The sequence below is a fragment of the Rhyacophila brunnea genome, unplaced genomic scaffold (genome assembly GCF_057557595.1).
Source record: "Rhyacophila brunnea isolate RB1 unplaced genomic scaffold, BYU_Rbru_1.0 scaffold_21, whole genome shotgun sequence".
Classification (NCBI taxonomy): Eukaryota; Metazoa; Arthropoda; class Insecta; order Trichoptera; family Rhyacophilidae; genus Rhyacophila; species Rhyacophila brunnea.
The window spans coordinates 18,140,357-18,254,297 of NW_028232871.1; the positions used below are offsets into that span (position 1 = coordinate 18,140,357).

At 33.9% G+C, this 113,941-nt stretch overlaps 6 protein-coding genes and 1 long non-coding RNA gene across 8 annotated transcripts; 4 read left to right on the plus strand and 3 right to left on the minus strand.

The window, feature by feature from the left end:
* The first annotated feature begins 214 nt into the window (after positions 1-214).
* On the plus strand, positions 215-20,913 carry sbr (nuclear RNA export factor small bristles). The gene is made up of 10 exons (XM_085948707.1): positions 215-475; positions 4,209-4,835; positions 8,886-9,076; positions 12,352-12,461; positions 13,923-13,959; positions 15,436-15,674; positions 16,878-17,046; positions 17,629-17,811; positions 18,410-18,588; positions 19,083-20,913. Exons 1-10 carry the CDS (start codon positions 397-399, stop codon positions 19,192-19,194), a joined length of 1,926 nt encoding a protein of 641 aa, XP_085804833.1. The 5' UTR covers positions 215-396; the 3' UTR covers positions 19,195-20,913.
* A 15,259-nt stretch (positions 20,914-36,172) lies between these two features.
* On the minus strand, positions 36,173-40,156 carry RpS19a (Ribosomal protein S19a). Of its 2 annotated transcripts, none has more exons than XM_085948828.1 (3): positions 40,131-40,156; positions 39,839-39,909; positions 36,173-36,603 (listed from the first exon to the last, which is right to left on the minus strand). In XM_085948828.1, exons 2-3 carry the CDS (start codon positions 39,907-39,909, stop codon positions 36,210-36,212), a joined length of 465 nt encoding a protein of 154 aa, XP_085804954.1. In that variant the 5' UTR covers positions 40,131-40,156; the 3' UTR covers positions 36,173-36,209. The 2 variants fall into 2 exon arrangements, with proteins under 2 accessions (XP_085804954.1, XP_085804955.1); XM_085948829.1 differs by having other exon boundaries at positions 40,035-40,156.
* LOC147070804 (uncharacterized) lies at positions 36,174-40,161 on the plus strand. Its single transcript, XR_015070867.1, has 3 exons — positions 36,174-36,913; positions 38,004-38,322; positions 39,158-40,161. It is a non-coding gene; the product is annotated as an uncharacterized LOC147070804 (long non-coding RNA).
* Positions 40,162-40,619: 458 nt separating this feature from the next.
* Hsl (hormone-sensitive lipase) lies at positions 40,620-73,776 on the plus strand. The gene is made up of 14 exons (XM_085948846.1): positions 40,620-41,321; positions 42,518-42,675; positions 48,386-48,572; positions 49,531-49,744; positions 50,609-50,799; positions 51,729-51,978; positions 52,739-52,948; positions 56,180-56,299; positions 56,943-57,101; positions 59,185-59,422; positions 60,376-60,468; positions 61,728-61,872; positions 62,187-62,312; positions 64,893-73,776. Exons 1-14 carry the CDS (start codon positions 40,923-40,925, stop codon positions 65,004-65,006), a joined length of 2,604 nt encoding a protein of 867 aa, XP_085804972.1. The 5' UTR covers positions 40,620-40,922; the 3' UTR covers positions 65,007-73,776.
* A 6,819-nt stretch (positions 73,777-80,595) lies between these two features.
* san (Probable N-acetyltransferase san) lies at positions 80,596-86,236 on the minus strand. Its single transcript, XM_085949096.1, has 3 exons — positions 86,099-86,236; positions 85,644-85,967; positions 80,596-83,396 (listed from the first exon to the last, which is right to left on the minus strand). The coding sequence occupies exons 1-3, from the start codon at positions 86,104-86,106 to the stop codon at positions 83,183-83,185; spliced, it is 546 nt and encodes a 181-aa protein (XP_085805222.1). The 5' UTR covers positions 86,107-86,236; the 3' UTR covers positions 80,596-83,182.
* A 960-nt stretch (positions 86,237-87,196) lies between these two features.
* LOC147070807 (putative cytochrome P450 12a5, mitochondrial) lies at positions 87,197-100,270 on the plus strand. The gene is made up of 8 exons (XM_085949095.1): positions 87,197-87,417; positions 87,759-87,952; positions 88,232-88,552; positions 88,649-88,755; positions 96,177-96,343; positions 96,450-96,515; positions 99,660-99,873; positions 100,029-100,270. Exons 1-8 carry the CDS (start codon positions 87,305-87,307, stop codon positions 100,137-100,139), a joined length of 1,293 nt encoding a protein of 430 aa, XP_085805221.1. The 5' UTR covers positions 87,197-87,304; the 3' UTR covers positions 100,140-100,270.
* A 3,974-nt stretch (positions 100,271-104,244) lies between these two features.
* Positions 104,245-106,875, minus strand: lin-52 (DREAM core complex component lin-52). The gene is made up of 4 exons (XM_085949097.1): positions 106,819-106,875; positions 106,543-106,644; positions 106,189-106,284; positions 104,245-104,940 (listed from the first exon to the last, which is right to left on the minus strand). The coding sequence occupies exons 1-4, from the start codon at positions 106,850-106,852 to the stop codon at positions 104,795-104,797; spliced, it is 378 nt and encodes a 125-aa protein (XP_085805223.1). The 5' UTR covers positions 106,853-106,875; the 3' UTR covers positions 104,245-104,794.
* Between the last annotated feature and the right edge of the window lie 7,066 nt (positions 106,876-113,941).

Here is a 113,941-nt window from a genome sequence, read left to right on the forward strand (position 1 = left end):
AAATGTGCGCGGTCTCCATATAAAACACCGTATTGACGTTCCAAGAAGGTTTGATTTATGGATGTGTTGCAGACGGACGAGTTTAGATGTGCATGCTGGCTTACAACATTAAATTTGTACCGTACCATATCTTATGAATGATAAACTAATATGCTACGAAGTACGAAATGGCAGCACTGTAACGCATATTATCTATGTTCTATAATCTATGGTCATTACATTGGTGGCAATCTTTAATATCGTCAGCGAGCATCGCAAATCTCGTGTTTTGTATTGATAATTTTGCATATCAAAGCTAATTTTGAATATAATTAAGAGGAGAAGACTATCCTTTACATCAAAAGGAAATCAATTTCTAAACTAATTATCCTTCTAGACGTTTTGTTATCTTGAATTATGCCACGACGCCCAGGTCCTGTCAGAGGTCGTAATTGGAACAATGGAGGTGAAGGATCTCGTGGTAATTCCTACAATGGTTAGTTTATATTATTTATTCAATGCATGAACACTATTCGATTCGATAATTATTACGTTCTTTATAACATTATAACTATCAGATTGTTCTGTGTATATTTTTCATATTTCTCTTCTCTTCGGACAAAATTCAATGGTCGATTTTCGACTAACGCTATTGCATCCATATTGGATTATGCGTCCTAAAATAGTTATAAACAAACAGTTGATGTTCACGCTGATGTACGATAGATATAGTCTGTGATATATATACAAAGCTGCATTTTTAGAAGTCATATATTATTATTGTCTTCTAGGTAAGTATTACAATTACAGCCTGTAAAAACCGTACTGTCTAAATGAATTCTATTTCTGTTGGTGATTCGCCTTGCCTTATTTAGTAGTGCAATTTTAGATTTGGTGCAGTGTAATGTTTTTCCTGCCTGCTTTGATTTGAAATGGTTTAAATATTGAAATAAAATAACATAAACACCAATTTGATGTAAGGACACATTTTTATTAGGTACGGTGATCTTTTTCTTTTGGCAACTGCTTTGGCATTTAATTCACTGAGCGATAGTCCATTCATGTACCAATGGTGCATATCAGGTGGTTGTGAGGATAAGATGGTTGCTGATTTCATTCAATTCGCAAGATTAAATTATCGGTGGTTGTGACTGGTCCTCCGCCGTCTTTGGCTGTCAGTCGCCATTTTAGAATTCAGCTATCTTTTTGTCATCGAATTGTAGTAGGCTGTCCAAGAAATGATGGTATTTTCGCAAAAATTATAGGACGTGTTGAAAATGAAAGTTTTTTTTGTCACATAAACATAACGGAGAATTAGAGAAATTCCGATGCCCTGCTTTATTTAAACACCTTACGACCGAAAAATACTAACCGGCGAATTCAATTAATTCCATTTTTCAAAATTGTGGTATTTTTGACGTACTGTGCTTTTTAATAGTACGCGGACCAAAATGTACTATAATTATAGTTCAGTTGGCAACACTGCGCTCACTGACGGATGGCAGCTCGCAACGGTGGAGTACCAGTAAAAAGACCCAAATTATCTCCTATGTTTGTAATTGAATTAGTAATATTACAAAAACTATATGCTTGCAGTAAAATAATGGAAAAAGAACAATGGGTGGTTGTAACTGACTGTGCCCTCGTCAGCTGTCAGACGCCATTTCTGAATTCTATCACAGTGTTGCTATCTTTTTGTCATCGAATTACAGTACGCAGTCCAAGAAATTATAGTATTTCGGGAAAAATTATAGAACCGTTGTCATGACGTGTTGACAATGTTGAAGTTTTTTGTTTCTCACATAGACATAACGGAAAATTCGAGAAGTTCCGATGCCCTTCTTTATTTAAACACCTCTTACGACCGAAAAATGCTAACCTGCGAATTCAATTAATTCCATTTTAAATCAACCCAAGGACTTTTTTTTTTATCTCTTTCGAGCTTTTTACACTAATTCATAGTAGGGAAATATCGAAATTTTAGTGCTTTTGGCATATTTTTAAATGTCGAAATTAAATCGTTAACATGAAAATGCAATTTATCGATATTCAAAATTCTGGTATTTTGGACGTACTATACTTTTTTAATAATACGCGGACGAAAATGATACTACAAGTACTATAATTCGTCGCCAATACAGCAAGAACACTTATCTTCAATTTCGCAAATTTTACAGGAGAGAAAAAAAACGAGTATTCTAAAAAAATATAAAACTGAGAAATATACCTAGTCAGCACACTGTCACTGCCATAAGGTGGCCATATACGTACAGTTTTCGTAACAGGTTGAACATGGCACAGACAATAACTGTTCAATAACTGTACGTTAGTGGCCACACCACAGATCAGTTTAACTACCCCATTTGAATCTGTCAAACTGTCAACAGACGTGCCCATATACGTACAGTTATTGTCTGTGGCAGATCAAGTGTCAAAAACTGTGGAGGTTAGGTTCGCGGAGATATTACACAGGGGTATTGTTTCAATTAGTTTTAGGTAGAGTATACTTGAACGATATTGATGCACGAATAATTTTACTTTGAATTTATTATGGTTATAATTGTTTTTATTAGAAACAAATTGACATAAAATACACACCTATGACGTTGGTAAAATAAATCATGATTTCGCTAGTGGATTGTGTATTTTATCGATTCACCGAAACAATATTATACACATTCGTGTAAATATAAAATATAATCTTTTCTTTTGAATAAATTATTCCCTTTAATGGACAGTATTAATTAAGTAAGAAAACGGTAATATTTATAAACGTAGGTATTGATTTTATATACAATAAATTTAAACATGCCACAAAATTATATTTACATCAATCATCAGTATAATAATTAATTACTATGATATTATTAAAATATATACTTAAATTTTATTTAGATTTAGTGACATTTCATTCACAATTAGGTATATTAATTTATGTTGTGAACGTCTTAAATTAATAATTTTTAATATTCACTACATACAATAAATAAAATTTGAGTACTGAGTTATTAGTCTATATTTTCACAATAACTTTCATTTTAATATTTATATTATATTGTATAAAATAATATGTTTACATAAATAACTATTGCCTACTTTGTTTTACTCTCGTAAAAATAAATAAAATATAATATTTGCGATCTCCGTTTCCGATCCGATTTTATAACAAGCAACACCAGCCGCAATTGTATCGCGCGGTATATTCTACTTTCCGTTACCAACATCTAACGTCACCCGAAAACTTTCGGCTAGTTGAAATTCCAACAGTTTTACAAAAACACGGGAGTGGGGGGTCGCTGGCAGTTTGAACATGGCACACATCTGACAGGTCGAAAAGTGTCCGTCTATGGGCGCAGCAGATTATCTACCAAAGATAACTGTATGGCCGCCATTACGTATTAACTGGCATGTTCAACCTCTTACGAAAACTGGACGTATATGGCCGCCTATAGCGAACTGCCAACTTGCGTGGTTTTGCAATAAAATAAAAACATCACTTGGTATTGCAAATATGAATAAATGCGTTCCACGTTGAAAATAAACATGTGTGTTAATACAAAAATGTGCCAATGATACAAGAGATTGCAAAAAATTAGAAAAGTTACTTTTATCAAAATATTGAGTTACGTGTTCTTGCAATGTTGCGATGAATTATAGTTCGGTTGGCAACACTGTGCTCACTGACAGATGGCAGCACGCGAGGGCGGAGAACTAGTCACAAGACCCGAACAATGATATCTTTCTTGAAAAAATGAGATTTTAGAAAGCATGCATTTAACGGCTGTTTTGATCATTTCGCAACTAGTGTAAAGCCCAATAAGTAGTTACCCTTTTGGTAAATGTGCCGCAGCTGCCATCATGAGATTTTATAACTTTCTTTTTAGACCAAACCGAACCTAACCTAACCTAATCTAACCTACCCCAACCTAATATTACCTAATATAATCTTAGTTTGTGATAAATGATGCATCAAAATGTATGAAAATTTTAAATTAACAATTATTGGATTGAAAAGTCTGTGTGTCGACAGAAAAGGGTATTTATTATAATCGTCTACATGAAATAAACTGTTTTCGTAAAAAAAAATCATAAAAGCTCATGACGGCATCTGCGGCACAATTACCACCCTTTTTTCAATAGCATTGGTGCTGGAATAGTTATTGACAATTTGAATTGACAAATTAGTTCTTAGATGTATTTCACATATTCAAATAAATCTTTTCTTTCAGAGCATGACAACCGAGGACATGTCGAAAATAATGTCCGCAGAGTCAGTTTTAAGCCGAACTCACAAAACAAAATTAACAAGAATAAAAACAAAAATTGGGATACCGCCATTAAAAATCTGGACGAGGATGACATTGATATGAGTGGACAGGCATTCAGTCGGGGGAACAACAATAATGGGCGTGGTGGATTCAGGCCACGAGGCCGCAGAGATGGCCGAGTCAACTCGCCAGCTCCCCGACAAAATTTCGCCCCTAGAAGACTCATCCCTGGACAGTCTCCGTGGTATCAAGTCACTATTCCATACGGACAGAAGCACGAAAAGGGGCTGATATTATCGACATTGCTTAATAATCTCTCCCCTGACGTGTTCATTCCTCACTTTTATAACATCGTGGGAAACGCTGCCATATTTTACTTAGACGACTTTGCGATGGCCGAAAAAATCAATAACTTAGATAGGAAAATAAGTATGCCAGATGGATTTAGGCTGATTGTCAAAGTGAAGTCTGGTACTCCTAATGTGAATATTGATAAGACACTTCAGGAAAAGATGAAACTGGCCATGGCAGGGAGATATAATCCCGCCTCTAAAGCTTTGGACCTTACAAAATTTCACTCCGATCCAGGTAATTATTTCACTATTTGTTTTAATAATAGATAGATTGTTAAATATGCACTGATATGAAAATGAGAACTGCTGCCAACTTTCTGTCGAAAGAAGGCTAGGTTGTCAAATTGAATAGTGTATGTCAGGAATGGTGAATCTATGACACGCGTGTCTCTTAATTGTATGGAAAAATTGAGTGGCCATTTTTACATCTTTTTCTTTGTATGTTCGCCCCTCAGATGTTGCATGCTAGGATTACAGTATTCTCTCACTAATCTGCTCGATTATCCGACAACTACTATAATCTGCCGTGTTTTACTAGTTAAAATCACAAAATCAAGCTCTATAATTCGCCGGTATTCGTATGTAAAATTCAGTAGTCCGCCGCCTGCCTATATCAGCTGTCCGCTGTCGTATTTAACACTTTACGGTCCGGTAACGCCACATTGACGTCCTTTGCAAGCCGAACGTTACGATCCGGTGACGCCTACGTGGCGTCCTCACATAGGCATATCTTTACTGTGAAAAATAAATATGAAATTTAATATTTGGTTGCAAGATCTATCGACAGATGGTTGAATGACATGTGCAAGAAGTAAAAGCATGATGGAAAAAAAATATTTTGGGGTTTTTACAGAGATGGCGGACGTAATACCATTCAGTATTTTTTTGTACCTATACCATTTTTTTTTATTAGTTACAAACGAGACGTAAACAAAAAAGGTAATAAACACTCAATGTTATATTCCAGTGTCATCACTTCAACTTCGAAATTTAATTGTCGACCCTTTTCAGTGGTAGTCTACCATTTATGAACCTGCATTCTTTTTTTTTTAAATGAACGCGATTTTTAGCTATGAAATTGCATCATATTTGATAATTTGTCTTTAATGGTTTACTACCCATGAAACATCCACCATGCTTCATCATCCATGATAGAAATCTTAACTTGAAATTGAGAACAGTTATAAATGTGAACTTGTATCGCGTTGTCATTTTCGTTCGCTTTTTTCGGGAGATTATTGCTTGTGTAACTGCATAAATAATAGCTATTATTATTTATATTGCACTAATTTCATTGAAAAAATAATTAATCTCAGTATATTTTAGCTAGGATATATATTTTTTATTAGTTTTATCTCCAAAAAATGGAGGACCATTCGTTTTTAAACAGAGGAAAACTATGCGGATTGTATGTCAGATATTCCCAGTGACTGAAGATATCGGAGATTTTAGTGTAATTTTCAATCACAATCAAATATTTCCGGGGATTTCCGCAACTAATAAACGTTTAAGAAGAAAGTGTAAAGTGTGTTCCTCACATAAACTTCGAAAAGAAACTATTTACATGTCCAAAGAGTGTAAAGTACCTCTACATCTACATATTGGTAATTGGTTTTCTTCGTATAATTTAAAAAAAAAGTGTATTAGTTGTTAGTTCATTTTTCATTCATAGTTTTATAAACTATTTCAAATAATTTCAGCTTTAGTGTGATAATAATTATTTCGTGCTTAGCCAGTTATCTAAAGGTATTATCCATAAGATTGAGTGTTGATTCAAATATTTTTGTGGAATGTAGATGTTTGTTTTACAATCCTATTGCTCATAGATTTTGTTATATGAATTTTTTACGCACGCCTCTGCACTGTTATTGGATTGTCTCGATTCCTACAATAATACCAAATTTTAATAAGCGGTGGGAATGTATATGCGTGCATTTTATTTATTTGAATTTACTCGAAAATATGCACGCCACTGCACTGCCTTTATAAATAATGTAACCGTCAACACATTCATAATATTGTTGCATAAATTACAAGATGACACAATCTTCCAACAATATTCAGAAAAAAACAAACAACACTGAACAAGTAGTTGTGTTCAAACAAGTGATTTACTGTTTAATATGTATGTAGTTATTATTAATAAACTTGGTTTATAATTTATATGTATAATTTAATACATAATCGATTTTGAGCATAAAAAAACCTTAAGTTGCTAGGTAGTACAAATTTCTCTATAAAAACTATTTTTTACGAAATATCTTGTCTTAATTTTTAAAATATATTGTATTTATGCACTATAATCCGCCATTTTCACTAATTGGACACTTGTCTGGTTTTTGGGGGGGCAGATTACTATTATTATTAGAGATTTATTATAGATTATTATTAGAGAGAGTACTGTAGTTTCAAAGTTGGTATCCTCCATTTTTAATGTTTTAATTTTAACTATTTTGACTGACTTTGAATTAACATATTATGATCATTGCTGACAACTATTTTTGACGATGAATTATATGGACATCGGCCTTGGCAATGGACTTGACTGAACCATTACTAAGGGACTAGAGGCTAGGGATCTCGAGTTTGGAAAATTATAGGATAAACTTAAACACGTCATGTTGAAGAATGTGTTATTTTCGATAGATACTATGCACTTTGTCACGTTAATGTAACATGTTTCCAATATTTGGCGGCATTCGGCATGCTTTACTTGAATTTTATGACTTGACCGTCATAAAGTATCCTGTTTCAAAGCCTACTAGTACTAGCTTAAAGTCCACACAGACCATATCGACGGTTCCTAAATAAATTCTGACTTCTACCAAAAAAGCATTTTTTTTATTTTTTCTTCCAAAACACTTAAAATACTTTCTACTCATTATAAAACTATAGAAAAAATAAATCTCATTTAATTTCGGAAAAAAATGTATGTAGAAATGGACAAGTACTCTATTTTTATTAAATGAACCGCACAAATGCAGATATGTTAATATGTCCATCTTTACATTGGGCACCAGGCAGTCGCATAAACAGATAGCTTATGTCAGTTTCTTTATGTACTCTGTGCGGGTCGCCGTTAGCGTACATTTGAGACGCAATTGTATAATTTTGGAAGATAATATACCTCTGAACAGTTTGAATTATGATGATTTCAATAGTGATGATTATAATTGCTAATCATTTATACGACTTCGTCCTACGCAAAGTGAGACACATGGTAGTTGTCTCATTAATGATTGTTTGAAAATCAACGGAAAGTCAGACAATTACAATTCTGCGAAAAATATATAATTTAGAAAGAATGTAATAATTCGTAAATAAACTATGACTACTATTTATAATACTCACTGAATTTCAGTTCAGGTGCCTAGTAATAAAAACATAGAAGTACTAAGATATTTTACTTCAAATAGCTCTTGTAAAATTGCAGTTTTGTAGATGTCCGAGATTACGTAGGGACTGTCAATATTATAATCCAATGAGAAATAAGAGTGATGGGGTCCTTGTAATGGAATGATATAATATGTACATGCTTTTGGTCTGAAGTTACCCTCTGGTGGCATATCTATCTTGGGGAGTTGTATCATTTTGGAGGTTCAATAAAATAATTCTACTGGTCTGAACATGTTTGCCTCTTCTATGATCTTCATAATTATTGTGTGAAGGTAGTAGTAAGAATGCGGCGACAAAACCTTGGGAAAAAGCAGTTATGTATGTCTCCTGTCGCATGAGAGACATCGGCTTGAGTGCAAAATGTCATTGATATGACAGTAGTGTGTATATTGCAGTAGTGTTTTGGCTTGGTTTTTACAGGGTTTAATTGAGTTTTCAAAACTAACCAACACCATCTGCAAATTATTCTAGTCTTATTTCAATGAAAACAATTACTTATGGCACAAAGTTTACTATTATGTGCACTATTTATGGCGGATCTTAACAATCTATCTCCACCCTTCTCCATTGGTATATGTTCTATGGTATTCATGGCTCCAGCGGTCGCTGTGTCCAACGTCTAGCGTAAACATAATACAAATATTTAAGTTATTTCAAATTCGATCCTGATGAAGAGAGGATAGTTATGTAATGTTTAGCTAAAACATAAATCTACCTGGCAATGTAGCCTTGAATCCTAAATTTCAGGGGCAGAATAAAGTATCATTTATATTTTTGTAATATGTACATACATTCAAATGATAAATTTTTCTTATAATCGATAACGAAACATGACCCAATTACATATTCACTTATCGTTATGTCTAAATGCATTTGTATTGTATTTTAGGGCTTCTGGATGTGTTCTGTGCACTATTCCGTCCCGCCATAATGTTGGCTGCAATAGACATCATAGCGGAGAACATCCCAGACTTGGAGGCTCTCAATCTGAATGATAACAAAATACAAATCCTGGATCATTTCAAAAGTCTCCTGAAGAAATTACCAAATCTTAAAATTCTCTATCTAGCCAATAATAGGGTGAGTACATTCTACCTACAAACTTCTACATTTGTGTTCCTGATTTATTGATCTTGTCGTGTAAAACTGCCACTATTTAATTGATGTTGACAGTCTTTTTGTATAAACAGATACTTTTGGTATCATTTTTTTTATATATTTTCATACCATTTAAGAACCATCAAAATTGAACAGATGCAGTTTTGCATGTAATACCCTAAATCAGTGATGCATAAGTTTTTTACCAGTACTGCCAAATTTATCCAGTTAATTTTTTGTAGACAGAAGAGTCATAGTTTAGTTAGGACATATTCAGATATGTATTAGCGAAAATACAGTCGAACTTGGTTATTAAGAGGAAGATGGGACCGACTGAGTTTGCTCATTATAAGCGTTATCGTTACATCAGAGAATAGATATTTTTGAATGAGCGGTCACGTAACACAAAAAGTCGAAAATAGAAATCTGAAAACCATCATAAAAATCCCCGAAACAATCATGTCATTCATAAGAAGTTGTTGATTGCAGCGGTCCCCAACCTTTTGAACCTCGCGGACTACTAAACTCAAAATCTTGAATTCCGCGGACCACTACCACGTATTTTTTCCACACTTGTTAAAAATTAGATATTTCAATATATGTAATGATAAAAGAATTATAATAAATAAACTTATTAACACATTATATTCATTACGAAAAATGCAAAAAAAAACATTTTAAATTTCATTTTATTAAAAAAGAATCAATACAATTATTAAATTAATATGAATTCTACATCGACATAGAGATACATAAAAGTTAATATTACAGGTATTTCAAGCCGACTGTGGTTCTTGGTTTTAATTGCCGTAACAGATGATAATGTCTTTTCACACAAATATGTAGTTGTGAATGGAATCAAAATTTTTATGGCCTTTTACTCAACACTCGGTACTCATTTTTAACAGAGAGACAAAAATGAGATGTTGATACAGAGGAGCGGAATTTACTTTTTAGACCATCGTCGGATGATAGATCAAGTTTTATTTTATCCCGAACAGCAAACTTTATTCAATTTTTTTTTTCTCACATTGAATATGGACTGGCGATGTAATAAGACTAAAATTGAAAAAAAAGTATTATAAGAATATACTGAAACTTTTTAATAAATACGATAAATAGATTTTTTTTGCGTATATTATATTAACACTTTACGGTCCGGTAACGCCACATTGGCGTCCTTTGCAAGCCGAACGTTACGATCCGGTGACGCCGACGTGGCGTCCTCACATATCTTTACTGTGAAAAATAAATATGAAATTTAATATTTGGTTGCAAGATCTATCGACAGATGGTTGAATGACATGTGCAAGAAGTAAAAGCATGATGGAAAAAAATATTTTGGGGTTTTTACAGAGATGGCGGACGTAATACCATTCAGTATTTTTTTGTACCTATACCATTTTTTTATATTAGTTACAAGCCCATTTCTAGACGGGTGAATCACGAGACGTTAACAAAAAAGGTAATTAACACTCAATGTTATATTCCAGTGTCATCACTTCAACTTCGAAATTTAATTGTCGACCCTTTTCAGTGGTAGTCTACCATTTATGAACCTGCATTCTTTTTTTTTTAAATGAACGCGATTTTTAGCTATGAAATTGCATCATATTTGATAATTTGTCTTTAATGGTTTACTACCCATGAAACATCCACCATGCTTCATCATCCATGATAGAAATCTTAACTTGAAAATGAGAACAGTTATAAATGTGAACTTGTATCGCGTTGTCATTTTCGTTCCCTTTTTTCGGGAGATTATTGCTTGTGTAACTGCATAAATAATAGCTTATTTATATTGCACTAATTTCATTGAAAAAATAATTAATCTAAGTATATTTTAGCTAGGATATATATTTTTTATTAGTTTTATCTCCAAAAAATGGAGGACCATTCGTTTTTAAACAGAGGAAAACTATGCGGATTGTATGTCAGATATTCCCAGTGACTGAAGATATCGGAGATTTTAGTGTAATTTTCAATCACAATCAAATATTTCCGGGGATTTCCGCAACTAATAAACGTTTAAGAAGAAAGTGTAAAGTGTGTTCCTCACATAAACTTCGAAAAGAAACTATTTACATGTCCAAAGAGTGTAAAGTACCTCTACATCTACATATTGGTAATTGGTTTTCTTCGTATAATTTAAAAAAAAGTGTATTAGTTAGTTCATTTTACATTCATAGTTTTACAAACTATTTCAAATAATTTCAGCTTTAGTGTGATAATAATTATTTCGTGCCTAGCCAGTTATCTAAAGGTATTATCCATAAGATTGAGTGTTGATTCAAATATTTTTGTGGAATGTAGATGTTTGTTTTACAATCCTATTGCTCATAGATTTTGTTATATGAATTTTTTACGCACGCCTCTGCACTGTTATTGGATTGTCTCGATTCCTACAATAATACCAAATTTTAATAAGCGGTGGGAATGTATATGCGTGCATTTTATTTATTTGAATTTACTCGAAAATATGCACGCCACTGCACTGCCTTTATCGGCTAGGCCATAAAACCAATAAATCACTAGTAAGTGTTAGTTCGGGAATGAATGTGCATTTATTTTTAAACACTTCACAGTTTGTGTGAAGTCTTTGTTATTTTATTATATTTGATAATCAGAGATATGAGTAGCTAGCGCTAAAAATGAATTTATACGTATTCTATAGCGGTGTAAAACATTTTGTATTTGAATATTTTATTATATTTTTTAATTAAAAAATAATATATTGTGATGCTTTATATCAATAGGCTGTTTCCTTTACATTATATTTAACAAATTGAACTAATCTAATAACATATAATAAATAATATACGAAAATTTACAAATTATATACTTTACTTTTATGGAACGCGGGCCAGAGGTTGACAAGTGTTGAATAAATGACACAATTTGATGCATTGATATATTTTAAGTATTTTCTGAAAATTTTATTGAAATATATCAATAGGTTCAAAAGTTATATCATTTTTAACTTCGCGATCGAAATTTGTTGATTTTCATTAAAAAATACCGGATATTGGTGTAGGTTCTTCGCGAAAATTCGCGGACCGTATAGTGTTAATTAATATTCATAGGGAACACCAACACCATATGAGAATAGTACAATTTGAAATTCCAATGAGCATTTTAATTAATATGTAGTGTGTATCAATTTTAATTTACATGTAAAATACACATAAAGTAATGTTTGACTCGGAAATACATTTAGGATTTTTTTAATAATGGCAATTTTGTTTTTATATTTGTAGATACAGAGCGTCAGCGCCTTGGAGTCGTTGGTGGGTTTACCCTTAGTCGACATGCAATTATCAGGCAACCCATTGGCCGACCGCTTCAAAGAAAAAGATGCCTACGTGAGGTAACGTAAATTGTCACCGTTCAGGTATCATTATATGGAATGCTAAAGCAAATGCCACATCAGCGTAAACAACGTATTCATTCCATTCGTGTGATACGAAATGAATATTATGCAATTGTATCAGATGGCTGAAATCTGTCGACTTAAGAGTAAACATCGCATATTACTATAAAGCCATCGGTGCCGAGAATTCAGACTGATATAAAATTGATTTTATTTTGCTAAGCTACAAATTATTTCAAAAATTATCGTTGAAAAAGTTTCTTTCAAATAATTTTACATCAGATTATTTGTTCTTAACAGAAATGTATATATTATGTACACTGCAAAAAAATGTGTGCAGTAAGGCCTAAAAAAATCCAATGGGCAAATTGGCAAAAAAATACGAACCGCCAAAATTGTTTGATGCTTTCATATTATTCTGCAGTTGGAAAGTGTAAGAGGGACGCAATTAATGTTGTGATTAAAGCAAATGTTTGTTTGAAATGGTATATATCTAAGGGTATCGACCGGAATCAGGGGTGGCAGATTAAAAGTCTGCCATTGTTATTGTCAGCTGAGAAGTTTATGAATGTCGGCTCACCTGATCTTATGCACGGCGACATGGCAATTTTTTATACTCGCGTGTTAGCCTGCAGGATTTGATGTGAATCGGAAAGTATCGAGTGAACACGGGTGTCCCTCGGTTCCAACCCGGCAAGTCTGTCGGCTTCCCTGGCGGTGTGCCGCAACGCGGCCGCCGCAGGTGAATGGAATCCGTAGAGCGCGCGCCTGCCAGTTGCGACAGCTGATGAAAGAGAGCGGATTGAACGAATGTGGCCCGTAATCTGTCGAATATTTCTTATTTATATACAATCAAATGACATTGTGCTAATTTCATTATTAGCATTGCTGACAGCTGCATATTTATGGAAACTGAACGACATGCACAACAAAAAAAAAATATGTTGCCCGTAATCTGTATAGAAAACTTAATTTGTGACTAAAAATATTAAATAACATTGGTTTTTGTACGATTTGTACATTATTTATTTAGAAGTTGCAAATTTAGATTTCTTGGAGAGAGAGAAAAAAGTGCGATATCTGATGTAAAATTAAATGAAATGTATTATGTATACTTATGGATGTTTTGCCGAATTAAAAAAAAAATAGCTTGGTTAAAAATGAAATCTTTTTTTTTAAAATGTAATGTGTAATTAAGAATCTTCAAAATGCAATGTCTGCTCTTGAGTTTAATGACATTCGATTTGACTCATTAAATCTATTATCATTGTTTATGTCTGAGGTGGCAATGTTAATAGCGGCGAATTGAAGTATTTATGTTTGATTAATAACCTTTCAACTGAAATTATATCTCGCTTTTCACTGTATGAAGTATTTCTATTAACTGCGAGAAGTGTTATTGAGAGTTTCAGTGGTGAGGGTGACCAAATTGTAATTCTGTCTTCCAACATTTGGCAGAGAGGTGCGGAAGAAGTTTCCTAAGCTGGTTCAACTGGTAAGAAATAACTTGACTTCGATTCGATATCTATTCATACAATCAACTCAAAATATATTTTCAAGTGAATTAAATATGTATAGCGAAAAATTAAACAGTATATTATACTTGATACTCCTATATTAAAATTTATTACGACCGGTTTTATAATAATCGCTGTGCTCTATCGCACTTTGGTATATAGAGATTGTACACAATCTATTTTTGAATCAAAATCTTTGTCCACCTTGTCTCTTAAGGTGGTGCTATTAATCAACTACAAAAACTGTCAGACATACACACGGCAATAGACCATATTTTGCTACTGTCTTTTTGTAGAGGTTCACAGATCCCTGTATAGTGAACAACCTTCTACAATACTTACACACTTTGCATTCACCTCAGGAACATCATTGTATGTTTTCTTCAACAAATAATGCACAAGAATTAAGAATGTAGTAATCTTTATTGAAAGCACAACATTGCGGGCGGGTTCACTTCCCACCCAGTATAAGTATTTTGGAAAAATGGTATGTTTCTAGTGAACATTATTGTTATACAGTAAAACCTCGTTAGTAAGAACACTGATAATTCGAAATTTTCCTGAAAAAAAAGTCCCTTGGACATTATTTTCATATAAAACCATACCTTTAAATCGAATTTTGTAATTCGAAATGATTTCCGAATCCCTGGCATACAAAAATATTCAATAAATCGTAATAAAGTACACTATTTCATGAGTCAGTCATTGAAAATTGTGACAGACTTTTCTTAAAAAATCAAAAATTACTTATTTTAAGAAGATAATAAAAATAATCCTGACATTTTATGTCCCAATTCGGTGGGCACATCTATGATCGGAAACAAAATTAATGAAAATTAAAAAAAATTTTTTTTTTCAAAATTTTAATATTTTTCTCCCATACATTTCATAATTCGTAATTCGATTTTTTTTTAGTTTTTCGGTCCCATGGAATTCGTTCTAACGAGGTTTTACTGTATGTATTTTGTTTTGAAAAGTAGCTAAGTGTGATAGTAGATAAGTGTAATCTAATGATTTTGTAAAAAATTCCCAATTTTTCATAATGTTCATGAAAACTATAAACTTTCCAATTCCCCTTTCCCCATAATGATGTTTATTTCTAACTTTTGTAATCTGTTACAAATTTTATCGAAATCACCTAAAAGGTAATATTCCTTATTATAATTTTTAAGAAATACATTGCAATTTTAATGGTTTTATAAATCTTGATTTCGATTCAAGTCTGGTTTCTAAAGAAACAAAATGCCATTACTCTGCATTGATAATTAAATTTAATGTATCTTGAAAATAATTGACAATGTAGTGAATGTGAAGTGACTTGTCAGCTGTAACCGACCATAAGGAAATTATAATAAGTGATCAATTTATGTAATTATTCTATCAATCTAGTTGAATTGAGTTGATTGTGATATTATATGAACGAATAGATGAAATGAAATATTTGTCTCAAAAAGGATGGTGTAATTTTGCCGCCCGTGATTGGCTTCGACCTGTCGGACGAGTTGAAGTGTCCGCCCCCGCGAGCCTCGTTCCTGTGCGACCCGGCCGGACAGACGGTTGTCCGGCAATTCCTGGAGCAGTATTTTGCCCTCTACGACTCGGAATCTAGACAACCCCTGTTGGATGCGTATCATGAGCAGGCTATGTTTTCAGTGTGCGCCTCTTATGGACAGAGTCAGAATTCTCATAATGGGTGAGCTATTGTTTTTATAATAGTTTATATTAATTACATTGAAATAACTAAATAATTTATCCATTTTCGTGAAAAGATCGAAAACATTAATTTCAAATTACATAATTTCAAAAATGAATTTCCAATTCGTCAAGATGTTGCCAGTATTTAGTAATAAAATGGTTCAAATCACCACAATAACAAGCCATGTTTTATTCAAAATTGTAAGTATGTAAATATGTGTCTGGCATGTTCAATAATTCTGTTCTGTCGCAATGATTAATTGGCTTTGCCAGTACAGGATTAATAATTTACAGTATACAATTGACAGTTTTGTATTTTTCTCATCTATTTAATAAATAAATATGGAAGCTATTACAGTATTTTCTATTTCATCTTGTATACAAGATTTAGAATGTAGCATTATTTTTATTGAAAATACAGTACACTCTCAGTAATCCGCCGCTCGATTATCCGACAACTACTATAATCCGCCGTTATTTTTACTAGTTGAAAGCACAACATCAAGCTCTATAATTTGCCGGTATTCGATTGTCAAATTCAGTAGTACGCCGTGTACAAACAACGCAGATGATACGGGTTTATTTTGGAGACTTCTCATTCGTAAAGCGTACATTCATCGCGAAGAAAATATTTTACCAGGGAGGAAAGTGCCCAAGGACCGCATCACTTATGCCGACACACAAAATGAAGCTTTTGGTCATAGGGAAAGCCAGGATCCTAAGCCATTCAAGAATATCTGCGTCACTGGTTGTGTCAAGTGATTTACTGTTTATTATTTAGTTAATAAACTTAGTTACATACCTATATGTATAATTTAGTAAATACTTAATTTTGATTATAAATAAAACATTAATTTGCTAGTACAAATTTCTCAAAAAAACTATTTTTACGAAATACTTGTTAATTTTCACCATATTTTGTATGTATGCACTATCATCCGCCATTTTCACTAATTGGACACTGTCTGGTTTATGGGGTGGTGGATTACTGAGAGAGTACTGTACATACTTTTAAAAAGCTTCACAAACATACCTATTACAAAAACCCCAGATTGAATCTCGGACCGAATGCGATTCTTTCACTTTCCGAGTGAATATTCCTTGCCAATTAAGCTATCGTCCCGTGTCCTTCCCGTAAATTCTATTATTATGCGAGCTCAGCTACTGCTCAATCAACAATAACTATTTTTTTTATTTTCAGATTAAGTGTATACATGACAAATAGCCGCAACCTGATGAGAGTAAGGGACAGTGAGGGAAGACGGAGACAGCTGAAACAGGGTCGGCTGCAAGTAGTGGCGTTCCTCAACGATTTGCCCAAGACCCAGCACGACCCTCACAGCTTCACTGTGGATCTCACTATCTGCACAGTACGGTGTTTTTTTATCCAATCTATACCATTTTTCCCTTATTTTTTATTAATTTATTTGTTTATGAACAGCACATACATCTTACGCACCTTAGAATACAAATGGGGGGACTATATGAATACTATCCATGGTTTGCATACTGTAGTGTAAAAGCTAGAATACCTATATAATATATAAATGTTTATATTTGGCTACGCATTCGTTATGCGGTATGAACATGACATTTTTGGTAGTACATATTGACCCGTGTGTCACTGATAAAATTGACAACTTGATTATAGTAGGTAATATATCACTTTGCCCTGAGATGGCCAGATCAATCCGTAAACACTTCAAATGAAAGCCAGGTCTTACCTGCGAAATAATGATCTGTTAAATATTTTATTTTATTTACTTTGTACATCCACCCACCGCTGCAAAACCACTCCAACTCTACTGTTTTCTTCTGTTTTCATTCCATACTAATAATTCTGAATCGAATATCTTTAATCTATTATAAAAACTCTAAAAATGATAAAGCTTTATTGTATTAATTATTTTATATGATTTTATTTGATTCAGCATTGTTTTTCTTTTTTTCAGCCGGTACTGATGTGCCTGACGGTGAACGGCGTTTTTAGAGAGACCTCTGAGACATCAAGTTCCACCAAACCTTCGTCGCCTGTTGTCAGATCTTTCCACAAGACAATGGTGATAGTACCCCAGGGTGATGGATTTTGCATTCGAAATGATATGCTTTACATCACCAATGCCACCACACAACAGGTTTATATCCCTTTTATTATTGGATTAAATATCGGACAGTCTGATGGCGGCAGGTTGTTTAGCAGCGAAAGAAACTCTGAATGCATGTCACTAACACCACCGCCACACTCTTCCTTAAACGTGTCATCTAGCATAATCTGTAATGTGACCGGATGTTATTTTCAATTGTACTGTTATTGTCATGTTGATTTTCGAAAGTTTAAAATCAAATAAATGAAGTGACATTTAAAAGAATCCCATGTACAAATTGGTTCATCAAGTTAAGTAAATCGACTTGAATAGTGAATACGCGATTATAAATTTTTCATATTTAACATTTTCTGGTCTGGTTCAAAAATGATTCATTATTCATATTTTGACAAAAAATATTCATATTTATTACGCCCCATCTAGCGTAAGTGCGTTCGGAGGAGCGTTGCGCGCGCCGCTCAACGCACCACCGAACGCGCCTACCTAAGACCTATTATTATGATTATGAGTTTATTTATTTTAGTGTTTATTTGAGGACAGCTTTTATGCATTTTCCTATGTTTTGTCTGTTCCTACTCTTCTATGGTCTGATACCCATATCTAAGTAACCAGAATCATTTGTTCGCAGGAAAATAACAGTTTTAAACCGCCCACGATTGCGAATCATCATGCACCCCCGCCTTACATGCCGCCAGCAGTTCAGCAGGCGGAAGTTCCTCAGCCTACCGCCCCGAGCATCGAAACTCAACAACAGATGGTGCAAGCCTTCGCAATGCAGACCAATATGAACTTAAAATGGAGCTCAGAGTGAGTTGTTTCCACAATAACATTTACATATTTTCACGATCAATGACACAACAGCATTCTATAGGCCGTGGTCTCATCTGTTCATTTCCTGGTTGGTCATCAATCCAATCGAGAATATATAAATCCTACCCCGCTTCTAGTGGGAATATAGTGACAATGATGTTTTGGTTTCTATCAGCTTACTGGAAGCAGTCAATATTCCTTGATCCGTGGACACTAACAGTTACAGTAAAACCTCATTACTACGAATTCCACGGGACCGAAAATCGAAAAAAAATTCGAATTACGAATTATGAAATGTATGGGGGAAAAATATTAAAAAAAAATTGATTTTCCGTGACTGCCTGCGACCAAGCGTAGCCGGCGTGCGCTGGCTCTTCTGCGCACAAATAACACACAATGTTAATTTCATAAATTTTTCATCACGGTTCTAATGGAATTAAAATTTTTGATTGTAAGATGCCCATCTAATGTTCCTGTTCTTTTTTTTGCAGTTGTCTTGTTCAAACGAACTGGGATTACCAACGAGCGGCTTTAGTCTTCTCTGAACTTCACAAGCAAGGCCAAATACCACCCGATGCATTTGTAAAAGGCAACCCTAATTGAAAGAAAAATGATTTAATTCAAAAACATTTTGTGAAGTGATTCAATGTACATATTTGGGAAAACTGTTTTATTATAACCCATCTCTATTACCAAATAATTGAATGAGCATATTTTACTACTTCGACTGCTAAATTTAGGTATAATTTTCTTCGATTCTACCACAGACATTGTTGGCACTTAATAGCAAATTCTTTATTTATATCTTTTGTTTGCTATTCTGCTGCAGAGTTACCGTACTCTATAATTAATTGATAATTCAGTAATTAATTGTAATATTGTCAGTCCGCTTACCTCATATCAAAGTGTACAAGTTTTATCTACCACAATGATACCACAGGCAATTGACACGAGGATCATATCAACAAATAAAATCGGTTTTTTCGGACATTTTAAGTCTTGCCAAGCAAGCTTTACAAGACAACCGTAAACCCTGTGCTGTATACTCTTCGGTAACCTGGACATTAACTTTACTAAATGAACGAGCCCTGAATATTTCTGGACCAGTCAACCAGGGACAGCAACAATTGCAGGAGAAGATACAATTCTGAACTCTACGATCTGTATGAAGATTGTATCCCAGTTTAATCAGCTAAAATTGGAAGACTGCACTGGCTAGATCATGTGTGACATATGAGCCGGCAAACAGAGTAATGTCAAACAATCTAATAGGGCATGTTCATAGAGACACGTTAAGCTTACTTGAAAGTGCCAAACCGGAAAGCGACCACTATAGATTGTGGTTGACGAGTTAAAGAAAACCAGGATCCGATATGGGCTGTCGCATTCCTGATGATGATTGCCTATGTCCATATAAGAACATTTTTCAACATGTATCTCATTGTATAACTTATCTCAATACAGTAGAACCTCGATTATCCGGATTTCATTTTAATGAGCATTATAAATAATTGTGGATGAATAGTGAATTTTTTTAAAGTATTATGTTTTTATTTTAGAAATAAAATCGATTTATCATTATCTCAGTTGATCCGGTTAATCGAACTTCTACTGTAATGTAATTTTATTTTGGTGGTTACATATTATTATAAATTTATAATTTTAATTCATAAATCATGTAACCATCAACGATTACATACTATTACATGGTATTTCGAATTATTTATAACTCTACAGATAGATAGACTTGTAAGACAGACGCTACACTCAATGATTTCGATAACATGACATTAACGTAATCATTATTTGAATTCAAAATTAACTCCTACACCGACTGACATTGATTTACTGCAACGGTGTTCTAGTGCCCTTAAAATCATGCTATGTAACTACCGATTGTTAAATTTTTTTTTCTAATTTTAAAATACAGTCGAACTTGGTTATTACAAGGAAGATGGGACCGACTGAATTTTCTCGTTATAAGCATTACTCGTCATATCAGAGAATAGGTATTTTTAAATGAGCGGTCACATAACACAAAAAGTCGTAATTCAAACAAAAATACACAATTAGAATTTTTTCCCGAAACAAGCATGGCATTCTTAAACTACAAAAGATGTTTATTGTAATGAACCCTGGTAGGTACCTACTGACTTCAGCTTGGATTTTGTACATGAAATTTCTACGGTCGGATTTTATTGCTTAGGGTCGAAAATGTTTTTAAACGATTGACACATTAACATTGATATATGATTGATGATGATGTTTTTGCTCGGTATATCCGATAAGTAGCTCGTTATAAAAGTGAATAAATGTATGGAGAAAATGTCAACGAATGTTTCCTCATTACATCGGAGATCTCACTATGTCCGTGATCGTAATAACCGAGATCGACTGTATTTAATATTAAAATAATTATTGTTTTTTTATCTTGCTTAAAATATAGATACATACATATTAATGACACCTGTCTCGCTGAATTGTTAAGAATTGTGTGATTGCGTATTATATTCTGTATAAAACACATGACATTGATCAATGTTCTCTCTAATTTTTCTATTGTGTGTGCGGATCATAAACTCATCAGAATATTTTATAAGAAAGAAAAAACTTGCACAATGAAGTAATTATTTTTGTGTAAATCGCACAATATTCTTACCTGCAAGGCTATTCTAACATATCACACTCAGGGAATCAATTATCACAAGAAGTTAACTGTCAAAAGTGCTATCTTTTAACACCTGCTCTCTTGGCTGTGTTAACTTTTACTGAGTACTGAAATATTGGAAATTGAGATGCAAGATGTGACTATTTTGAAAAATAACCTACTCATGGGTCACGGCCCCCGTCTCAATTTATAGTTCCTCGCGAGCTTTCTAATATCGAGCGGTGAGTAGTAAGTAGTTTTTTAATACATATTGTAATGAAATGACTAGAAGAAAATTTTAGGTTATGTTAATATGTTCAATAATAATTCTTGTTTGAGACATATTTCACATGACAGGGACACTAACTTAAAATTTCACCATGTTATGAATTACCAATTATGGTAGATAACCGCCCTGTGTATGGAATTTCTTCTGTGTTAATTTGGATGAAAAAAATTAACAAAAAAGTGTTACCGTGTTAACAGTTAAGAATTGCTGTGCCGATGTTGGTGATATATCATATTAGGGTCTAGCAAGTCAACTGACTACATCAGCATCATCATCGTTGATGGCACTACAACCCTTGGCGGGTCTTGGTCTCCTTCAAAAACTCCCTCCATCCTGGACGATCCAGCATCGACACTCTCCAGTTTGACTGAGCATTTTTAAATCCCCCGTGGCGCATTCCAGCCACGTCAATTTTGGCCGTCCAGGTCTCTTGCCATCGGGGGTTGCGTACATAGCCCACTTCGCTGGTATATCCTGCATTCTATACATGTGGCCGATCCAGCGCAGTCTCTGCATTTTCATATGCCACATGATCTTTTCGCCCCTATAAAGTGTGTTTTACTCCTCGTTATACCTTGACCTTCAAATGCCACTTTCTTGAACAGCCCCAATCTAAAATTTGTCATAAGGTAAAAATTTGTTCTGCAAAATCCACATTGGTCGTGTCCAGTTAAACTATCAGTATACTGGGTAAGACGCTCATATATCACATTTGAGAAGATTTTGAAGGCAGTATTAGAAGAGTTATTCCTCTATCTATAACAACTGATTATATATTGACATAAAACACTAGTTTATTTTTATTTGACAATCATACAAAATATATTATACTCTTCATTATCATTATTAGATAATATTATGTACTTACTACATACTAGTGTCTACAAAATTTCTGTGTGGTGAGGTTGGAAACATTTATGTGTAAAAAAACAAATGTCCATGCCATGTGTACAAACTTAGAGAGAACGTTGGCATTGACAAAAACTGTGTTAATACGTATAAAACATTGACGTGTTTTAACCATTTTTGATTATTTTCTGAAACTACCAGGGCTTTTCAACTGGTCTTTCAAATGAAATCACAAAATTTGGATTCCGGCTCTATTTCTAAATGATCTAATAAGTGAAAGAGGTAGCCAGCCGTTTACTTTTATTACGTCTTGATTTCCTAATAATATAATATTGTAAAATATGAACACACTATTTTTTGAATTGTTTAAAAATTGTTTAGTAGAGAACGTGGTGTTGGAATTGTGGCAGAATTTTTGCGTGTCATGTTTATGATATGTGTAAATATTATTATCCAAGGCGGAACTCAACAGCCTAAGCTTTAATAACTATTTTTTTATGTATTCTTTCATCGAAAGCAATATGTAATTACTTTCTTATATTATAAAGAATATTATTTTGAATAGTTTAATTGGAATATTGACATTAAGTAATGTATAAATTGATGACAGCCTCGTGAAACAAATCGATTTCTTGTAAGTATATTCCATTCTATGGATGTAAGATTTTCAAACTAAATTATGCATGTGTATTTTGTAAGAACACAATATGTATTGTTATTTGGATTGGTGCTTCTTCTACTGAATTAGCAATCAATTTGTGTCACGATGATGGGTCTTCTATGATTTACTGCATAATTATTTAATATATATCGTCGCCGTAGATATCAAGGAGCCAGTCCACAAAATCATAATCCTGAGAAACAGGCGCGGAAAGATTTTATGTGACAAAAAAAGTAACATTTTTTTATTGAACTTTTTTGTTTTTAAAGATATAACGGTGAAACTTTGAATGTACTTTGTGGTGTTATCTTTTTATTATTTTGTACAAATAACTAAAAAAAATAGTATCTTAGAAGTTATGTGTGTTATATCTCTTGACGACTGAATATTGAAATGTACAAAAAATGCAGTCAAAAGAGTTTTGTGGCTTAAATCCATTGACCACTGCATCTTTGATGATTTTAAAATGCTGTTGTGTACTTTACTCATTTTTGCCAAATTTGTGGCTTGGCTCCCTTGACATCTACGGCGACGATATATGATATTTAATGAATTAAATTGTATTCCATTAAAACTGAGGTGTTGCTGGTCATCCCTATCTTTATAGTATCATGTTTCTCTAAATTGTTCATTTTTTTTTTATACTTTGGCTATTGAATATAGTTGAACCAGATAATGTAATTGGAAACTATTTAATTATCAGTTTATAGTAGATGTGATGAACTGTAATTTGTTTTAATTACTTTCCAATTTAACTGTAGGTAAAGGTTTATTTTCTTTCCTATGATTTATGTCTAGTTAGACTTAATTTAAGATAATGTTATCATAATTTTGAATTAATGTAAAGAATTCCAGCATTAGTTTTTTATTCAAATAACTGACCATTTCAATGAAATGAGTTTTAGTGTACAAAGTATGATTTATTATGTTTTGGTAAATAATTATATACAAATAAATAATATAGTTATAATCATTAATGTTGTTGGTTTTATTTAATCTTTTTACTTTACTATTCTTTCCTTCTATACCTATTGATAATATCAGGGAATATAAAAATAAGGAAAATGGGATAATCTTATTATTTTTTTAATATCAATAAATTGTCTATTATTTATTAGTGGAACGCCAAAATAGGTATAACAACAGTATTATTATTTGTTGTTAAATGAAAAAGAAGGCGATACGTTTGTGTATTTCCAAACTGTCAGAAAAAAATCATCCATAAACACAAAAATGTATGAGCTGATACGTTTTTGTGTTAATTTTTTTCGATTAAATTATGAGATACGTTTTAGATTATTTCCTTACTCATAGTATGTACGGAGATATGTCTTTGTGTTACAGATGTTCAAACACGCGCGTCAATATCATTTTACTCCCTACTTCAATTATAGTTTGTGAATTTATGGCTACGGCCGTATGTTGTAGCTTAACCACTGGGGAATGACAAAAGAAATGGCGTATTTCAAAAAAACACTACCTTATTCCTCGGTCAATAATTATTATAAATCAATCATTATTCATAAGATGTTTATCACACGAATGGTCAAAGACATAGTTTATAATAAGTATCTTTCGAATCATCTTCAAATGTGTTAATCTTGCCGATTTTTTGAATAATAAATGCCTAATTCTTGTCAAATTTGGGATCACAGAGATTATCAATATAATTTTGTATCGTAAATATTTTACTAAAATTATCGCGTCATAAATTATACTAATGATTTTATAAAGGCGATTAAAAATTAATAAACGTAAAAAATCTTAACACCACTGCACATTCATGTACCGAAATATGACTATATACTAAAACATTAGAGCGAGAGGTTTAAAAGAATACTATTTTATGCAACAAAAATACTTTATGCAGTCATCAAATGTTTAAAATAAATATAAAGGATAATAAGGCTTCAAAATTATATAAATAGATTATCTACAACGTTTAAGGAGTGTCCAGGATCATGGTTTGAAAATACAATAAAAACTCAATTTTGACCTACGACGAGCATGTGGGCCATTAACCAACTCAAAAATTTACAGTTGGGTTTTCGTTAATGCCAACCGCATGTCATCTCAACATTTCATTTGCTTCTTGTTTTGGTTTTCAAATAAAGAAATCGACTCGCAGAGATACATAGAAGCAAACGGTAGTAAAATTCGAATGGCATGCATGGTAACATTTGGATATGACCGATACATAGCACTCCAGAATTGATTCAGAAATTTTTCATGAAATAAGTTAGGTACGTGCCGAAGAATCGTTTTGCAGTTCCAAATATTCATCTTGTACTTCATCGGGAATTTTGACCACATCAAGGGAAACAGAAAATGGCTTTGTATCGGTGTAGCTTCTTTTTCTATCACTGCACACAAAGCACTGGGATATATACAATTTGTAAAATGATTAAAAAAAAATTCAAACATCAAATACTTACATTATGTACATAAATCAAAGTTTTATGTACATTATATAGGTACCCCTCCCAATGTGACAAATAATTTTTCTTCGGCAGTTATACAAGCTCGCATTCGAGTATCGTTTCCATGATTGATTCTCGAACAGTAGCTAACAGCTCGTTACGAGTAACAGTTACAACGACTGCACTAATCTTGCATAGTTGAAAAAGATTCCGGATGTTTTATAAGATCTTTAATGTAACTTTCAAATACACCTTTTGAGTGTCACTGGAGAAGCAGGGGGTGAATCCAATAATGTTTCTTTATTTTCTTTTTTCTCTTTGGTTCAAGAGGTAAATAACTGCATCTTCCACGTCCATCTTGAGGCAGCGATCAGTGCGACCTGGTGACATTGGCTACCGGATGCAAGAATTGGCTGTCCCTTCTTGTGGCTGCCGTAGCTAGGCTGCCTAGTGTGCGGCCAGCTTTACTGTTTTAGACAGCGACTCCACAGAAAATCGGTGGAGACCCCACTTGGGGATGCGACCCATTTGTTGGGAACCCGTGGATGAGATAATTGCCGACAACCTCAGATTATTTACTCTTGATTACGTTAATTCTTTATGTTTTCATTTTATCATAATATTTAGAATAGGACACGATAATTAATGGCACATTGAGCGCCAGTAATTAATTCTCTCATTTTAATGACAAGTTTTACGACATATTATTAAAATTTTATTTATTTTTTACATATTATAGTGAACATTACATTACATTATAGGCGCATATACTTGTATAATGTTCAGCAAACATGGCTGGGCGTTGAGCTTTATTGTTATTATTCTGTCACTGATCGAAATTGTATCCAATGACACTATCTCGGAGAGTTCGTGGTACAATAAAAGCTACTCCGTTTCGACTTTCGTTTTGTCCTGAACAATATACCATGTTGCCAAGTTCAATCTCGAAATGTCCGGATCCTTTCCAATGTGTTTCGCTTAAACCCATTATATTTACGTTGTATCTCTGCATCTCTTTTTCGATGATTGCGAGCTTTCCGGGGTGTTGTACAAGTCCTCTTACGTTCCATGTACCTATTTTCTTTGGGATTTTCGTGACCGATTTACCAGTATCTGATTTCCCACACGTTTTCTGATAAATCACACCCGTGTGCCCAGTAACTAATTTCACACCACGCGGCCCGGACCCTGCGTGGCGCCGGGTGTCAGCCGGATTTCCTGACGTACTGTTACGATTTTGATGTTGCATTTCATGTGGTTTTCGTGGGATTTTAATGTGGTGGTTTCCCGTTGCCTTCCACATCGCAATATTGAAACCGTTCATAATGTTTTCATTATCGTCTTCAAGTGTCTGCTCTAAGGCTGTCCCAATCCCCTTGATCACCACCCTTAGTCAGTACTGAAGAAATTACTGCCTTCCTCCAGTGGATCCCTCTTAGTCTGGCTCCTCTGGGCTCCTCATCATAGACCTGTCTGGCTTGGGAGACCCTTCCGGTAGTTAGACTACCGCCAGCATAGCCCTACGAATCCTCGGAACGCACAAGCCTCCTCACCACGACAAGGTGGAGATCCATTCGATAAGTTGGTATTATTTGTTGCGCGAGTAAGAAAAGACTGTACTTTTTGAGAATACCATACCTACTAGTATATTATATCATGTTCACACCGTGGCTCCTTCAAAAGGGGGGCTGACAGGGCTCTAGCCTGGGGGCCCGGGCTCAGGAAGAGCCCGGCGTGGTGGTCGACTAAATAAGTGATATAAACACACATCACCAAATCTTTCTAATGGTAAAAAAAGTCGCCTGTGGTGCTATTTTTCTTGAATACTGTTACTATTATTTAAGATTGTGGTCGTATGATACAATTTTTTTCATTATGTATCGATAGGTACTCGACAACTCCATAATTCAAATGGATGCATTAAAATATACACATTAATTTTTACCGCGTACACCATTTGGAAAACGTTACTGTAGAACATCACACCGCCTTTGTCTTTAACGATAGGTAGGAGGGCCTGCCAAAAATCCTAGCCTGGGGGCCCGTTTCAGGATGTGGGGGCCATGGTTCACACCCATTGTTGATGTTCATGAAAAGAAGGCACTTGAAATTTATATCAACAAAATGGCAGCCACGCTTCCCAAATTGAGCCAAAAGATTTGAATTATTTTAATATATGCAGGCGAGCAATGTTAGGATATTATTTTGTGTAAACACTATAAAACGTGGGGGTCTAACGGGGTAGTGCATGTGTACCGCACGACACTGTATCCTGATAGTGTCGCATAGCCTCTCCTACTCAATTCCTATCTCTACCTCCACGTGGTGAGCCCTGGAAACCTGAACAACTACACCTAAGATCAGGTAGTCAATCCTGGTGGAAGGTGTGGTCAGGGCTAACGGAGAAGGAAGAAATGGCCCTCCGAAAAGGGGGTTGGGCGTGGGGCCCATCATCCCGTAAAAAACACATTGTTACGAAACCAAAACAACAGCCTCGGAAACCGAACACTAAACTCAGACAACCTGGCAAACGCTTTAAGAAAAATACGATTTGGAACATGGAATACATTATCACTCGACCAGGAGCACTTAAACTCTTTACAGAACAACTTATAAAATACCAATGTGATATTACGGCCCTACAGGAGATGCGATGGATAGGTCAAGGAGTGATGGAGAAACGAGTCTGCACTGTACTCTATAGCTGCCATGATAGTGAACATCATTTTGGGACTGGATTCATCGTAAGCAAACGAGTCAAACATTTAATAATTAGGTTCGAACCAATCAACCCAAGGATCATGCGACTGCGAATTAAAGGAAGTTTCTTCAATTACTCATTCAAGTCGGATGAGGAAAGAGGACTTCTACGATGCATTAGAAAGCACGTACAACAGTTGCCCAAATCACGATGTGAAAATAATACTCGGTGATCTAAATGCCAAAATAGGACGGGAGGGGATCTACACTTCCATTGTCGGAAAACATAGTCTTCACAATGAAAGTAATAAAAATGGTAGGTACCCGACTAATTAACTGTGCAGCGTCACTAAATATGGGTATTGGTAGCACAATGTTCCCCCGTAAGGATATATATAAGGGAACTTGGAAATCCCCGGATGGGTGCACAATAAACCAAATAGACCATATTTTGATAGACAACAGGCACAGATCGGACCTAATAAACGTCCGGACATACATAGGGGCTAATGTAGACTCAGACCATTTCCTAGTGTGTGGAAAAGTTAGAGCAAAGATCTCGAACACCAAAAAGGAAATGGGAGCAAGAGCAAAACCCTTTCACACAGAGAAACTGAAGATTCCGCAGGAACTGGCTCGGTACCAGGAGAGCTTGAACCAGTGATGCCAACCGTACTATAATTATAGTACAATACTATAATTTTAATTCCACGAAAAATGTAAAATACTATAATTTCACGCCAAATACACCAAAATACTACAATTTTAAACGATTCAAGGCGAAAAATGTTCTTGTACTATATATTTTTTAGAAATACTATAATTTTAACGCCTTTGTACTATAATCAGCATAGAAAAAGATGGCAACACTGGCTTGAACACTCACCTGAGCGACAATGTTGAGGTTGGAGACCATGAAGAGGTGAATCAACACTGGGAAGAGTGCAAGACTGCTGTATATAATAATGTTAGGAAGGGTTTCAAGCCTCGTATCATAATGTGCAAGGATTACGATGGCATGATACTCACAGAAAAACACCGTATTCTTGACCGGTGGGTGGGTTTCTTTGATCAACATTTAAATACCCCCCATAATGATGCCGGCAACACTAACATTAATACTCATGACCAGGAATCAGTACAAAGTGGCATGAATGATAACAAAAAACCACTGACATTAAATGAGGTAAAAGGTGCCATGTCAAGGTTAAAAACAAACAAATCGCCTGGAATAGATAACCTACAGAGTGAATTAATAAAATGTGGGGGGAAAGCCTGCTCAAACATTTGTATAGCCTAATCCACCAAGTATGGACTTCAGAAAAGATGCCAGAGGAGTGGAAGAATGGGCTGATTTGTCCCCTACACAAGAAAGGAGACTAACTACAATGTAGTAATTATAGAGGGGTGACACTCCTTAACTCTGCATATAAACTGTTGTCTATTCTGATATTACAGCGGCTAGAACCCATTGTAGAAGGAATACTCAGGCACTACCAAGGAGGCTTTCAACGAGGGAGATCATGTGTTACTCAAATATTCACTCTAAGGCAGATTCTACAAAAGACCACTGAATTCAATATTAACACGTATCACCTGTTCATCAATTTTAAGGCAGCTTATGATAGTATTAATCGAAACCGGTTATACGAAGCAATGCGAGAATTTGAAATTCCGACGAAAATACTTAAACTTGTAGAGATGACAAAGATAGGTATCAATGTGAGATCCCCGGGGTTCCAGCGGCTAGCTCAGGTGTCCATCGAACCCCGGATTCACAAAAAAAAAAAGATGTTCGATTGGAGTATAAATAAAACACGGTCTTTCGTGCTCGTAACGTGGTCTTCTTATATTTTACATTTTCTTTAAACGTTTACATATTTTGTTTTAACAATAACTTTCGCAGGTCCTATCCTATCGGAAAGGGGACGCTTACTAATTACTTTTTTCTTTTTCAAACTTCGCGTACCCACGCCATTCCAGCAAAAAGGACTCTCGTGATTGGCCAAATTTTATCGCGTGATCTTTGATTCGGCGAATCACGAGCCTGACCCTGGCGCAGGCGCGTCGAAATTTGGACGTTGCCGACAAGCGCGGCAAAATTTATTATATTTAAATACTTATATTTAGTCTTAAAATTATCGCTTTCATCCATCATCATTTATACTTTTTAAATTAAATTAAATTTATCTTAATTACACCTCCGCCCAATATGTCATTTTCACACACCGGACGAAGGCCCTTACTTATAAATAAAAAATACTTACGTGGTTGAGCAAGGAATCAGATTAGATGTTTTATGAAGCCGTTTCTAGAGGTCAGGGTTACGTTTCGACTTGAGCTACTAAATGATTATTTTACACCGGGAGAAGCCCGCCTGTAACAGGGGTGTATCATTCGCCCCATCTGGATTAAAGTCGAAAGGTACGCCCTGATCTCATCGGCCACCCATCCAATTCCTTGTTCATCCGTTAAATACATGGCATGATAACAGTTTATATAAAAAAAATTCAACTACAATCTAACTATTCTAACAAAAAAAAAAAAAAAAACAACTAACTTTACGTATTGTTTTTATATTTATTTTAATTACTATTTTCCTGCTCAAAGCAATGCTCCTGAATAAGTCAGAGTTTGATTTATTTTCCTTTCTTATTATCATTGGTCATAATTTATTATTATTTTATTTTTCTCCTGTAATGTCATGCGTTTATTTTGTTTTCGTAATGTTTTTGTTATTCTTCTCGTTCTTTTATACTAGTCAGCGGAGGGGTCGTGGAGCTATAGTCTTCGACTCTTGGGCTGTCCCAGTTTTTTTGTATTCCGAGAGGCTACATTTGTAGACGTTTGGCCCTCGTTCGGAATTATTATTTCGTGTTACGTTTTTCTTCTTCTGGTGCAATAGGAGTGTACCTCGTTTGGCGTCGTCTGCCTTTGCAACCAGGGCGTGGTAGTGGCGTTACTATTGAGCCAGGCTCGTTCCGAGCAGCGGATATCTTTCTGTGGAAAGTTTTCCACTGATCTGCTGGTCTCTGGAGTATCACCTCATAGATGGACAGGTACTGTGTCTCCATCTGTTCCTATTACTGCGGGCAAGGCATCGTATTGCGGTACAACGGCCAGGCTCGTTGACGGCGGCACGGCTTTCTCACAGGTACTAGGATGGATTTTCACAATAAGTATCCTCTTCCCTTTCTTTTTTTTTTTTTTATAGATGGTTACACTTCGGAGGTACCTCTTGTTGTTTCACGATATCTTTCAGGCGTCACGTCCCTAGTCTCTCCATGAACCTGCGCGAGAAACGAGAGTGCGCACTCTCCACACTATCAAGCTTTGGTATCATGAATTTTCGGCTACGCTGCCTTTGGATGCGCTTACTTCGAGAGGTGGCTCCCTTTGTGCTTCCAAATTGTCTTCATCTGTATTTATTCTTTTTCTTTCTTTAGTAATTTATTCGTTCATTAGACTTCCTGTACTTTAAATTTATTCGAATTTACTTTATTAATTACTCCTACCCCATACATTAAATAGCTACTAATTTTATATAAAATCTTCCCATTGTACTTATGGTACTTACTATCACATTTAATATTTTACCCTAATACCCATAATTATTTTGCAACATTGTATTGACTGTATAAATCACATTGATATTAAAAATTGAAATATTCCACCCTCTCATTATATTTATTTCTGAATCAGTACACTTAAAATTGTGTAATTAACTTTATTTTTAGTGAAACCCATTTTATTTAAAAAAAATTGTTATTTCGTTTTACGCGCCCGACATCCTATTCCAAAGGCGCGCCATGCCGATTTGCGGTGCCTCTCACGTTTTATTATTATTATTTTTTATTATTGAAACCCAGTTGAGAAATTTACGGCTTATTGACTCATTTTTTTTTTATCACAAGCATACAATCTCTACTTTCATCCTCTTATACCTAATTTTAACGTATTATTAAAATTTCACTTATCAACTATAATATACACTTCGTCGAGTGATGCCGTATTATTCCCGTTCCGTTTTCGCTGTGTTAAATTTACGATTGGTAATTTGTAAAGAAATAATAGTGACGGTCGTATACTATTTTCTTCGTTTCTCTTTGGATTCAAATTATTAACACGGCGTAACTTTGAAACAGGTTTTCGCTCTACTGTAGAATATACTTTCTTTCCCGTTTATAAAATTGTTTGCGATTTTCAATGTTAATGTTTTCGAATTCATTCATATTTACTTTATTTGAACGGAAAGAATTGGCGTCACTTTGCGAAGCGTTATTTTTAAAACTAGAATGTACATTTTTCTTACTAATGAACTTAAGTTTACAAGGCTCAGAAAGTGGGTCCTTAATTAACTTTGTATCCGTAATTAGAAGAATTTCCGGATGTTTTATTCGTATAATCTACACATTTCACTTCCAACAGGAACTCGGCGTTCACCCTTGACTCGAGGGTTGGCGACTGGTCCTGCTTCATCTCCTCGTGGTCGAGCCTGCGCCCGCACAGCTTCTTTGATTCCTCTCAGCTTGCGCGCCTTCTCAGCCCTCTTTTGAGGCTCCCTGGCCTCCCGTTTCCTTTTTCTCTCCTCACCGAATATCCCGTGGTCGAATAGGGTACACAACATGTTAGTGATACCCTAGGAAAATCGGCATTTTGCTCGCCGTTTTTCGTCGCGAGTGGGCCGTGGCCTCTACGAGCCCTCCTCGCTGGATACCGTCGATGATGTGTCTGGTCTCCATAGGTGGGATTTGTGCAGCCATTCGTCGTACTGGAGACGCGCTAGTGCTACGGTCTCCAGCACGACGCTAGGCGCGGTCAGCTCCGTATGTGGACTGTCTTCGAACACCAGAGGGCTCTCCCGGTTTGATGTTGGAGACAGCACTTCTTCTTCGATAAGGGTTACGTCGGAGTCCGCTTTTTAGTTAACCATTTCTTGGTTGTTCCGGCTCCTGGATCATAAACTTTTATTTAGCGTTCGCGGGCGTAAATTTTATTTCGCGGGTTCGGAAGAATCCATGCGATTCTTCGAGCTTCACGTTGCCAAGGCGCCATTGAGATCCCCGGGGTTCCAGCGGCTAGCTCAGGAGTCCATCGAACCCCGGATTCACAAAAAAAGAAAGATATACGGTAGGAGTATAAATAAAACACGGTCTTTCGTGCTCTTCTTATATTTTACATTTTCTTTAAACGTTTACATATTTTGTTTTAACAATAACTTTCGCAGGTCCTATCCTATCGGAAAGGGGACGCTTACTAATTACTTTTTCAAACTTCGCGTACCCACGCCATTCCAGCAAAAAGGACTCTCGTGATTGGCCAAATTTTATCGCGTGATCTTTGATTCGGCGAATCACGAGCCTGACCCTGGCGCGTCGAAATTTGGACGTTGCCGACAAGCGCGGCAAAATTTATTATATTTAAATACTTATATTTAGTCTTAAAATTATCGCTTTCATCCATCATCATTTATACTTTTTAAATTAAATTAAATTTATCTTAATTACACCTCCGCCCAATATGTCATTTTCACACACCGGACGAAGGCCCTTACTTATAAATAAAAAATACTTACGTGGTTGAGCAAGGAATCAGATTAGATGTTTTATGAAGCCGTTTCTAGAGGTCAGGGTTACGTTTCGACTTGAGCTACTAAATGATTATTTTACACCGGGAGAAGCCCGCCTGTAACAGGGGTGTATCAAATGCCGGGTGAAGCTTCAAGTGGATATATCGGAGCCATTTATATCACTGAATGGCCTCAGGCAAGGTGACGCTCTGGCATGCCTTCTTTTCAATATTCCGTTAGAAAAGGCGATACGGGATGCAAAAATAAATTGATGCCCGTGGCAGCGGCACGATATTTACTAAGCCTGTGCAGCTGCTGACGTATGCCGATGATATCGACATCATTGCCATATCAGTATTGGCGCTGAAAAAGGCATTCACAGCACTAGAAGCCTCTGCCAAAAGAATGGGCTTACAAATAAACGAGGCAAAAACTAAATACATGCCTGCTATGTCACACCAAAGTTAGATATTGGTGCATACAAGTTTGATACGGTCGACAGTTTCTTATACCTTGGTTCTCTTGTAACTCGACATAATGATATTACTACAGAAGAAATTAACAAGAGAATCATGTATGCGAATAAATGCTACTTTGGCATATTAGGACATTTTAAGTCCCGCATACTATCTCGCCAAACTAAAAGCACTCTTTAAAAGACACTTGTAAAGCCAGTGCTCACCTACGCATCGGAAACCTGGACATTAACTCTGCGAAATGAACAAGCCCTAAACATTTTTGAAAGAAAAATTCTCCGCCGTATATATGGACCGATCAGGGACGTCACCAATTGGAGGAGAAAATGTAATGCTGAGCTCTACGGGCTGTACAAAGATTGCAGCGCAGTTCAATCAATTAAGATTGGGAGACTGCGATGGCTAGGTCATGTGCACCGTATGAATGACAATGAACCGGCAAAGAGAGTGATGGCCAGCAATGCGTAGAAGAGGCAGGCCAAAGATTCGCTGGTTCTGGACTGCCATATTCTGGGAGTACCAAATTGGAAAGCGGCCACACTGGATAGGGACAGATGGAGAAGGCCAAGACCCACACAGGGTAGTCGCGCCCCTGTTGATGAATCGTCAATCAGCCAAATTTGAAACAAAAATTGCCTATTGATTGATACAAAATTTCAAATCAGGTCTCCTGATATTTAAAACAGATATTTTTAGTGTGATAAATAAAACAAGTTTCAATGCAAAATTTGAACATCAAAGTAAATTTCATTGGTACGTTAGTATTTTCTTGTAACAATGCTTTGTAACGAAGGAAGATGAGAAATTATCTAAAACGGGATTCAAACAAAAGAACCTCGATTCACGGGTAAAATCAAGTAATACTTCAAAAAAACTCTAGGAATTAACAATATAGCAACATCCCACATATTGTGATCAATGTTCCCTCTAAGGTGTGCGCGCGCAGACCTATCAAAATGTGTCCGCACACATGTTTTCATCCCCGCACACTTTTCAAGCACAAGCAACAATTCAAGTGAACAATACGATTGCTTGCACAGTTTCACATAGTACAATTAATTATTATACTTATTAATTAGGTATAGAAAACTTATTCCCTAAAAATGTCAAAAAGGAGTGGATGTGATATTGCACTGGCAACCTCGTTAAATTTTACGATAAGTATGATAATTATCGTAAAATTTAACGAAGTTGCCAGTGTGGACCCGGCATTAAGAAGAAATTCTGCGATTAATTTAAATTGGAATGGCTATATGGAAACCGAAATGCCATCTTCAATGCATTCGTAAAAAGTAAGAATTGGTGATATATTTGTTTATTCGGAAACAGATTGTCAAATGCATCAATTATGCAAGAATAATTCACGTCTGGGTAGAAGTGGATTGAATGGAGGTTGTATCTTTTAAAAAGGCATTTAAGTCAAAAAGTACACTGGGATGGGATGCTGTTACGAAAAAAAGAAGTAGACTTTTCAAAATAATGACGGAAACACCCGACGAACGAAATAGGATTGAGATTGCAAGCGCAAAAATTCTGGGTGTGATCTAGTCAGTGTTAATTTCATTGATAATGTACTACTGGCTTTAAAAATAAATGATTCTATGCTTTCTGTACAAGATATTCATAATCATGTATTTCTAAATACAGATATTCCCGAAAGTTGGCGAAGTAAAAATTATGCGTTCGAATTTGTCGAATGCATTGATTCTGCAAGTTTAGTACATAATATATTTTATCAACGAATACTATCAATTTTATATAAAATCACTGAAATTAATAAATACCTTAAAATATAAGATTTAATAAAAAATTATATGTGTGTTCATGGGGGGTGTAAATTTACTGCACCGGATACGCACACAATAGAAAAATTAGAGGGAACATTGATTGTGATACTTTTGTAATGTTGGTATCTATAAAAATAACTTGTTTGTGTAGAGCAGGTAAAAGACATAAATAAAACAAGGCAGTAGAGTTTCAGTTTTTATTTATTTATACATAATGAAATTACAATACGAGGGTTGCTTGTGTCTCTTTAGTGATGCGAGATCTGGCCTTGACCTGCGCGGCCAGGCGGTCCAAATCCCTCCTGCCCTGCTTGGTGAGGCGTCTGCCGCCATCGGGACCCTTCTCGATGAGCTTGAGTCCCTCAAGACTCTGTAGAGCTTTCCTGGCGATGCCGGCGGACGCTCTGCAGAAATGGGCGGGGGTGACTCCGTTGCGCTTGCGCCCTCCATAGATCTTGGTGACGGTGCGTACTCCGATGGGTGATCGGATGTAGATGTGCCTCACAAGGGATGCGCACCTGATGTAGTACCAGTCTGCGTCATAGGGAGCCAGTTCCTTGAAGCGACCTGTCTTTACTAGGTCTACGCATTCTGGAACAGCAAGCTTTCCTGACCTATAATAATGAAAACAGTTATTTAAGAACAATTATTGATTAAACCTTTTCAAGGTGTTGGAATAGTAAATTATGACATCTATTTGGCAGTCCACAATTCAAAAATGTTTTTATCTCCCCAAGAGTGAATAGTGGGTTTTTGGCCAAGGCGGTTTAAAATTTTGTTAACGCCATTTACGGAGATGTCCATATGTGCCAAAATTATAGAGCCCACTGTTAAGTCCGACTACCAACTGTAAAGTTAGCTGCTCAATAGATATAAAACCTCATTTGCTGCACACCGCCATATACCAATAAACACCCTACTGTCGTATGCATGAGATTCCCAAAAACCTTATAGGCTATATACTGCACGTTTGTATGCATGAGTAAAAACGTAATTAGCTGTTAAGTGACGTCACGAAGATGTGTCATGGTGTTCGTATTACAAAATTTCATTCCCCGATAAATAATTCAAAATTTTGAAATTGTAAATGTGTCTGAAAGTGTGCGAACGGTACCATATAAATTTGATAATTATACATGAATAATTATTATGAAATTTAAATAATTTATCAGCTATTTTATCACATGTATTTTATAATTATTCTACTGTACGAAAGGTTGTATTGCCAGTAAACTTTTCCATTTGGTGGCAACACTGAATACATTTGGTGGCAATACTGAATATTATTATGACTAACTTCACTTCAATCTTCAATTATTGAGATCTCAAAAGAGAATAAGAATAAATGACAGAAAATGCAAATGATTTAAGACAATAATATGTAATGATCTCTGTATAATATTATCATTTATACCAATCACCGTATGATACTATTGATGTTTCCAGTGTATTTGAGAGTTGTGCCTTGTTTATTACAGTTATCTTACAATAATTAACTAGGTAGGTAGGTGGCACCGTAATATTTTGAAGAACGCAGAATGCTTACAATTGTATATTTTAATGCCAGATACAGCAGTAGATACATATTTTTGCGGTGGTTTAGCGGAGATATTTTATCGTAATCTTACGTAAGTCCATCTTATGTCTCCATGAGAAATATTGCAAGCGAAATAGGCGAAATAAGCGAGGCATTTTATCAGTTACCTACTATCTAGATTATAGACTAGGGATCAAAATTATACGTATTTTGTAAACAGCACGACTAGGAACTGTTTTTAAAGTTCGCAAATGTTTTACAGAATCTACAAAACGAATAAGGGCCTCAACCAAATGTTTTTTGCAATGAATGCTAAATTAAAATGACATTTGAAAGTGACAGCTAGCTGAGGCAGCCATTTTTAATGGCGCGTGACGTCAGATCGCTTACGTCACAAAGAGTGTTATTAGCTATTCGATGGAAAATCGGTTAAATAGCTTATAAAGAATTTGGGAATCTCATACATACGGCCCCTAGATTGCATGTGTGAAATTACAAATAGAATATACACAATATACCTATTTTGTGTTTGATTTTGACCGCAACTGTTTTTTTTTTTTTTAAATAGATGCCTCAATTTGTAATTAATTTAAAAATAATACTGTATTACATGTGTTTCACCTACATAGGTGACATTACCAAATGTGTTGTATTATTATTAAATTAATTCAATCAATTGAGTGGCTAATTGATGGAAATTGAATTTTAAATGTCTTCAAGAATGCTGTTACTGACTGCGGCAGGATTTGAAATTTGTGGGTTATGGTTGAAAATTGGGCAAAAAGTTATGACTGGTGTGATGTATAGGGCCCGGATTTGTATGCAACAAAAAACATGATTATATGCATGCACGTATGCACTTAAAATCAATAAAATATGCACTAAAACCGAAGAAATATGCAGTTATAAATTGACATTTTTTGCGGGAAAAAATTGTAAATACCCACTTTACCCAATATTACTGACAAAAAATCGAATAACTAGTTAATAAGTTTTCAACATAATACGATATCAGAACAAAAAACACAAACAAAGAATATAAAGTTGATCAATTACAATTTTCAAAATAGCCTTTTCACAAGTACCTACAAACAATTGAATAATAAATGCAATGTAAACCAAACATAACTTCAAAAACAAAAACGACACACTTAACTATTCCTAAATATCTATTTTCTGTTTTTTGCCCGAAAAAAATGACATCATTTTCAATATTATGTTCTGGCATAAAATTTTTCCGTATAGGTATCTGTCAGTATTTTGTTTATATGCGGAAAACTACCTCTCAACGTCCACTTGGGCAAACTTTAAATAATAGTGCCCGAGTTAACTTCACTTTTTTCACTGATAAATCCACAGCTCGGAGATGGCATTAAAAATGCAAATGCATCTAAACTATCTTCCTTCCTAAATTAGTTAAATTTCGATAAAATAATTTAAAAAACTAAAATTATAAATTCAAAAGCTCTAAAATATGCATTTATTTATGAAATATGCACTAATGTCTCAAATATGCACAATAAAATTTTATTTTTGGATTCTGTGCCTTTCAAAACAGATTTCTGCGCAACTCTCATAGCTGTGCATACACCCTAACAAAACATGCACTAGCATATAAATCCGGGCCCTAGTGATGTATTAATGAGAATTAAACACTTTTTAATATGTAACCCCGGCAGCAAAATCATTGATTATCCAAAATTGTGAATGAAGGAAGTCCACATAATTGAGGAAAAACAAAACGATTCATTCTATTATCTTATTTTCACCAGTCTTGCTTAGTGCCTTTCCAAGGCTCATAGTGAAATTTGGATAATTAAGGTTCTGCAGTACTACAAAATCTATCATGTTATGACTATTTCTGTGGATTGTCCACGTTTCTAATATTATGAGCCGAGATGGAGGGGGTTATCTTCCATACCTACTGATTTACCTTTCGTGCCTATTAATATTCAGTATACTATCAAGCTTCACGTAAACCAGTGACACTGCGTTATCAAATTCCTTTCTTTTTTAAATACCTACCTAGAAAATCTTTAGGGGCGCACGAAATAAGCGGGGTGCAATTGGACAACCCAAAAACTATGCTCAATTTTTTTTAAAGTTATAAAAGTATTAACACTATTATAACTGTCAATTATTTTATAATCACAATGTTAGATCTGATATACCAATCGTCTGCACGCTTTCCGATGTATTATATTACAAATTAAGAAATTAAAATACCGTGACGTGCAGGCTGACAGCTTTAACATTTTAGAGAACAAGCTTCAGACTGACAGTTCTTAAATATTGTGGTTCCATACACTTACTTTTTCAGGAAGCTAGCAATTTCCTTGACGACTTTGTCTTGTTCAACGTCTTTTAAAGTGATTGAAGGCATCTGAAACACAAAAGAAAGACTAATGAGTAACGCGCAATGAATAGCATGTCAATATTTAAGGTTAAAATCATTCGAACGAACTGGGTTTGCAACGAAATCTTTAATATGTCAGGAGCACACAGAACCTTTCTCAGTTTTAATACACTATGTAGGTCGAAATATTATTACTATATTGGCAATAAAACATTAATAATACTAGCCATGTGGCTTAGACAATTCACCTTTAATGGCGGCGTTGACCGGAAAGATGGAAGCGGCTAGAGCTGCCAGAATAATCAATTTAGTTTCCGCAAAATAAAAAAATAAAATATATTTCAATATGACCTTTTTAAAACGAAATTATCAATTTAAATAAAAATAAACACAGCATTATATCTCTGACCTCCATTACAAGGCATTTTCTATTTAAAATTACTACTTTGATATTAGTAATGTAATTTTTTGATCATTTTAAGTGGTCTATTATTGAACAACCTAATATATCTACCTACCTACCTAAATTGAAAAAAATGTAAGAAACATAATATGTCTTTTTAAACTAAAATAATAGCATTACATTATAAGTTATTGTCATAAATTTCACAAATGACTTTCAATTATTTGTACCTACTTTATATTAAATTATTGTATGAATTACAAAATTAGTTTTTAATTCCAAGTATCCCTGATTGTCGCACATAGCTATTGTCGGAACGTATGGGATATAAACCATTATTAAAAAAATTACGAACCAGTGGCATTGACATTTGCTCGTTTTGAATGGTCGCGAATATTTTTTATTTATTTATTCGTGTGTTAATATCTGACATTGTCGGATGTGAATTGTATCCGACGTCTCGTATTAATATTTTTTCTATAAAATAAGTTGGCTGAAATGGTTGTTATATAAAAGTACTACAAAAATCTAATACTGAATATTTTGTAGCTCTTGATCTGATTGTTGATTATAAAATTAATACAGATGCGCGCGAATGATTTCGTTTTCGTAATATTACAATATTTAAACCACGTAAATGGGACTACGGTCATCCTTATTTAGAGATCTCCGGTTTTTTTCGGAGAACGTAAAGAAAATTATGTCCGCTCCTGCTTTACCCGCGACTTCAGCGAATTTCAGTATAAAAATTAGTACGAAGGATACTAATACTAACTCGTATGCCACTAATAGTCCAAATGTCACGAATAATATTAAACCCATCGATGTTGGCAATGCCACCAATAGCCCTAATAATATCAGTGAAAATGCAGTTCCAACATATGCCATGTACGAGACGTTAAAAGATATCTGTCACAATAATGCAGATTTTTTTAAAAGTGATGACAGCGAAAGCGGTCAGCGATTGCATAGTGGTTTTCTTAGTTTAATTGAAAACATTGATGTTGTTTGGCCCCTAGTAGATGACGTCAGGAAGGTAAATACATATTATTAATTAATATTATAAGTAAGTACTTATTACAATTACAATTTATTTATCCCTTTATGATGTGACATACTAATAGAAAAGCATTGATTTCTTGGCATAATGTATTCTACAATTCTGTATAATTTGTATTATTGTTTATAAACGAAAATATTCTTGAAAACTGTTAATTAAATAACAGAAACCTTGAAGACCAAGATCAAGAAAATAAATAATCAAAGAATCTATTGCCACCAATTTGGTAACAGTTAAGTAGGTAATATGAATAGCCTACTGCCCACTTAAGGTAAACTTGCCTTGAGACACATGAAATTGGTTCAGTTGCATTCACTAATATTATCATCATGATCTCACTTTTGTGAAAATTTTAGGCAGGGCTTAATAGATTTAAAAAAACTAATCTATACCATCCATAATTCAACAAAAACACATAAGTATGACTGAAAAGTGTGCACTATTTTTTTCGGATCGCCCATAGCATACCAAAACTATTATGGCTTGGTTAGGCAAGGTTTAATTGAATTTTAAAAATTAACCAACACTATCTGTAAATTTTAGTCTTAGTTCAATGAAAACAAATACGTATGACTGACTGACAAGTTTAGTATCCACAATTCATGTTGGATCTTAATAGCCTATTTTCCACCCTTAGCCACTGATGTTCATAGCCTGAAAGAGTTCTTAACATCCCTTTTAAATAATTAACAAAGTTGTATAATTTGAAGTACTTTTATCACTTTTCACAGAGCGGAGGTCAAATTGACCGATTTCTTATGAGGAATGATTGGTATTCATTCGCCCAACACATTGGTTCCTTGCAGCGTTGCCAACTTTGCGTTTTTCTTGCCATATCTAGTGTTTTTGAATAGGCACCATTAAAAAGCTAGAATATTACACCAGATTTCCTTGAAAATCAAATTGCTGGCCTTTGGTATATAGTAATAGCATACCAATAAAAATAAATCACAATTTTTAACTAATGACTTGAATTTCGGAACTGCATTAATTCTTAGTTGAATTACTTAAGTAATAAATTCATCTACTTACAATCTTTGTTAAAAACAATGGTTAATAATTATGATTTTTTTTTTTGAAATGCTTTTTTTTAAGTCAGAGAAATTCAACCATTTTTTTCTAATATTATAAAATAATAAAGTGTTATTATCAATTATTGTTTATATTTATAGATTGCACCGACTTATGACTTTGACGAGAAAACTCCGGGCAATGGTTATCGAAGCTTCGTTTCTGTCGTGGATTCGTGTATTCTTCACGGAGTAAAGCTGGGACGACAAGTTTGCATCGCCAGAGATTCGCTCATCTTTAGAAAATGGTATTATACAAAGTAAGTTCTTGGACTTTATATATCAGCATAATCACAACATCACCCTATCTTATAAACCCCATAAATCTATAACAACTTATTATTAAAACTACCATCCAGCTTACATTTTAAATGGGTGTTCGAAATTAAAAACATGTAAACAAAGAACAACCTCTCGATATAAATTGACGACGATTCCTGGTATTTAGGAGGTTTGCAGGTTTTCATTGATTGATTTGAAAAATGATTAAGTAGTGCAAAAATTTTACACACCTGTAGACATTTGATAATACATACTAGCATATTCAGGAAAAATCTATTTTGATATCACAATGATGTGAGTTTTATTAGATAGATTGAAAATAATCTTAATCTGCATTCTGTCAAGGCAATATTCTCATATCAAATAATAATGGAACGAAATTGATCTTCCATGACTAAATATATACCGGCCTTGCCTCAGGGGTAGAAGATCCCCACCCATTCGAAAGGTTACTCAATAATATGACTGGAACAGATAAGAAGGGTTTTGACATCAAGTCCAACAAGCCTCAATGTATATTTTTACTAAAATTACATTGCCTTTGTGGGCCTGTTAGGCTTAAATACATACAGCCTCAAGTCACGTAATATATATATATATAATATGACAATGGTTTTGACATTGTGTGTGTGTTTTTTACAATACCTGTATAATTGTATGTATTCTTGTATGTGTGAAATGTTTAAAATGATTTGAATCCATTTTTGATTGTATAGTTGGTTACGTATTAGTGCCGTGTACGTATCTTGTCAGTCTGGGTAATGCAAGTGAGCAATCAATTTATAATACATACCTACAGACAGATATTGTTGGCAAATATATTTTGTTTTTGTAGAATAGGCAATTGAAAATTATTTTTCTTAAGAATGCAGACTTTACATAATCGCCTAGAATGTAGTTTTCGCCACTGGTAGGTATAGTATAATATTGTTATTATTTTAAGTATGAATATTCAAATGGAATGTAAAATGCATGTCCTGTTCGGGTTTTAGAATCTATTCCTTCTGAGCCGAATAATCAAAGTATTTTTCTAATTGGTCGAGTTCATTTACAATTATTTACAAAATTAATTAACAGTTTATTAAGCACATAGTTTTATTACCATATTTTTATTGTAATTATTGAGAAATATGGATAGCAATAAAATTCTTTCGCAAGTGAACAATTTTTATATCAATACGGTACGGTGGGATGATAAACTTTCGACGACCTTTGGGAGATTTGTCATAGACTCGTTGTAAATAAATACGCAATAACAATTATTTGCTTTGGTGGAAAACGAAGTAAATTGATTTTATTATAATTGACATTACAAACTGTGCATAATTGCATCGGCACTTATCTGTCAAACATGATTTGTAAGCAGGAATCGAAGGCAGATTTATAATGGATGACTGCTTAATTGAAATATATTTAAATCTATACATGGGAAGCAATTAATAATTTATTAGTCAGTTAAATTGTAAATAATTATTGTACTTCAAATTAATTTATCAATAATAATAATAAGTTGTCATGTCATATCAACATTTCATTGATTGACATGTGTAAATAATTTGTTTGATTATAGTATATCCATGCGATAAATGTAAATATGTGAGAACTGGAAAATGAATTAATGCCACAAAAGATGTTGAGAATTGAAGCAAAGAATTGAATTTTAAATACTAACTGGCACTTAACTGCAATTTATATTCTTAGGCCTTCCGCTCACGTGAATACTCAAAAAAGACGAGACTGAAACTAAAATTCCAGCCAGTATCTACCTAATTCATTTCAATAGCGGCTTGCTCACGGCAGTTTCAGTTTCAAAAAGTTCGCGACTAAACTGAAGAGAAGCGACATGCTATTCTCTCAGTTTCCAGTCCCCTAGATTCGATGAAAAATCATATTTTCTTACCAAAATTGGTAGCATTGAACTGAACTGAATAAGCATGAACAAGTCGAGAAGTCAAAGGTTAAAGATAGGCGGACCGATTTTTAATTAAAAATTTGTGGCTGAAGTTGAGAAATACTCCTGCTAGTATAATTACAGGCTGCCAGAATATTCCCGTTTATATTTTGTATATATTTTGACAGTTTGAGGTTGAGATTATTATTTCAAGTGAGTTTCAGTAGCGCCGTGTGCGAAGCATCAGTCATTAGCCAGTTTATGAGTTCCATCAGCAACCAATTCGGCAAATTTTAGTTTCTCCATGAGCGAAAGGCCTTACTTCAATGAAAACAAATAAGTATGACTGATAAAGTTTAGTGTGCACTATTTATGTCGGAACCCTACAGCCTACCTCCACCCTTTGTCACTGAATGACTATAATGTAGCAGTAGTGCAATAGATGCGTAGTAGTGAAACAATCACAGAAATATGCAGCCTTTGAGGAAGTGACATAATCGGGGTAATTGAACACGGGCAAGTGCCTTACACATTAGACTAATGTAGCTTAACCTTCTTACATCCGCAGACCACAAAATAATCAAAAAATGTTTTGCGGACCATAAACATTGGAATAAAATAATAAATATTTATATTTACACTATTTTTGAAACAATTGTCGAAATATAATCAACCCCACTTCAAATGTTGGGTTTCTAGGTAATTATTTTTGAACTGCAGAAAATTTTTGCGGCCTACCCAAAAATCTTCACAGACCACCAGTGGTCCGCGGACCACCGGTTAAGAAACTATGCATTAGACCAGTGCTCCGCAACCGGTGTGCCGTGAGACGATGCTAGGTGTGCCGCGGTGCAATAGCCAAATTTGCGTACATGGCTGGTAATATATTTGAGCAACTGCATGAACTTAATAAAACAATGCAAGGTCAGAATGAAAATATATTGACGTGCTCTGATAAGTTAGCAGAATTCAATAGTAAACTCAAACTTTGGCAGAAGGAGTTAAGACAAGGATCTCTACAAATGTTCCAAAGGCACTACCAGACCACCATTGAAAAGAAGCAATCAATTTTGGATCCGTCTCAAAAACATTTAATTTTGCTGCAAAAGAAATTTCATCAGTACTTTCACACAATCAATGCGACTGGATACGAAACCCTTTTGCAACCAATACCGAAAATTCTATAGAAGCGCTTTTCCTATAAATTCGAGAGGAATTTGTTGAATTGATAAATGACGGGACGCTAACACTGGACTACGCCGATGTTCCATTGGTTATTTTCTGGATTTCGGTTAATAAAAAATGTCCTCAAATATCCGACAAAACTATCGCAGTTCAGCTCCCATTTTCGAGTCAAAAAAAGTCGCCTATTTTACTACACTAGTATTAATATTTTAAAACATCTTATCGTAGGATACAATTTATTATTATTGTGTCAATACTCGACAAATAATTATTCATAACCCGACAACTAACCATAATTATATTAATATAATATAACCATACGAAAAAATGCTAAACATTAAATCAATACCATTAATTTTACCTCGAACGCTATTTTAAAAATGCTATTTTAGAGTATCACGCTGTCTTCAACCTTAGCTATAGGTAGGGGAGCCGCCAAAGATCTTGGCCTGGGGTCCCCCTTCAGGATGTGGGGTCCATGTTTTGGTGTATAAATTGTTTTACGTGTGGTGTGCCGCGGAATTCTGGGAAGACCTTTGGTGTGCCGTGGGTGGGAAAAGGTTGCGGAGCACTGCATTAGACTACGAAAGCTACATAAGTCATGACAACGAATGGCTTACAATCACTCATTGCATAAACACATTGTTTCCATACATAAATGTAATATTATTAATTATTGAATTTATGCTCCTCTAAGGATTAGAATAATATATCAATAAAAACCATTTATTTAATGATGAAATTATCAACTACTTTTTGTGCTACATCCACAAAAAATTGCAGCTATCTGCAGATACTGTCTGGAAAAAAACCTGTCTAGAACAAAAAATTGTTATTATTTTGACAATTAATCATTGAATAATTTTTGCAGGTGTTTCTTTTCTTTGTGAGAATTTTTTTAATCTTGTTATTTTTATCAATGTTTAAAAAAAGATAAAAAATGTAATCCTGTTTAGGTTGTGGGAGGGCATTACGTATTTCAAAATCATTAGCAATAGCTGGCTGCCATAATGAAGATATTGATATCACTTATTAGGAAAAAGACCTTCATTATCTAATTGTTATGATTCATATTGTTAAATCTGGTCAGTAACATTGTTATAATGTAATCTATATAATATCATGATGTTATCTATATTGTGCCAATAGACCAGGGTTAAGCCTTTGTACTCTGTATATTTTGCAATCTAAATGGGGTTAGTGTCATTGTTTTCCTGTTATGAATATTATGACATGTTCTGCCTCTGACACTAAATAATACTATTATTGATAATTTATAAAATTCTGCAATAATACAAAATAACAATTAAAAAAACAGTTTAATGATTACACTATTGTGCAGCTTTATTCAATATATAAAGTAGGTTTAGCACAGCTCCTGCAGTATTTAATTTGCAAAGATAAAAACCAACAAAGTAAAGGAAAATAACAAAACTGCAAATTTTGAGTGCAGGTTTTTATAGAATTTTTACACTTATTTGTGATCACCAGTATCTATTATGTAAGGATACGTTCTGGACATGATCGTGATAAGCGAAATCTCGCGATAGACGGGGGGGATTGCCTTGTTTGGCCTCTTTACGTTTACATATTGTGCAAAATTTCGATTACTGTCAAGTAATGCATTGCAGCCACGTTTTACACCACTCACTCGCTCGTAATCTTCGTCGTTCTCTTCTAACAACTCCATGCATTGATTGTGAAGAGAAAGGGCCTTTTCAATGGTTTTAACACTTAACTTTCGTACGGGAACAGGTTCGGAGACGTCATTTTCTAGGGACGTATGGCAGTCCATTTCCTGCAGCTCTTCATTAATTAAGGGTTCGCCGTGTGATTTTAACAAAGTCGGAATATCATCTACATCAACACCTTCGATGCCTCCGGATATAGCTATAAGACTAATCTCTTCGAAGATATTTTGAATATCATTTTCATAATTGCAGTGAACTTACAACATTTCATTGAACAACAACTTTTCCAAACACGACTGGGTGACTTCATTCCACGCTTTGTCGATGTTTCTGATAGCTTTCATAATATTAAATTGTTTCCACCCACATCCGCATGGTATCTCTATCACCTTCATCAGTTTCTTCAATGAGTTGAGAGAAGAAGAGTTAGACGATCCTTGGATACTTTAAATCCAGAAGCAGTCTTCTCCTCGGAATGGAATCTCCTATGGAAATAAACGTACGTGTTGGCATTTGTTTCCAATTTGGGTGACACTATCGTTCTACTGCGCAGACGCAGATCGAAAAAATCCCAGCTGTCGCATGAAAATTCAAAAGCTTCCGAACTTTCTTGATTTATGTATGCAACCTTGCAACTTGCATGACAATACCTGTTTACCTGTGCATTTTCTTGTTATGGCCGCGATAATATGCACTGTCAGCAGGAAATCCATGCACATGTAAACGGGGTATAATACACACAAACTGACAAAGTATTACATCATATTAAAGCATAATTGAGGCTCTTTTTCTGCTACAATTGATCGGCTGTTATCTTTCAGCTTCTGAGTTGTGGCCTATTGACACAGACCTTTTACTTCATGTAGTGTCAAAGAAAGTCTTGTGTTACATAATAGTAATTAACCAATTTTTGTAATGCAGAGAAGTGGAGGCATGCTGTCAGCTGTTGGCTTCGCTGGGTACGTGCATGGCGCACCTCCAGACCATGGTGAGCTGGTCCAACCCCCAAGAACTTTTCCCAACCGAAGGACACTCTCCGGAGGAACTCTTCGCCACCGCGGAAACTATCAATCAGTACTGCTTTTACGGAAGATGTCTAGGATTTCAGGTATAGAAAAAATGCAATGTTAAATATCCGAATCAGTATTTACGTGCGAGAATTCAATTTCAATATATAAATCAATCAATTGTGTATGTATGTCGATAGATATTCTGGTTTGAACTAAAATTACATGACAGTGATTATTTAATTGGCAGTAATATTTTTATAATGGGGTATATAATAGAGATCATTATCTTGGTTCCTCCTTAGTCAAAAGGTTACAGGTGATTTTCACCGATTGGTCGCCGGATTTAATATAATTGTTTTTTTTTTATGCAAATATCTAAATTTTCAAAACGCTTCATTGTTTTATTAATGTTCTAATTTTGGTAATATTCTAACTTTTACTTAATCACAAAATATTTTATTTATTTTCACAAGTCGGAAATAACTGGTGGAGATTTAGCGCTTCTCAAACTTTTCCATAATTTTGAAAGAAATAATTTAAGGCTCAAATTCAAGTTGACAGTTAATTAGATAAACAGAACGCTGAAAGCAAAAACAGTAAATTTTCAACATCAATAAACAATATTAAAAGTTTGTATTAAATACCACATAAGAATATTTTTGAAAATGTCACTCAGTCCTAAATAAAATTGCAAGCGACTTTTATTACTATTCATAAAACAAATTTGTGAGAGAAGTGTTAAGAATATAAAATATTACTAGATTCTAATAGACTCATCAATAAGAATTTAAATTTAAATCTATCAGATACTCTCAGACAATAGTATTAATGTGAAGGCTCGGGAACCGTAGAACGATCATAAGTCAGTGGAGGAAACCTAATGTAACGTGGAACATAAACGTTTTTTGATTTTTGCTAGGACACAGTCCACTCCACTTAATAAAAATCAGATTCTTGCAACAATCACGTAAGAATCGATGAACTGATTGGCCTAATACTTTTTTTTATAAGTATTGCTTGTTGCACCGAACTGACAAATACTACCTTACCCGGCAGTTCCATCCGTCCATGCGCAGCATCCTGAAGGGCATCTCCATCTGTATGGCTGGCTTCTCGGAAGCGTTCTACGGGCGCGGCAGCATCATCAACTCGGTGTGGGCGGGCGGCAAGTACGTCATCGACCCCGAGTTGAGGGCGCGCCGCATTGTCAACATCTCGCAAAGGGCCGACATCCACTTCTGCAAGGCTTTCTGGTTCCTCGCCGAAAGCGGTGATTGCTTTTCTATGTAATATCTATTACGTCATTCTAAGACCGTGTGCTTCTGTTGCTATATTTTTGCATCTAATTGCTTTGGAATGGTAACACCATCTATGATAATATTCAAAACAATTAATAATTAGAATTCAGATTCAATTTTCATCAAGTAACCTCGATTCAATGTGTCATTGAAATTTTCAAAAAAGTATCAATGGCATATACACTGAATTAAACTTCTACAAAATACGAGAATACAAATGTTCTCGGAAGTTTTTCTTATGTGCCTTCGATTGTCATCACTGGATGCTGAATTCCTAGAAGTAAGAAAGACTAATAATATGATCCGATGAAGATTAAATATTATACACAGAGTCCTGATTATTCTGACCTTTGAGTATTCGATATTCTGGACTATCTGTCTGACCACAGTAAAAATGTAAAACAATTTAATGTAATGCTGATTTTAAGAACATGTTACATTGCCATAAATGAAAGTAGGTTAAATCCTGCAATCACTATGTTTAATTGATAGTATTGTGTGTGAATATAACTTTTTAAAACCACATGTACACATTTAAGTATATTTTATTATGTTCCACTGTTCATATTAACATGTTTCTAGTAGTTCAGGATTATCTGTCATTTTCGGTTATCCAACCCTACCGCAATCCCGTGCAGGTTGGGTACTGCACTTGATAGAAGGCTATATAAGAAAAAAAATGCCTTCCGAAGTTAACACCTCATTTTTAGATACAAGCCAAACACTTCGTACATCACATGCTATCGACTTTATATAAAATTATGTGCCGATAGCTGATGTGAATAAACGGTCTTTTGCTTAACAATCTTTTTTATGTTTAAAAACTTTTCTTGCAGAAATAATGCAAAAGCTACCGACGTTGGTGTCAGCATCTGTCGCAGTAAATCGCTTGATCGCCATTCCTCCGGAGCCGATTGAAGTGACGAGAGCAGATGGAACGACTATCATAATACCGCCTCCTGATGCTCACATCGGGCCGCAGACCCTCAACGTCAGACTCATCAGCAAAGTCAGGCGCCAAGGAATGGTAATTATTAGACTCAAAATCTGAAATTTAGAGTTCAGTTTACGTTCTTCTTCTCGTATGGTGCAGAATACATCACAGAAACGCGCACAAAAATAAAACCACACAATAATATACAATCAGAATTTCTCTTGATGCGGATGTTATTATTATCATAGTCAATTTTAATTTGGTGTCTATAATAATGATTTTATTTACAATTATATAATATTATAGTATCTTCGGTTATATTATTGGAGACATCTAAGTCACATAAAAATGGATGAATATTTGAAAGCTACTTGTCATATCCTTTCAACATACCGTTATACACAATATTAATGTGACGATATTTTTTTGCGTTTATCGTCTCCTTTAGTGATGTTTGTTTACCTTACAGTGGATCAATTTGTAGTCAAATCCTTGGTAACATTACCTAAAAACACACTTATATTCTTTTTCTTTCTTTCGACCATGTCCGATCCTAATAGGATCATATGGGCCTCCACAGAGTGGAGGTTTGTATTAACAGATTTTATTTTTACGAGAAATGGATGTCAGCCACTTGCTCAACCTATTAGGTCCATACTCTAACTTATACACAAATTGAAAAACAATTTGTGTACTTGCCAGACCCAGGATTCGAACCCGGGACCCTGGACACTATAGACCGGCGCTTAAGCCACGCGGCCATCGAGGGTGTACATTATATATATTAATGTATTTATATTAATCGAACAATATAATTAAGCATTCCAACAAACATCATGTAATAACAATAAATATTATTTATATATTATTACAAAATATTTTAACCTGCATAAAATAAAAATATCTGATTGAAGTCACTAATGGCATAAAATTATTAACATAAAAACTATTGAATTCTTACATTTTAACTTGATAATAATCTTACTGAGAGAGTTTTGTTTTATGTATAATTATGTCTGCAGGTAGGTGAAGGTCCAGTGAATGAGCCACCTGCCCGAGGACTAATTTTTCACTGCCACGGAGGAGGCTTTGTGGCGCAGAGCAGCCGCTCGCATGAGGTGTATCTCAGGGACTGGGCCTCCAGAATCGGTGTGCCCATCCTCTCCATAGATTACAGTCTCGCACCGCAAGCCCCCTTTCCCCGCGCTCTACAGGAAGTGTTCTACGCTTACTGCTGGATGCTCAAGCACACTGATATTCTCGGGACGACCGGTTAGATATTATATACCACTTAAATATATAGATCAAAATCACTACTTATTTGGCATCCAGTCTCGGACATGTAGATTATTCAACTATAGTAAATTTTGCATATATTTTTTGTAGTATTTTAATGTAATCGGTGTTTTTATATCAAATAAAATACTTCAGACTACCACATAGTAAATTTTCTAACAAAATATAATAACAATTTTATACTGCCACCTGTTGATAGTAACACAAACTAATACTTTTTAAAATCTATAGTTTACTGGTTTACATCTAAAATAATAGTTTTCTTCTATATTGTGAAGGAAAATCTTTTAGTTGAAAATTTTCACTTGGATAATGACAGGAGTAGTACAATCGGTAGCGGTGCGCTTGGTAATCAATAGGTATATAGATCGATTCCACCCACCGCTTTAGCCTGAGTAAGTCATGACAATTTTTCATCACAGAATCTTCATGTAAAGTCTACCTGTAATTGGAATTCGATGAGTAACTATAAAATGAATCACCAATGTCAGTCAGGAATAATTGATCCACTAGATTTATGCAGCGGTTATCTTCTAAGCTAAGCGATATGTGGTGAGCGCATTGTCGTTTCGGTTTTGTTGTAGTTGGCCATTAGGAAGAGATAATGTGGTGAAGTGTATTGTTGGGTGTATGAATATGAATCTAATCTGAAAAAGAGTCAATCTAACATGTCTTTCTGATGAGCTGGACTAGGCGCAATGGCTATCAGTTATATTATTGTTGAACAAATGTTAAGGTGAAAGAATCGTGATGGCGGGAGACAGTGCCGGGGGCAACTTGAACATGGGAGCCTGCCTGCGAGCGGTAACGGAAGGAGTACAGCCGCCGAGTGGTCTCTTTTTGGCGTACACTCCTCTCCTCGTCAGCTTTGTGCCTAGCCCCGCTAGACTGCTCTGCCTCATGGACCCTCTGTTGCCCTTTGGATTTATGATGAGGTGTCTCAAAGGTTTGATTTTTTTTAATGACTTTTGGATTGCCAGATATATTTTTTGTAGATTGTTATTATTATAATATGGTAGGTATAAAAAAATTTGACGATTTCTTTTATGGCTTCGATATTTCAACGCAAACATTTAGTATTTTATTTGCGATGGGTTATAAAATAAACTCTGAAGATTGGATAAATAAACAAATATGGATTTATATTTAAATACTTAATATTCACTAATAATTAACATGACTAGCTGAGCCAGCTGGCGGTCGCCAGTCTGTCTCGCTAGGTCTTGCAGACGGCTTGGCGGTGTTGGATTTTAATATAATTGTGAAGTATGCATAGAGTTTTCCCTTCGGAATTGATTTTCATTCACCTCAAGACAGTTTGACATTTTGCTGATTTGTCAGTTTTACGATTTTCAAGTCGTCACTGTCAATATAAATTTGGGGTCATATGCGTAGTCTATTCTGGAGTCTGGCCTTCACAATATCGTCCGACACCACCTCAGGCTGATAGGCCAAATATAACAGCTTGCAATTGCCGATTGCGACCACTGACATTTTAATAGAATAAAATATGTGTAGTTATATAAATGTTTCGTTAAAACACGTGCATTTAAATATGATAAATAATTATACATCTCATAAATTCGAATATAAAGCAATATATGTGATTATTATAAATGGCGATCCAATATAACATGAATATTAATCTGCCACGGGACCCATTTAGATAATAAAAGGTTAGCAGTATATAAATAATAAATGCTTGCAGCCGTTGAATAATATTTAAAAAATCAAATTTTGAATTAAAATTTAACCTTAAATAACATAGTCTTCCGGTGCGGGACATTCATATTGAAATAAAATTTATTTTGGGTGGGGTTTGGGTATTATAAATAGGTAGGTATATTAAATCACAAATTAAAAAAAATATAGCAATTTATATGACCAAGTAGAGTAGAATTAGGTTGGGATAACCTTCATCCAGCAGTGGATTGATTCTGGTTGATGATGATAAAAACGATATTATGAATGGGTAAATATAATATCAACAATATTGATAAATATAGCAATCGTTTAACCGCTAGTAGTAGAATCAGGTTGCGGAACCCTTCATCCAGCAGTGGATTGATCCTGGTTGATGATGATGATGATTATGATGACGATATGAATATGTAGATAAATAACATTAGCATTTTTAATAAATATAGAAATTCAATACTGTCAAGAATCAGATTGCGGAACCCTTCATCCAGCAGTGGATTGATCTTGGTTGATGATGATGACTATATAAATATGTAGATAAATAAAATATCACAGATTTTGATAAATACAGCAATTCAAATGACAGAAAGGAATAGAATCAAGCTAGGGAGGCCTTTATCCAGCAGTGGAATTGCTCAGGTCGATGATGATGAGGATGATAGAAATAGGTATAATATCACAAATTTGTTTAACCGCTAGTAGTAGAATCAGGTTGTGAAACCCTTCATCCAGCAGTGGATTGATTCTGGTTGATGATGATGACTATATAAATATGTAGATAAATATATAAATATGTAGATAAATATAATATCACAGATTTTCATAAATACAGCAATTCAAATGGCAGAAAGGAATAGAATCAGGCTAGGGAGGTCTTTTTCCAGCAGCGGATGATATAAATAGGTATAATACCACAAATTCGTTCAACCGATAGTAGTAGGATCACGTTGTGGAACCCTTCATCCAGCAGTGGATTGATGATGATGGTGACGATATAAATATGTCTCTAAATAACATTAGCATTTCTAATAAATATAGAAATTCAATATTGTCAAGAATACAATCAACGTAGAGAGGCCTTCATCCAGCAGTGGATTTATTGAGGCTCGTGATAATAATGGCATTATATTATATAGATATGTAGATAATAATATAATATCACTGATTTTGATAAATATAACAATTCATGTGTAAGTAAGGAGTAGAATAAGGCTGAGGAGGCCTTCATCCAGCAGTGGATAGGTCAAGATTGATGATGATAGGGACGATAAAAATAGGTAGATATTATACAATATCACACATTTTGATGACTATAACAATTCGTATTAATTTCTTTCATTGTTTGCAATGGCAACTTTGTTAGTTTAATATGACTATCTGATCTATGGAAATTAGTAGCCTAGGTAATTATTCAATAAAAAAAGATTGAGTGAACAGCCACAAAGTATTTAAAAAAAATCAAATTTGGAATATCACGTTATCTATGAAATGGCGGACAGTGGCGTACCCCGCTGTCAAAAGATATTATACGTAGTGAATTTTTTTTTAATACTTGTATTGTTTGTTATGAAAATAACTGTCTCGAAAGATTGTGATTTTTTGTGTTTCACACGTGTATTCTCTTAAGCTAGGGTTTCCTAAAGAAGCGGTGCCATTATGTAGCGGCCGTATCGTGACGTGATGCAGCGGACATAAGAAAATGACCTTAAGAATGGTAACCAGAGATGTAAACTTAAAAAAAGATGGACAACGGTCAGTGAGCGTAGTGCGGTGGAGAATGGACGATCTAGACAGCATTATTACTATATTACTATATGAAAACTGTCATTTGGAGGAGAGTTAGGTATTTAGAAATCATGCTACAGAGTGTGCATTTCAAATTTTAGTGTGTCGCCGTCTGCACTGCAACGAGGAAAAATTCAGGCAATACTTTCGTTTAACACCAGTTTTGTTTGATTATGTACTGAATCACACAAAAGACGACTTAACTTTTGATATTATTCCACAGATTTTGTTTTAACTGGGCTTTACTATAAGCTTTGCTCTTCACATTATATAAAGATTCATTATTTCTTACAAAATCAATCAATATGTTGTCATTTTCGCTGGTCCAAATTACGTTTGCAGTGTTTGCACTCATTTTTTATTTTAAAATTGTCACCGCTACAATGGGAAAAAAGGTTCACTACTGTTTGTTCAGCTATGACGGCCGTCATGCAAATGGTGGCACCGCTATTTGACGTTACGCTCACAACTAACGCTCTCTAGGAAACCGCCACCTGGGTTTGCATAGAAAACGTTTTAGTGACTTCAACCACCTCTACATTATGGCTGCTACATAACGGCACCGCTTTCTTAGGAAACCCTAACTTTAACGAAACACTTTTAAATGCACTTGTATGATGCAATTACTACATAATAATAATATTATGGTAACATAAAAACTATTATGAATTTAGTAACTTTATCTTTTCAGCATACGCTTGTCCTCCCAGCTCAAGTGAAGCGAATGGAAAAAATGGGAAGAACAAAAAAATGCCTTCAAATGATTCTCAGTCGCTCGACAAAGATTTCCTCAGGCTAAGTCCACCATTGGGTAAATATTATTATCATTACCCTTTTCATCTACCCATTTTAGTTGTTTATTACATCTATGTAATCAGTAGACATATTAATGAAAATTAAAAAAAAAATGTATTCCTTTTCAAAATACTTATTATTAACTGTAATGTGGTGACCACATTGTTGTTCTGGTCATTTCGTCAGATTTTGTCAACTGACAATATTCGTTTTTGGTTCAAAATGTGCTACGGGATAGGAGCATCAGTCTGATAATACTTTAAATACCAATATAAATGACATTACACACTTTTTCCCGTAGCGCGAACTTACCATGCCAACATGTAACATGATGATAATGTGTTCACAGCATAATGGACCAGGCCAATAACATGAATTGATGTATTGATATCATTGATGTTGCTAACATGAAAACAACATTTGTCATTGGTGAAAAATATTTAGTTTTTCCATCTTTCAACAAGTAATCCTCACGAACGCAGGTCGAGTAAAAATCGCAAAAAATCTAGCCATTTTTCATAGTGCGATCATCTTTTAATTTAAAAATTTCATATGAATCCCTTTAGTACAAACTATTTGATTGGGAATCTTTTATAAAATACCACAGTTGGAATGATAAACTTTAATTGAAATGAAAATTAAATTTGTCTTGTTTTCAGACGGTCCTAACGGTATAATGGGAGTATCTGATACATCCTCATTCGAAGAGGTTTCCGAGAGTGACCTGGTAGAGCTGCAGGCACACAAGTCACCGACTAGTGATCACCTGTCTGACACTCTCAGTGGAGCCTCACTCACCAGTGAACACAGAACGTTAGGTATATACATATTTTTTGAGGGTGCATATTGAAAAAGATGATCTATTTAACGGCCCACATGCTCAATGTAGGTCAAAATGTAGCTTTTATGGTATTTTCAGAGCATAAGCCTGAACATTTCTTAAACGTTGTAGATTATCTATTTTTATAATTTTGAAGCCTTATTATGCTTTATATTTATTTTAAACATTTGATGACTGCATAAAGTATTTTTATTACATAAAATAGTATTCTTTTAAACCTCTCAATCTAATGTTTTAGAATATAGTCAAATTTCAGTACATCCATGTGCAGTGGTCTTAAGATTTTTTGGATTTATTAATTTTTAAACGCATTTATAAAACCAATAGTAAAATTTATGTTGACATTATTATAGTGAAATATTTACGATAAAAAATTATATTTATAATCTCTGTGATCCCAAATTTGACAAGAATTAGGCATTTTATTATTCAAAAAATGAGCACAATTAACACATTTGAAGATAATTCTAAAAATACTAATTATAAGCTATGTCTTTGATCATTCAAATGTGATAAACATCCTACGAATAATGATTGCTTTATAATAATTATTGACCTAAGAATAAGGTAGTATTTTTTTGAAATACGCCATTTCTATTGGCATTTCCCAGTGGTTAAGCTACAACATACGACTGTAGCCATAAGTTGACAAACGTGTTTGAACATGATCTTACTCCCTACCAGTGGCGGCCGGTGATTTTTTGGATTGTAATTTTTGAGGGTGCGCTGGAAACTTACCTTATTGAAAAATGAAATCAATTCAGCGTTGTTTTTGATTTGGCAAAAGGTTATTGACAATTGGGAAATTACCTGTATATTTTATATTTTTAATAAAACATGATGCGAGTTACTTAAATCTTTATTGGATTAGTTTTAAGAAACGATTGTATCTCTTATAGTAGATAAATACCTCTTACTTTTAACGGAAGCCATCTTATTCTATATAAGTACATTAGGGATCTTTAGCAATTTGTACACTGTATGAATAATGATTATTATGAAACTGCACTTAGTGTAAAAAAAAAAAAATTTCCAGAAATGCGGTAGGTAGCAAAATTATTTTTATCTTCACTGATTTAAACTGGAGTACACATAAATCAAAATATCTTACCGATTTTAAATTTATAAAATAATGAATTCTATTGTTTTTAGTTTTACAGGCATTTTACATACGAGATTGCTAAATATGATACTAAACATAATTTGACCGTGAACAATAAGCTACAGCGTCTATAATAACAAACCATAATTCAAATCTGTAATTGCTCTCTACTCAGACCAATATGATGTCATTTTACCCGGTCGGCGCACGATATTCTGGAACTTACGCATGGCGAAAACTATTAGCACGGTTTAAGTTGTTTTTTAATGGCTTTAGTTCATACTAAGCTTTAGGTTAATTTTAAGTAAACTAAATATTTTGTCCGGGCGCAAATGATTTCAGTGAGGATGACGTATACGGTGCATAGTGACTGTATTATCGCCGATTGGCAATATGGGCACATCGGTTTATGGTTTGCATTACAATAAGTGAGCGATAATATTAAAACCCTATGAAGAAAAAATATGATTTACGATGTTAAACGATGTTTCATAGCAATGCAAGCAGTGCAGTGCACTTGTATAATGTTAGACCAGCCGCCGCTGCTCCCTACTTCATTTATTATTACCATAAAATCTCCATTTTGACCTACGTTGGGCATGTGGGCTCTTAAGTGTTGTTTATTGAAAAGTAAAATATAAAAAGCTCCACCCTAACTTTTTTCATCTTATTATATTGAAATTGAACACACTGCTAATATTGTCATTTGAATGAAAAAAAAACCTAACCTAACCTAACTTTTTTCATGTTATATTGAAATTGAACATACTGCTAATATTGTCATTTGAATGAAAAAATACTTAAGATATGAATCAATACAGTAAATTTATATCTGTCATTTAAATTTCTTTTAGTTTTAGAAAAATAACAATTATAGCCGTCAAAAATTTTCCACTAAAAATGTCTGTTTGACAAATGAACATATTCCAAATAAATACAAGTCATGTAAAATTTTCAGCGACCCCAACAAATGAGGACAAATCTCAGCAATACGTGTCGGACTTCTTGGAGAAGTACGTCCTGGAAAGTGATACGGACTCGGAGGGCCACAAAATTCCCGTCCTTAAGAAGAAGTCTCTGGAGAACGACGTGTCATCGCAGGCCTCCAGCCAGACGCTCGCCGAAGGCACCATCGTTCCTGAGGATAACACCTGCTATGAGAACGGCAAAGTGCCTGCCAAGGGTATACATACCAGGTGAGGTATTGCTCTATTTCAACAAAAGGGTTACATGATCTTTATATGCTTTAAAGCCGGATAGCTTTCACGTTTTTTAAATCTTTCAAACCAGCCGGAGCTTGCATTAAAATTTCAGTTACAGTTGTCACCATCCTTCTTCAAATGTTTGGGATAATTTAAGTTACCGTGACATGTCTGACACTGGTTTACTCTTTCTAATATTTTTATCACTCTTTTACTAGCCATTTTGGGAATAAAAAAATCACAAATAAATTATCTAAAAACAATGTAGAACTCCAAATTTAAACAGCGAGTAAACCACCGTCCCCCATCCACAAGTGCACTTAAAGGATGACTAGAATGAATAACTGCATGTTGTTTAAAAAAATATAGATGGCGCAATCGGTTGCATCATCTTATTTACGCCAGCAGCGCACATGAGGTGACGAAAACTAAAAATAGGATTTTTTTAACAATTTTTTAAGTAAGTGTGAATGGTCATAAGTTGAGAACTTACTGTATTCATGGTGCTTTCCATATAGTGCCACGTACACTTAATAAATAAAAATAAAAATAGCCCCTCTCTTTCATAAACATCTGAATACTTCTGTCCCCCCACACTCTACCCTTTCACTCTACCTACAGCGTTCTTATGTGTTTATGCACTGTTGTGTTTTGTTGAATGTGTTCACTATTAATTTTTAGTCCATATAGTGAATTATTCATAAAATGCCAACAAGAATAAATAAAATATTCAGATTTCTGTAACACGAGGAAGCTCTGCTATAAAAAAATTCATAAGATTTAAAAAAAATACATTTCCTTTTTGTAATTTCAATAATGCTCCGAAGAACAACATGTTAAAGTACATCCATCGATTATGTCACTTTGATAGTGATTACATATTTTATTACCGTTGGTATAGAAATATTATAATTCTAATGTTATCTTATTGTATAAAATATTTTCAGGATATCAGAAGCAGCCGGAAGTATTGTTGGCGCAGTATCGAATAGGTTCTCGAATTTGACGGCATCAAATAAAATTACCTCAAGTGATAGCTCGTAAGTACTTCCTCATTAATTTAATTATTCGCATATGCATTCAGGTATTTTAAAACCAATTATGTTCATAAACCAGAACTGTTAGAACCCCCCAATTTTTGTAAAGGTTCAGTTTTGGGTTTGGTTCCAATGGAATAATTTAATGGGTTTTGCTTCTATCTAATAAAAAATCAGAACACCGGTTCCGATTCTTAAAAAAACCAATATACATACTTACCTACTTATATCTAATTCTCTAGTTATTACATTTTACATCACTATGTTCAATTATGACGATCATAATTATGAACTTCCACAGGGTGGAAGTTGTATTAATAGATTTCTGTATTTACGAGAGATGGATGTTAACCATTTGCTCCACCCGTTAGGTCCATACCTTGGGTGCAAATACACATTGAAAAAAATATGTAAATTTTCCGGACCCTGGATTCGAATCCAGACCCAACGACAATATAGGCTGACATGTTACCGTTCGGCCAACGCGGGCGTTAGTTATAGGTTATGGATATATTTTTTATTTCAAAACTCTAAAGGTAGATGTCCAATCTATTTTTTTTATGATATCCTTACCGAGTGGAACATGTGGACCCCACAACTATTTGTAGGTTTGGGATTCTCAAGATTTGTAATTAAGCATTCCGGTTCCAAAATAATTAAGGGGTTCTCAGGGTTTGGTTCCAGTTCGATTCGCAGCTCTGACATAAACACAGTGCGTCAAGATGTTTTAATTATGATAGCGGAACAGAATCTTTATATTATGCTTATTTGACAGACTCTAGTAGGTATGATAAATCAGTGATTTCCAAACTTTTTTAATTAGAGGGGGATCACATCCGTTACGAAGAATTGATGTAATTTTGTTATCATACTCAAAACACATATAACTTAATGTATCACTGCACATAGCATCGGTATGACATTTTTGGTAGAAAAATCATCTGCTTGATGTGTGTTACAAATTTCACTTAACATTGGACGCAGGTAGTATAGTAAGATGTTGCATTGGCGCATATGTAGATGCTGCTTTTTCACTCCTTTTGGTTAAGCGTGTGATGTCAACCATGGTCTCGCTTGCGCACGCAAAAGAGAATTGCAACATTGTTGGCAGTTTTGATTTATAACCATGTCCCAGTCGAGACAATTTTGTATATGCAACTGGGCTAAAATTTGCCGGAAATATTGATTTTCAAAACTCAAAAACTGAAAAATTGTAAATTCAAATATATTATGTACATATTATTTTATTATTATTATTTCAGAATTACTCTTCAGTCGAATTTGGATGCTCTCATCGCGAGAAGTCCGTCAGATGAGTTCATATTCTCAGTTCCTAAGGACCCATACCTTTCGCCGTACTGGGCTGATGATGAACTCCTCATGAAAGTGCCTCCGTTGAAAATATTGGTGAGTGCCTATTTCGGGAACACTAAAAATACTTATTGAATTGAAGATTGTAATTATTGTTGATTCTAATGAATTCGGTCACATTATTTTTACAAAATGGCATTTGTGCCAACGGGGATGGGTTGCCATTATGGAAATCTATCAAAGCCTGTATACTGTAACCGGAATGCATGATATCCAGTGACAGTGATTTAAATTAAATTGTAAGCTAAAAAACAGACACGCATTATTAATAATTGATATTGTCGCCAATACAAATAAAATAAATGAGGTGGTTTTTCATAATGATTGCGATGTGTTTATTTGATTTGAAGACTGTTCACCTGGACCCGTGCCTGGACGATTGCGTCATGTTTGCCAAGCGATTGAAGAAGCTGAACAGACCTGTTCACCTAGACATTCTTGAAGGTCTTCCTCATGGTTTCCTCAATTTCTCTATGGTAAGATGTTTTTATATTTTTTTAATTAATTAACACAATATATAAAGTCTATATACAATTTAATCTACATAGATATGCCATTCCGAGTTCCAGTCAACCTTTCGACTACCTAAAGTAATCATTCATCTTGAGTGAACTGATTGAATTTCACACACTTTTGTACAGTTTGATTTTGATAAGCAAAATTTGAGAAATGCACCAGGCGCGTAAATGACCAGGCGGCCGATCGATGTAATTAACGTGCATTTTAAAGGTGGTAATTAAAAAATCATTATCTAGTCAGCAGCGAATGAGTTAAACACTTTAAGACAATCATAATTGAAATGAATTATATTTCAGGACTGTTTATTCAAGAATGCCATCTATTGGTGAAACCGTCAACATAAATAAGAGCAATTTAAATATGCAACAACTGCAGATCCGTGTTACTTTCTTTCTTTTGACCATGTCTGATCCTAATATTGATTGAGATTTGTATTAACAGATTTTTGTTTTTACGAGAAATAGATGTTAGCCACTTGCTCAACCTATTATGTCCATATTCTTGACTCCAAACACAAACTGAAAAATAATATGTGTATTTTCCAGACCCAGGATTTGAACCTGGGACCCACGACATAATAGGCCGCCGCTTAAGCCGCTCGGCCATCATTTTAGGGTTTTTATTCCACTGTCATTTTTCTAATTTGTTACATATGTATTTAAGAAAAACCAAACTTATAACCTACTAGGTGGAATATACAGGATATACAGAAAATATCTAAACTCTCGTTAATTATTAGGAACTTTATGCTGAGGGCAACGTTCCCTCTAATTTTTCTATTGTGTGTGCGGATCACCGTCACCCGGTGCGGTAAATGAATTCTTCTTGCATATTTGCTGCGGATAAACAAATATATCACTAACACATAGGTGGTCATTGATAAACACTAAAATACGTATCTTCTTTTCGTATACTTTGGCACGCGATAGAACGGGACGGATATAGTGATCCTGCTAGAGGTAAAATTTCACTTGCATGCTCACGTTAGTCGCACTTGACCGTTGCCTTCCGAGAAATGAGTCGAAGAATTGTGCATCTGATGGTTTCCTGCATTCGAGCAAAACTAAAATCTGGCAAAGGAAACTTTATTTTACAATATTTTTGTGTGAGGACTGTGCGGGGGATGAAAACATGTGTGCGGGCACATTCTGGTAGGTGTGCGCGCGCACACCTTACAGGGAACATTGGCTGAGGGTTATATTTAGGAACATGCCTCATGTAAAATAACAGGAAAAGATTGCCTAAAATTGTGCTATAAAGTTGGTATGTACCTAAACTCACCATCATTTTTTTTACTGCTGCCAAGGAAAATGTCTTGCATTTCTATGTAAAAGTATTAGGTATTTTCAAAATTGTCATCCAAATGGCCGAAATGCCTTCTGAAACCTTCCAATAAATCTTTTTCATGTTTTGCAAACTGTTCCCCATTATTTTAAGAAGCTACCACAAAATATATTCATGTATAATTTAATTAACAACTATTTTTTCAGTACTTAATTCAAAAGACAGCATATTATATTTTGTTTAATCTGTCATGTCATTTGACCTCAAAATAGTGTTTTTGAAATTGGAACTGCACAAAGACCCGTGCCCATTTCAGGCATCAAAATTTGGAAAATGTAAAATTATATACGAGATCAAACTTGTTTTGTAAACGTTATAAATGCATAATATCGTCACCGTTCAGGCATAAGTCACCAACCCTGAAAATGGCAGTTTTGAGTTGAGTATGTCACCCGAAGCGTAAAATTATGTTCTTTAAGATGCAAAACTCACCTCGGTGCATTAGTTAGTAAAATTTTGCTTAAATCCGAATTATTTGTTTTTCACTAAATGACTTTCGATAAAATCTTAACAAGCAAAAGTCATTATAGGTGAATAGACATTATTGACTCTAAAAAAACAAAATCCTTCGTTATAAATATACAAGCAAAAGTCACTATACTATGGATGGTGAGTTTTACTGATGCTTCTTTTGGCTAACATTGTTCAGATTATTATCAAGCAAAAGTCACCAAACCATAATTTGAGCTACCTTGCCTCCTTTAAAACCTTCCAGATGTTTTAATTAGCATCAAAAAGTAAAAGTACCTTAAAAAAATTATTAAGAAGACATGAGAAAATAATTTAATGTAGATAAAACCTTAAAAACATTAAAATCTGATTTTTCCTGCATTTTCAAACTTTCAAATTGTGATATCTCAAAACTATGTTTTTAGGGTTGGTGACTTTTGCCTGAACGGTGACGATATGCCCTCTAATCTGTGCTGATATTATAAAGTCAATGATCACAAACATGGCACTAAATTAAAGTGCATTGTATTTTATAAAGCCAAGTTATTTAACTGTAATGTTTTATCAAAAGTGTTGCTATTGTGTGGTTATTTTAAAAATTGATTCGGGTGCAAATTATTATTCTTGATTTTATAAAACCGAGTTCAAAACGTATGTTGTCAGAAATTTTATTGTTGCCCGATATAATTTGTGCCCGAGAGCCATTTTGACAGATTATGTGAAGATTGTTTGTTCATTTTTAGATCTCAAAGGAGGCTCATGACGGGTCGTTGATCTGCGTCGAGAGGATAAAAGAATTGCTGGATCTCGAATCTCTGCCGGAGGTGAAACCGAAGAATGGCAATTCGCCCAAATAATGTTTCAACTCCGCAAGGAAAAGCTTCCACTAAAGCAAAAAGAGTCTATATTATAAAAATTTTATATATTATATTATACTTATTCAATGATAATAATATTATATTCCTTTTTTTATTTAGTATGTATGAGAGATAATATTTATTCTTTGTTTATTCTGTTATAATATAATATTTATTAAAAACTTGAAAACAATGTATACTTACATAATATAAATTAATTATTCATTTTAAACAATAATCTATCTCTATTGTATGATTTTTTTATATTACTCTTATCATTGCAAAACAACTTTACTGTGCACAGTAAGAAAATGTATGGGGAAACATGTATTATCCTGCAGTTGGCAAGATTGCGTGCATGAATTAAACAAGTTTGGAAGCTTCCGAATTGTGCTGATTTCTTACGCGCAAGTAAGATCTGCGCCTGCGTAGTAGAACGATAATGGCGAACCTGCCGGTAAAAAACGAACTACTCATAATATGAGTTAAAATCGGTTAACCTCATATTATGAGGTTAACCGATTTTCAATACATCCTGTCAAATAGGAGTATAAAATGACAACATCGCGTCTCGCTTACTCATGAAGAATGAGATTGGAGAGACAGTCAGCACTTTTATGTGTAAACAGTTATTGTCATGATAGTTTAAAATAAGCACTATTGCCGACAGTAATTCCATGCACGTGTACAGGCGGTATAATATTGTCATGTTGGCAATTTCATAAATGTTGCAAGGTCTTCACATTGCAAATATATTATTACATACAATGTCATAGCACAAATGGATTATTTGTAATAATAAAAAAATTGTACAATACAGGGATATACCAATCGTTGTTTGATAAATTTTTGAATAGGAATTTGAACTTAATAATTAATTGCATTTAAGGTATGCAAACATTTTTTTGATTGATGGTGCTGTGATCTTATAGGTGACCATTTTTATATGACTGACGTTTTTCGAGATTAAATTGGTTGTCGCCTGTGTTTTTATTGATTAAGAAGTTTCGTAAAAACTGTTGTCAATTTTTGATGTCATTTGATAAAAAAAACATTCCTGTCGATAGTAACAATGTTTACTGCAAATTTAATACATAATATCGCTTATGTTATTACTGCTGTGTTTAATTGAAATCTCGTTGTATTTGGATATATGGGATCTTAGAAATCTAGGAATTATTAATCCCAAATCCTTTGATAATATAATGTTTATGAAAATGATTGTCCAAGTTGGTACATAATGACTGAAAGTATTAATATGAACCATTCCTTGATTAAAATTGAATATTCAATCTAATCTGTCAATGGAATGTTTCCCTGTTAGGTTAGAATAATTCGTTTTCTGACACAGTTTGCGCTAGAAAGAATGAAAAAAATGGAAATGTTCATGATTTGGATATTCGAGGTCACAGTGCTTAATTTAAACAAGACAAAATAGTGGTACATACATTCATAATTGAGTAATTTCTACCTATTATAAAAAAACTGACAGTATTTTATGTAATGTCCACAATGCAATTAAAATTAATACACTATTTTCAAGACATTCTTTAATCATATTATTTATTCTATTCAAATGGATTTGAATATTTAATAAAAATTATATATGAAAGTAATTATTATATAGGTACCGTATTTACCTAATTAATTTATTATCGATAATGGTATTTAAATTATACTATACATAGCAACACTTTTATGATACAATTTGCAGTGATATTTTTTTAAAGGTTTTTCAAGTCTAGGATTTATGAAGATTCTAATTTTGAAAAATATATTGATGTCTGAATATTGTAAAACATAAGTGATGAATCATTGAGGCTAATGACACCATTTTCTTTATACATAAAATGTATTTATTGTAATATTGTCGTGTCAAATGCAAAAGAAAAAGACATCTGTAAAAAAAGATTTGTATGCCCGTCTGGAATATAAAAGGGCACTTTTTACTCACAGATAATTGCAGAGAATTAATTTGACGTATAATATTTTGTAACGTTATAATTATCATTGTATGAAACATTTTTTTGCTTCCACCTTACCGTAATATTCCAACATACCAAAAACCAAATTTTATTAAATAAAAATGGCGTTCACATGGTGGATCTCCTATCATAATGTTTTTGTTAATTCCACAAATTTTCAATTCTATTTACTATTGTAGAATTGATGAAAACTTACTTTCAAAACCATACCTACACTATTTTTATCAAGGCATTTGCTGTGACCATCCTCGAGGGTTAAAACTGTGCATAATGCAAAAATATGTTTTTTTTCTATTTGGTACAAAAAACCCAAAAAAATAACTGAATAATGGTAATTATTGTTGTTACTGTTTTTCAATTGAGATAATAATATAATAGATGGTATGTAAAACATTGTGAGTTTATTAATCTTTAACACCACAGAATAATTTATTATAGGGAAGGTAGGCTAGCTTGTTTCGACAAATAAAACAATTCATAGTATTTCAGACTAAGTATTATGTATGCATATTATTCATGCGAGTAGGTTTGGCTCTCAACTCAGGTAGATATCGAATAGCAGATAGCACCCGTTGTGGAGTACTGGCGGAACGACCCCTCCAGAGATTTTTGTTTAATACGTTGAAAGAATGGATTAAAATTGATTCTTATTTCAAAAAACTTAATTCAAATAATTAAAAGATAATCTCCGCTCTGTAGAGACCCACCCTTAAGCTCCACATTGAGGAGAAATGGTAATTTAGCTTTTTATTATTGATGATACAGATACACAATCCTTATGAAACGCTGATGAGGGTGTCATGTGAATATTTTATAGCTCTATTGAATACATCTGATAAAAGTGTATTTAATTGTCAGTCTGTTCAGGATGACAGAATCTAGCTAGTATAGAAGAAGTCATAGGCATAATCAACTGTGTAACACATTCAAACCAAACAGGACATCAATGGCTACTAAATCCATAAATATAATATTAAACGGTCTATGAACACAAGTAATATCTTGGCTAACGACATAACGTAAAACTTATAAACCCCATTTGGTCAACAATTTAATTTTTATTGAATTTGAGATAGCTCTTGATTTCTCCAGAATTCCTGAGAAATTGATGTTACTAAGAAATTACAAAATTTTTGTCTGGATAATTTTTTTTTTCTGTGAAATTTCAGAAATTTCATTCAGTTTGTTTGAATTCGAGAATCTCGTTGGTGTCTCGAGAAATGAGAATTGTCAAAATTTTGGAAAATTAATTTCTCAAAATTACAGATTGGCCTTTTCTGATTATTTCTCGATCACAACCTCTGGTTACAACCATCTGTAAATTTCTTGCACACATGACAATCTAATAATTTAAAAAATTAATTTATATAAACTTTTTAAATTGTATCCAAATAACGGAAACATTTGCAAACTTCCATTGTCATTGGAGTTGGAATCCATCCATCCATTGGAATCATTGTCATTTTGTATAGAGAGTTTTCTGTTGTTTTTTTATTTTACTTTTATTAAAACTAAAATTAAACAGTAAGTTGTTTTAGGGTTATGACTTTTATTGATAAACATGGGATTTGCAAAATTAATTCGCCATCATTATTCGAGGTTGAAAACAGCATGTGTCAATTATATTAATTTCATGATTTATTATCATAAATATGTGTGTCCGTGTCAGTAGTATTAACTGCAGGGTTTGTTTTGGTTAATAGGCAGAGGTGTTGAGAGCCGATAGGTTAGACACTTTCTATAAAGAATATTATTAACTTTAGTATTAGCTAGCAAGAAAAAAAACCAAGTATTTTTATAGAAAGTAAATAATTACTGTATGAATGCTTTATTAGTGATATCAAAGACACATGCTCAGTTAGGGTGACCATTTGTTGCGCAATACTAAATACGGTCAATTCTATAGATGGACCAATATAAGTTGACTACATTTGTATACCGTAAAAATACGTAACGTAGTACAGTACACCAAATACTAACAATGTTTGTTAAAGATTTTTACTTCTAAACCACCCAATATTTCAGTCACATTTTAAATATCTACTGTTACTAATGTACCAAATCCAGTTATTTTTTCAATACAATGAAGAAAAAAAAAACGTTAACCTATTCATCGAAGGAATGACAGTCTTGGCACAATTTAAGACCCATTTCATTCACTTTTCACTTTGGAATGTCTTTTACGATAGTATTAAAAAGAATATCATATTGTATATATAAACAATGATGTTTCACAAGGAAAAAATGTAATACACATATTTTATCGTGAATATTTTGTTGAACCATTTTTTAAAGTAAAAATCGCGTATTGAATTTATTTTATATGGCAAAGTTACACACGTCTTAAAATACAACATTGGTATCCTCACTGTTTTGTCTTTATTGCAGTTCAGCGATTGATGAAGTTTCAAGATTTTAAAAATAATTTTCAGATCTGAAAAAAATGTTTATTTCCCCAGTTGATGGGCAACTTATATCGGTCGATCGGTAGCTTTCATTTGGTCAAATGTAATGAAATAAAATAAAGACTGTATCCCCAAATTTCCCATGGTGAATATTTAACAAAATGTTTCTAGTGCTATTCCAATAAAACTTTGCATGACCTGTTAGATATTATAATATCACTATATTATCCAAAGTAGTGTATTTCATACTGGTTATTTATTATCTATGGAAAATTAATGACATTACAAAATACTCTTAAAGTTATTTGTGGTAAGCCAGAAATATGAAATATGCTAAAAATAACATAATCCTTTATATTAGCTCGTAGACTTGTCACCCTATCTATGTTTTAACTCATGGGCACTGACCGCGACAAATAACAGACGTTCCACCGAAATTAATCAACCCTAATAATGGAATTATTGAAGATATAATTTAATTAGTCTTTTCAATGCAAGTAAATATTCATGTTGTCTTAATATCTTAAAGCCTATCTATCATATTATGTAGCAGACACGGCGCTTTTCACTGGTAGGATTCATGGGTACCTACCCTTCTGGTTGGGTAAAATTCGCGCGACTTATCAATCAGTAGTATATTTGAATCCAGAGCTGGACCCAAGGCTAATTAATCTATTATCATCCTAAATCCGTACAGTAGAACCTCTATCATCTGGACTAAGCGGGGAAAGACAATCCGGATAACAAATTTGCACATATGTTATACCTACACGTAAACACATTCATCGCAGTTTGATTTTCAAATTAAACGATTCTACGTGTAGTTGTATTGGTAACAAGTTCATTGTTTTCTTTTTCTATTGGCAGTCCCAAAAATAAAATGGCAGCTCATATTCTGGTGCGTATGTAGATTATATATTTTGTTTTTATAAATCTACATACACATTTCACGGTGTTTAAATAATTATTTATCGTAAAAATAATGGTCAATGTATTACTTCTGGCTGCCTACTTAATTGATGGTGGAGAATTCTTTGGTAGGACCGATATCCTCCCCCTCGGCAGTTGACGTTTACATATTTTTCATTACATTCACTGCTCCCACATATTATAGCAACAGTCTGACAACTTTACTGATTCTTTATTATTTTTGTCTGCTAATAGTCGTCGAAGGATCTGTTTTCGATATACTGCTATTTTTGTCTGTTGAAATTATTTCTATTATACAATTCAGATAATCGAGGTTCTACTGTACCTATATTCCTGTCATTATAATATGGTGATTTATTCATGGCAATACATCCATATAGAATTTCATTTTATAAAATGATAATATAAATTATATTAAATTTGATCGATAAGTCTATAAATTTTTTAGTTGTCACGCCCGTATTAAGACTCCAAAGATAGACGATTTATTTTAGAGACATGATCATCTATATCTCTCACTCCAGCAATTAATTAGGAATAATAAATACCTTACCAATCAATATTTTTGGAATCCGTATAAAGTAATAAACTTTACTTTAAAACGAGTTATTAAAAATATTGTGTGGTTAGCATGAATAGATGAGTTTCAATTCTCTCATCCACTTTTATTCAATGAAAAGTAAATTGGGATTTATACCCAGTGCCTATGGGTTAAAAAAAACGTATTTAATACACATTAAATAATAACAAAATACTCACACTTGGTGCGCTCCATAAATGATCTTTCTTAGCACTCGCTTAACAGGTTATAGAACATTATTTAACTGTCTTGTTGACTGTTTAACTAATTTCATTTTGCTGTTATATTTTATTTGTATAATAAATGTGAAATATAACGCATAGTTAATCCCCAGTCTCGGGATGAGGTTACGGGCAGTAATAATATTATACAACCATAATATTATAATTTTGGGGCCACCAGACAATTTTAATAGTACGGAATTATTATTTTTGTATGTTACGATACTTATTAATAGTTAAATGTTTCATTATTCCTACTATATATCTGATATTCTAATAAATACTCGTCCATATAATGTAAAATAGTATAGAATAATAAATGTTATCACCTTTGTTCATGCTCATCTTTATAATGTATAATGTTCAGAAGCATTTTGAGGCATCCTAGGGTGGCCAGCTAAGGGAAATTTTTGTGTGACAGTTAATAACTTACTGGTACTGTTTCGACTTGTAGTTTTTCTCATCAATGCAAAAAGCTAGGTCTGGGCTCTCGATGAAGGGGGATCAGGACGTGTTCCTTCATACCCATACTGACTGGTCTACGGAGTCAAGGCTCGGACGTTAAAAGAACAAACAATATGTAGATTGAAGGTTTTCGAGATGTGGCTGTATTAACATACCATGAAAACGTCCTGGGCTGATGACATTACCAATGAGGAGGTTTAAGAAGAACCAAGAGAAGTTATAGCTACCATTAAGCACAGAAAAGCTGCATACTTTGGCTATATTTAGGTATGGTATAGGTATGATTTACTTCCAACTGCATGCAAGAGGTAATGTAGCAGTATAATCGTAAATAGGAGATTCTCTTGGCTACCCAACCCTCTGTAAGAAGCTCAATATCCAATGCGTTGGGGATCTGATACGAAAGCCCCAAGATAAGGAGGAAGAGAAAAAGATTAATTTGGCATACTTTTCCTTTCGCACACAGATTTAGTTTATTACAAATTACATTTTTTTTATTGCCGATTTTAAGGCCGAGGTTATCGTGGAATCTGGAAATAATTTATTGGCTCAATCTGCACACTGAAATGATCATTGTGATGTTTTAAAATATGATTATCCCTGTCACCATAATCCCAATTCAGAAATGCCAACAAAGTTGCATTCACTTCCACTCGCAAAGATGCAATGTAATCAAGGTTGAAACATTAAAATATTCAAGCCGGATATTCTTGGAAGAATATTTCTTAACCTGAAATGTCATTTCACCATGATTACCGGCATTGCAGTCAATTGAAATAGGTTGAAAAGTAACTCTGAGTAGTAAGGCCCCTGTGCAAGGTGCCAGCGTTGTTCTAAACTACACATTTCAGTGACATACACCTTCCTACAAATATACACACATTCACTACTCTGATGTTATGAATATAGGTTTTTACCGATCACTACATAAATGTGGAACATTCAAAGTGCCCCAACAACCTTTGTCTGGGACGAAATTTAAAAAACCAGAACGTTTGGCCACCCTAGGCATATTAGGTATTTACAGATCAGAACTATAATTAATTATAAACACCATGATATCAAAAAAAAAACTTCAAATTATAATAGTTTAACAATATCTGTAAATTCATAGTGCTATCTGAGGTTAAGTCTTTTCATTTTTATCGGACATTTGATGATAGAATTAAAAACCACATCTTATAAGTATTCAATGATAATAATATTGTAGCCCACCCCAATTATAATCCTAATCAATAGTAGTTTTGTAGCTCTGACGTTAAAATGTTAATATTTTGTTGAAGCCACGCGCACATGAGCATGCCACACCAGCGGTTTTAGAACGCAGGCAAGGTATTCATTGCTAGAAACAATGTGTGGACTGTTTGGACATGGAGAATGCACACGGGATCTAATATCATACAAACAGTAAGGGAAATACAATTTGCAACGCGTTAAGTGTTTATATCTGCGTGTGGCTTAAACATTATCGGTACTTGTGTACTTTTTGAGTTTTTTTATACCTTTTCATATAAAATTTTTAACAAAACAGTATAAACGCAATTATGATTTGTGAACAATATTTATCGTTACATCTTTTATGTAATAATTAAAATGTTATTTCGTGTTATTATGGGTGTTAATTCAAAACCTTCTCAGTGTACAACAGAAGTATATTAATTGTAGCTCCCCACAGCTTTATTTATAAACGTTTATTACAATTTTATCATGTTTTTAACTATTTAAAATAAAATTGTTAATTCATAAAATGATGCCTTTTAACTTCATTCTTTGAGATGACGTATCTGTAATGTTACTAATATGTATATTATATACATATATGTTAGCTGTAATCGATACTAGTAATCATAGTATATTCTTCACAAATATCTGTAGTCGTCTTTTATTTAATATATTTTACACTGATTATAAAATATATTATATGTATACCCATTATTGTGTTACTATAGATAATGCTCTGTTCACACCATGTTTTATTTTTTTTCTTTTGTTATTCACTATGTTCTTAATAATTGTCACAATTTATTTAGGTACCTGTATTAGTACTATTCCGTCAAGGAATGAAAATAAATCAAGGAATCTTATACCTGACTGTCGTAAAATATATCTCACACTTATAGTTTTCATCATTCAACTGTACTGTTATTATCATACCCGCTATTTAATAAATTATACTGAAGTCACCGTGTTTTTTTTAATTTTACTATTCCAACTAGTGCAACACTATAATAACACCCTTACCTCGATCCGAGATAACCCCAATATGTTACAGACCTATATTCTTTGTGCAAAATGGTTTTAGAAAGATGAATCTTCTGAGTTGCTATCCGTGTTACACGCAAACTTCAAACTCGTGCTTCAGACGAGGTTGTGCTAACGTCACAATAACATGACTGCTCAAGCAGTTATCAAATTAACACCCCGCTAAACGCTTGTCACAATGATGGAATGGAATTGCAAGGCCGGTTGAAAAAATTGCGATTGCCAAAGATAATAATGAGATGGAGCGTAAACGTATGAAAATGTGCAAAAAAGGACTTTTGGGGCCTCTAACAATGGCCGAGCGGCTTATAATGTCGCGGGTCCCAGGTTCGAATCTCGCAAATACACATAATATTGTTTTTCAATTTGTGTTTGGAGTCAGAATATGGACCTAATAGGTTGAGCAAGTGGCTGACATCCATTTCTCATAAAAACAAAAATCTGTTAACAACAAACCTCTACTCTGTGGAGGCCCATATGATCCTATTATGATCGGACATTGTCAAAAAGAAAAAAAAAAGAATTTTCATATAAACTCTAAAATGAGAGTGCATTTTATATCTGTATGCCGAGAGATAAACTACGATAAGTATTCACAACAGGTGAGGCAAACTAGTAAAATTATTATTTTTTGCACATTGAACACCTGATATTTTTCAGTGATAAGATTTAATGTATGTACCTACATTTTTTCTTCATTCATTGTTTCGTATTCTTTCTAGTACTAAAATATCTTTTCAATCATTGTTAAAGCAAATTTTTTAAAGCTTACCTCCAAAGATATATTTTTTTCTGTTATTCAAAAAATTATGATTTACTGTTATTTATCATGTTATAGAGAAGTGCTCCGCAACCTTTTCTCACCAACGGCACACTAAAGGTCTTCCCAGAATTCCACGGCACACCACACGTAAAACAATTTACACACCAAAACACTGACCCCACATAATAGCATTTTTTAAATGGTGTTCGAGGTAAAATTAATGGTATTAATTGAATGTTTAGCGATTTTTTGTATTTATTAATACATCCACTTGAATTATGGTTAGTTGTCGGGTTAAGAATAATTATTTGTCGAGTATTGACATAATAATATTAAATTATGTCCTACAATTGCATGTTTTAAAATATTAATACTAGCGTAGTAAAATAGTGCCACAGGCGACTTTTTTTACTATTAGAACAAATTTGTAATTATCTCACTTATCTGGTTGACCTACCACGCCCCCCCCCCCTGAGCCTGGGTCCCCAGGCTAGAGCGCTGTTAGCCCCCCCCCCTTGTGGGCGCCATGCACCAAAATTACATTAATTTATGTTTTTTATTTGATAAATAATTAAATATACAAACAACATAACACACAACGAAGAATACAAATACGTAGAAATATGTACATTTAATGTACATATCTCCATGTTTTTGTATTATCAATATAATTTTTATATATTATTATCCTAAGAGATTTTGGAAAATGCACCAACGGCTCATTTAAGCGACATTTTATTGTTATCGTTTATATCCGATATTTTCTCATATACCGTATACGATTCGCCATATTTCTTTTAACGCACAGCAGAATGACGTCTTTGTCGCTTAAGACCTTCTAATCCTTTATTGACAAACGAAATCGATTATTTTTATTCAAATATCGTAATGTAGGCATTGGCGCACTTTTTTCCGGTGAAAAAACCATAATCTTGGTACAATTCACTACGTAAAATATCTTCTGACAGCGGCGTCCGCCACTGTCCGCCATTTCATAGATAACGTGATATTCCAAATTTTATTTTTTAAAATACTTTGTGGCTGTTCACGCACTCTTTTTTTTTATTGAATAATTACCTAGGCTACTAATTTCCATAGATCACAATATAATCATATTAAACTAACAAAGTTGTCATTGCAAACAATGAAAGAAATTAATACGAATTGTTATAGTCATCAAATTGTATAATATCTACCTATTTTTATCGTCCCTAGCATCATCAATCTTGACCTATCCACTGCTGGATGAAGGCCTCCTCAGCCTTATTCTACTCCTTACTTACACATGAATTGTTATATTTATCAAAATCAGTGATATTATATTATTATCTACATATCTATATATAATGCCATTATTATCATGCGCCTCAATAAATTCACTGCTGGATGAAGGCCTCTCTAAGTTGATTGTATTCTTGATAGTATTGAATTTCTATATATTTATTAAAAATGCTAATGTTATTTATCTACATATTCATATCGTCATCATAATCATCATCATCATCAACCAGGATCAATCCACTGCTGGATGAAGGGTTCCGCAACCTGATTCTACTACTATCGGTTTAACGAATTTGTGATATTATACCTATTTCTATCATTCTTATCATCATCGACCTGAACCAATCCACTGCTGGATAATGGCCTCCCTAGCCCGGTTCTACTCCTTTCTGTCATATGAATTGCTGTATTTATCAAAATCGGTGATATTATATTTATCTACATATTCATATCGTCATCATCATCATCATCATCGACCTGAACCAATCCACTGCTTAATAAAGACCTCCCATGCCTGATTCTACTCCTTTCTGTCATATGAATTTCTGTATTTATCAAAATCAGTGATATTATATTTATCTACATATTCATATCGTCATCATCATCATCATCGACCTGAACCAATCCCCTGCTTAATAAAGACCTCCATAGCCCGATTCTACTCCTTTCTGTCATATGAATTTCTGTATTTATCAAAATCGGTGATATTACATTTATCTACATATTCATATCGTCATCATCAACCAGGATCAATCGACTACTGGATGAAGGGTTCCGCAACCTGATTCTACTACTATATTATACCCATTTCTATCGTCCTTATCATCATTGGCCTGACCCCATCCACTGCTGGATAAAGGCCTCCCATGCCTGATTCTACTCCTTTCTGTCATTTGAATTGCTGTATTTATCAAAATCGGTGTTGTTATATTATATCTATTTATATTTCCATTATCATCATGAGCCTGAATCAATCCACCAGCCTCTCTAAGTTGTTTGAATTTCTGTCGGTCATATGAATTGCTATATTTATCAAAATTGCTGATATTATATTTACCCATTCATTATATCGTCATTATCATCATCAACCAAGATCAATCCACTGCTGGATGAAGATTATCTCAACCTAATTCTACTCTTCTTGGTCATATAAACTGCTATATTTTTTTAAATTTGCGATTTTATATACCTACCTATTTATATTGTCATTATCATCATCAACCTGTATCAATCCACCGCTGGATGAAGGCCTCTTTAAGCTGATTCCACATATTTAGGTCTTATAAATTCCTATTCTTATCAGATATAATATGTATTGCTTCATTATTTATCAACATTTGTCTCGATATGAATGTCCCACATCGGGAAACTATATTGTTTAAGGTTATTTTTTAATTCAAATTTTGATTTTTTAAATATTATTCTATGGCTGCAAGCATTTATTTTTTATAGACAATGAAACAAAATAATGTTTAAATTTATTTTTTACACTGCTAACCTTCTTCTTTTATTATTTCAATGCGACCCGAAGGAGATTAATATCACGTTATATTGGATCGCTATTTATGATAATCACATCATAATATATTGCTTTATATTCGAATGATTGAGATGTATAATTATTTATCATATTTAACTGCACATACCTACACATATCGCCCATCCAGAACAAAACAACCATAAGTGCTAGAATTGTGATTTCCTGTTTTAAATGCAAAAATTTCCATAGGATTCACATAATTATAGTGTAAAAACACCACTAATGCTAGTCACTTTTGATGCTTAGTTTATTTAACAAATTTAAAATATTTACAATAAAAAAACAACACATGTTGCGATATGGTCTTTTTTCACTCAAGTCAATGGGTAATGTTGAGTGCAAATGAACCATAGGTGCAGTTGCGTTGTTTTTAGTGTATGAAGTAATTGTTACGCGGGAAAAATCGCACACAATATCTAACTGTCGGTTGGTTAGCGCACGGAACTGTATAATTCATTTACATTTATATTGCAATATCATCGTTATTATCAGAGAAAAATGGTGTCCAGAGGACGATACATGGCATAACTTTTGGTAAACAGCATCTAACCATTTCTGGTAAGATCATTGCAACTAAAGGCACTTGCAATGATAATTTTAAACTAAAGTGTTAAAGTTATCACATCAATGTCAAGTTGTCATCAATACCAAGTTTTGGGAAATAAGAGAACATGTTGGACAACGTAATTTTATCGTGACCCATACTTCTGAAGCCTTAAAAGCGAAAGTCGAAAAGCGAGGCGTTCACCAAAATCATGCAAAAAACTCCCCCCAGATATAAAATCTGCCATAAGGGAGCATATAAATTCATTTCCGCATATAGATTCTCGTACACAAGGGCTAACACTTCCAAGCAATTCTTGGATGGAAGTTTAACGCTAGCAGAAATGTATAGGATGTATAGGCAAAGAGCTGAAAACCGTGTCATTGCAAAGCATTGCAGTTATGCAATAATATTTAACGAGGAATTTAACCTGTCATTTTTCTTACCGAGGAAAGATCAGTGCAGACTCTGTGAAGGGTTTAAAAATGCTGATACTGATAAGCAAAAGGAGTTGGAAAATGAGTATCAAACTCATTTACAAAATAAGCAAATGGCTGGTGATGAAAAATCCTTTGACATCATTGCCGCCAAGTCTGTGGATTCAATAGTACCTAGCATGCTTCTATCTACAAGCCGTACTCCAAGTTCCCTGTGATGATGTAACGGCGTTTTACTATAAAAGAAAATTAAATTGTTTTAATTTTACAATATTCAATATAATTAACAAAAAAGGTGAATGCCATTTTTGGAATGAAGCTTTGGCTAATAGAGGTGATAATGAAATCAGTTCTTGCGTTTGGATGTACCCAAATGAAAATAGTACTGGAAAAGACATAATTTTCTATTCTGACAATTGCACTGGTCAGAATAAGAATAAAGCAATTGACAGCATGTATCTATATGCTGTAGGAAACTTGGACATAACGACTATTACCCACGAATACTTGGTTGTGGGTCACATACAAAACGAGGTGATTCTATGTATTCCACTATTGAGCAACAGAAAAAGAGGCATCTGAAATGTGGTCCAATTTATATTCCGGCCCAATATACTCCTAAAAAGAATGGCAACCCATACACTGTCCATGAGCTGTCGACCTCATCATTCTTCAACTTTTTCACGATATCGACTGCTATGGGGACTAATTTTAATTGTGAATACAGATAGTTATAAAGTTTTATGGAAGGATATTAAAGTAATCCAAGTGAGAAAGGAAGTACCTTTTACAATTTTTTTATAAATTAAATTATGCCGAACAAAATTTTAAAGCTATCGACATACGAACGCACAGAAGTCGACGGTCGACAATCGAGCCAATTTTAGTTGCTGCATACGATAATCCACCTAAACTGTCAGCAACAAAACTTAAAGATTTGTTGGATTTGTGCAAGTCTAACCTAATCCCAAATATGTACCATAATTATTATGATAGTCTTGCGGCAGAGCCACCATTCCCTGTTAATGATGACAGAGAACATGATGATGATGAATAAGACCCACTTGCTAATCTGAGCTACTCCGATGCCATTTACTAATCGTGAGTCTACAGACTCACCATTACTCAGAATCACAAAATTGCTAGAGGAACTCTTTTTATTTGAATTTGTTATGTAAATTGGTTATTTACATTTAGAATATAAAAAAAATTATTACATACATTAACATATTTTTTGTTATAGCATTTAAGTCATTCCAATGTATATTTTTTTTATAAAAATAAACACAACCTCTCAGTGTAAATATTTTTCATTGCAACACAAATGCATAAAATTGTAGATCATTACCAAAATGTCTAGTGTAAAAAGACCACAAGTGCTAAAATAAGGCTTTTAAAACATATTTTCAGATTTTTTTGCTGAAAGTAGTTTCAAGCACATTATTTTACTGTGGAAACAAAAAAAAATATATCTTCATACCTGAGATAATTGATATGAAGAGTATTTTAAATGATTGAAAAACTTCAATTGCGATTTTCTCGAAACTATGAATTAGCAGTTATGGTTGTTTTGTTCTGGATAGGCGATATATTGTATTAAAATTAAAATGTCAGTGGTAGCAATCGGCGATTGCCAGCTGTTCTGCTAGGCATAGCAGCCTAAGGTGGTGTAAGACGATATTGTGAAGGCCAAACTCCTGAATAGACTACGCATATGAGTCCAAATTTATATTGGCAGTGACGATTTGCAAATCGTAAAAATGACAAATCAGCGAAATGTCAAACGTGAATAAAAAACCCATCCCGAAGGGAAAACTATGGCGCCATCTATGCATACTTCACAATTATATTAAAATCCAACACCCCCAAGCCGTCTGCAAGACCTAGCGAGACAGACTGGCGACCGCCAGCTGGCTCAGCTAGTAACTAATTAATGTGATAACTAGGCTTAGGATTTTTAGGTGCTAAAAATGAATTATAGGTACCTAAAATATGTAGATATAATTGGAAAATACGTTATTAAAATTTCATAAATATGTGCTAAAAATTTATCTAAGTATTACAATAAATCATATATATTTCAACAGTTTAATTTATTATTTATTCCAATAGTGGTCTGGTAGCCCCTTTGGTACATTTGTAGAGATCGTTGTCTTAACTCCTTCTAATTTATCAGAGCACGTCAATATGTTTTCATTCTGACCTTGCATTATTATTAAGTTCCTAAAAACATCTTGGTGCAAACTTACCACTTACTGCTCACAATTCTTACAATCCAAGCGAGTTCTTCTCATTTTTTTGCTTTGACGTAATAACTTCTTAAAACAGGATCTGCGCATCCGGTAGTGTGGTAGTAGTATGTACATAAGGTGGTGTTGAATTTTATTGCAATAATTTACCATACTTTTGCGTTAAAGTAATATATTGTATTATTTAATGTTGTAGTTCTAACCAATACTTTTACATTATGACATAGTATGATATTATATTAATAATTTGCGGGTGCAAATGCACTATCATTAACTTCAAGGTTTACAGACAAGGCATTTTTAAAATTGGACAGATATATTTCACATATTATCTGAGAAAAACATACAAAAATTGTAGACATGTTCTTTTAATATTTTACAATAAATATGTTAAAATGAAAACCAATCGGGGCATACGAGAGATTCTTTCATGGAGAATCTCTATAAATAGGCCATAGATAATTTGTCATAGAATACAAAAATTTTCATAATCCTTATTCATCTTGCATGCATGAAAACAACAGAAATTTCGCAAATATATCAGAAAACTTTTTATCCAATCATCATTGATTGCAAACCAATTGTATCTTTCACTTTAAACAAACAGGAAATTAAATTTTTGTAATACATTATGAACACTATTAAATAATGAAAAGGCGGAAACCCACAACTGGTGTCAGTACTTCACAAACGTATCAATAATTGTGCATTCGTAGACCTGTTCACTAGTGAATAATAATGTTCTCACGATTGGTGTATTTAGGAAACATTCATGCTCGAGGCATGAAATTATTCGCCGTCCTTTCGACTCTCACATCAGTCGTGGGATTCCAACTTAATATTTAGATAATCATTGACTGGCCCCAGACGATTGTTTCATACAAATATCAATATTCGAGAAGATGTGACATGTAATATGAGTATCGTCTGCATATTGTATATTGTCACTATTTAACAGTAACCGCATTAAAAACTCGATATTTGCACAAATCAACGCACATGCCCGGAGGTTCTCGTAAACATTTGCTCCATACCATGTCCGGAACCTGATAATTTGATATCCGTCTTTAACAATGAGATCATCTTCAACTTCGGTTCCTGTTAATCTATGGTACTCTATTGTAACTTCTAATAAAAAAAAAACACTGCACTAACTTAAAAGAGACCATAGATAAATTCATCTGTGACATGTATTAAATAGGCAAGACGTCTCGTGAATTGTATTGAAAATCATGAAAGGGAGTGTAGACAAATTTTTACAGTTCCTTCAAAATTATCAACGGTGCCTATAGAAAAATATAATAACAGAATTCTTCGCAAACTATTGTTATTTTTTGACGCAAATAGTATTTACACAAGCGTGGGGAATCATTTTTTTTTATAAAATTTTTGTGACGATTGCTTCATTGTGGCAAGATTTAAATTCAATTAAAAAGGCCTTAAAGATATTACATAATTATTTGAGATAACATTGAAAAAATATTCCAAACATAACAGATTCGTCAACTATGTAATTTATCCTCACGTAATTAATTTTGAAAATTGCCATTTATCTTTGAAAAAAAACGTAAAAGAGAAAATTTATTAAAAATTTTATAAAATGATTTGCATTCACTCACCAATAATTACTTAATATTTACAACTTTCTGACAGTCTAGCCTTCTCCGATCAGGAGTTACGCATAATCTAAAATATTTCTCAAACATAAAAGAACATGAAACGAATCTTGAAAGATATAGTCTCAAAAATGAAGATTTTCTGTCACAATGAAGCAGTTATCGCGTGTAATGGTAGAAACACTGAAAAGAAACCATTTTATAAAACAAAGAACACAATTTGATAAAATGTCTTAATAGACAAATAGAACCTGTATGTGAGACGTAAACACTTGTAAGTCTAAATTTGGTGAAATTGAGTTATTACCATGTCAAAAATTATTTTTTCGAGCTTTACAACATGATAAATAGCCGTAACTCAATGTATTTAATAACTATGAAAAAATGTAAACATAAAAAAAACCAATTTTTAAATTAAAAAAATATTTTAAAACAAGAAAGAACACAAAACATTAAATATATTTACTTTAAGTCTCCTAATGAATATCAGATGTGTAGTGTGAAAAATCACAAATTACTCTCTCCTGTAAAATTGTCAGTATGAACTTACCATAGTACCATACCTCTCACATACAGCAAGTTCTACTCTCTCTTAGTACTCTATGTGACTCAAAATAAATTCAATTATCGTGTGCCCCGGGCCTAATATTCGTTCTGCAGCAAGACACTTTGGCACTTTCCATCGTTATGATCTTGATTGTTGATTAGCCGGATGACATTTTATAAAATTGTGTAACACGTTATGAAAAAATATTTTTTTTTGTGTCACCGAACGGACATGCCTACGGTATTCCTTTCAAAACAATAACTAGGTATTCTCGTAACAATTGAAACATTCAAGAAATCACAACATACAGACTGACAACATTGAAATATGATAGTGGCGTGGTGACGGTGATCATTGGTGGCCGTTGGTCTTGGCGTGGGGCAGGGGCAGGGGCGGGGCGGCGCTCTGGATCATCGCCGCGCCGCTCACCTGCCGCAGGGTCTTCTGCAGGACGTGCGCGTCTGCCGGTTCGATGCGTTTGTAATAGTGCAGTTTCGTTTCAACAATCTCGAAGCCAAATTTTTTATAGAAGTCTATCGCGCCCTCGTTATTGATCTGGACATGCCTGCAAATAAACATTTACACTCGTTAAAACCACTTTAAAAACTCTTCACCCTGTTTTACAAAAAAATACTCCGTAGACATTATGAGAAATGATAATAATTACCGATCACATAAAGCAGAAATTGGCAAACTTTTGAGACGGATGAGACAAATTAATATGAGTAGCAACAACATTTTAGATTTCTTTTGAGTCATAAATATATTTAAGTATGTAAGTATAATTTTACAGAAAATAAGCCACACACTACACACAAACATTCCTTAAAACTTATGTGAAGGAGAACCTGACATATCAGTTGTTCTGATACTTTTCTACTTGATAAGAAATAAATTATCATTAATATGTCGGAGAGTAACATATTATCCTTAACCGGAAGTCCATAGAAAATGCGTGTGTTTACATACTGTACTTTACTTATCACCGGTCTATTATTTAAATTAATTTGTTATACACACACTAACATTTCTTGGAATCATGGTAAAATATTTAACCGAAATACAAGTCTTTATGATATACTTTTAATATATTTCCAAAAAAAATGTCTATAAGGTTTTATATTTTCATAAAAATTCGCAGCCCACCAGGTACCGCCCGTGCTAATTAATACCTCCTGTCATACTGTCATTTAATGGGTTAATACACATTATTTATTGCAAAAATAGTTTATCATATTATAGATAAAGACATTAAGGTCAAGGGATACCCTTCTCTGTCGTGAGAGATGCCTTTTGTTCAACACATTTTAAAACTAAAAATGAGTCTTCACATTACAAAACGAATGTATAGCGCCTGTACATGTGCAAGGATTTACTTGCACCAATAGTGTGTATTTTAAACTATCGCAAAGTAAAAGTGCCGACTGTGTCGCCAATCTCATTCTTCTGAGTAAGCAAGACGCGACGTTGTTATTGCATGGTAGGTACTATTTCGGTTAACAGTTAAAAATCGGTTAACCTCAAAATGATTCTGCGCAGTGTAGTTAATTTTTTTTCAACACAGGTTCGCCACTTATCGTTTTACTGCGCATAAATTGCACGATTATGCGTGTTTACATGTGCATTTTTTTATTATGGCCACGATAATACATACTGCCAGCAGTGGATAAACTGTTTTCTCAATAAACACGGAGACAATCACTTTTGAAAAAAGAATATCTTGGAAAATACAAAATACTTCTTGAATTATATTAAACATCAAACAAATATGAATATCATAGTAAATTTTCATTTTTTTTTATTGCAATTCATGATTTAGAGAAAAACTTTGTGAAATTGTGCAACAAGTAATAAAAACTCCATTAAATTTATGAACACGGTATTATCGGCATATGCAATATTTTATTATGATATAGGTGCATAGATAAGTGATATTGTTAATCATAATTTTATTTTTAAACCACCTGTGCGACATTTACATCGCAGTGAAAACATGCAAACTGATCTTTGAACCGTTAGGAATACTCTGATACATCTGATAATGACAATCTATTTATTATAATATGTACAGTTAATAGGCATGGTTAAAGTATACCTCATATTGACTAGTGACTAGAAAATATTCACTTCCAATGCCTCGTTAATCGTTATTATATGAATATGTGTATTAATTAAGGCGCTAAGTACAATACAGCAAAATATTTAAACCTGTCGACGTTGTAAGTCCGTTGGCGTGTTTTATTTATAATGGTGTAAATAGCACTGCAGTGGTTAACGGCATTCAATATAAAATGGCTGACGATGATGTGTTGATACCTGCGAGTTCTATATACCTAAATGTATAGAAGCTGCCGTGATTGCTTCACACTGTAAAACCACATTTTTCAAAAGGTCTGCTTCATGAAATTTTACTGCAATGACTCGGTATTTTGTAACTATAGGCAATACTACTTTTTGTTACTTAGAGCCTTAATTAATATACGTATTCATATTTACTACATCAATTTGTATTGCACAAGTAGATGTATACAGATTGATTAATAAATAATCTTGTAAAAAGTAATCTCGATAGGTCTCCTCAATTATGTATTTATGGTGATTCATATACTGTCACTTTCCTGTAGTTTATTTAAATAGATTCTAATACAATGACATACATTCAAGGCCGGTTAGGAAATATTTTGTTACTTTTGGCAATGGATTTTAATTTTTTTAATAAGCATAACCCGGTATAAAACTAAACTATTGCACAAATGGACGATATTCATTTTATTTGATAGAGTTTTCTTTGAGGAAAGTCAAAAATACTTACAGAAAAATGCTGTCAAAATTACCGTCCTGCTTGACGAATTTTAATACATGTTCTACCATGAGTGTTCCGATTCCCAATCTTCTGTATGGATAGAGGCAGCCTAGTGTCATAATATATAGCCTACGTGAGTTTTGTGAGGTGTCTATCCGACAGCAGACGGCCCCGACGACGATGTCATTGTAATATGCCAGTTTAGCTAAGTCTCCAGCCTCTAGGACATCTTTGTAAAATTTGTCATTATATGAAACGGGAAAAACTACCGTGTTCAGTTTCTTCAGCTGTTTAATATTGTGGGGCGTAACATCGCCGAGCTCCGTTTTAGCCCTGAAAACAATAACGATGACACAATACAAAATAGTGAAGACATCGCTGTCTCGAAAGAATGGGGTTATGGGGGAAGTGACATTTCAATAAATTGGCGAATTGCAATATCTGACGTGCCGTATGAAATTTACCTAGTCATTTTTGTCCAGTTTATGTTATATATATTACAGGTAAATATCGTTTACCCGGGAAGCCTTTGGCAATTTATAAAATCACATTCACGAGCCTAACCTACGGCATGTCCCTCAAATATTGGCGACAATGGCGACAGTGTTGCCATTTGCCAACTATTTCAAATGTAGTAGGTATATTTATTTTTTCAAACAAAAGAGGATAGTACCTACCTACCTAGTTACTCTGAAACATTTGGTCTAATTTCTTTCAGTTATTTTTTAATCCAAAATAAATTAGATATACAATACCTACCAACTTACTCCATTCATTTTTTTGCTCATATTCCTGTCAAAAAATTGTCTGTTCAAAAAAACATTACAAAAATAAAATTAATTTAAAAACTACAGAATTTGCAATACCTACTTGCAATAAAAAAGAATTCAAAATTAGAATTCGAAGGTACAATAGGTACCTACCTAATGGAATATCAAAAACAAAAAATATTGAATAGTCAATAAAACAAAGTAGTGAGTCTGTTGCAAAGGATTACAATTACAATTTATTATAGTTTCTTTGATAGTGATAATATGTGGAGAATTAAAAATTTTGGCTGCAACATATTGCACCATAATGTACATAAGTTTAGCCTTAGATACATGTCTGTCGGACCAAACCCGCAGATTAAAGTCGACCATGGCTGCACAATCAGCATTCAAAATAAAATACAAGAGGAAAAAAAATTGAATATTATTGACAAATCAATAGGAATTCCCATAATAGAGCCGCAAGCAATTAAAATACCAGAATCTTGCAATGTTATAGAAACTAAAACTAATAAAAAGGAGACACTTTCATTTGACGAAGTCCCGGGTCCGTCAGTCCTAAGATTTATTTCAAATATCTGGAAATACATTCCGGCTGCTGGTACGCAGATAACCAGAAGTTTTATGATTTATGTGCTAAAAGCTGGTACTTATGTTATTTGGATTTAGAAAATCAACATTACTTAATCTTTTTTAGCGTTTAATTGATTTTTATATTCCTTTGGAATGGAAATAATGAATTTACTCATTGTAATAAGCATATACATTTTTACAGGTCCTCAGTTCAAAATACATAATAGGACAAGATTATTATCATTTCTTTTCGATGAATATGGTCCGGTGGTTCGTGTTACCGGTCCATTCGGAGGGGACATTGTACTCCTGAGCTGGCCAGAACATATGCAGAGCGTCTTCAATCAGGAAGGACCCCTACCGATTCGATCGACGTTTGATTCACTAGAGTACTACAGATTGAAGTGCAGAAATTTCCAATTCTCTGGTCTTTACTCTATGTTGGTGAAATAATTTCAGTATTTATAAAGTCCTTGCTTACGCTGTTTATGAAAAGAGGCAGAAGGTGAACACCAATGAAATGGAAAGATGAAGTGAAGGAATTCATTCCGATAGAATTCATCACAAAGCTCATAAAGTATAGGGAAAATTGTAGATAGCTGATCCAGAATTTCGCAATACCTATTCCAGAATGATCACGATCCTCAGTCATGAGGGTGACAACGAGAATAGATTAATTTAACTTTGAAGTCGTTCCACTCAACTTACTTATCTGTATTCACTTTGGTTGAAGAACCCACACCACCCACCTCAATATTGAAACCAATTATGATTATTTCAGGCAAGGGCCAGAATGGAGTCACCAAAGAAATAATGTTGACACCTCTTTGTCAATATCTTTCACCAACATGAATAAAAAAGTTGACATTTCATGTGATAAATTCATTAATATCATGATGAAGTCAAGAAACATTCAGGATGAGGTACCGATTGATTTCCAGCAGACTATATTCAAGTGGAGCCTGGAATGCATGGGTCGGTAGCGACAAAATTACAATACACTATTTTTTTTTCAACAAATAATTCAGAAGATTTAAGAATGTAACATTCTTTATTGAGTGTACATCATTCAGAAACACTTCAGAAAAATATCTATTTGAAAAAATATGGTGCCGGGCGAGACTCGAATCCGCATCAGAACCAGAATCCGACAGATATGGGTTCAAGTCTTCAACAAAATATCATTCGGTTTTTCGATTTCGTTGGCTTTATATTATAATGAACTAATAATATAAATCTCTATTAATTATTTAGGACACGCTTTATTTTGTGAAAGTCTCGATTTGCTGGAAGACTGTGCTCCGAGGAAAGAGGCGGCCGTCGCCTTGGAGGAATCTTTAGGAAAAATTTCTCAGTCGTTGGCAGCTTGCGAAAGCGGATTACAGCTGTGGAGATTATTCGAGACTCCCGATTGGAAACGGCTTATCGAAAACTGTAATAGTCTTGAAAGTGTGATAGGTCAATTTATAAAGCGAGCAGAGCTAGACATACAAAGAGAGAAAGTGAAGAGCAATGAAGTAGTTGGATCAGTGAAATTCAACCATACCAGAACTTCACACGATCTCACAATTATCGGTAAATACCTACATAATGATCAATATGAAATATTACCTGCTGGAATCCAAAAATAATAAATTAAATGAGAAATAACGAATATGATGTTTGTTTCAGAAAAGGGATCTCAAACTCCGATACAAAAGCTGTTGGATGACAAAAAAATGAAACCGGAAGATATTCTAACATCTTTCATGGACATGTTCATTATTGGTGTGAATTCGGTGAGAAAAGTTGTATCTATATTAATGAAATGTTTTAGGGGTATTTTCCAAAGTTTCAGTGTTTTTGTGCTGATTTTATAAAAATTATCAAGAAGTACATAAATTTTATAAAATTGTTTTTTTGCTATTGGAAAAATGGTAGGTATGTAACAAAAAGGTTGCTGATTAAATTGGTTTGCAAGTCATTTTGCATTGCATGTTGATTTGTAGCAAGTCACACTTCTGAGGTTTATTTTTAAGGTTGCACTGAGATAAAACAAAAATGCCTCACGTCAGTGTTACAATTGTGAAACAAGCTTTTTGTATTATGTTGAACTCTCATTAATTTGATGCTTCCAGCCAAGGCCTAAGCCAAGTGTTTTTCAGGAGAGGTGAAAGTTTGTTTTACGATTGTTTGTTTAATGGCGCCTCTTTTTGGTTTGACTACTTTAATGGTATTTTTTATTAATTATCCAGTTTCATATTACGTAATATGTACTTGTATGTTACTTAGGTAATAAAAAAATTAAGTTTGTGTAAAAGGGCATTTTCGCCAAAGTTTGTACATGTTTGAAATTTGGGTAATATTATTTTTTCACTCAAATTAACCATTTTTATATAGCTAGCAGATTCCTTATTCTATTGCTGAATTAGTGACAGCAATTTTTCAGCAAAATATTGGTTAATACAATATTTATATCATTTTTATTATGACATTGGGCATAATAAGTGTCCGTTCCGTGACCACGAAACTAAGCTTATAAAATATGAATGAGACACTTTTTATCACTTAAAGGAGCTCTATTAGATTAAAAAAAACATACACTTAAAAATAAAACTGCAAATAGTCAAAAAATATTATTGAATTTTAATTCTTGGGCACTTTTCGTTCCACTCCGTTACCCTATGTCTATAATGGCAGAGCATTTTTCCTTTAATATTTGAAAAAACCAATCAGTGTTCGTTCTGCTATTTTTTTAAAGACAGTAATCACTTTAACTAAGTTTTATTGGAAAAATACATAAGTTTCGTTATTTAATGATCAAATGAAAAATAGTTAACGTTCAACTTTTTTTGGGACATTTTCGGAATGGAACGAAATGGGAACGGAATGTAATTTGTAAAGCTAAAGTTACATGTTACCATAAAAACAAATTTTTGTTTTATGAAATTTATTTGAATTTTTTGATAGTCAGATATATACGAGGGTGGGTCAATAATTCCTTAGAAAAAAGCATTAAAACAGTTTTTATTTTTGTATTTTTTTTTATTTCTCAACATAATCTCCTTGGAGCTCAATACACTTGGTTAGACGTTTCTCAATTTTTTTTAAACCGTCAGAAAAATAAGTTTTCGGAAGGTCCTCAAAATAAGCATTTGTCCGATCGATGACTTCTTCATTTGAAAAAAAACTTTGTCCACTTAGCCATTTTTTTAAGTTTGGGAAAAGGAAAAAATCACTGGGGGCTAAATCTGGCGAATACGGTGGGTGGTCGACCAATTCGAACTTCAATTCTTCAATTTTAGCCATTGATCGTAAACATGTGTGAACACGGGCATTGTCCTGATGAAAGAGGATTTTTTTCCTGTTTAAATGAGGCCGTTTTTCTTCAATTTTGTTTTTTAGCTGGTCCAATAAAGATGCATAATAATCCCCTGTTATTTTTTTTTCCTTTTTCCAAATAGTCAACGAAAATAATTCCACGTGCATCCCAAAATACAGTAGCCATAACCTTACCAGCTGATTTTACGGTTTTCGCCTTCTTTGGACATGGTTCGCCTTTCGCAATCCACTGCTTTGACTGTTCTTTCGTCTCGGGAGTATAGTGGTGTATCCATGTTTCATCTACAGTCACAAAGCGATGAAAAAATTCATCCGGATTGCGTTGCATGAGCAACAACAGGGCTTTAGAGGCCACCACCCTATTGCGTTTATTGTCGACTGTGAGCAAACGCGGCACCCATCTTGCAGAAATTTTTTTCATGCCCAATTTGTCATGTAAAATAGAAATGACGCTACCTTTTGAGATCCCTGTAACCTCAATTATCTCACTCAACTTTAATCTTCGGTCACTTAACACCATATCGTGGATTTTATTGATCATTTCTGGTGTAGTCACCTCTACAGGACGTCCTGAGCGTGGTTCATCCTTTGTTGATGTACGACCACGTTTAAATTCATTTAACCAGTTATAAATAGTTGCAAGTGAAGGAGCAGATATGCCGTGAACTAAATCCAACTCATTTTTTATTTCCTTTGCTGTTAACCCTTTTATATTAAAATGTTTAATAACAGCTCTAAACTCAATTTTCTCCATTTTTGTAAACAAGCAAATTTTTTTTTTAAATGTACGAGAAACACACAACAACCCGACCAATCTGACTTCGCAGCATACTGAATCGGTAGTGCCGCTGCATGAAAACAAACCGCTTACAGTACTAGTCGCGCCACCTGTCGGCTTTTCTAAGGACTTATTGACCCACCCTCGTATTCAACGTGCGTCACAATAACAAAACAAATCAAACTTAATCACTAAAATAGACATATTTTATAATAAATTTCACAATACTAGTAAAATAAGGTAGGTAATTTTTGACACACTATACATTACCAGTACATTACTATCAAGCAAGTCAGCAGCTACGTCTATCTCGGACAGCAGGTGTCCATAAACGGAAGCATGCACGATGAAATTGTTCGAAGAACAAAGCTGGGATGGAGTTCTTTCGGACGTCTGAATAGTATCTTCAAGAGTGACCTACCATTATGTCTTAAGCGTAGGGTGTTCAACCAATGTGTGCTACCCGTGCTAACGTATGGTTGCGAGACGTGAACCCTCAACACGAGAGATGTCCAAAGGCTAAGAGTCACACAGCGAGGCATGGGGAGGTGTATGTTGGGCATTACGCGAAAGGACCGTAAGAGAAACGAATGGGTTAGGAAGCAAACAGGAGTATGCGATGTAATAGACGTTGCCAAACAGCTGAAATGGAGATGGGCGGGGCACATTGCTCGCCGAAAGGACGGCCGCTGGACAAATGCCGTCATCCAGTGGTACCCAAGGGGCATTAAACGGCCACAGGGCCGCCCTAAAAGCCGCTGGATTGACGAACTGGTAAAGTTCGGCGGAAATACGTGGCAGCGAACGACACAGGACCGCGAGAGTTGGAGAAAGCTTGGGGAGGCCATCATCCAGCAGTGGATTGACCCCCGCTGATGATGATGATGATACATTACCATAACTTTTATTTGGCATTTATATTATTTGTAACTCAGATCAAAAATATTTTAAAGCAAATTAACAATATATGAAAAAAATTAAATCAGCAAGGGATTCGGACGCGAGTTCCTAGCGCGGCACGGAGTATATAACTTTTACGAAAATAATTACAGTCGAACTCGGTTATTACGATCTCGGATGTAATAAGGAAACATTCGTTGACATTTGGTTTATGATTTTCAGCATACATTTAATTTATTCACTATTATAACGAGCAACTTATCGGATATACCGAGCTAAAATACTGTTAATGTGTCGATCGTTTAAAAAAATTTCGACCTTAAGCAATGAAATCCGATTGGACAGGATGCCGCCGGGGTCGGATTACGTTTATGACACTAGTAAAGTGTCTAAGTACCTACCTTATTGGTGTTTCGCCGACAATAATAAAAAAGTATCCACGCATATGGTTGAAAAATCCAAGGTTTGTGAAGTCCGTAGGTACCTACCAGCGTTCATTACAATAAGCAACTTCTTTTGTAGTTTATGAATGCCATGCTTGTTTCGGGGATTTTTACGATGGTTTCCAGATTTTTTATTTTCGACTTTTTGTGTAGTGTGACATGCTCATTTAAAAATACCTATTGAGATCCCCGGGGTTCCAGCGGCTAGCTCAGGTGTCCATCGAACCCCGGATTCACAAAAAAAAGTACGATATATTTGAGGGTGGAATTAAATAAAACCACGTCTGTCTCGTGTAACTTGGTATTCCTTATATTTTACACTTTCTTTACATGTTTAGGTTTTTACAATTAGTTACGCAGGTCCGTATATGTCGGAAAGGGGACGCTTACTAACTTCTTTTTATTTTTTTAAACTTCGCGTACCCACGCCATTAGTAAAAGGGACTAGTGATTGGCCAAATCTTGATCGCATGATCTTTGATTCGGCGAATCACGAGCCTGACCCTGGCGCCGGCGCGCGAGGATTTCACGCACAATGCGCGGCAAAATTTATTATATTTGAATACTTATATTTAGTCTTAAAATTATCGCTTTCATCCATCATCATTTATACTTTTTAAATTAAATTAAATTTATCTTAATTACACCTCCGCCCAATATGCGATTTTCACACACCGGACGAAGGCCCTTACTTATAAATAAAAAATACTTACGTGGTTGAGCAAGGAATCAGATTAGATGTTTTATGAAGCCGTTTCTAGAGGTCAGGGTTACGTTTCGACTTGAGCTACTAAATGATTATTTTACACCGGGAGAAGCCCGCCTGTAACAGGGGTGTATCACTATTCTCTGATATAACGAGTAACGCTTATAACAAGCAAATTCAGTCGGTCCCATCTTCCTCGTAATAACCAACTTCGACTGTATGTTGTCTTGAAATTAACTTGTATTCATCAACATAAAATGTAGCTATACAGGTTGATTGTAATCAAGACGTACTTTTCTGACATTTCGCGAATACCTACAGTTCCAGGTAATAAATCTAATAAGGTACAAAAAATACTTTTTCATACATTTTTATGAATTTCTATGCCTACGCTAGTTTTGCGTATTCAGACATATCACCTACATTTTAATCTTAGGTTTAATTCTTTTTAAATATTTTTTTTTATATTCGTCATATTTTTCTGGATCGCGCTTTAATCTCTCCCTATAAATTCTCATTTTCTGAGCAGGAGTGAGCGGCATCTAAAAAAATGAATTGGTACAACTAAATAAAGAAAAATCATTTTTAAAGAGAAAATAATGTATATCTATTATATCGTCTGGTTATTTTCTATATTTTTTACTGAAAATATTTTTGTTTTTTATACGAACAGACAAAATAAAACTTTTTATAATCTATGAAGAACTAAACACACAATGTAAACCCAACTTTATGCATTCCATTTCGTTACTTTTACATTCCACATATACGTTACCACCAATATAGTTTCGGAATGGAAGTAACGGATTCTGTTTCAGAAGTGTTTGATGCCAAAATTTAGCTTAGTTTTATTGTTAAACCTGTGATATGTTTTATTATATCTGTAGTATGAAAGATAAGCTCTATATGTATAGTATGTGAAATAGAAATATGTGATTTCTTACCTTACAAATCGTGGTAACAGTAGTGGAACTTCTTAAATGAACAACCCAAAAAGCAACCTGTTCCGATAGCGATACCGACACACACCAACAATTTAAATTGTAAATGGCGGTCAATGTTATATAAAAGAGTTGCTAGATTAAAAAATACATATTTATTGTGGAAATTTTTCGCAGTCATGAATCGTGGTAACGGAATGTGGAATTCCACTTTTTCAAAAATCCTGGGACACACTTTAAACGTGATTTTTTTCAATATTGGTCCAAATTTACAGAAAAACTGTTTATTTTCCAAAAATATATAATGTAAGCCATGGTTTCCCAAACTATGGGTCGCGACCCACCAGTGGGTCGCGAGCGAATATTGAGTGGGCCCTCGCCACTGTATACATGAATTAAAAAAAATAGGAAGTGATAAATTTGATATTTCATTCATGAAACACTTGAAACTTTTATTATTGAAAACCAAGTGCAGCCTAAGATGAACGTACTGTCTGAAATTTCCAGTCATTTATCACTGTTAATAAATAACTTTGACTACTATTGGGGAAGAGATGAAAAAGTTTGATTCGTTGTGTTGGATTTGTAACCCATTTCAAGACGACTTACCAACTAGTATGTCAACAAAAGCAAGTGAAGAACTCATTGATTTATCAGAAGATACGTCACTGAAAAATAGTTTCAATCGTAAACAGTTAATGAAATGCTGGCTCTCAGTTGCTGATAAATTATCCTTGCCTGTTCGATGAAGCTATGAAAATCCTCCTCCTCTTTACTACCTAATATCTATGTGAGGTCGGATTTTCGGCTATGGTTAACATTAAAACTGCGATTAAAAGTAACTAAAGTTGAAGTTGATGCTAAAACTGTAATGAAGAAAGATAAGAAACAAATACATCCTTCCCATTGAAATAACTTTGTAAAAAAAAATCTTGCAGGTGTAGGTATTTAAGAAATATTTTTTTTTTTATTTAAGTTATGTTTCTTATTTCAACAGTCTTTCATTCATATTGGTAACACTTATAAAAAATATTTTTTTATTTCAATTAGAACAAATAAGACAGCATTAACTAGTTCCACGACTCGCTACTAGGGAATCTGAGCATTACCAATTATATTTATGCCCTCTTTCTTTTCTCTAAGACATCTAAGAGGTGGGTCCCAAGATTGGAAATTTTTGTTAGATGGGTCGGAGCCCAGTCAACTTTGGGAACCACTGATGTAAGCTATTGAAGACAGTAAAAATTTAATTTTACACACTCAAAATTAATGACGAAATCAGACTTTGTTTATTTGAATTTAGGGGTGGGACATGGTAAAAACACACTACCTTTCGATCTAAATAATCAATTAAAAATATATACAGGTTAGACAGTTGTATTTAACTGACCAAATAAAGTAAATAAATAAATTTGCATGTTAAAAATACATAACTTTTCAATATTCTATAATATAATAACTATGAAAAAATCAATCGAAGTCATGGGACATGCCAAAAACGCAATGTACAAACTTTGGCGAAAATGCCCAAAAATCAGTTTAAATATGGCCATGTTTGATACTATTGGGGGGTATCTAATATCAACATTGGTCAGTACAATTTTTTTAAGTATCGGTTGTATTTTAATTTTAACTGTTTTTATTTGTAGTGTTGACAATATTATCAATTAAGAAAAAAACAAGTTATTAAAGGACAGTGTTGTGAATTTATGGTTAAACTGGGTGAAACTGATTTTTGAATGTTGTTACATTATATAACATTGTGTCTACATGGGTCAAAAAACATGTAGATACAATGTTATATAATGTAAAAAGACAGGGACAGCGTGCGATTTACTATGCGATAAACTATTAAGTGGTAACAAGACTACTTTTGAAAGCAAATTCAAAATGATTATTTAAAAATATAATTAACATAAGGAATAGTCTTACAGCCAGGTTTAAGTTTTTCGCTGCATCCCAAATAGGTACCTACTTTATTGTCAGAAAATATATCATGTCTTGATTTATTCTTTATTAATTATCCCGAAAAGGTGCACACGAAATGCCTGATCCTGTTGATAAGTGTTTGCATACTCTCATAAGATGATATTGTTTTTTTTGTTTTTAGACTACTAGCGCAATGAGTTTCATCCTCTACCACTTGGGTAAGGGGCAAAGAGCCCAAAAGAAATTATACGAAGAACTCAAATCTGTTGAATTTGTCGATAACACTTCGACTTATTCTCAGTTGAAGAAGTTACCATACTTACAAGCATGCGTAAAAGAGAGTTTAAGGTATGTCATCAACACAATATCAATTAAAATTATTTTGTAACACAAATATTACATTACATATTATTATGTACCTACTTGTATTGAAATTAAATATTTTGCCTTATAGATTGGTTCCTCCTTTTCCTGTCATTACAAGAGTTCTGCAAAACAATATCACAGTCGACGGTTACAGGTGAGCCTGCAAATTATTCCAGCAGGGTTCCGCAAGAATTTGCAAAAGCTTGTGAAAAAGTACAACTTGACCATATTTGGTGGTAGTGTAAAAAAAAGGTTTCACACAACCTATTTTTGAATAATAGAGCATTTTGAAAGTTCAGCTTTGTTAGATATCGCGTTATAGCTATTATTGAACTAACGAGTGTTTTATTAATCATGTTAAGATAACTTATATACCAAATGTGTGTAAGTATGTGGGCAATGATTAATATCATTAAAAAATTTTTTTTTCAAAGGTATTTATTAATTATTTAATACCCCAACTGGCAGTGACGTCCTATGCGGGTAGACAAGTCGTACATTGCTTAAGAGGACGTTCTACAGAATTGGCCTTGAGAATTGAAAATATGATTTTTTAACATGTGGTCCATAATATCTGGTCTACTAGTTAATATAAAAAGGTCGTGTCAAAGTTGTTTGTGTTAATAAATTTGCTCTGTGACTGATCCGACTCATATTTCACATTTATTTCATCAGGGCTGTCGAAGACATAAATCATAATATATATTTATAATTTTAAATTTTTATTTATAATATATATTATTTAAGTTTTGTGCATCTAATGCCGGGTCCACACTGGCAACAAGTTAATTTGCTGGCAACCTCGTTAGATTTTACGATAATTATTGTAAAATTTCTTAAGCAATTATGGTAAGTATCGTAAAATTTAATGAGGTTGCCAACAACTTGTTGCCAGTGTGGAAATGGCTTAATATCCACTGTGATTCACGTAGTGGCATGGACCTGGGGTTAGCTAATTCAGGAAGTCAACACCCATGATAGAATTTTTTCCAGTTTTGGTTGCATTATATTCCAAAACTCTTCTGTAAAAATCGTTTCCGAGTTTATAAATGGAAATTTCTCGGTGTACATAGTAAACAAACCTACGAATAAAAAAAGACAAAAAGGAACATACTGATTCATCGCAGTAAAATCTGGTAATCAAATTCGCCATTTTGAAAAGCGACGATTTTGCGTAAACAAATATCACGTGGTCTGTACGTGTGCGGCAAACTTCGAATGTGTTTGTAATTTTGTGCAAAGTGCGAATGTAATGTTTTCAAATAATTGATATGGATTAATTATACCATCGTATTATTTTCTCGAAATCATAAACACACTATAATAGTATTTGAGTATCAACCTATGTTCAATTTGAATTGGGTTATAATAATAATATACCCGTATATATATCAATAGTATGTTTGCTACAAAATCCACCCAAGTTATCAGTACGTACTTGCACAGGTTTGATTAAAAACCATGATGAAATTAACATTTAAAAAATATGAATGCTTAATATTATTTTGACAGCCCTGTTTTCTGATCGGCTTCATCTCGCAGGTGTTCATAATTGACATAGTTACGACGCCTAGGTCCTTTTTATACTGAATTATATTTGAACGGCGGGCTCTTCAGCGGGCCCTTAAGGACAAAATAAGATACTGTGAAAGATAGCCGCACAAAAATAATAAAATGCATGTACCTAACCAAAAAAAAATCTTTTTTTTTTAAACGGTCCATATTCAAACATGTGCGTTAACATCATTTTACTCCCTACTTCAATTATAGTTTGTCAATTTATGGCTACGGTCGTATGTTGTAGCTTAACCACTGGGGAATGCCAAAAGAAATGGCGTATTTAAAAAAAACACTACCTTATTCTTAGGTCAATAATTATTATAAAGCAATCATTATTCGTAGGATGTTTATCACACTTGAATGCTCAAAGACATAGCTTATAATGAGTATCTTTAGAATTATCTTCAAATGTGTTAATCTTGCCCATTTTTTTAATAATAAAATGCCTAATTCTTGTCAAATTTGGGATCACAGAGATTATCAATATAATTTTTTATCGTAAATATTTTACTAAAATTATCTCGTCATAAATTATACTAATGGTTTTATAAATTAATAAAAGTAAAAAATCTTAACACTACTGCACAGTTATGTACTGAAATATGACTATATTCTAAAACATTAGAGCGAGAGGTTTAAAAGAATACTATTTTATGTAATAAAAATACTTTATGCAGTCATCAAATGTTTAAAATAAATATAAAGGATAATAAGGCTTCAAAATTATACAAATAGATTATCTACAACGTTTAAGGTATGTCCAGGATCATGCTTTGAAAATAGAAAAAAGCTCCATTTTGACCCACGCTGAGCACGTCCGCCCTTAAAGGTAGCACTTTGCCTAGGCATATCACTGCCTGTTGCCATACATCTATTTTGTAATTTATCTTCTGGATGTTACCAGGTAGCAGTTCCCTGAGATTTTGCAAAATGTTCGCCCAGCAAAAAAGGTTGAGAGAGGCAATAATGTACGGACGGATATTATTTATTTCTGATAATGCTGTAATTATGAAAATATTTATCACTCTTTCTTTGATAGATACTCACTAAAACTTATCACTTTCTTAAGCTCCAGTAAATTACAAATTTTCTGTATACTGTATTAAATGTTAGTTTTGTTTTAAATTTTCATTAGACACGGTGGATCAGAGGGAGCCGGGTGCCTATAGGAGCCTTTTATTAAATAAAAATATGTAACTAAGTATATGGCTCGCCGAGATATGCATTAACTCGTATGAACCACCATATTGTTTTGAAGGAATACAGATGTTTCTTACACCATCGTATTGTTAAATGTCACCACACATGGTGTGTAACCCTCACTTCAGCGCTCGAAATGGAAAAGTTTACGAACCGGAGCGCTCGACAATTTTCTGAAGATATTTAGAAAGTTGTCAAACACTGTGAATTTTATAAAAATAAGTGTTTTAGATTTTCTATTATATGGCTTATCTAGCTCGGATAGTCAAATAATTTTTTCTACGAGACGGAGTGATAATTTTAAGCGATTTTACGAACCGGAACGGAGCTCCGGTCCATTTCGAGCCCTGCCTCACTTCAAAGAAAGCTCCCAAGAAATTGTGAATGATACCTACGTATTGTAATATAGTTCCTACCACTAATTCCAGAAAAAAAAACTGTAGAATAATGACTTATGGTGCAATTCTGTTTGAAAATTGTCTTTTAGAAGAATGCCTCTACCAATGATTTATATAAATTACTAATCTGTTATTATTAGAATTCCACGCGGTAGTAACATGGTGATGGCCACTCAAGTAGCGGGCCTTCAGGACAAAAATTTTGATGACGCCCAACGGTTTTATCCTGAACGCTGGTTGCAGCCGGATACCAGAGACTTGCAACCCTTCGCCACTTTGCCTTTTGGATATGGACCGAGAAAATGCAACGGGGAACATTTATCTGAAATGGTGCTTTTAATATTAACAGCAAAGGTGAGTGAGAGATCATGATTGGTTGGAAAATTTCAGAAAACCTGGTACCTGGCTTTTTCAAAATTGTAATGGCTTGGTGTTTTAAATTATAGTAAATCATATCAGAACTTCATTTATTTAACATGGAGTAATTTAATTTTGTATTTGTGTTTCAGATTGTCCGAGCTTTTCAGATAGAATACCATTATGGAGTCATAAAACCTGTAACCAAATTAGTTTCGTTACCAAATAATCCATTACGATTCAGGTTTATTGATAGAGAATAAAATTATTCCTTTAAATAATGTTAAGTTGGTTTATGTTAATTTCTCTCAAGTCTCTTTTGCGGTTTCTCTTAAAACCAAGATTAACCAATGCATAACAATAAAAATGATTAAAAATAAAAGTCTGAATTTTGTGTAAGTTTTTTATTTTATTGCTAAGAATTATAATCCATTCTTATTTGGAATCATTTATTTTAACTATATATCTATACATATATATATACAACTTTTTAAATAATATTTGAATTACAACAAAATATACATGTCAAATGGAAACAATAGGATGTTCTTTCATATAAGAATTTTAACTGCCAGATAGTTGACAAAAGATGCATGGAAATCATCTAACAATCGTTTCATTCTAATATTATCTTATGAGCCGGCTCTCACATCTAAACTCGCCTCGTCTGCCGCACAGCCTTAAATCAAACCTTCTAGGAACGTCGCTCCGATGTTGCATATGAAGAATGCGAACATCTACCCAGCGACAGTCGCACGTAACCTCTCGAAATGTATATATATTTGGATGCGGCGACACATGCGATTTGTTGCAAGCAGCACTAGATATTTTTTGAAACTAAAAAGTCGCATTCAACCAATGTGCAGAGCTCCTTTTGGCAATGAGAATTTTGTGAATAACGATGACGTCACATCGACGAATTTGACACGTTGCAGACGAGACGAGTTTTGATGTGCGAGTCGGCTAAGAGTTGCCATTAGCTAATTTCCCATAAGTTTTATGCGTAAACAGTTTTTGAGTCAGAAAATGTCTGGTGAACATTTTTTTTTTATAAATGACGCTGTCAGTGACGGTGGTCAAAATAAAATAAAATATAGGCGGGCATTGCCCGTAGCAATAGCGGGGTAGTATCACAACAGTCACAGTGAAGTGTTTTTCAGTTGATATTTTGAATCTTAGATGAAAGAACGTCTGTGGCCGATGAACGAGCGAAAACAAATATTTGTATGGCACTATATACTGTCAATCCAACTTATATAATATAAGACATTTATTGCCACATAATATATGCATGCAATATATAATATTAAATCAATACACATTTAGTGAGATCTCAAAAATAATCCTATCTAATTTATCTACGCTATCTATCCCTTCTCGGGGGAGTCTGTAACCCCTAGAGAGCGCGTCTCCAGGTGGCGGATAGGAGAATGCCCTAATCAAGGGTAGGAGAAAAAGGGGGGTCCCGCGGACCAACAGACCTGGCCCTCCAGGTTGGGGGTTGGGCAGAGGGTTAACCACTTTCTCCCGTGAAAACGCCAAAGGTTACTAATACTACACAATGCCTCGGACATATGGCAACCGCTTCTAGACGACCCGGACCGAAAAATGGACTACGAATAGGATTTTGGAACGTACTCAGCCTATACCGAGCTGGCGCAGCTCAAAACCTAGTGGAAGAACTGTCAAAATATAAGGTCCAAATTACAGCCATCCAGGAAACCCGTTGGCCGGATAGCGGAGAACTTATAGTCGGACAGCATGTTTACTATAGCGGAAACACAGAGGGGAAACATGTTTTCGGAACAGGTTTTGTGGTCGCCAGAGAAGTAGCAGATGCTATACTTTCTTTTGAACCCGTAAGCGAGCGCATATGTGTGCTCAGAATCAAAGGAAGATGGTTTTACCCGTGGTACGACGACACTTGCCGACAAATGGTGGAGAAGAGAAGAGCAGAAAGAGCGCTCTATCTGCAAAATACGCAGAGCGAAGAAGCACAGAAACGATATAGCGAGACGTGCAAAAATGTCCGAAAGCATCTGAGAAAGTGCAAATGAAGCTTCATCAAAAGTAATTTTGAGCAGATGGAAGAAGAAGCAAAACGAAATAAAACTTGATCATTCTTCTCGAAAGTGAGCTTTGAAAAAAGAGGCTTTCAACCTAGCACGCTACAAATCAAAAGATCAACAGGGTCAGATAGTGGCAAACAAAGAGCAAGTGCTAAACATATGGAAGTCCAATTTTGAAAACTTACTTTAACGCTCTGTACCAGATGAACCTTTGGAATCGCCAGAAATCGCGACAGCAGAACCTCTTATACCGCCACCAAATAAGGCAGAGTTGATGGGAGCACTGAGTTATTTAAAGAATAACAAATCGGCAGGAAACGATAATATTCCATCGGAGCTTTTCAAGCATGGAGGAGAAACCTTTCTTAGTGCCATGCTTGAGCTACTGCAACAAATATGGGAGGAAGAAAAGATCCCTGAAGAATGGAAAGAATCACTGGTCTGTCCTATCTTCAAGAAAGGGGACAAACTCAACTGTGCAAACTACCGTGGCATCTCTCTTCTTCCTACTGCATACAAAGTTCTGTCGAACATTATTCTCGAAAGAATTCTGCCATATGCCGAAAACATTCTTGGTGACTACCAATGCGGCTTTAGACGAAACCGCAGTACTACCGTTCAAATCTTTACACTGCGCCAAATCTTTGAAAAGAAATGGGAATACGCCCAAGATGTACACTGTCTCTTTGTAGATTTTAAAACCGCATATGACTCTATTGATAGAGAAGCTCTCTGGAATATATTGAAAGAATTTGAAATACCGTCAAAACTTATAAATATAATAAAAGTATGCATGGACGGATCCAGAAGTAGAATTCATATGCAGGGTAGTATATCAGAATCGTTTGAGGTGACAGCAGGACTAAAACAAGGCAACTCCCTATCACCAATGCTGTTCAACTTAGCTTTACAGAAAGCCGTTAGAGAAGCTCTGAAAGCAGAAGGTGGAGTTACCCTGAATGGGTCCCATAAAATATTGGGCTACGCAGATGATTTGGTGGTGCTCGGAGAATCTGAAGAAGAAGTCAGAGATATTTTCACTCCTCTGGAGGACACAGCGAAAAGGTTGAACCTACGAGTAAATGTGGGAAAGACCAAGTATTTGAAAATGACAAGAGGCATTGAACCCTCTGGAAACATTGGAATAAGAAACTCCTCGTTCGAGAGAACCTCTCTCTTCAAGTACTTGGGCTCCAACATTACCTCTAAAAATGAAATGACCCTAGAGCTCGCTGACCGACTGAGAAGTGGAAATGCAGCGTACTTAGCGCTGAGTCGTCTGTTCAAGTCCAAAATGCTGTCCATCAAAATGAAATTTCGGGTGTATAACGTAGTCATCAAACCGATCGTCATGTATGGATGCGAAACGTGGGGTTTAACGGAAAAACAAGAAAAGGCGCTCCAAGTGTTTGAAAACAGAATCCTCCGGAGAATACTTGGACCCGTCAATGAGAACCACCGGTGGCGCATCCGCACAAACGCTGAGCTCTTCGACCGATACCAACCTAGAATCACTAATATTCTGAGGTCAAGAAGGCTCAGATGGGCGGGCCACGTTGTACGATCTGAAAGATCTAGAACTCTCTATAGGATTTACTAAGGCACACCAGCTGGCACTCGACCTCTTGGCCGCCCTCGACGGAGATGGGCGGACAACATTCAAAGGGATGCGGAAAGGCTGGGGATAATCAACTGGGAAGAGAGAGCGCTGGACAGAGATGCCTGGAGAAACGTTGTGAGTCGGCCATGAACCTGAACGGCCCCTAGCGCCCGTTTAATAATAATAAATTATCTACAAACCAGAACACAAGTGGTGTTCGAGAAAGCACATTTCTCCGATATTATATTTTTTTTAATAAATGGATGCACCGCTAGTAAGCGAGACTAAAATTTGAAATTAACGAAAAGCAAATTTACGACGAAGTTACAGTAAAACCTTGAGTTGACTATCCAAACTAATCGGGAATGGAGATAGTCCGGATGTTCAAATAAACTAGTACTGAATTGTTTGAATAAAAAGTACTGGAATAAATTCTTTTCAGACCGATTTTTAAAAATTTTACATTTTTAATCACACTGTTCTCTAATAATCATGCGAAAATTATGATCATCTAAAATTTCTGGAATAATATTTTACAATTTAATATTATATTATCCTATTGTGCAATAAACTCGAGTGCAACTATAAAATATTATTCACAATCAACAAATCGTGCTACAGAATTTAATATTTTAACAATATCTATTGGAGGCAGTAGGAAATACATAATATCGTGGGCGTACAGGCAGAAGTCACTAACTCCAAATACACAGTTCTGAGATAATCAATGTTTTGTGTTTTTGTTTTTCTTAAAATGGTTGTAAAATCTTTATTTTTTGAGTTCTTCATTACTTTTATTTTTTTATATGTTCAATAATCTTAAATCGTGACTTCTGCCAAGCTGCTCAAGCAGCATTACTTTTTCTATATAATGACATTAAAATCTCAATTTCGTCAAAACTGGAGTTAGTGACTTCTGCCTGTACGCCCTCGATATTATGTATGTGTTACATTTTGACTGAGTGTTTAATATATTATAAGATAGATATTTAATGTTGGTTTGCTCATTTGGAATTATACAAAGAATGAATTTTGGATACGATACTGAGAACGGAACAATCAACATTTACCTAAATGGTTATTATCATTGGATCCAGAAAATGTTTGAGGATAGTAGTTTCTAACATTTTTATAAAATAATATTTCTGTCAGTCTCACAGAATATATAATTGCACTTTGATAAAATTGGCATACCTAATACTTAAACATATTTAAAATTAAATAAGAGATTAATTTAACACCATATTGGCTATTGATGATGGCGTCGTGAAGAAAAAACACTGAGATATTTTCCTCGGGTCATTTCCTTGGCTTCTTCTACTCCCAGTTGATAGGCGAGATCGTGAAGCTTTTTAACTTCGATCACTAGTCCGCTGGTTGAGAGAGACCCCAGTTCTGGAAAAAGGAATTCTTATAAACAAAATAATTTGAATGCCGGATGAGCAAATAATTGAAGAGCTGCCGATTGAAAGAATACAAGTGTACCGATGGCAAAGTTGGATAAATCAACTTCAAAGTTAAAGATCATCAGTATAAATGCAACACTGCGGAAGAGCTAAATTAAAAAAAAATAAGTTTTTGTGTCATTTTGTTAAACGTGACAAGACGCGATGAGTAGTGGATTAAAAGTTCAGAATCAACTAATAGATTTCTAATTATGGACTTAAATCAATATTGGCAAAACGATATGCATTTATAAATTCTACACAAACAGTTTTCAACATTTTGATCCATTCATACCACTCCGAAAAAAAAATTGATATTTATGATTTGCAATTTTTTTTAAAAACAATAACAACACAATATAACAAACAATACATGTCATCTTCAGACAGTTAATTACCACTATAATCTGTTAGGCGTGATATTTTTAACACGGCCGGCCCCTCATGACTGCGAGCTGTTGAATGGTATTGAGTAGCACAGTTAACACGTCTTACTTGATTCTAATTGGGTGTATTTGGAATCAAGTAAGTAAGACATATTACCGAGATAGCTATTTAGAATAGCCCTGCTGGTGTAGATACGATTGTATGCATACCTACTAATTCATAGTGTATCTTGGGACGATATATCGCCGTGTGGGTTTAGTGTTTCCCAGCTTTTGAACTCCTCTGGAGGTTCCGGTTTTGTTGTCAAAAATAGTACAGTATATTTTTGTTTATGGATGATGACCAGAATTCCTTAAAAAAATATTATCTGATATGCCCACATGTCCCAATATCTACCATATTGGAGCCAACGGCCAGCAAAATGGAAACGGTATTGGCAATAAAACGTTATCTTATTAATTCTGACGATTTCAATAGGTTTATATAGGTGATTTCTTGCTACAATGTAGCACATAAAAATATGATTTCAATACCTACTATTGTAGATTGAATTTGGTTAAAAAAAAACTACATGGGGTATACAGTTTTTAAGATCGACAAGGAAAACGTCACAAGAATTTCATTGTGAATCAAAACAGATTGATTTAATTCTAGGAATTTAAGTTAATATCAAACCTTCTGAGTAAGTAGGTACCTATATTATATTCTTTTCAAAATATTGCGATGGTACAGAATATTATGAGATAGAAAATTGTATATCAAAGGAGATCATAGTTATATACAAAATAGTTTTTAGTCAAAATAAACTCACGATGCATGAGATTGACGTCGTCTCCAGTCAAATCTCGACTCCAGGCTGGAGGTGCTTGAACCGACTGCGTAGACATGTATTCCGAAAGTCCGGGAACTGGAAAGCATTCCAAGGAGTTATCATCTTGGCTCTCATCAGACTGGCTATTACTTTTATCTTTACTCATTTTTTCAACGATTGTTCATAACACGAGATTCAAATATAAAATACGGTTAACAGAAAACGTCCTACATTGACACAAGGCTGAAACAGCATTGCCAACGTAACAAACTAAAAATGAAAAAATGACATATTGAACGAAATGATCGGTTCTAATTTTGAATGACATTTATGTTTGGTGTAAAACATTCTTACTTTGTTCTGGCCATAATTCCGGAGAGGCGCGGTCCAACTTTTCCATGCTCATCAAACTCTCTTCCAGAGATGTCAAAGGCATATCGTCGATAGTTGCCTGCCCTGCAGCAAATAAAGAGTTCGCCTCAAATTACACAGTGTAAAATATCTCACCATATGTTACAAAATTCTAAAAGACGATTTTATCGATAAAATTTGACAACTGTTTCATATTAGGAACGAAACATTATCCAATATTAGACTTTCTAAATATTTGTTGTCGAATAGAAAATTTACCTTCTTGAATGATGGCGGGTTGTTTCTCAGCCATTTTGTATTTATATTGAACGTTGTGAAGATAGCAGTATTCGTTGCAATAATGTTACCGGTGTGCCAATATTATTGAATTATTTTAGTCTATGGTTTTTAACACTACTCTGGTTGTTGGCCACGTATTTCACAAAAAACATACACCTATTCAATACATTTAATACATTTTAAATTTTACTAGGTAATATGTTTCTAAATCAAATATACCTTATTTAGTAAGTATTTATAAGTTTAACGAAATCAAAAATAAACTTTGTAAGAAGTTAGTGTAGGAAATGTACCTAGCTAATAATGATTGTCTAATTAACTAACTATTAGTTATTAAAACATGTTTTTTACGATAAATATAATTATGTTTTATTTGGTTCTACAAAATAGATGCTTATATTATAAATTATAACAAAACTCTGACAATAATAATAATCAATAATTGTAATAATATAAATGAAATGGTGGATAACGACATCTTACACTCAGGTGCAGTACTTGTTAATGAAAGACGCAATCTAGCAATGATAACAAAATTCATGTTTACACTTTAATTTTTAAATACATTATTTCTTATACACCTATCCTAGCTAATCAGAGATGTCAGGCTGCTACCAAAATAAAATAATTAGTGCCTAGAAAACAATGGACTAATAAAACTCACTAAACTTGACTAAACCATTGCAATAAATACATATTTTTAACGTGTCCGGTTTGGACTACATGGTTATTATGATTTTATTCTTAAGTTTTTGTCCATTGATTATAAAAATATACGCTATTTATGTATGTATGATGCTATTATAGTGAGGTGGGTACGCATCGCAGCGTGACCCTCCGAATGGAACTAGAATCTAGCTAGATGCATTGACGTCAATAATATGGTGATTGAGAAATGACCTTCTTGTACCTTCTTACCTGTTAATTATTGATTTTTGTTATTAATTTGTGTAAAACAATTTTTTAATTATTAATTGTATTTCCAAATCTATATGTACTATAATTTGAAGAATATATTTGGATGTTTGTATGTACCGTCCTGGTCGGTTTTCCTTTATACAAATCCACACGCGCAGTCGGATTTTGACAAAATTTGGAGAGTAGACGGAGGTCGACGAGCCGGAGTGCGTGGTTGGGATCACGAATTTCAGATTTAATAACCCGTTGCACCCGGGGACAGTTATACGGTTTTTGCGGGAAAAGGCCGCCGCGTACAGGGCCTTGAAACGCGGAAGTCAATGCTGCAAACCCGATTTTTTATTGAAAATGTCGCTAGAATATGTACATTTAAAAAATATTGGCGTTTATTTCAGCTCGATCGGAGGTCAAATGACAAAGTTAGATGCAAATAATTATTGTGTTATTAGAATCGCTAATCGGCAGGTTGGCGCGGGCGACGCGTTACCCGTGCCGCCACATTAGGTCGGAATGCTTCACACACAGACAATAATTGAAGACCCGAGAATGAGAACTGGATATAAACCAAAAAGTCTAAAAACGGTATTTCGGTAATTTCATATTAAAAAAAAAAACCTCTTTCGATGAGTTCGAGAACGAGATATAACGAACTCCTACTTTTGCCACAAGATGGCGTTAGTGGTATCAAATTCAACTAAAAGCTAACTTCACTAAGAACGAGAAAGATATATAAACCATTTATATCTCGTTTTCATTCTAATTCGAACATCAGTGATATTTTTTTAAGCTTTCAATTCAAAGGCGTCTTCTTAATATGTCTAGTGAAAGTGAAGATATGTTCAAGAATATGGAAGATAGTGACTCTGAGTACATCTTAGAAAGTGAGGAAGAAGAAATTAGTACTCGTCGTCGTCCTAGGAAGACTAAAAAACAACCGGCGAAAATGTTTGAAGATGTTGGATCCCCAAATGAATGAAAAATATTTTTGATATTCATGTTTTTAACATTTTTACTGATAAGTGATAAAAAAACATTTATGAAAATAAATAAGCCAAAAAACGGAATTAATATTCATTTGCTTAGTATTCAAAAAATAAATAATACAATTGATATTGAAAACAGGATAAAGACCAAACACAATATTTAATTGATAAAAAATATGTAAGTACTTATCTGCAATTTTTTTTTATATATAAAATGTTCAAAACCACTCATGTTACATTCACTTTTTGAATGCACTCTACGTATTTTTAGAATTTTTATTTTCAAATATTAAACCATTCCACTCCCGGGCAGCGCCGGGTAATACTGCTAGGTTATTGATATGTGTGTGATATTATTCTTCAAATAATATACTTATACAGATGTATGTATACAGAACAGATAAATAAATAGAATTCATATTGGCTATAGGTATATACCTCATTTTGAAGTTGTGTGTCATACGAAAATAAAACACACATTATAGACGTGCAATAGTGTGTGTTGCAACCTTCAAAATAAATATCTGCACCAATATTGAATGAGCGTCAGTGCATAAGCTGAGAGCAGTTGTCAGACGAAGAACATGTTTGGAATAACGTATTCTTGAGACGTGTTTAAGTTTACCCATATTCTTCCACACCCGAGATCGGTTGCCTGTTACTCCACACCCGTTAGGTATTTCAGTTTAGATTAATTCCGTGTGATAAGTACTGTACTTCTGGTCCTAGATGCTTTGTATTTTTTGTTCCTGAGGGGGGGGGGGGTCCGGACCCGTGGAACCCCTCCCCCGCCCTTGTGTGCGCAGCTGCAGGCATATGATGTTATAGCCAAGTATATTAGTGTATGGTTATATTATAGTAATTGCAGTGAACTTGGATCTGAGCTACATACTAATCAATTTAGACATTTTTCTTGAATTTGCATAGGTATTTCTAGCCGAGTAACTCAAAATGTCGCTGTCTATCATTTGCTGTTTCAAATTGTATGTTGGTATGCCAATTCGACAATTAGGTACCATATTTCGTCTCGGCCACCATAACCAATGAAATAAGTATAATTAAAATCGTGAAAACACTCACCAACGTCTAGAGACTACATGAATATTCCACATGCGAAAAAATATTTGCACTTAACTACTCTTATAATATTTTAGTTATATAATATTCGTATTTCTTCCATAATTTGTCGCCTCTAAGCAATGCATGACCTGTTTTTCGTCACGGGAGGTCATTGACTTTAAAGGACTGTCCTGCTTTCTGCGGACCGTGTAGATGTCGCTGCAAGACCGTTACTTGTAGTATTCTTATTTTTCTTTTACATATATCTACATAACTGTGACTTGATTTCTTTTTTACACTTACCTAAGTGAATTTTTATCTTGATAGGCGGGTTACCTACTTACCGATGGATATGTCGAGTAATTTTAACTAAATATTAGGTACGAATCAACTCGTGTTACCTAAATCGAATCGTTCTTGATATCATTAATTATTTAATCTTTATTCAGATTTATACGCGTATGCTAAAAGATGATCAAGTCATAATGCAGTGGCGAATTCAGAGCACCTTTCAGTATTATTTAGTACTCAATATTAAAGCTAGAAATTGAAGCGAACGCTGAGAACCCGCTAATTATTTTGGAACCAGATGCGTTGATTCTAAACCTTGAGAAGTCTGAACCGGAACCTCTTAAAATAACAAGCTTTCAGGTTCCATTGCTTTTTGTTTACTCAAACTGTATCCAGTTATTTAAACAATATTAATTACTATATGTAGGTATTATATCATCATCATCATCAGCCGGGGTCAATCCACTGCTGGATGATGGCCTCCCCAAGCTTCTTCCAACTCTCTCGGTCCTGTGTCGTTCGCCATCAAATCGGGGCGAAACGCTTCACATAGCGTCGATAACTTGGGAGCTCGAGTTGCTAAAATTGATATTTTTTGTGTTACACATAAAGTCAATGGTAAATATATTTTTTGATTAAGTAGAAAATATGGTTCTGTGTGTTGTCTTAAAATGTGGTAGCCGTACTGATAAGCAAGAAGATGGTATTACGTTTCATAGGTAAGTTGATACATGTTCGTGATAATTTATTTGTATTTTATTATATATTTTAATATCAGTGACCTAGTGTTTCTTCAAAATAACTTAAATTATGGATATATTTACCTAATGGTTGCATTTTGACCGCTTAAAAATACTATATAACGCAAAAAAATAGAAAATTATGTTTTAATTCTGAGCGTCTAGTGCGAGCACTAGCGAAATGGTATATGGTCTCGAACATTTGTAGACGAATGCGTTCGCTCGCCCACAAACCAAACGCAAGGCACGCGGCTTCATTTAGCAATGCAACGGGTGGCGTCTAGATGTATCTATAGTCTAAGGTCGGAACCTTAGCCTAGCACCAAGATGGAACCGAAGTTTTTAAAAATGTGGATTAACTTACAGGCATTAGCCAAGATAAAACAGTAGTAAGTAACAATGGTAAAAGTAATATTTTATTATTTAATGAATTCATTCAATGGAATGTATGGTTAATATTATTTGCTTGTTTGTAAAATGTGCATAGGTAGGTACTTCGAAGAAAACTAGTAAATATATAATAATTATGCTTTTATGCTGTCTTACATTATTTTCCATTAAAAAACCGGTGACTTACCTATCATATTCGATGCATAAGATTTAAGCGTCCTCGTCCTGATTAAGGTTGCTTGTGTGTATGTGTTTTTATCTCCTTTCTTACTCATGGACCATGGTGTATTCTTGACAATTAATATGTCACAGTAATAGTAATATTACATTCAAATTGGGATAAAACAAGAAAATAAAAATCCGATAAATTTTTGCAGGTACAATTTATTTTATTCTTTCAATATTTGTAATAATGTCATTTTCATGGATACACTTTGAATGCCATAAAATCGCAAAAGATTGTATTTCATTATCACTTTCGTAATAAGTGATCAATTATTAATATTTGACCAAAGAATAAATCATTTATCATTCTCTGATATCAACGATAACTCAAATTAATATCTGCGATTGATAACTTTTTAAATTTAAAAATCGGTAACCATTTCAATAATTTGGTAATTTTTACATAACATATCTCAATAACTATAAAACCCCTAGATCATAATATTTACATTTTTTATATTTAAATAGCTTTAAAAAACATATAGCTACATTTATAATTTGTAAAACAGCTACATTATACATAATTATTATAATTATACACAGTTGACAATGGAATTAATAATATATTTGCTTCAATGTTCAAGTTTTTTAGTATCTCGTAGAATTAATTAACTGTGTTTTGCAGATCTCACTATATTTTGTTCAATATTGTTTGACAGAAACAACTTCAATTCTTGGTCCAAAATAGTCTTCCAAATAATAGTAATAATACGAAATTGGACAATAAAAATTGTAACATTTAAATGTGAGGAATATTAATAGCTAATAAATATTATTATTGCGACAAAAATAATGGTAAATAAAATACAAGATAAAGGAACCGTTTACAGCAGTATACGACTTTTTTTTTTTAAATTTCGAAGCAACTTGAGTTTAAAATTAATTTCAATCAAGCACCTTCAGTCAATTTTAGTTATGGTGTGCAGGTATTCTTTATGAAAATGCATGTTCAGAATTCGTAAAATAAAGTCTAGTTTTAACAGTGTTGCCGTTATTGGACTTTAATAATTCATTCTCTCTTTAATAAAATGTGTTTTTTAATTAAGTGTTTTTGATGAATATTTTCGCGATCAGAAAATTATAAATGGAAGTAATCATAGCGGCAATAATACGATTGTGGAATGTAATTAAAATTAAAATAAGACGCAATGACGACCATGCGATATTAAGTAATCAATGATGAAGTTTTATAAAACTGTCAATAATTTTGCCAAGGAGCGTTGGCACACTGAAATATCAAAAATATCCCCACTTTCGGCCATAATGTTTCGTGCACATACACTTCGGTCGCTCACGTTAAATTTTGTGAAGAAAATGTAATTATCAAGGAAAGGTTGATTCTACATTATTGTAATATGTACATATAAAATATATTAAACATACTCAGCCAAAAATGAATTGCGACATTTTGTTATAAAGTTAAAAACTTGGGAAGTGGAGTGGAAGTGGGTTCATTCATAATATTATATTTAATAGTAAATCAGATAGTGTGTAGGTACATACGAATAACTCAAAATAGTTCAGATTCACTATGAACACGAAATATGTCGGTGGACACTTACGAAGATTAGTATTTTATAGTTAGGAATATCCAGATTAATAAATACAAACATACGAATACTGTCGGAAACCAATGTTATATTGATAATATAAATAATAGAATGTCACTAAAACGTTAAGCCTAGTACAGACTAATATTACCTACATCTATCCGTAAACAAATAAACAATGTATGAAACTGTTCACAAACATCTGTAGGTACATAAATAAATTTATGTTTTTTTTTATTCCAACACAGATGAAGGAAATACATAATATGCAAACAAGCAATGAATATGGGCATATTTGCGGGTTTTTTTTTACGTTTCATCGATTCGTGATCTCTGGGAGCATTCTTTTGATTAAACTGAAAGTTTATAAAAAATGTAGATATAATTTGTTTGCGGGACGAGTATGTCAGTGTGTAGTAGGCTTTAAGTTCAATGGAATCGCACCGATATCTGTTTATGAATAAACAATCAGTTTATTTTTATTATGGTTTGATTTAACTATGACGGAAACAAAATACAAAAAGACATGAACATACATCATAACAGTGAAAACTCTGCACTTCAATTCAATAGTGTTAAAATTGAAAAAAGCTACTTAATGAAATATGTAGGTCGGTAGGTACTGTGCGATCCCATCAATTTAACTTGACTATATTCGAGGATTTGGAGTGTTTCCACATTTCAATAATAATTATAGACAGAGACAATAATATTATGCAAATTTATTTTTATGAAAAGTTCCAAAATTTAAAAACAATGTAAGTATTAAAATTACCAATTCCAATTTTACAATTTAGTCTATTGAATTGAGCGTGCAAAAAAAATAAGTATAATAAATAATATTATTTTATTATTAGGTACACAATATGGAGAATTTTTTTTTTAAAACAATTTGTTTTTTTAACGCATTATGAATATCATTTTTTGGATACATACAAAGGTTTTA

Bases quoted from the DNA above. Each gene is read 5' to 3' on its own strand.
- sbr (XM_085948707.1), top strand. From the start codon at position 397: ATGCCACGACGCCCAGGTCCTGTCAGAGGTCGTAATTGGAACAATGGA. The intron at 4,836-8,885 runs GTAATTATTTCA...ATTGTATTTTAG, and splicing joins AAAATTTCACTCCGATCCAG to GGCTTCTGGATGTGTTCTGT. The intron at 17,812-18,409 runs GTTTATATCCCT...ATTTGTTCGCAG, and splicing joins CCAATGCCACCACACAACAG to GAAAATAACAGTTTTAAACC.
- RpS19a (XM_085948828.1), bottom strand. From the start codon at position 39,909: ATGCCTTCAATCACTTTAAAAGACGTTGAACAAGACAAAGTCGTCAAG. The intron at 36,604-39,838 runs GTAAGTGTATGG...TCATTATTATAG, and splicing joins ATTGCTAGCTTCCTGAAAAA to GTCAGGAAAGCTTGCTGTTC.
- Hsl (XM_085948846.1), top strand. From the start codon at position 40,923: ATGGGACTACGGTCATCCTTATTTAGAGATCTCCGGTTTTTTTCGGAG. The intron at 57,102-59,184 runs GTATATACATAT...TAAAATTTTCAG, and splicing joins CAGTGAACACAGAACGTTAG to CGACCCCAACAAATGAGGAC. The intron at 62,313-64,892 runs GTAAGATGTTTT...GTTCATTTTTAG, and splicing joins GTTTCCTCAATTTCTCTATG to ATCTCAAAGGAGGCTCATGA.
- san (XM_085949096.1), bottom strand. The intron at 83,397-85,643 runs GTAAGTATTTTT...GTTTATTTGCAG, and splicing joins AATTTTGACAGCATTTTTCT to GCATGTCCAGATCAATAACG.
- LOC147070807 (XM_085949095.1), top strand. From the start codon at position 87,305: ATGCAGAGCGTCTTCAATCAGGAAGGACCCCTACCGATTCGATCGACG. The intron at 87,418-87,758 runs GTTGGTGAAATA...TGATTATTTCAG, and splicing joins TTCTCTGGTCTTTACTCTAT to GCAAGGGCCAGAATGGAGTC. The intron at 88,553-88,648 runs GTAAATACCTAC...TGTTTGTTTCAG, and splicing joins ACACGATCTCACAATTATCG to AAAAGGGATCTCAAACTCCG.
- lin-52 (XM_085949097.1), bottom strand. From the start codon at position 106,852: ATGGCTGAGAAACAACCCGCCATCATTCAAGAAG. The intron at 106,285-106,542 runs GTAAGAATGTTT...AATGCTTTCCAG, and splicing joins GGAATTATGGCCAGAACAAA to TTCCCGGACTTTCGGAATAC. The intron at 104,941-106,188 runs GTGAGTTTATTT...TCCTTTTTCCAG, and splicing joins CGACGTCAATCTCATGCATC to AACTGGGGTCTCTCTCAACC.